This window comes from Triturus cristatus, chromosome 5_2, assembly GCF_964204655.1.
Source record: "Triturus cristatus chromosome 5_2, aTriCri1.1, whole genome shotgun sequence".
NCBI lineage: Eukaryota > Metazoa > Chordata > Amphibia > Caudata > Salamandridae > Triturus > Triturus cristatus.
The window spans coordinates 268,962,747-269,106,925 of record NC_140588.1 but is presented as its reverse complement, the minus strand read 5'-3'; the positions used below and the strand labels follow the sequence as shown (position 1 = coordinate 269,106,925).

The window sequence follows — 144,179 nt, the reverse complement described above, 5'->3', positions numbered from 1 at the left end:
GATAACCAGTAGAGAGAACAATCCCAGCATGAATTGATCCACTTTAACCACAAGTAGAGATTCATATGAGAACTTGTTCAGGGGATAATGATAAGAGAGAAATCTAGAGATTTGTTCCCCCACATTACTCCACTTGTGAACCATGACCTTTCTGATTGCATTATTAAGTGGTAGTTTTCTCCTTTGATATTGACTAAAAAGTGATCCTCATCAGAAGTCTCTGAAGTCACAGGCAGGGAGAGACTGTATCTCATATGCTGAAGGACTTTTATTAGTTCAGGTCTTTGCACAGAACGGCATCAAAATCCACTTCCTCATTATCCTCTAGCTTGGAATCATCAGAATGATTCATCATTCTTGTGCCCGTGGTTGGAGGAGGATTTTTTCTTGCTGCAAAAGCATCCACCACAGGACTCTAAAACATTTGCAGGATTGAGTCCATAGTAATATTCTCCACAGAGGCAGGCTCAGCTTTTTCCTTAACCACAGGCTCTTGCTGCCCATGCCTTCTGGCAGAAATCTTGCCCTTCATAATTTCACTAAATCTATAGTGAAAGCCATCTTCAATCTGGATTGAAAACCAGACTTCATGCTTTCACAAGTGTGTTCACCAATACACTGTTTCCTGATCGCTTTCCATTAAAAGTGTTGCCTGCCAAACAGCTGTTGTGCTTTCACGCTAGTCTCAAGATAGTGACTTGCGTTGTTTACCCAGCTAGTCTGGCCCCCTTTGCAGTGTCGTCAAGCATGGGGGTAAGATTCATTATCAATTACGCTGAGCCTGCTATAACAGTAGCTCAAAACTACATACATTTAAAAATAAAACAACTTACTTGCATATGGCCATAGGTGACCACCCGCACTGGCAGAAATGGAAATCAGGAAGTTCTGTTAGGTGGCTTCCTCTACATGTATTCCAGACCAGAATAGGAAGTCTGCCATGGTTGCAGTTTATTACCTTACATAGGCAAGCCATTTCTGTACATGGAGATGACATCTCATCTAGTAAGGACTGTGGTGAGAAAAACGCACGAAGAGATAATGGACAGAGTAAGCATTTCTCTATGGTGCTGCATGGGACAGCATGTGCAATCCTTAGAGGCAGTGCATTACCTGCATTTCCAAAGAGAGATGTTGTGCCCGTTTACTGGCACATCAAGAGCTCTTTCAACAGGTTGCTAAAGATTTAATATGATAGTGTCACTATCTATGAGAATCCATTACTTTTACTGCTAAAAGTTTTCAGTGTCAAAGCTTTTGCATTTGTTAGCAATTGCAGATGAGATTCCAGGATTGAATGGGCACACACTGCACATCCCTCTCACGTTTTTGATCAAACATTATACACATTTGCACAATGGAGTATACTGTAAGAAGCATGGACTGCTGTGTGGGAAGACTGGCTGAAAGTTCTCTAAATTTGGCACCTGTGATCAGTACTGCAATAGGGAAAAACCTACTCATGGAACCCATAAATTGGAATTCATAGTGTGGTAACAAAAAGTGGACCATGTCCTGAGGGGAGGAATCATGAAAAACAGAGCCTGATAGTCAACTTATATATATATTCTTTTTTTACCTCTGCCAGATTGCTTTCGGGTGGAAATTATTGTTTTTTTCCTGTCCCTTACAGACAGGTATTTCCTGGCGGTGATGGAGAGGAAAAATACCAGTACAAATCAACCCTAAATAGGGCCGGCAGTGTAATGTCCTTCCCCCGACGGGCTCTTCTCCATCACGCACTCAAAGGAAGTATTCCATCGACAGAGTCAATAGGGGTCTCCGTTGATTGAATACTTAAGGTACGCCTGCCTCTAAATGAGGCAGGTGGACTGAGGGTTTGATGGGCAGAGTACTCTGTGATGTTTGCGATGGAGTACCCTGTCGCCAAATTCTAAATGAGGCTCTAAGCTACATATAGTATTAGGTTAGGGAGGGAATTAGGTGTGCAAAGTAACCTGGACGTCAATCATAAGCATATATGTTTGATGGGAAACAGCCACTACAACGCAGGCATCACATCGCGATGCCCTTACAACGTTAAAACGACCGCGTTGTTACCACGCAATGCCATTACTACGCAAGTCATTACATCGACCTGCAATAGATGGCCTGCTAACATTAGAAATAGTATAGTTTACTATTCCAACACCTTCCCTACTGTTACATAGGCTGGAGTTGGAGTAGTAAATTATAAATTTCTAATGTCAGCACGCCATTTACTGCAAGTTGATGTAATGACTTGCGTAGTAACGACTTTGCGTGGTATCAAGGTGGTCGTTGTAACGTCCGCATTGTTATGGCACGCGTAGTGATGACATGCATTGTAACGAGTCATATTCATGTTTGATGTTGTTCCCTGCATATCACGACTCAAAATTAATTACATTCTGACAGTACCCACCAAGCAAGGTGCAAAAAGCTCACTACAGCTTGGTTACATCAAGTTATCTGTGCCAGCGCTCAAGCAATGAAGCAGTCTTCTTATTTAAATATGTCTTTGTCTTCATGACATTCTTTTTTGCACAGCGATGCATTCTGATAGCAGTGGCGGCTGGTAGAAATTGAAAGGGGTGAGGGTCCTCTGGTATGCTTTTAACATGTGGGAACATTTCACTTTGGTACATCAATTTATATCACCATATTGAGAGGCATTTATTAAAACTGTTAATAAATGCCTCTCAATATAGTGCTATAAACTGATGCACTAAAGTAAAATGCTCCTGCATGTTAAAAGCATACAAGGGACGACAACACTTATAAATATGTGAGTTCAGGATGCACACATCCTGTACTCACAAACTTAAAAGAGCTCTCTTGTATGCTTTTAACATGAGAGAGGGTTTTACTTTAGTACATCAGTTCATAGCACTATATTGAGCAGCATTTATTAGCAGTTGTAATAAATGCCTCTAAATAGAGTAATATAAACTGATGTACTAAAGTAAAACGCCCCTGCATGATAAAGGCACACAAAGGGAGCACTTTTAAGTTTGTGAGCGCTGGATGTGTGGTCTGCTGTGCCAGCCTGAAGTTTGTTTTTATTGTTTAAAAAACAGTAAAAACGAACTGTAATGTAATGTAAAGAATATTTGTAGAGCGCACTGCAACCCGCCGGGTATTCTGGCGCTGAGAGATGGAAAAAAAGCCTGTGGCAAGGGGCAGAAATGGTATTATACTCTTGGAAGAGCCAAGTTTTTGTTTTCTTCCTGAACGGCAGAAGATCTTTCATCTGCCGCAACTCCGTGGGTAGGGTATTCTAGAGCCTTGCAGCAGCAACACTAAAAGCTTGGCCCCCAGTTTAGCTGTTCTGACCATAGGTACTTTCACCCAGTTAGCTGAGGAGGACCGAAGACAGTGAGTGGGAGCATACCAGCTGAATGTATTCTGCAACGGTATTGGCCCTAGACCGTGCAGTGCATTGAACACGACACAGATGGATTTGCAGTGAACCCTCTGCAGAATTGGGAGCCAATGAAGGTCCACAAGGGCCTGGGAGGAGGAGGACTGACAAGGTCTCATCAAGGCCAGCTTGGCCGCTGCATTCTGGATTCTCTGCAGTCTCCCAATTAAATATTTTGGGGACTCCTGCAGCAAGGCATTGCAGTAATCTAACCTGCTCATGATGACATTCCTTACTACCAGTGCACAAGTATGTATGGGGAGCATAGGGAGAATTTTCTTGAGGGCCCTGATAAGAGAAAAACAGCTCCCAACGGTCTTATTGACTTGATTTTCCAAAGTCAACTTCTCATTAAAACAGATTCCCAAATTGCAAACCGACTTAGAAGGTGCCAGCGGTGGATCGACAGGAATAGGCCAAAAGTCGGCTGGGAGAGGATATGACACTCTCCCTCCTGCAATATAAAGGAGCTCTGTTTTATCTGCGTTAAATTGCAGGGAGTTGTTTCTCAGCCAGTATACCACGCTCTGCATACAGGCATGAAAGTTCTCCACAGTGGATGACTGTTCTCCCTCCAAGGAGAGAATAAGCTGGGTGTCATCTGCCTAATTTACTAGGCCTATGCCGTGGGATTTAATAACATCCACCAAGGGGTACATATAGACATTAAATAAAATAGGGCTGATCGCAGAGCCCTGCGGTACACCATGATGTATCTTGGTTAACTTAGATTGAAAAGGGGGGAGGGCCACAGCCTGACATCCGTCAGGCAGATAGGAATGAACCCACTTCTGAGCCAGGCCACCTATCCCCACTCCTTCAAATCGTTCCAGGAGAACCTTGTGATTGACTGTGTCGAATGTGGCGGACAGGTCCAACAAGATCAGTATAGCAGAATGACCCTTGTCCGCATGCAGACGAAGATCGTCCAACACAGTCAGCAAGACAGTCTCTGTCCAATGTCCTGGGTGGAAGCCGAATTGCACGTCATCCAGTAAATTATTTACCCCCAGGAACTGGGAGAGTGCCCTGCTAACAAGGCGCTCAATGATCTTCACCGGGTAAGGAAGGAGTGAGATAGGCCTGTAATTTTTAAGACAGGCTGGGTCAAGCGACGTTTTATTTTAGTAATGGGGTTACATCTGCTTGCTTCCAGCAGGAGGGGACCATCCCACTACCCAGGGATTGATCACATAGTTGTCTTAGCAGAGGGAACAGCTCAGACCCTAACGCTTTCCAGATCCTATGGGGAAGAGGATCCAGTGACGAACCGGAAGAGATCCACAGAGGGAATATCAAAATGATCTAGGAGAGGCCTCTGATCGGAAGCTTTACTCAGCCCCTTCCAGTCCTCCTTCCTTTCCTGTGGGGGACCACTAGCCCCCAAATCTATGCTATCCCTTTTCAACCCTTCAATGATTTTGTAGATCTTATCTTAAAAAAAGGCAGCCAAACTGTCACACAGTTCCTGCATAGGGAGTATCTTTTGTGCAAGCGGGGCTGGCGATATCATTCATTATTTTGAAAATGCTTTTGGTGCTATTGGGAGCCTTCAGGATTACATCTGCAAAAAATTCAGCTTTAGCAGAAGCAATATTTTTCTTATAGCAGAGGATTTTCTCCTTCCAATCGGCTTTGTCTATATCAGAGTACCTCCTTCTCCACCACCGTTCTGCTTGTCTGCAGCCAAGTTTTAACTTTTGCAGTTCAGCATTGTACCAAGGAGCGGAGGGTTTGCCTACTTTTTTAACCTGCTTTCGTGGAACAAGCTGGTCAAGTTGATCATTAATATATAGACAAAAGGTGGCGTAATTATCCTCTACCTGTTTCCCAGGGTCAAAAGATTCTTCCAGATGGAATACTAGGGCAGCACTAGCTTTCCTCAGGAGACCTTTCCAGTCCCTACTAAGAATACATCTAGTTTCCTTCATAGCAGGGCTGCTCTGCCTAATGTTAAACACATCTAATTGAATTAAATGATGATCGGTCCAATCAACCGGCAAAACATTCAGCACTTCCATAGAGTCTTTCCCAGCGAAAATAAGGTCCAGAATATGTCCCCCCGTATGTGTAGGTTCTACCAGCCATTGAAGAAGATGCAAATCCATACAGGATTGTAGGACATTATTATACCCAGGGTCCATGCTCCCATTGGCCCACAGGTTAAAATACCCTAATATAAGTAGTCTGGTGTGTGAAAGAGCCATATTACTAAAGATATCAATCACGTTTTTTTGTTGAAGGAGGCTGGCTGTCCCTGGGGGCCTATAGCAAATAATACCAGTCAACACCTGGTTCCCATGATCTTTTAGAGCAAAGCTCAATAACTCAACCACTTCAACCTCATCAATATCTATAGGGGAAAAATTCCGCGCCTCCTTAAATATAATCCCAACCCCTCCACCTCTACCGCTATGGCGTGGCTTATGAAAGGCTTTATAGCCCCGAGGACACGCCAAACCCAGTTCCAAATAAGATCCGGGGTGAGTCCAAGTCTCAGTCATCACCAAGGCATCTAAATCGTGAGACTCTAACACCAGCTGCATCTCCATATAATGTTTACAGAGGGACCTAACATTAAGGAAACCGCATCTAAGAGAGTCCCTTTTAATGAAGTCAGCTACTGCCTCAGCCGTATCTCTCAGTTTAAACTCTCCATAGACACCACCCTGCACACCTATTGCCCGTAGTAAAGCACTCGAATACCTATAGGTAGTATCAGCAGGTAGATTTCTCCCAAAATCGGCAGGGTGGCTGGCGCTGTTCCTGGCCGGTGCGCGGATGGGGGCAGACGGGCTTGCCTGCTGCGCGCGTCTGCTACGTGGTGGCTCCAGCGCGATGATTTTTAGGCCGTGGCGCGAGGACTAGCAACTAGAAGGCTGTAAGGTACAGCGGGCCCGCTCTAACAGGCGGACACCGCTGGGCGGAAATAAAACCAACGTACACCAAATTGTGAGCAGTTAAAAACAGTGACTGTTTAAATTTTTAATACGAATTGCATATAATGTTGAAGAGCGCGATTACTGCAGTTAAAAAACAGTGACTATTTCAATATTTAATTTTTAAAAAGCAGTTCACATATAGTGCTAACAAAACGCGATTGCAGCAGGATACGCCAGCGCCCACACACAAGCAGGAGATACCACGTCTGCAAGCTGGCAGGCATGATGGAAGACTTCCATTCCCCGTGGCTCTCTTACCTGCACATCCTGCTCTGAAACAAGCACGGTGGCCCGCAACAGGGTGTGCTGCTGCTGTTCCAGTACAGGATGGCAGGCTTGAGAGCGGCAAATGTACTTGCAGCCTCCAATAGCTCGGAATCATACAGTCTCACGACTCTGTAACCTTGAGTAACAAGGCTGCAGTCGTTCCCAGGCAGCAAGCAACACCCTTTCCCAACAGCTCACAGGTGACGATTTGGGGCAGGTGCTGCTTGCAGGCTGTGGAAGTTATAGTCCTGGGAGTACATGGCTTATGCCCTAGATGCCCCGACTGCTTGTAAATATGACGCTGCTGTCATCATGAATGGGAGGGCTCTTCAGACCCTAGAACATTCAGGCCATGGTTGGAGCTAGGTCACCCCTTAGCCTGCATAGGGATTTTTTTGTAAACAGAATTGCTGAGGGGTCCCTTGAGCATATGTCCCACTCGAAAGTGCCTAGCTGCCTAACTCATAACAGCAAGTGCGAGAGGCAGCCAGGGACTTAAGCAGCACTCCACACAGACTTAAAGCCCTTATTTAATCACAAAAAGTAAACTTATGTGGATTGTAATTCTTCTTTGCACTTACCATCCCCATAAATTGAAAAACGACATGGGTGGCACCCTCTACTGGTAGCCGCTGCTGCCTTTGTCTAAACCTTGCTGCTCAAAGCCACAGCTACCCAAGGTTGAGCTTAAGGTTTACAAATGTGCCTGACTGGACCCAATAAAGGTTTTGCAAGTGTATTCCATGATTAGGCTGCCTAGACATTTCATATAATACACCCAGATCTTCATATTGGTTCTTAGCAGTCGTATCCAGAACTGGTATTTAGCTATATCAGACAATTAATAAGTTAGAAACCACTGAGACTACCTGCCAAGTCAACATTAAGCAAAGAGGTTCACAAGTGCCAAGTTCTGGAATTCCAAAGGCACAGTTTTCCAGAAGTTAAAAAGGTGCAAAGTTTGCAAACGACTTCAATGATGGTCAACAGAGGAATCGACTGGACCACCCTGCCCACACTAAAGACTAATGACCTAAGGATGCTGTGCAGGGATAGGAAATGTTTTCTTGGAGCCACTGCCAAACAGAAGGATCTTGAGAAAGCCCTCAAGGCCTGGGAAGAAGCAACGAGAACCCAGGATTAGTTGGAGAAAGAGATCACCCCTGAAAATGGGGACCAGGAGAATGGCAGAGATAATTTTGAAGCAGAAGGGGGCCAGGGGAGGGTGGTCTCCTCAATTCGTTCAAGGAATAACTCTGTATGGGAGTAAAAAGAGCTTCTCTTCTGTGAGGAGGCATAAGAACCTGGAAGCCCAGTTCAGCCTCTTAGAGATTCAGGATAGCAAGCTAGCTCTAGAAGAAAGGAGACTGGTCCTGAAGGAGAAGAGGGTCAAGCTTGGGATGAAACCCCAAGGACATGTGGCAGCAACAAAGAACCAGATGTGACTGCAGAGGGTGCCTATGATCCCAGGTCTGCTGACACTAGAGGAGGAAGTGGCAGAGTCATTCACTCGCATGTGGGAGGCACTAACCTAGCTATTTGGTCTCACTTCAGAGGAATACCGACTTAAGTTAAGGAACTCACACAAGAGGACAACACATACCTCGGTGGATTTTGTAGATGCCTCTGTGAAGTCACTGGAAGTCTGGATGAAAGGTAACAGAGTAGATACCTATGAGAGAATCTACAAATTAGTGGCACATACTTACAAATTATACCTCAGAGAAGTTACACCAGCATCTAGTACATTCTAATCTATCTAGCCCTAGAGAGCTGGGGAAGATGACTGATGAATGGGTACGCACTAGGGTGCCCAAGAAGTCCCAAGGTGGTGAATACAAGAAAGGATGACAGGCCCTCCGTCAGGGGAAAGATGGGGTCAAGTCAGAAAAGCCCAAAGAGACCCCAAAAGATGCCCAAGGTGGGGAGCCCAAAGCCCCATCCCAGTCAAAGGGGAGGGGGAGGTACTTGGGAAACAATTATGACAAAACAAATGCTGGGGTGTGCTATGACTGTAAAAAGCCAGGACACAAGAGGGGAGATTTTTGTTGCAAAAAGAAGTCACCCACTGGTGACCATTCCAACGGCATTGTCAGTGTAGGGATAGGTGTGAGAGTTGACCCCAGGGATTGCAGGAGTTATACTGAATCCACTCTAGTCTCTAGGAGTGGGAAGAAAATTGAATCTTTGGCCCACTGGCCTGCCAGTATGGAAAAGTACAGACAGTGGCCAAAAAGCCACGGGACTGAAGTGCAGGCCTTGAGGGATACAGGTGCCAGCATTACCATGGTTATGACTAAGCTGGTGCACCAAATAATAAACTCTGAGAATGTGACAAAGTTTCATCCCATGGATGTGGTAGACTTCGAGTAGGAAGACGTTACTGAGCCTAAAAAAGTAGCTCTGCCCCCTGTCATCCATGTTAAGTGTCTGCTGGGCAACAACCTAGAAACTTCTGCCTGGGCAGGGGTGGAGAGAAGGACTCATGCAGAAATACTGGGTCTTCCTGAGTTGGTGTGTCTCTCCACTAGAGCACAAAAGGCCTTAAGGGAAAGTTAAGGGACTTTCAAGCCTGGAATAATGACCCAAGATCCTAGTACCAAAGGAAGGGTAGAAAGTCTGAGGTCCACAGAACCAGAAGGAGCCTAGCCCTTGGGGGGAGGGCCTGGTGTCCGAGCAGGAGGGTGCTTCCCTGGAGGATCTGCTTGAGCTGTCAGAACTCCAAAACACAGGTAGACTCTCCAGAGAGGACTTGAGCCAGGAACAAAAGACTTGTCCTATTCTTGATAGCCTGAAAAAAGCTGGCTGTGAAGCAGGAGAAAGCTTATGTTACTGGTACCCATAAGGTGTACTAGGAGGAGGGTATCCTGTACAGTGAGGCAAGGGACCTCAAACCAGGGTCAACTGGGAGACTGACGGTCCCCTAACAGTACAGATAATTTCTTCTTAACCTTGCCCATAACATCCCCTTCGCTGGACATCTGGGGCAGACCAAGACCTGGGACAGGCTGGTGAATCATTTTTACTGGCCTCAGTTGTCAGAAAAAGTAAAATAGTTTTGTCACTCCCGTGTTACCTGCCAGGTCAGTGGCAAGGTAGATAGCCAGCCAAATTTTCCCCTCATACCACTGTCTGTGGTGGGGACTCCCTTTGAGAGAGTAAGGCGTGATGGGGCATATCATCAATGGGCAGCGATAATTATCGCTGGCCATGTTTAGCGTGCAGAAAAATAACGCTGCCTATCGCCGGATTCTATCGCCTGGTGAGCGCACTATCAGCTACGCGCATCGCCGAGGCGATAGAAATCCCAGCAATAACGGCGATAAGGGGCAACAGCGAAAGCAAAACATTGGTGATAGGGAGATGTGGACTCAGCATGACGATCCACCTCCCATGTTAAACATGCCTAAGTTAAAAATTAGCAGGCGTAAGGAACTGGCGATATAGCCGGTTAGCGATACATTAAATGTCGCTAGGCCGGTTAGCGTTTTCCTTGGTGATAGGGAGATCCTTAGTTAACGATCATTATCGCTGTATTTCTCACGGGTACGCCTATCTCGCATCTCATTAGCGAGGCGAGGCGAAAAGAAAAAGGTCGCTGAAGCATGGATTCACGCGTTAGCATGTCCATGCTGATAGGGCGATAAAATTATCACCGCTTTTCATCCAAAAACAGACGCAAAAGCGGCGATAATTTTAACGCCGGCCCTTGATGATATGCCCCGATGTCTTTGGGTCCCCAGACCCACTTTACTGCCTCAGGCAATAGGTTTATCTTGATGGCAGCGGACCATGCCACCAGATAACCTGAGGCAATTCCCCTTAGTACAGTTACAGCACCTGCAGAAGCTAGATCCCTAATGGTATCTTCACTAAGGTTGGGTTCTCTAAAGGGGTCTTATCTGATAGAGGCACCAATTGAATGTCTGCCTATCTGAAAGCAATGTGAGATGACTGTGGAATGACTTATAAGTTCACTACCCCTACCTTCTCCAAGGAAAAGGTCTTGTAAAAAGGTTTAACAAGACCATGAAAGGCAGGATAATGGGTTTACCTGAGAAACTCATGAGGAGATGGGATATCCTCTAGCCATGCCTGATGTTTGCAATGTCTGCCAAGGTCAAGGATGGAAAAGTGCAAGGAGTCATCTTCTTTTCCACTTTATCGGATCAACAGCAAAAAGACTCTCTTAACCTGCTCAGTTAGTTTACTAGTCTCTTTTCCTTGACCCCAGTTCTGACCGCATGTTGTACCCAGGAAGTTAATTCCAGTGACAGTTTACCTGTCAAAAGTAAGATATACAGGTTGGTAGACCAGGTCAAAGCTAGCATCAAAGCTGAGGTTGCAAAGATGCTAGAGTTGGGGGTGATTGAGCCCTCTAGTGGCCCATGAGCTAGCCCAGTAGTTGTGGTGCCTAAGCCAAATCCCAAAGGAGGGAAGCCAGATTTGCGATTCTCCTTGGACTACATAGGCTTGAATTCAGCAACCAAGACTGATGCTTACCCCATTCCAAAAGCAGATGAGCTCATAGACAAGCTGGGGGCTGCAAGATATCTGAGTACCTTCGACCTGAGTTCAGGTTATTGGCAGATAGCCCTCACAGCAGAAGCCAAGTAGAGGTCTGCTTTTTCAACTCCTGAAGGCCACTTTCAGTTTAAAGTGATGGCATTTAGGTTGAAGAACCTGCCACCTTACAGAGGGTGGTAAAGGGTGTAATTTCAGGTTTGGATGCCTTTAGTGCTGCATATCTGGATAATATTGCTCTATACCTCCACCTGGGAGGATCACTTTATCCACTTCAAGGAAGTGCTTAATGCCCTTCAAGAGGCAGGGCTGACTATCAAGGTAGGTAAGGGCCATATAGAGCAAGGGTCTGTAGTGTGCCTGGGCCACCAAGAAGGTGGAGGCCATGTACAACCTCTCCAACTTAAGATCCAGAAAATTCAGGCCTGGGAAGGTTCAAAGACACAGACCCAAGTCAGAGGCTTTCTTGGCCTAACTGCGTACTATAGGAAGTTTGTAAAAGGGTACAGTACCATAGTAGCACCACTGACAGATCTAACCTCTAAAAAACAACCAAGGAAAGTCATATGGACTGACCAATGTCAAAAGGCCTTTGACTCCCTTAAGCCCTTCAGGAAGCCGTGTGCTCAGCACCTTTCCTAAAGACACCTGACTTTAGGAAGGAGTTTGTTGTCCAAACTGATGCTTCAAAACATGACGTAGGGGCAGTACTGTCACAGCTGAATGACCAGGGTCAGGATCAACCATTTGCCTTTATTAGCAGGCGACTCCTCCCCCAGAGAGCATGTGTTGGAGTACCATTGAAAGGGAAGCCTTTGCTGTGGATTGGTCCCTGAAAAAGCTGCGACCGCACCTTTTTGGCACTCATTTCAGAGTTCAAACTGACCACAGGCCATCTCAGATGACTAATGCAGATGAGAGGACAGAATCTAAAGTGGTTGAGATGGTTCATCTCCCTACAGGGTATGAACATTACAAAGGAACACAGACTAGGGATTGACTATACCAATGCAGGTGTCCTTTCCAGGTCCTTCCATTTGAGGATGAGAACCACCAAGGCAAGGGCTAGTTACTCATCATCTTTCATCTGGAGGGGGGGCCATTTTCGACAATACCTCTTTTTGCATGTTTACCCCCACATTTTTTGAATGATGTTGCTGGGTTTTTTTACTCTGAGAGTGCATTGAGGCCTGCTAAACAGACCTTAGTGCTAGTGCTCTAACCCCCTACAAAGTGTATGTCGAATTGGCTATCCTCAATTGGCAAGTACTGACTTAGTTATATGTTCCTGGTACATGGTACCCAGGGTATCAAGGGCATGTAAGGCAGAGGGTCAACTGAGGGCTACAACACTGCTTGTGCCACCCTATGCGTAACAAAGAACAAAATGGCTCCCAGCCTGCCACTGCAGACTGGAAGGGCAGTTATCACTTTGTGATTACCATTAATGGCAAAGCCACCACTTCCAGTAATAATATGTGCAAATCTCCCCTAAGGGAGGCCTATGGAGCGCTAAGGCAGGAAGCTGTATATTATTAAATAAGACATGTAGTTAATATGTGTCTTAGTAGCAAAACTCCTATGATGGCATTATGATGCCCAGGTCGAATTTAATGGCACTTTTAAAATAAGGCAACTTTTAGAAAGTTTCCACTCTGTGCCCCGGTGGTACAGTAGCCTTACATGGGCTACGACCTACAGACAGCTTTCGGCCCACCTAGGAAGTAGAACATCAAACATAGTCTGCCGCAGGGTGAGTTGTTACCTCCTTTTCACAGGAAGCCACTCTAGTTGTTAGGCTAAAAGTTGAGATTCAATAGGGAAGCCATCTTTGATGGGCAAACGGTGATAACACTCCCAAGGTACTGACTTTTATTCCTGTAGACTAGCTGGAGACAGGGCCAGAGAGGGAACACCCGCCCTAAGCCAGTTTTCCTGTTGGCGTCTAGTCCCCAGGTAGCCACACCTCTAGGTGGGCTACTGACCAAACATCCAAGGGTATGTCCCAACATTTTGATAGTGGCCAGAGTGGTCCACTGTGGGATTGCCAGATGCCACACATTGCTGGAAGGTTACCACAAAATGCTCTAGTGGCCAAGTAACTGCCCAAATCTACTCCACTGGCCCCCTAGACCTTCTCCGTGTCAGATTTGGTCACCCAAGCTGGGCTGGAGTAGCCAAACTAACTGTTTCAAACATTTGAAAAGTTGCAAATTAAAGGTGATAAACCGCTTAGAAATCTTTATCTCCGGAACCCTCTGGTGGATTTTGCTCATTAAAGACTGTAAAAATTCATTAATTATACTCTCACTTTATAAATTTGTGTTTTGTTTCTTTCATATTGGGTGGCTTTCTTATTATGTTGTTTGGTACTGTTGAATGTTTTACACTAAGTTCCTTTGTCTAAGCCTTGCTGCTCAAATTCACAGCTACCCAGCGCTGAGCTTAAGGTTTACAAATGAGCCTAACTGGGCCCAATAAAGGTTTTTCAAGTGTATTCCATGATAAGGCTACCTAGCCATATCATATAATACACCTAGATCATCACATCTTCTACTAAACCCTGTTTCCAGGATTGCTATTGAGCTGGATTTCATCAACCTTTGTACTTGCTTCCTTTGGATCTTTTTTTTTTTCTTTTTTTTGTCCTCATATATGCCACCAGTATATACTCTAGATGGGAACCCCGTGTGCCTTTCACATTGTCAAGTTGATACCACCCTGGACTCAATGTGTAGCAGTCAGGAGTCACCCAGAGGTAGGCTGTTTCCTTGTCCCACTCCCCTGTCCTATGATGGAATACCTCGGACCTGGGGAGGACAGGACCGACACAAACCTCTGGCATAATCATCGGACCATTATATCGACAACCAGGCCACCAATTCCAACCACACATTGTCTGTATTCTCTACTTGGCACGCCATGTCCATCTTACTGACTTCTATGATGTTTCGTAAGCAATCAGTAAACCTGGGGGGGGCCGCTGACTTCCATTCTTTACAGATCTCTCTCCTTGCTATAACCATCACATAGAATATGAATTGTGAGGAATAGTTATTAACGTTGTAGCCAGGTGGTAAGCCAAAAAAAACTAGCCTCGGAGAGCATGTAATAGTGGTTGTTAAAACCTTCCCCAGGAAGTCCACGATCTCCTTCCAGTATTCAAGAATCTTTGGACATTCTAAGAATATATGTATATCGTCGGCTGCCAGGAGTTTACAGCGTGGGCAACAATAACTCTCAAGTGTGACCCTGGACAGTTTAGCAGGGGTCCGGTACACCCGATAGACCGTGTACAGATGGTTTCTCCTTAGATTGGCTGGTTTTATTAGGCTCTGCGACAAAGAGAAAGAATCTGTCCAGATCTTACTAATTGCTTCGGGACTATCTGATATCAAATTACCCCAAAGACTCGCCAGCCCACAGTTTAACATTTCTGTTGCCCCCATTAAAGCCCTATACCAAAATGAAACCTCTCGTTTCCACCCTCCTCCCCTGCAGACAGACTCAAGGATCTCAAGGTCCCTCTCTCGCTGTAACATCTGTCTTGACCACCAGGCGGAGAGTTGGTAAAACTTAAATCTCGTTAAAGATCCATTTGTCAGTGACACTAAGGAATCCCAATCCATGAGGCCCGAATTGCCCCAGAGATCTCCCCATCTCCTCACGCCAGCTGTTTTTAGAGGCTGGGACAGCTGGTCCTGAAGGCACTCCGGAGTGCCCGGGGAGTCCCAAACTGGGGCATTAGTATGGTAATATGGGATTCCCATGCTTCCTTTGGATCTAGTTTAGATTCGCAATCTGCCACTCTGAAGTTGGTAAGCTCAACATCTTGTACTGCCAGAGTTTTTTGCATTTATGGATGTCTGTGAATGGTACACAACATATCTGTGTACTGTTTGTAAATAGTGAACATGTCTATCTATATGTAATATATACTGAAGCTGCTCAAGAAAACCAGTCTGTGAGTACTGAGTGATGAGTGTTCTGAAGTCTGAGGAAAATGCACCTGACAAGAACATGATATACTGGCTATCTCTTCTCTCTCTTTCCCATTAGTATTTAGTTCTGCTCTTGGTATCTCACCTTGGACTAACAAAACCACATTCTGGGGAGTGGAGTTGAATGACATAAGACTATGCCATACCATGACTATGAATCCTAACTATTCCCTGTGTGGATGTTCATGTATAAAAACACAGAGGGCCATATTATCAAGATTGGCGATACAATTATCGCCGCTTTAGCTGCAGGAAACTGCCGCTAAAGCGGCGATAAGGGGCTTGATAATATGTCCTAGAGAATTCCAATAGGAGCCCAGGTTTGTGGTACTTCACACCAGAACCTGGGCTTCCATGGGAATTCTCTAGGGCATATTATCAAGCCCCTTATCGCCACTTTAGCGGCAGTTTCCTGCAGCTAAAGCGGTGATAATTTTATCGCCGTTCTTTATAATATGGCCCAGAGTCTTGACAGTATGGGACACGATTCCCAGTCAATGTGCCAGGGTTTCCTATCAACCAGCGCCAGGAGTGCCAAACCAGTGGAGATAGATAACGAATTCTGAGCTCTAGAGTTGGGGTAATGGCTGCCATCTCTCCTTGCTATATTTGGGAATAGGAACCTGGGAGTGCTGCAATCATCTAGGTTGTGTTGCCTTGAAACCACCTAGAAGCAGTGCTTAATTTGAGCCGGTGCTTTCCGTTGCTGAGCACCGGCACTTAATTGGTTTCCGGTGCTCAGCACCGGTACCTAACTGTCAACACCACATTTAGGGCAGTCTGCCACAAGGTGGCCCTGCTCATGTAATTTAGAGATGAGCAGTAGAACAGTTGTTTGGGAAAACAATATACATAAATAAATTGCTAATACCTGCCTCTCCAGCCATTCCTTTAGCTTTGGGGACCTGGAATAATCTGAACTGTCGCATTTACATGCGAGAGAGATGGTTAATAGTTGTTTTGGCAGCAATGACAAGGGCGATGAGTGGTGCAAGCTGCAGTGGCCTCCTGGTCAGAGCCCTGGCACTTAATATTTTACAAATTAAGCACTGCCTGGAAGGATGGAGCCCCTTATAGAATTGGAGGCTCGTACCTGCACAAAGTGTGGGGTTTGAAAACATTGGCAAAGCCGGCACAGCTGGGCAGAGGCTATGTGGCCTCTTTACGTGGTTTATGTTCTCTTTGCTCGTGAGGTGATCGAATTATTTAACAGGGATGCTATTTCAAATTTTTTATTTAACAATGCAGTGTATTCTGGAAGTTGTAGCGTTGGTCCTCTTCAATTGAAACAATTGCACTAACTCACCTTTGAAGAGAGGTTTGCGAAAGATGGAGTCATATAGTCTCAATTAAGTGGGGTGATCATTAGGTTAGCTCTGCTTCTGTGTATGTCCTTCAGCATTGCTTGATTTGAGCCAGTGGCTGCTTTTGGGGGCCACTGGCACTCATTTTTGGGGACTGCCTTTTTTGTTTCTGCATCAGACATATACCAGAGCAAGAGTGGGTAAAACACACAAAACAGCGAAAACGGGGGAAGACCATCACAAAGGGATAAAAATCAGAAATCTGCAAGAGTTTGATAAATGGGCAGACAGTGTCTGTAAGTGGGTTAAAGATACATTAGTAGGATTTAGGACTTCTGAGCAGAACCCTGGGCACCGGCACTCATTCTTTTACAAGTTACGCACACCCTACCGTGGTGATAGTGATAAACCATTAACACAACCAGTCATCTGAAGTGCCTTTCCTGGAAACCATTGAAAAACAGAAAGGGTGAACACGAGGGGCCTTATTACACATAATGTCCGGGGGAGTCAGGGTATTTCTCCCTGTCTTTTTGAACCCCAGTGCACTTTGGTATTACAAAAAGGCCTGCAGATGCTTCTTTGGCCCCTTCTGCATTATGGATTATGCAGTTGCACCCAGTGCGCTAGCTCATCCCAGAGGGTGTCTCCTTATTCACATGGGAGAATGGCCCATGCAAATATGAGAATGCCATCGCCTTTATGCTTTTGCCTTATTACATATGCAGCCGTAGGGAAAAGAGACTGCTGAGAGGCAACTGGCTGTACGGCTCTCTGAGGGTGCACCTTGGGAGATGGTCATGGGTGTCTCAGAGACCCCATGAACATTTTCCTGTAGACACATACAGCCACACAATACCCTGCCTTGCAGGAATTAAGAGGGTGCCTGTCACCTCCTGAAAGTGCTACTTGTCCATCTGCACTGAAAGGTGGACCAGTGGATTCAAACTGATTTTATTCATCAAATGACACATATAGAGCAGGGCTCTGAAACCCAGAAACAGCTGCACAATAAGTACAATGCAACATGACTTCGACTTTTCAATAAAAAAACACAAGGACAAAGAAAGAGCGATACAGATGAAAGAAACCTTAGAAAAAAAAACACCCAACATCCCCCCCCCCCCAGTCGCACTAACAGCCTCCTAGAGACAACTTGGTTGTGGCCTTGCCCCACAACCACTCGCAACAGTACACATATATGCAATGGATTACAACTTGCACCAGCAGGGTGACATTAAGCTGGATTAAGGGACCCTCCTGCAGCGACCGGCGCCAGCAGCAAACCCTGATAATCTGCCCACCGCTTCCAAATTTTAAAATGCTTCTGCGGGCACCCTCTTGCCCTGAAGATAGGAAGCTCCAAGCCCATACAGAAGTCTAAGCCCCTCTTCCATACCGACACAAAGGGTGGCGTCGGCGCCTTCCATGCCTTGGCGATATCTCTCTTCGCCAACGTGAACCCCAACAACATAAGGTGGAGTTTATAAATATTTCCCCCAATCCCTTCCAGGACATGTAGTAGCACTAACTTCAGTGACTGGGGCAGATCCCAGCCCAGCACCTCTGAGAGGCAGGTCACAACCCCTCTCCAGAACCGTGCCAAGGAAAGACAGTGCCAGACCGTGTGCATCAGGGTCCCCTCCTCCCGTTAAGGCATACAGGGGAGGCCACCAGACACGCCCTCCACAACGGGACTTGCGTAAAATATACTCGATGAAGATATTTAAACTGGATAAGACATAGGAGTACTGCTATGACCGCCCCCCCGTGGGGAGACCAAGGCCTCCGTCCAGTCTTCCTCTTCAAGCGAGCCAACATCCCCCTCCCAGGCCTCTCTAAGCTTCTGCAATGAGGGGGAGCTGTGAGTTACCATGGACTGATAAATCTTAGATATTTTGTGGTCCTGCAGATTCCTCATAAATACCTTGGCTTCCACTGGGATGAACTCCGCCAGTGAGTCCAGACCCACCAGACTAGGGGAGAGGGCGTGTCGAAACTGGAGGTATTTGTAGACTTGGGATTTAGGCATGTGAAATTCGTTCTGTCGGTCTTGAAAAGACTTCAGGATTAGCCCCCTCATTACATCCCCCAGGGTAGAGATATTGATATTGTCCCAGCCGCGAAACCCTGATAGAGTAGCTAATTGTGGCAGGCGGCCATTATTCCACAGGAGGGTTTCCTGGGTCAGCCTGTTCCAACCCCCCATCCGCCGCAAGGCTTGTCGCCAAATGTGGAAAACCACCTGGGTTGCTGACGGCAGGGATCTACGTACTGGTGCTGAGTATGGAATCATGTGAAGAGAGAGATCCCCCATAAGGCGCCGCTCAACAGCATAGGTGGGGTCTTCTCTACTCCCATACCACCACTCATTAGAGACGAGTAGATGTGAGGCCATGTAATAGGATAAGATATCAGAGGTAGCAAAGCCCCCACAATACGTAGAGAGGAAACGTGTCCTTAAAGCAACTCTTACTGCACCTCCTGCCCATAAAAATTGGCCCAAGGCCGCATTAACCTGCCTAAACCATCTAGGGGGAATCGGGTAGGGATGATTCTGCAGCTGGTACAGTAAGCGGGGAAGCGCGACCATCTTGAAGATGGCCGATCGACCATAGATAGACTGCGGCATGCGAGACCATATTTTTTAGATCCCCCCCGAACGCGTTCCAGACAAGAGCCAAGTTCCTCTCCCATGCCACCGTGGGTGAGTCCGATAGGAATACTCCAAGATACTTTATCTCGCAAGTAACAACCCGAACCGACGCGGCCCAGGCACCCACACCCAATGTGCCCCCTGAAGCCATAACGTACATTTGCTTGGATTCAGATATGGGCCAGATGATTCCCAAAAGAACTGCATAATCCGAAGCAGCCGCGGGCCAGTCCGATCAACGTCTGTGAGGAAAAATAACACATCGTCGGCATATAATGCAATACGATCTGACAATCCATGCGCCCACTCGAAGCATGTCACCTGCGCATCTATGCGCACCCAGGCACCCAACGGTTCAACCGCCAAAGCAAACAGGGAGGGAGACAGCAGGTAGCCCTGCCGGGTACCCCGCCCAAGGGAGAAGGTGGAGGAAATAGAGCCAGCAACCCGTACCGACGCAGTAAGATCAGTGTAGAGCAGGGACAGGTAGGACAAGGAGCACGGTCCGAGATTCAATATACGTAGCAGAGCGAATAGGTACACCCAACTAAGGGAATCAAATGCCCGGTCCATATCAGCCAGCAAGAACGCTGCCCGGTCACTACGCCCCCGAATGGCCGCAATAGCTACCTGTGCGTGGCGAATATTATGTTGGGTCACCCTCTTGGGCATGAACCCGGATTGGTCGGGGTGAACCAAGGTAGTAATGTGGACCCGCAAGCGGTTGGCCAGGGCTTTGGTCAATATTTTTGCTTCTACGTTTAGAAGCGAGATGGGATGGTACGAAGCATGCTGAGCCGGGGGTCTGCTCGGTTTATGGAACACCACCACTTCCACATTTCTCCAATCCCGAGGGAGACACCCCCGCTCACGGGACTCCTCCACCACTTTAAGGTAATGGGGTCCCAGTTGCAGAAAGAATTTCTTAAAAAACTCACAGGGGAACCCATTGGGCCCCGGCGCTTTACCCGAGTTGAGGTCTCCCGGGGCTGCACCCAATACCTCCTCCGTGAGCGGGAGATCAAGCTCCGCACTGGCCTCATCAGACAGAGCCCGAGGCGGGAGGTCATCCAGGAACCGGCCTATTTCGTCCTTGTGGAGACATTCTTTGGGGGCATATAGCATCGCGAAATATGCAGAAAAGCTTTCTGCGATATCCAAGGAGTCTGTGAGAGGCCGTCCATTCGGGCCCAGGAGCTATTAATTTTAACCTAGATTCCAGTAATATCCAATTACAAAACAGTGAGTAAAATAGCAGGAGGTAGCACCTAACTAGGCTGGAGCCGTTAAACCTAGATATATGTAAAATATAAGGCAGGAGGGTGTTTAGCCAATTAAGTATAAAAGATTTTTTGAGAAAATAAGTAATTGTAGAGTAAACAAACTCAATAATATGGACAGTTTTTTTTCAATGCTAAGTACACACAACATTATGTTATATCAACATCCCAATTTATTTGCAGTGCAGAATATACACAATATGGGTGTGTAACAACAGAGTTGCTGGCAGTAGACTGTGAACACTCAACCAACACGTGTTTCGCCCATGGTGGCCGAAAAGTCTAGAACTTTTTCAAGACTGAAACATAAGAAAAACAATATAGACACACATAGACATGAAAAAAGCACAAAATGAAACTGAGAGGTTATAGACATTATAATATATCAAGTCCTAGAGTTCATTGTGAGTACATTGTGAGGCAATACATATGTGCTGGAGCCATCCTATGACAGTGGTACATGTGTGAAGAAGTAAAATCCTATATAAAATAACATTTTATGAAAAAGATTATAGCGCTGTAAAGGTGGGGGTGGATCAGGATTAAGGGCTTGGTAGTCAAGCAATTATAGTAGATGTTATTACTTTTATATATGCTTTTATTTTTATTTGTTCGTACTTCACTGGGGGGAATTTATGGTACTCCCAATGAAGGGGAATCTTCCAACGTAACCCCAAAATGGGAAGGAATAGCCAATTACCAATTAGTTCCAACATATTTGTTCTCACTGAGATCATTAAACATTGGGTACCGGACAATTAGCAGTTTTGTGCCCTGTGCAGAGAATGAAAGCCCTTATAGTGCTCATAAGGCTTTTAAGTTTATAATGGCATTTTACATATGAGCTCAGAAAAAAGGGTAATTGCACCTGCACTGGAGACAGCACTTTTTTAAAATGTAATATGGCACACAGTTCTTGTCTACAATGGGTGTCCCCGTGCCCATCACATAAAGGCATAGTGCACCATTTTGCATATTGTGACCCCAGGTGTCTTGCTGTGGAATTTTATAGATGCAAAACAGATTATCTACACATCAAATACACACTATCTTCCTGTATAAGGCATAAGATGCTCATCTAGTAGAGTTTTTTTTGCATAATGGAACTTGTCATCCGTATTTATTGTGAAAAAAAGCTAAATTACATTTACTAGAAAGCAAATAATGGGAGTGTGTGACTTGACTGCCCACAAGATGGTGGTTTGAATCTGACGCCCTTGGTCTCCCGTTCTTCTTTGGGAGGTATTTGGCAGCTCCACCAGCATCTCCATACTAAATTTGATAGATTCCTCAGGCAGAGTTACTGGGCAGTGGCACAGTGAGTTTTTTCAGCCCTTTAAGCTAACAAGGGTGTTATTATTTTCTCCCGCTTGCTGCTACTCAGCACAGTGCTTCATGGCTGCCAATTTGTATGCAACGAATGTTGGTTCCTGCACTGTTTGCCTTCCTGGAATGTTTTTGGAAGTGTACTTTAATGCTTTCACTCAAATAAAGTGGCATTTTATGAAGGAAAAGACTGACTTAATAAAGAGACAGTGACTCTTTGAACTGGATTTTTTTATTTGAACTTTCTTTCTACAAGGACTCATATTCCTGTTGTTCACCTCTTAGTCTTATGCTGTTACCATGTTTAATGGACAGATGTTTGAGATGGGTTTTCTCATGCACAGATTAAATACAGTCTTTTTGGTACTTTGATCTAATTTGTTTGCACTCACACATGGTAATTTCTTGCAACACATGGCTAACTAACTCTTTACTTGCCAGTTATATATGGTCAATTATTTGTGTTGTTCCCAGTTGGGTTTGTTGAGGTTCTTGTTAGTTCCTCTCTTCTTCCAAATTCTTATGAGCAACATTTTTGAAACTGAGACAATACTATTTGTTTGTGGAAAAATGTCAAACCTTCTCATATTTATACATGAGCAGACACAATTCTTTGCATCACAAACATTTCTCATGGAAAAGCAAAATCGCAGAAGCTTGGGATCAAAATCTGATAATGCTTGTTTCAATTTATCGTTGACAGCATCAAGAAAGGGCGCTCTCAGCTTTTGAGGGTCTAATGAGAGACCTTACAATATCCCAGTTGACCAACAGAGTCCCCCCATTCTGATGCTAGAGGATGTGATAGACATGCTTAACTTAAAAGCCATACTTAGTTCACATCAATGCTACAGTTCAACAAGTTGAAGATAAATGGCTGACCCTTGATACAAGACTTTCAGAGATGGAGCAAAAGGTCAGTGATGCTCAAGGTGTTGTAGCTGAACTTGACAGGATGACTAAAGCTCTTAGAACAAACAGAAGATTTGGAAAACAGGAATAGACATAGTCATTTGTGTATTCATGGCAATCCTGAAGGAGCGAAATGGCCAGCCATGGTCTCTTTCATGAAATCGAATGTTCTTATAATAGTTGGCTTGCCAAGTGCCACTGTTTTCAACATACAAAGAGCTCATCAAATTGGTTCAAGAATTGTATCTACAAATGATCAATCTAAACAACAAGGTATTATTGCCCTGATTCTACAGTACACAGATCTAATGTCACTCCTTGAAGTAAAAAAACAGTGCAAGCAGATGTGATGGCAGGGACAAAGAATCTTCATTTCTCAAGACACCTCTAGAGCTGCAATGACTGGGATAAAAGAATTCCTGGACATGCATCCTACACTTCTAGCTATGAATGCTAGATATGGTCTGAATCACTCATGCTGTTTCAAGGTCACACAGAATGAAATAAACAATGACTTAGGATTGTCCAAGTAAACTTCATACCTTTATTCACTTGCAGAAGGATGAAGCAATAAAAACCAATTGAAATTAGTTGTAATTTTCCCTGTTAGTGACAATATCATTGTATTTTTTGCTTGCTCTTGTTAGTCTGTTTTAGAATTGTCTTGTTATGATGTGTTAAAATTATTTGTTTTGGTTTATTTTTATGTTTTCGTTTATCTCTTTTTTTATAACATCTCTTCTTAGCTGTTTGTTGACTAGCATCTCACGATGCATCCTATTTGTCTACCTGTCACTTGATTTTTAGTCTGGTTCTGGTTCGCCATTAGTTCTCTGAGCTATTATCTCTTTTCCATTGTCTGCTAAGTTGGTAAGTCTTTGTTTCAAAATAAATGATATCTGGTGGTATCATATGTCTTTTATTAAATATTATTTGTCTGTTTGCGACCTCCCTATTATATTTCTTTAAATATATTGATATTTCTGTAGTGCCGTCCTCTTCTGCCTCTTTTTCGTGGTGAGTCACCACTCCTCATTTTCCTTACTTTATTTACTTGAATTCAATTCCATGATTGGGGTCACTTTGACCTCATACCATATCTTCTTTCTTACTATTTGGGCTTTTTCCCCATCCCTTTTTCTCTTTTTTCCTCTTTTTTTAATCATGCTGTTCTAATTTGTAACCTATTCTTTATGGGATGAGTTTATCTTCCAAATGTCTAAGTTTTCAGGTCAGAATATGTTTACATTTTATCTGGCTTCTGCAACATTTCATTATTGCATAACTATTACATATATTTAAATCAAGGTGAAGGGAGATAGAAGGAGCTGTGATCCATTCGGCTTCCAGCTAGTCATTAATAATCAAGGGGAATGGATCACTTGTATCTGTCACCAGGGTTCGGGTGTTTGTCTCCGATATTTGATAAAAAACCCTCATTCACGTAAAACGGTTCAGGGGCGGTATATCTCGATTCTCCGCCTTGATTTTAACTACGTGACAGCATCATCATAGGGTTTTCTCTCATGCTTCCTCCGCCCAGAGGGAACCACTGGATGTTACAGTAGTGATCAGAGAAAAAATGTAAAAATACAAAAAATGTGAAGTGCCCATGTGGTGTGAATAATTTAAAATTCCTCTTGCTGCCTAGACTTAATTTTATTCCGTTCGGTGCAAGGGAAAAAATAAAATACAGAGATGTGCAGATGGGACATGTAAAGGGTCCGCTGCACTTTTAGTCTGAGTAGTTGGTCGACATGTTTCAGCCCCTAATTTACCCAGAAGGGTCGGGTGCTTTCTTCAGGACCTCAGGAGAAAGTGATGTGTGAGGGAAATGGGTAATGTCCAAATCCGGGTTGGAAGTTCGAGTGTTACTCAAGTGAACTTAAAAAAGGGGGTAATACCTTCGAAGGTTCAGGTTCAGAACTTCGTGGGGATAACAAAGGTGCGAGCACGACTTGTGCTGATGCTGTCTTCCTGTCCAGGAAGACAGCGTCAGCACAAGTCGTGCTCGCTACGGAATCGCGTAAACACGCACCCTTGTTATCCCCACGAAGTTCTGAACATTCGAAGGTATTACCCCCTTTTTTAAGTTCACTTGAGTAACACTCGAACTTCCAACCCGGATTTGGACATTACCCATGTTCAGGGCTTGCATAGCCCTATCAAAAGATAGAGTGATTTCCCAATTATCTAAAATGAAATGTCAGAATAGAGATTGCCCTCTTACAGGATACCCATCTCTCTGCGAAAGATATTAATTATTTGCGAAAATGTTGGGTTAGTCAAGTGTATTGCTCTTTGGTTAATGGGAAAAAGAATGGGGTGGCCATTTTGATTCTTAGAGCAGTATATTTAGATGTTACATCTCCTGAACATGATGAGAATGGAAGATGGTTATTCATGCATATTAAAATTAATGCCATTCCCTTTTCTATATTTAATGTGAACTGTCCAACTAGTATTAACCCCTGGTGTGCCCCGCCCTTTCCCCGCCCTGTGCCGGGCGTTGAATTAGCGGGCGGGGTTCATGACGAGATAGTCTCGTCATGGGCACAGCGCAACCGCGGCCCATGACGAGACCATCTCGTCATGGGCACTCAAGGGGTTAATGTACCTTTTTGGGATTTTGTATCCTTAAAGTGAATTTCATGTTCTCATAAGAATCTCATTTTGAGTAGGGATTGTAATCCAATCTTAGATCCCTTCTGGATAGGAATTCAACTTCTAAATACATACCTAATAAAATGCAGAAAGCATTTAAAAGATCTACATCCAACAGGAGTTTGATGGGTGCCTGAAGGATTTCTAATCTCAATCTCTGGAAATATACTTTCTACATCCCTGTTCATCATTCAAGGATAGATTATTTCTTTCTAAGTGAAAATCTATTCAAATCCTTATTGAATGCTGAGATTGGAGCAATTTTGATCTCAGACCATACTCGGGTCACTATTGACTTGGAGCTTAGTTTACGAAACCCTTTAGTAAATAATTGGTGCTTCAACACTACAATATTGTCAGATAATCCTTTAATAAAGAAAATTCAAGAGTGTGCTGAAGACTTTTTTGTTTTCAATATGGCCAAAGAAACCTGTATTCAAAATATATGGGACACATTTAACTGCTAGAGGCTTTATTATGAATTAAGTAGCCATAAAAAAGAAGGCCTTTTACTTTTATAGCAGATCAAACTTTTGGCGCATGGATGTTATTCTTTAAACAACATTACATTCTTTTGTTTTTTTAGGTTTTATTAAAGAAAAAGGCATGATAGATACATAGCAAATTTGCGGTCAGGTCGACACATAGTGGACATTTGCAACATTAGCCCAGAGATACATGTGACAATAATCAGACAACCCATTTGTTTAAACAGCAACAAGATCCTCTGACAGTGTCTCTAGTCCATGGGGGCGCACAGATTTCCCCTCTATAGGTGTTCCACAGGCCCCAGACATGCGTCCACTTGTTCAGGTATCCCCTGGCCTCGTAGATGGATTTCTCAGTTACCATGCACCAGTCCATGTCATTGGACCAGTCCACAATTGTCGGTGGATTTGGAGCCCTCCAAATCCGTACGATGTTCGGCTTTGCAATCATGAACCCAAGCGTCACCCAAATTCGCTCCCTAGAGTTCAGGTCGGTCGGGTCCCAGATGTTTAACAACGCCAACTTGATGTTGCAGTGAATCCCCTGCCCCAGTGCCTCTTCCATGCGGCCCACCACCTGTTCCCAGTACCCCTGGATAACTGCACATTCCCAGATAACATGTATGAAAGTGCCATCTTGCCCACAATTTCTCACACAGCAACCATCCTGGATAAATCCCATGCAAACCAACAGTGGCCCCGACAGAAAGGATCTATGAAGCAGCTAAAGTTGAACCAGTCGGAGCCGGGAGGAGATGGCCACCTCACGGGGAGAGGCCACCGCCACCCACCACTCCTCGTCGTCCAAACCTGTGACATCGTAGTCCCATCTAGCCCTCAGGCTGATCAGGGGGTCAACCATATTGTTAATAAGCTTCTTATAGATAAGGGAGATGGCCTTTTCCGAAAGTTTCCCATCAAGTATTCTGTCCTAAAGCGGGGAGGAGTCAGGGTGGTCAGAGCCTCTGGAAAGAAGCGCAAGCAAAGCATGTCTGATTTGAAGATACCGAAAGTATTCAGCTTCGGCAAGTTCATACTGCCGTTGCAACCGGGCGAAGGGCACCACATCCCCAGACTTCCATAGGTCGCCAATCTGTGATATGCCAATGGTGTCCCATTTTTCCAAATGTTTAGAGCGGATCAGCCTGCCGAGCTGTTGACTGTGCCATAGTGGCGTGGCATGCGTGAGCCTACCCTCCCACCCCAGACTCCTGTTGGCTGCCTTCCAAATAGCCACTGCATGCCCCGTTGGGCCGGTAGGGACGGGTCGTAAGGGCCGAGCATAGAGCGTACCCTCGAAGCTGCCCCCCAGGAGGAGCCTTCGGTCAATCTGATAAGCAGGGTCGTTAGGCGACCGATATGTGCACTGATTGATAGCCACTAAGTAGGGCCGCCCAATAATATTTCTTAACATCAGGGAGCCCTATCCCCCCATCGAACCAGCCAAGCGTAAGTTTGTGGGTGGCAATACGTGGTGGTCTGCCCTCCCACAGGAGATCCTGAATTACACCATTGAGGTCTCGGAAGTAGGCTGCAGGGATCAGGAGAGGAGCGTTTTGCACTGTGTATAAAAATCTGGGCAAGGACATCATTTTGAACAGGGCAGCATGCCCCAGGAGCGTCAGCGGGAGCGTCTTCCAATGCAAAACGTTGGCCTTAAAGCGCGCTAGCGGCGGTAAAAGATTGTTTTCATAGGACCGGAAGAGGTCCCTTGAAGCCCATATACCCAGATATTTGAAGCCATCAGCTGCTTCCGTCAGCTGACAGCCCCGGGGAAGCCTGGGCCGGTCACCAGAAAGGACATAGAGCACCGACATGGACCAATTATTAGAATACTCTGAGAACCTGCCAAAGACACAGAATATATCCAAGACTACGTTGAGGGAGACCGCGGGGGAGGCTAGATAGAGCAGGATATCATCCGCATAGAGCGAAATGCGGTCCTCCCATCCGTGAGTCCATCTCAGACCCCGGATTACGGAGTCCTGATGGACCCAGGTGGCCAAGGGCTTCAGGGCTGACGCGAAGAGAAGCGGTGATAACGGACAGCCCTGATGAGTGCCTCTTTCCAGAGCGAAAACGGGGGACTTCCTGTTGTTGACAACCACTTGTGCCAATAGCTGGCAATAGGGAAGGCGCACCCAGCCAATGAACTCAGGTCCAAACCCCAGTTTGAGGAGTACGGCAAACAAATAAGGCCATTCAATGGTGTCAAAGGCTGACACAGTGTCCAGGGACACCACGACTGCATCCTCTCTAAGCGTGTCTACCCTGCCCAGAACCCCGTGGAGCCTGCGCAGATTGAGAGAGGTATTTCTTGACGGCATAAAACCCGACTGGTCCGGATGGACAAGGCGCGGGAGGACCTTGAGTAAACAGGTGGTGAGGAGCTTTGCCAGGACTTAAGTTTCGCAGTTGAGCAATGAGATGGGTCTGTACGATGAGCATTTATGAGCGGGTTTGCCCGCTTTGGGAATGACGACTATGTTCGCGAGCCTCTGGTCGTCAGGCAGAATGCCCCTGTCCTTACTATCCTGAAACATGGCTACGAGATAAGGCACACACCTGTTCGCCGTGATCTTGAACAGTTCTATCGGTATACCGTTAGGACCCGATGCCTTCCCACCCCGCAAGTCATGGATGGCCTTCTCAACCTCCTCCACAGTAATTACAAGATCCAAGTCAGTGCGCTCCTCCTCAGTGAGGAGCGGCATCGTGATATCACGGAGAAGCGAAGCCGCATCGTCTTCAGAGTGTGCCGTGTGAGATGTATAAAGGGACTGGTAATATTGGCCAAACGCATCCGCTATGTCCTGAGGCGCGGTGAGAAGGGGCGGGGTGTCAGTCTCCAGTTCCACCACCACTTGCTGGGTCCTATCCCTACGGTCCAACCAAGACAGCAATTTGCCCGCTTTGTCACCCACATCATATATCCTACTGAGTGTGGCCCGATGGTGCTCTTTAGCGGCATCCGAGGCCGGATCGGAAAACTCTTTGATTTTTACACAGAGCTTCTGGCGTACTTCTAACGAGTCGTTCGATCGCACCTCACGTTCCAGGACAAGGATCTCCCTCTCAAGGCAAGCCATAGCGGCCCCACTTTCCTTTTGTCGCCTCGCAATATGGGCCAAGACCAGGCGCGCAACACCCATTGGACTCACAGGGCTGCAGCCCCCCCCGTCGTGTGTGGCAGCCCGGGATGAGACAGCTTCCCGGCGCACACACAGCCGCACCCGAGCACTTCACAGGTCTTTAAAAGACCATTTGCATGTTAATGAGGCCTCGCTATTGTTTCACCCCTTCTAAGAGCCCCTGCAGCTACACTCTGCCTATGGCTTGAAAGATTCAGCCCCCCCCGAAATTTTTTCTTAGCCCCCCCCCCGAAATTTGGCTCTAGTTGCGCCTCTGGTCAGGACTACCCCCCGATTATGTACTTGTAGGCCTCCCACAGTACCGTTGATGATTCAACCGATCCATCGTTTTCTTGAAAATAAAGATCCGTCTCGGCCAGAATTTTATCTCTAGCAGAAGGATCCATAGGATACCAGGAGTTGATCGGGGCCAATCGGCCCACTGTTGGCTCCCCAACTTCCAGAAGACCACATTACATTCTTAATTTCACTGACCAAATTAAGTTGCATTTAGTAAAATGTCTATAGAACAAGCTTCTCATTCTTTGCTCAGAATTATTGCAAAATGGTATGGAGAGCAAAACAAATCAAGGAAAATGTATGCTAATTATTTAAAAATTTGAAAACAAAAATCCCATTTTGCCACAGTTTTCGTTGCAAAGGGTGAGTCTTTTCATAATGATTCAGACATATTACAATGTTTTGTCAAATGCTATAAGACTCTCCATACCCCTGAAACCATTTCATCTGATGAGTCATTAGATTGCTTTTTTGATTTAATTCAGAAATGTCCTGATTAATTAATTGATCTATCTCCATTGGATTGTGAAATTGAACTTAATTAAATGTTTGCAGCAACTGCTCATCTATTAAATGGGAAAGCTCCTGGTCCTGATGGATTTCCCTTCAAATTCCCTTTTTTGCCATTTTTGCTCTTTAGTAGGCCCCAAAAGTTCATTTTTGTACGCCATGCTCTGTCTTTGTGATTGTGATTTAGCCATCTGTACACATAATGACCCATTTTCCTTAATAACACTGATTGTAAAATGTATTCCAAAATATTAGCAATGTGCACTACTGAATTAATTCCTAAATTAATAGAGTTTGAACAATCTGGATTTGTCAGTCTTTTTTATTACTGGTAATTTTAGAACTTTCATAAATATAATTCATGTTGTGTCCACACTTCTTCAACATTTGTCCAATATTTCCCTTAATGCTGAGAAGACTTTTGACAGAATAAAGTTGTATTTTATTAATAAGGTACTGCAATGGCATGGTTTTCGGTCGATAATTTTACAATATATCTAAATACTATAAGCTCTCCTAAAACTCCTTTATTATAACAACATACAATCATCTTATTTTTCCCAATAAACAAGGACTTGACAAGGTTGCCCTTTGTCCCCCATACTTTTTATTTTATCTTTGGAATCTTTTCTATAAAAACTTCAAAGAACTCAGCACATAATGGGATATAAATATCCACTGGGTGAAGTAAAGTTCTCTGCATATTCTGATGATCTTTTATTGTTTAATTCTAATCCTCAATCATCTTCTACCAATTACTTTTTAAAGAACTATACTCTTTTTCTAAACTCTCTGGTTCTAAATTAAATATCTATAAATCAGAAATCATGCCTTTATTCTCAATCAATCAATCAATCTGACATTTGTAAAGCGCGCTACTTACCCGTGAGTGTCTCAAGGCGCTGAGGGAAGGGGGGAGCAGCTACAGGTCGAACAGCCAGGTATTGAGACTTCTCCTGAAGGTCAGCAGGTCCTGGGTCTGACGCAGGTGGATGGGGAGGGTGTTCCATGTTTTGGCGGCGAGGTGGGAGAATGATCTTCCACCAGTGGTCGTTCAGCAGATGCGTGGGACGGTGGTGAGTGCGAGGTCGGCGGAGCTGGCTGTTCCGGGTGTAGAAGGACAGTCGTTCATTGAGGTATGCTGGTCCGGTGTTGTGGAGCGCTTTGTGAGCGTGGGTGAGGAGCTTGAAGGTGATCCTCTTGTTGATCGGGATCCAGTGCAGGTCTCTCAGGTGGGTGGTGATGTGGCTGTGGCAAGGGAGTCCAAGGATGAGGTGTGCGGAGGCGTTTTGTATGCGTTGGAGTCTCTTCTGGAGTATGGTCGTCGTTCCTGCGTAAAGGGTGTTGCCATAGTCCAGCCTGCTGCTGACGAGTGCTTGGGTGACTGTTCTTCTGGTTTTGGTGGGGATCCATCTGTAGATCTTGCGGAGCATGCGAAGGATGTTGAAGCAGGAGGAGGAGACCGTGTTGACTTGCTGGGTCATAGACAACGTTGAGTCCAGGATGACTCCCAGGTTGCATGCGTGGTTGGTAGGTGTCGGGCGGCACCCAGCATGGCTGGCCACCAGGAGTTGTCCCATGCAGTGGGGGTGGAGCCAAGGATGAGGACCTCCGTCTTGTCCGAGTTCAGTTTCAGCCGGCTCGTCTTCATACACTCTGAGACGGCCTTCATTCCCTTGTGGAGGTTGGATTTGACAGTGGCCGGGTCGTTGGTGAGGGAGAGGATCAGCTGGGTGTTGTCGGCGTACGAGACGATGTTGAGGTGGTGTGCTCAGAGGATGTTAGTGAGCGGTGCTATGTAGACGTTGAAAAGGCTTGGGCTGAGGGATGAACTATGGGGTACGCCGCAGGTGATTGTGGTGGCTTCGGACCTGAAGGGGGGAGGCAAACTCTCTGCGTTTTGCCGGTGAGGAAGGAGGTGATCCAGTCCAGGGCTTTGTCTCGGATCCCTGCATCATGGAGGCGTGTGCGCAGGGTGTTATGGCAGACGGTGTGGAAGGTGGCCGAGAGGTCCAGGAGGATGAGGGCCGCAGTTTTGCCGTTGTCCAGTATGGTTCTGATGTCGTCAGTGGCGGTGATGAGGGCGGTTTCGGTGCTGTGATTGCTGTGGAAGCCAGATTGGGAGGAGTCCAGGATATTGTTCTCCTCCAGGAAGTGGTCAGTTGCCTGTTGGCAGTCTTCTCAATGACCTTTGGTCGGAACGGGAGCAGGGAGAAGGGTCGTACGTTCTTGAGGTCCTTTGGGTCCGCCTTGGGTTTTTTGAGAAGGGCATTAATCTCGGTGTGTTTCCAGCTTTCTGGGAAGGTGGCGGTCTCGAAGGAGCTGTTGATGATCTTCCTGAGTTGGGGTGCGATGATGGAGCTTGCTTTGTTGAAAATGTGGTGGGGGCACGGGTCGGAGGGTGAGCCGGAGTGGATGGTGTTCATGATTTTGATGGTGTCTTTGTCGTTGACGTTGTGCCAGGAGAGTAGAGGGTCGATGTGCTTGGTGGGTGCAGAGACGGGGGTGATGGCGTCTGTCGTCGGTGTCTGGGTGTCAAAGCTGTTGTGGATGTCTGCAATCTTGCGGTGGAAGAAGGTAGCCAGGGTGTCACAGAGTTCTTGTGATGGCGGTATGTCGTTGGAGCAGGAGCTGGGGGTGGCGAGTTCTTTCACAATGTTGAAGAACTCTTTGCTATTGTGTGCATTGTTGTTGATGCGTTCTTTTGAAGGAGGTTCTTTTGGTGGATCGGATGAGTTGGTGGTGTTTGCATCTGGCGTTTATGAGGGCTGCGTGGTTGTCTGGAGTCTGGTCATTGCGCCAATGTTTCTTGAGTCTTCTGCAGGTGTGCTTGGAGTTTTGGAGGTCAGTGTTGAACCAGGTGGCTCGTGTCAGTGCACCTGTTGGAGGGCTTCATTATCGGGGTGAGGGTGTTGACGCAGTAGTCGATCCATTGTCTGAAGTTGTTGGCTGGTGCGTCGATATCGGAGTGCTCGGGTGGAGGGTCTCGGGCGAGTGTGGTGGTGAGCTGGTCTTCGGTGACTTTTTCCAGCTGCAGTGTGGGATACGTTGCGGTTGGTTGTGTGCGCTGTGTTTCTTGAAGGTGAAGTGGATGCAGTGGTGGTCAGTCCAGTGGAGTTCGGTGGTGTGGCTGAAGGTGACGTGGTAGCTGGCGGAGAAGAGGAGGTCGAGCGTGTGACCGGCGGAGTGGGTGGGAGTCGTGACGAGTTGTTTGACTCCGAGGTTGGTGAGTTTGTCGATCAGCGTTGTGGTGTTGCTGTCGTTGGCGTTCGAGGTGGAAGTTCAGGTCTCCGAGGAGGATGTAGTCTGTGGAGGTGAGGGCGTGCGTGCTGATGAGGTCGGCGATGGGTTTGCTGAACTGTGGTCTGGCTCCCGGAGGTCTGTAGACAAGTGTGCCTCTGAGGGTGATGTTGTGATTGACATGGATCTGGAAGTGTAGGTGTTCGACCGTGCTGAGGGAGTCTTCGGTGTTGTTCGAAATGCTGATGGTGTTCCTGTGGACGATGGCGATTCCTCCTCCTGGTTTGTTGTTCTTTCGATCCCTTCGGGTGATCTTGTAGCCGTCCTGGATGGCTATGGCTATGTCGGGTGCCGAGGAGGTGTTCATCCAGGTCTCTGTCAGGAAGGCGACGTGCGGGGCGGAGAAGTCGAGCAGGTCCCAGAGTTCGACGGCGTGCTTGTGGACTGAGCGGGTGTTGAGTAGAACCCCGCTCAGGTGGTTGTGGCCAGCAATGTTGAGGTGGGCAGGACGTGCAGGTGTGCGCTGGCTGGTGTAGCCGCAGTTTCGGCAGGTGAAACTTAGGCAGAGTCACTAACATTAAAGTATCAGGATTTGGTATTCCATGTCTATCCAGCAAACTCTCCAGATGAATATTGGTGAACTCAAATAAAACTTAATAGCCTTACAGGAAAATGGTCCCCATTATTTTTATCTTGGTGGGGTAGATTGGACACAATTAAAATGATGTGCCTCCCGATTATTAATTTTTATTTATCCATACTGTTGTATTGAGCAGCCCACTTCATTTTGTAGATCTATTGATGGCCTTTTGTCGAGATTTGCATAGAATAAGAAAAGAGCCCGTATTTCTCTAACTAAACTCCAAGAACCTGAAATAATTGGGGGAGAGGGTGTTAATTGCCCAATTTTATTACATATAATTCCACCTTTATCCTTAAGCAATTTGGGAGCATGCTCTCTGGTGAGACTCTGCATGCCACAACAATATGGCAAAAATTAGAATGTTCATTTTTCCAACCTTATAATTACAAGGCTACCACTCTCGTGTTGCAAAAACCTAAATGTTACACATCCCCTCTAATTAATCAATATTGTTTGTTAGCTACATCTTTACTTTTTATTATTGAATCTACTACAGAAGATTTCATGCTTTCTCCCATTTGATATAACAGCAAAATACGCCTTCTTGATGAAGTACTTCATTGGCGGGAATGGATTTCCAAAAGGATTACATATTCTTATCAACTTTTTAAAGACAATTATAGTATCACTTTCCAAGAATTAATATATCTAATGCTTTTAAATCACAGTACGACCAGCTAACATCCCATGTTAATAATATAAAATTTGATTTTCCTGATTCTAATTTAAAGTCTCTTCAATATCCTCAATAGTCTCATGATTTCAATATGATTGCCAGAGCTTCTTTCCTATATCGTAAGTTTAATTCACATGACATCTACAGATACAAACCACAAATTGAACTACAATGGGAAGAGGACCTCGATGTAACTTTTTCTACTTCCACATGCAACAAGACATAGGTTAGAATTCACACTACTTCCCATTCGGCCAGCACCACTCAAACTTAAAAAATATTTTATAATAGAATATTCCTAACACCTTTATTATTATATAAAAGGAAGATGGTGGTTATGTGGTGAACTGAACAGCCATTCGTTGCATATATTTTTAGATAGTCTGTTGGATTATTTCGGTTTCAGGTTTGAAATAAGATTATAGAAATATATTCGGTTTATTTTCTTTTCAAGAATTCGCATACACTTTTAGGTAGTCTCAATGATATTTGGTCCTTCGCAAGTATGAACAGTAAATTGATAGATCTCTTTATTGCGGTTGTTTAACAGGATTTAACATCTACTAGAAATGTTTTGGCAAGTTCTCTTTTAAGACAGGGTGGAATGTTGTCTGCCACAATCAAAAGCTAGACAGAGTACATCTCTCAACTGTACAAATGAAGATCAAAAGAGACCTGTTTTGGCTGCCTTTAACATCCTTTCTGTCAAATTCTGCCGATATAGCAAGAAGCACACAAGAGGTTTTTGAGCCTCCTTGACTATCCTAACAGGATAGTCAAGGATAGTTTGGTAATATCGAGTGAGTTACCTTGGGTAGTGGAGCCTTTCTCCTTAACTGTTACCATGGCGACTACTCAGTATAGCCTACAGGTACTACCCTTTTGACGCTTTGTAGCCCTCGAATGTCATCATGAGGGTTTAGTCTTTTCTGGCATTTCGCGGAATGAGCGCCTGCGGTTTTTATAAAAGAGCTCATATTCTGAGCAAAAATACATTGTGAACCCTCTGATTCCCTTACAGAGCGGGGCCTCCCCTAACCTGAGCAGTAGCCAGGCGAGGTGAGGCGCACACCCACAACATTTTGGGTAAGTGCCATAACCTTTACTCATTTTATTCAATTAACATAGACTTAATATAGTCTTGATACATTTAAGAGTATTTGCATACTTGGTCAATTACTGGATGCTATAAGTTTTTGACCTCATGAATTTCACTTTCTAAAAGGTTTGCGTCATGCTGTGTTTTCTGTCTCCCCCCCTTTTTTGTTGGTATCTCTGTAGGTCAACGGAGGAAAAATAACCTCCCACAGAGTTCCTTGGCCCTTCGTTTTGGGTCCAGGTTGTATCATTTCACTTTATTGCTCACTCGAGCACCGCTTATTTTTTGCAGTAGCTTTTTTGGTCCTGAAGAATGCGTGGGTGAATTTCACCCGGTAGCAGAAACATGTAGACCTATTTGTCATCACAGTTATTTGTTTAAACTGTCATAGCACTGTTTTTAGTCATTGCTAACAAGGCAGCGATTGAATAAAAAGTGTTTTAGTGCCTTGCTAGACAATTTTTATCGAGCACCCCCACAACATCACGTTTCACGAGCACTGCAATTCGCACACCTATCCATCCATCATCAAATAACAACTATATCATCCACTGGTTTGGGACACATAAGAGACCAAGATCTACTAATTGCTAAGTAGAATATGGTACTCTTGCCGTCCTCTTTTCCCAGATGATGAATTTAACCTCTTGAGGTTGATGATGGGAATTTTATTTCCAGTGCATACACACATATATGCATAAATGAATTCACAGCTTTACTAAACTCTAGCATTACCTTTATCCTTGTGTCTAGGTCTTCTACTTTTTGAGACTCATAGTTGTTCTAGTATGTTATGATGTTGATTTGGGGATACCACAACTATTAGAGTCTATAAACTTCTGTTCCCTTTGACCCCCACTCTACTTGAGATACTTTAAGACAGTTTATAGAGCAGCTGCTGGCTGCGGGTCTTTATTCCGGTACTTACGCCAATTGGCTGTTTTCAAGTACACTTATACCGCCGCTCACTCCGCGTTCTCTGTTTCAGAATGGCCGAACTCACTGGTTTGTCATTCGATGACAGTATGCTACAATCAATCCTCGATACTAATCCTAGCATATTAGACACCTTGCCATCAGTCTCCAACAACACCGTAGACGAATGGCAGAATCTCCTTGCCCTGAAGAAATCACATTCGCGCACCTTTATACATGGTGCAATAATGACGGAGTATTTAAGAAGTAACAGCGCACCTATGGGTTTGATAGTAACCAATACACCACGCCTGTTTTTGACTGATAAAAGTTTTCTGAAAGACTGGTCGCTTATTGCTTGGCGATGCACTCGCGATTGGCTTATTTTAATCATCAGCACGGCCAAGAAGGCAGCCGACTTGATCCTTATAGAAATACAAACTTTGGAGGGTCAAATCAAAGCCACAATCACGAGTGCTTTGTTCAAAAGAAATCTCGAGGACACTAACAAAAACAATAAAGAACACAAAGATACCATCTTGCAGACGAAAATTGAGAAATTCAAGAAGGATCTGGCCCGTTTCTCGTTTGAAAAAGTCTACCCGTACACCAGTGCAACTTACACACCACCCGAATATAACCGAAAGGGTAAGAGATACGGCTCTAACTATTCTTCGTCAGGGACAGATACCCCCTCATCAGACTCAGAGGGCTCTAATACATCGGCTCCGTCGCAAAGACAAAACTATCAACGTTCTCGCGCAAATAAAAGACGCGGCACACAAAATTACTATGGTCAACCGAGCCCTTGGTGGCCCCCAGCACCTTGGGGTTACCAATCTTCGCCTTTCAATCCACCCATGCCCCCTTTTCTTGGCCAGCCGCCCCCTGCATCTACCTTTTTTGGGCAGCCTCCTTTTTTAGGGCAAGGCCGTGGGCGCAACAGAGGCAGGAGAAGAGGAGGACAAGCACAACAAGTACACTGGCAAACAGACCAACCACCGCAGAACCCATAGAATACAAAGAACAAAGAACCGCTAAGACTACAGATGACAAGGATCTTCTAGTGGTGAATTTGAGCCAACGCAATTTGACGTCAATTGAACATGAGGTTCTAAACAAAGGTCTGGGGTTCGTTCCCACATGTGTGGGTGATCCCTTCCAATTAAAGTGCGAACTCGGAAATTTTTTTCGGAAAGTTCGCCTTCATTTCTTTTTTAAAGGTAAAGACAAGGGAACCAATATGATGAGTCTAGATGACACACCTCCAGAATCCAACACAGGTCTCAAACCAGCTTCTAACTTCAACCCACCAGTGCATTTGGTGCCAGACCATGTAAAGGTGTTTGAACAAGCTGTTACCAACGATGTCACTACGCTGTGCTCCACCAGCGAGAAGAAATATTCAAACTTTTCCCTCTTACAAAGAAATGCCTTAACTACCCTTTCCAATGACAACACTATCACCATCAAGCCCGCTGACAAGGGGGGCGCTATTGTCATAATGGATTCGACAGCATATCGGAATGAATGTCTCAGACAGCTTCATGATGGCAAATCTTACCAGGTCCTGTCAGAAGACCCGACAGCCAGATTGTCCAAAGAAATCAATGATCTGGTCTATGAAGCAAAAGAATCAGGCTGGATTACACCACAAGAGTCTGATTTCCTGATCACGAGGTTTCCGGTGATGCCCTATTTCTATGTCCTCCCTAAAATTCACAAAGCCACTAGACCACCACCAGGACGCCCCATCATATCGGGGATAGGATCTCTCCTTGAACCTCTGTCCACCTTTGTGGATTTCTTTTTACGTCCGTTGGTCAAAAAGATGCCAACATTTTTACAAGACACAAAAGACGTCCTGAGACTGTTACCTGAGACCCCTTTCGACACCGAAACAGACCTTTTGGTAAGTTTCGATGTCGAATCTCTCTACACCTGTATTCCCCAGGACGAAACCCTGGAGTCCATCAGGGGTTTACTTGATACCACAGATCTAGACACAATCACGCCTATCAATTTCATCATGGAGTGTGCCAGACTGGCAATGAAAGAGAACTTCTTTAAGTTTGAGGATACCATTTACCTCCAGACCTCAGGAACATCAATGGGCAGCATTTTTGCGCCGAGCCTGGCGAACCTTTACGTACATCTTTTCGAACAGGACACAGTACTGAACGACAACAATCCCTTCCACGACAGGCTTGTCGTCTGGAAGAGATATATTGATGACATTCTGGTCATATGGCGCGGTAATGTGACTACCCTGCTTGATTTCCACACATGGCTCAATGCACAGAACAGATTTCTGAAATTTACAGTGACACACGATAAGACAAGGTTGCCTTTTTTAGATATTGTCATCTATCCCTCAGAAGGCACTCTGGGGAGTGAATTATACAGAAAACCCCAAGCAAAAAACTCTTTACTGAATTTTCAAAGTTATCATCCTAAGTCTCTTAGACAGAACTTGCCTGTTGGACAATTTCTGCGGATACGCAGAAATTGTTCCACTAAGGAGAGTTTTGACAAGCATGCAGCGGCCTTATCCCATCAACTAAAAGCCAAAGAATATCCTCCTTTCTTGATTAGACAAGCTAAGAAAAGAGCGGCTAATAACAACAGAGACGCTCTTATTGCTCCCCCAATACCAAAACCGCCACTAACAAGATTAACTTTTGTCAATACTTTCAGCACACTTTCCAATCAGGTGCAGAAAGTAGTACGTAAACACTGGCGTATCTTGAATCTCAACAACGAAGAAATTCCTCCCCCACTTTTCGCTTTTAAGAGGGGTATGAATTTAAAAGACAGTCTGGTTCATACACGACCAAAAACTATGAAGAACCCTGTTAACTTAACACTCTGGGACCTGCCACCCGTACAAGGGCATTATCCTTGTGGCAGCTGCTCGGTGTGCCCACAGACAAAACATACTAAATCAGTAGATATTGGCACCGCAAGACCATGGTTGCTTCATAAACATACCAACTGCAACTCAGAAAAAGTAATTTACCTTATCACCTGCCCGTGCTCACTCAAATATGTTGGGATGACCACCCGCAAAATCAAGATAAGAATAAGTGAGCACAAGAGCACAATCAGGCGTAAGAAACAGTCAACAAAAATGACTACACATTTCTTGACATCAAACCATAAACCAGAAGACATGCAATGGCTCATCCTGGAACAACCTTTCATTCCACCACACATCACAGATGTCACGAACTACCTATTCCAAAAGGAACAGAGATGGGTGTTTAGACTACATAGTGACCAGGATGGGCTTAATGATGATATTCCTTGGGCAACTATCTAGGTAGATACACATTCGTTTCCTAAGGTGTATTGGAGCTCAGGTCGATATGATTCAGTTAGCGTGTGCTTGTACACTACTATCTATTCAGGCTTGTGCTTGGTGGTTTTCACCTGAGTGGCTGCCTTCTTTATGTGTATACATACACATTTTTTCTGACATTTATGCTACCTTCATGGATAAGACAGAATTTTGCCTCATCATGCCATCGTTCGAGTCGAGCTATGTGCACGTGATTTGCCTCTCATAAAAAACCACATTTCCCATACTCGTTTGGAGCGATGCGGGGACGCTACTCCCCTGTGTCTCACTCACAGAGTTGCCATGACAATATGACACCATTTATTCAGGCTTGTGTTTGGTTACATTCACCCGAGCGGCTGCCTTCTCCATGTGTACACATACACATTCTTTCAGGAACTCTAGTCATCTTCATGGACAAGACAGAATATCGTTTTGTCTTTGCTATTGTTCTAATCGAGCTCTACCTATGACGCCTTCCCATAGGAACCACATTTCCCATACTCGTGAGGCGCGATGCGGTGACGCAATTCCCCCGCGCCTCACTCACAGGGTTACCATGACAACCAACACCGGCTTTCTGTACTTCAGCCGAGTGTTTCCACCCCGCTGGTTGCCTCCCCTACGAGCTCAGTTCCACTCCGAGGTACCGACGGAGAGGTGAGCAGTAATTCTCTCCTTTTGGTTCATTTTATGTTGTAAGAAGGAAATATATCGCGTTTGGTAATATCGAGTGAGTTACCTTGGGTAGTGGAGCCTTTCTCCTTAACTGTTACCATGGCGACTACTCAGTATAGCCTACAGGTACTACCCTTTTGACGCTTTGTAGCCCTCGAATGTCATCATGAGGGTTTAGTCTTTTCTGGCATTTCGCGGAATGAGCGCCTGCGGTTTTTATAAAAGAGCTCATATTCTGAGCAAAAATACATTGTGAACCCTCTGATTCCCTTACAGAGCGGGGCCTCCCCTAACCTGAGCAGTAGCCAGGCGAGGTGAGGCGCACACCCACAACATTTTGGGTAAGTGCCATAACCTTTACTCATTTTATTCAATTAACATAGACTTAATATAGTCTTGATACATTTAAGAGTATTTGCATACTTGGTCAATTACTGGATGCTATAAGTTTTTGACCTCATGAATTTCACTTTCTAAAAGGTTTGCGTCATGCTGTGTTTTCTGTCTCCCCCCCTTTTTTGTTGGTATCTCTGTAGGTCAACGGAGGAAAAATAACCTCCCACAGAGTTCCTTGGCCCTTCGTTTTGGGTCCAGGTTGTATCATTTCACTTTATTGCTCACTCGAGCACCGCTTATTTTTTGCAGTAGCTTTTTTGGTCCTGAAGAATGCGTGGGTGAATTTCACCCGGTAGCAGAAACATGTAGACCTATTTGTCATCACAGTTATTTGTTTAAACTGTCATAGCACTGTTTTTAGTCATTGCTAACAAGGCAGCGATTGAATAAAAAGTGTTTTAGTGCCTTGCTAGACAATTTTTATCGAGCACCCCCACAACATCACGTTTCACGAGCACTGCAATTCGCACACCTATCCATCCATCATCAAATAACAACTATATCATCCACTGGTTTGGGACACATAAGAGACCAAGATCTACTAATTGCTAAGTAGAATATGGTACTCTTGCCGTCCTCTTTTCCCAGATGATGAATTTAACCTCTTGAGGTTGATGATGGGAATTTTATTTCCAGTGCATACACACATATATGCATAAATGAATTCACAGCTTTACTAAACTCTAGCATTACCTTTATCCTTGTGTCTAGGTCTTCTACTTTTTGAGACTCATAGTTGTTCTAGTATGTTATGATATCCTAACAGTAGCCATTCACTTGTGACGCTGATTCGTGCTTCAGAATACAATACAAAGGAAGTCTTTTGATTTTTGATGACAAAATCCTGTACTATGGGGCTGATTGGACATATGAACTAAAGGGGGGTGGGGTGGACAGCTGAAAATGTTAGCATTACCAACAATATTTGGTCCTAGGTTTTAACACTAAGAACATATTCACAGATACCTAACATTGTCAACAGCTAATGCGTATAATTCATCTCATATTTCATTCCCCCAAGAAACTACAGATAATATTTCCTCATGGGGCATAAACCTGGACATGTTGCGCTGAAACAAGAGCAGATCATATGAAGTTTTGTTCTTACACTGTGCTTGATGGATACTTGGTAAATGGCCACCATTTCTAAGAAGCTATTGCTTAAACAATAATGCCTTGATGCCTGCAGTCTACCATGTTTGGACTAGTGTCTGGTCAAATTTAGGGCAGAACATTTCACATGTTCCTCCATCTCAATTTAGGCACTGCTGAAATAATCTTAGGCAGGGCATTAAAATTCAGCATCAACATATTTTTGGGAATGGTGGGGTAAACTAAGTGGGTTACTAACATGGAAGAAGCATTAGTAAACAATATGTAAATTAAAAGAAACTGAATTTTGAATACTAATAATACACTTTTTCAAAATTATGAGCACCCTGGTGCAGGGGTGTTAATCCAGCACACCCAGGGTTAGCAAAACCAGGAGACATGTTAACTCTAACTGTGCTGAATTAATGAGCATTATGGGTTGGACAGTGAGAAAGTAATGAGGACTTTCCAAAGGAATCAACAATTATGGGTTTAATGCCCTTCTGATTCCTAACTCTCCCCCAGTTTAACCTGGAGGTTTTTGCTGATTTCAACAGCTGAATTCTCAGGATCGAACATAACAGCCATGTGGTATTTCCAAGGACCTTGTCATTCCGAATGGGGCCAATAACTTTAGTTACCAGCCTTCTTGTGAAATCCGGGTAACTCGTCATAAGGCACTATGGGGCAAACCACAAACTTATCATGGTCATTAACGAGAAATAAAAATGCCTCTCTATATTAAAGCAAACATTGAACAATTCATCAGTAATAGTAAAGCAGTTCAAAGTGTAATTTCATTTTTATAAAACTCACTAGCTCTATAGTAAAAGTACCTGTGACTGCATGAATAATAATATTTATTGGGAATCCTCAAACAACAATTTTTATGTGGACACCACTTAGTACTCGAACTTCTTGATGTTTCTAGCATTGTAACACAAAGGTGCTAGCAATCGATCTATTGTACAAATAGACATGAGCTATAGTTTTGCCTAACCCATGGTACAATTGCAAAGATATGTGTGTGTGTGTGTGTGTGTGTGTGCGCGTGCGTGCGTGTGTGTGTTGCATAAAACCGAAAATGCATTATTTTAGTCTATGCATTAAATCCTCAATATTTTATTGATGAGTATCAATAAACATAGTAGAGAGTAAGCAGAAAGCATCAGTGTGTGGTGCAGTAATCACAAGCTGACTGTGTGCAGTCAACCTTTAATACTGAGGTAGCATAATGCCACTGGCAAGTCTCTAGGCTTTAGGGAACCCTTTCAGGTAGAAGACACAGCTGTGTGACACTGACACGGTGCTAAGGGAAAGGGATTTTATCTCCCCAGCCCTCTGGAAAATCATATGAAACTCGTTGGCATATGTGAAACTGACTCTCAGTATGGCTCGTTAAATACATACAGCAATCTAGAGGGAATCCTGGTACACACAGGAGACAGAGACAAGCAATCTGCTAATGGCTGCTTTACTTTGTAGTCCTTTGTTCCACATTTGTTCTCTACCCTGGGGGAGCTTGTCTTCCAGCATGCTGTGTCTAGGCTGATCCACCCTCAAACCGTAGACCCCCCCACCGCCACACAAATGAGTGTCCAGGCTGGTTAAGCAATAGCGATGTTGCGCTATCGAGTCGTCATGCCCTTTGTTCACCATAGCATAGGTTTACCAGATGTCCCAGTGGCAAATTTCTGTAAATGCACTAGGTCACGTTTTTTTTAGGAGTTTTGACTAAGCACAGAGAGAGATGTGCCTTTTTGTTTACTGCAGAGGATCAGTTAGCAGCATTCAGCAGGAAACAATTGAAGTTACATAAATATTGTGGGCCATATTTATCAAAAATTCAAAGCCATCTTGCTGCACTGCGCTGCTTGATAGGCAAAGGGCAAGAATGTGCATTATTTACCATGTGTGCTGCAGTTAGCAACACACGTAGAAAGAGGAAAAACAAGGAGAAATAAAGATATTACTCCTCGTTACGCCTCCCCTGCGAAAGCATAGCATTTTGATGCATTCCCAGGACTAGCACTAATGGTAAATCTGGGAATGTGCAAAAATCCATGGGTGGATGCATGGGAACACATACGCTCCACCCATGGAACGCCTCCCTGGGGCAGAGTAGCGCAAGAAAGCAACTACCACTGCCTTGCATGACTCCAGATTTACCAAGCCCCGCAAGGCCACACAAGGTGGCCCTGCATTGTTTAGGAAATCTGACTTTAGTGTTGCGTCGCCCTTGCGTTCTCATTGTTGAAGCAAGGGCAAAGCAAAACTTTGATAAATCTGGCCCTGTGTCAACATTGCATTTGATTGAATGTTTTTACAACACAAATAGGCTGTCCGGTTTTAGGTTTAAACCTATAATAACTGATAAAACCCCACTGAAAGAGAAATAGCCCTCACCAGTGAAAACATAAAACACTGGAAAAAACACCTGCACAACGACAAACTAAATGCCATTCAAAGAAAGGAAAGAGATAGTGACCATAATTATTTTTCTTCCTGAAGGGGCTACTACAATGCAACTTTGTTATTCAAGCTAGCAGTAAGAAAGACTGGGCTAACATTATTCTGCTTGAGTTTTGTTGTTTAGGGATGCCACTCAAATATTGTTTCTTCTTCCTTTTTTTCAGTTTTGTAGTCTTTGGTCTTAAGATGCCGGGTTTAGAAGCATGTTTTAGGTCTTGTTTAATTATTTTATAAACTGTACAGAATCAGGAAATATCAAAACCATATTTGATATTTTGGCTACGTTTGATTCTTTCACTGATAGGTAAAGTGGCTGATTTCATAAGAATCTTTCTTAATATGTGTCATCACATTTACCCACAGAGAATGGGTAAAAACCCTTAATACATCAGCCCCAGTTTCTAGTGAGTCAATATTGATAGTAGGTGAATTGCCAACACCTCTGTCTTTAAACATTCAATGCAAGGTATGGTGACAAGTATATGTGAAAAGAGCACTATCACCAAGCACCTGGGATGGTGGTTAAAACATGACAGCAGACTTTTGGAAAACATGGAAAGCAGTGTCACTTGGAATGCTCTGAAAAAAAGGTTCTTTCCAAGTTCAACAAAGGTTGAAGTGAAATGGTTTGTATTTGCAGTGATTCAGCTACGTATATGAAAAAGTTGTATGATGACCTGTCAAAATTGGTACCTGAGCTAAATTGCTTCCCTGTAAGAGATCCTTGCCACTTGTTAAATGGTATGCTGAAAGCATCTTTACAATCTTCAGAGTTAATGAGGAATGCTATTGACTTTTTAGTCCATTCTGGTGCACTGGTATCTTATGCACAAAAATTAAAAGGCCAATATTTCTCATTTTGTGCTTTGTGTGGCAGCAAAGAAAGAGTCATCCCAACTGTTTCCTGTAGCTTATGGTTCTCAGTCCAAGGAGTGATCAATGCTATATTTTCCATTTGGGAACCGTTTACAGAATGTTTGCTGAGTGATGATGCCACAGGCAAGAAATGTGAGGATCTTTTGTCGCATATTGATAGTGATGTGAAAAAAAGTACACTCTACTGCATTCCTTACAGGAACACATAACTGCTGTAGTGGACATATTAAAAAACTAGAGTCTGAAAAACACCCTTGTCTGCCAGGTGTTCAGCATAATTGGTGTAGATGTGAAACATCTCCTTGAGATTAGGCTGGGCGGCACCTTTAGTGACTTTGGTACCGCAACATGTTCCATGTTAGAGTGCTTGCCACTTGGTAAGCAAAGCAATGTTGAGGAGCAATTAAGGACCTTTTATTTTACAATGTTTGAGAAATGGCTTGCAATGATGCATAGAAACATCCCTTCACCAACCATGGCATTTGAAGTCAATGAAACCTCACTGTGGTACTCAGTACAAGTTATAGATCCCTTCTATAAAGGGGAAATTCCGCCGTAGTTTCAATAAGTGCTGCTTCATTTTTGACTGCTTCAATAACTCTGAGGGCATAAGCGCCAATCACAATGCAAATGTTGCAGAACCTGCCCTGAGAATTGTAGTCTTCAAGTACACCAGTATTGGCATGGAAAGCTATGTCAGTGACCAGAGTTAACAAATTGTATACTGGCTGTTTTGGCGTTGCCCGTTTCAAGTGCCAATGTTGAGAGGGCCTTTTCACAGAAGTTTACATGGGAAGGAAAGAGCAAGCGCACATGACCAAAGACTCACTGACGAAGTATGGTATGGTGTACCACAATAAATTTAATTTGCAAACATCTATTTAGACCTCATATACACTATACGTACAATGTCTATATACCATGCGCTATCAGTGCAGAAAGCAAGCAATAATAAAAGCAAAACATTCCATAAACACCGGAAAAACACTGTTTCTGTTTTTTTTAATGGCACGAAAATGTGTAACCACTGATAACCACTGTTATTTTAGGATATTGAAATCACTTGAAAACACTGGAAAAAAAAACACCAGAATTTACCAAAATTAGAAACTGAAAACAGGAAAGCCTAAACACATAACACAACATTGGAACCCTAATATCGCATTGTCATTCGTTTTCTATGTTGGTGTGCGTTGCCAGTTAAATCGGTCTGTATCCCGTAGTCTCTGCAAAATGACAGTCCTATTCCTATGTCTTACCATTAGTTTTTGAGTATCAACATATGATCAACCTACCACGGCATGAAAGATATGTTGCTTGGCTTGCATTGAACATTGCAAAATAATCAAATACTGGTGGCTTCGCATAGGGGAGCATGTCTAGAAAGCATCCTAGGGTTGCAGGCATATACTCAGTGGCATCTTTGGGGAGGGAGGTGGTGCCGATGGGATCCCTGCCTCAGCTCTACCCTGCGGCTGTTGAGTGCTGCTCCATACACAGTGGTGTCACACACATTAATACACAGGTGAGCCCACCAGTCTTCTCTGTGAACTCCTGTGCAGGGCCATGGCTTGGGCAGTAAGACTGGGGGGGTCTGAGTTTCAGATTTACCGACCATCACGCTGGGATATCTTGTTAATCAATATATGGGAAGAATCGCCTGAGGAAGGCTTAAGGGCCAGTGGAAAGGGAAAGGGGTGGGGATGTTGAGGGATACTTAAAACACAGGAATTTATTTAAAAAATACCCATGTTTTAAGACCCTAAAAACAGGGACAAGAGTGTGTGTGTGTGTTTTTGTCTGAGTGAGTATTTATAAATTTCAGGTGAAATTAAACAGACATCTTACCATACCCCACTGAAATCTCCCGTACTCAACTATTTATTAAATAATTCATTTGTTAGGGTTGAGTAACACCTCAAAGACCGCCATTTAGCTATGACCCTGCTCCTGTGTTAAACCCCCATTCCCCTTGGCTATTCCCAACTAAAAACTACTTTTAGAGTCGCTGACTTGCAAATATGAAACATGGCTCCGGTGTAAGACAACAGTCGATACTGCACTCTAGGTAACCTCTCATCCGAAGCATGCAGAAATTGCATAACTCGAGCACTCTGTGTCCTTAGGTTAACGACAGCATCCTTTTTATCGCCGCCATCATCAGAATCAAAGAAGAATTATTTGGCTGAGCCGGCGCAAGATAAAACGTCTTGAATAATTCATCAAAGCAGAATTCATTATGTCTCAAGGCAGATTCTAGCATATGCAGACGGCAGCTCGAGGACACGCGCGCGTGGAAGGGCTGTGACGCAATTGTTACCTGATTTTTAGGTCTCGCCTGACCCAGCGCATGCGCTGGTCTGGCGAGACTTATTGAGAGGGCTCCAAAAAATGCTACCAGGCCAGCCTAGAGCTACAGTGCATGTGCGCGGGAGCGCGCACCACGCTTTACCGCGACTACTTTCACTTTCACAGCTGCTTTGATGTTTGATCGTGATTGCGATCGCGATCACTTTCACATTCGCGGCCCAACGGCCGCTTGGCATAGCCAATAGGTCTCGCTTTTGGGACTTTATAAGTATTTAGTTATGCAACTGTTGCATGGCTAAACACTTATAAGGTCCCAAAGGCGAGACCTATTGGCTATGCCAATGCTTGTTCTCGGTTGAATGCACGGCAAAGATGAATTGAGGGATGCAGGCAACCTTACGTCATTTGTGAAAGAATGAAGATTGTAGACCATGTCTTTGTGAAGCATTCAAGATACTAAAATCAAATTTTGTTATTGGAGACCTTAAAGACTTACTACATTTGTTCTGGAATTAAACTGTAGCAGATGCTGGATAATAAAAATAAAAAAATCCTCAGTTTCACGTTTCTATGGTATTGGGATTGCCCAATCATGTGAATCAAAAACATTGTGCATGTTTGTTGATGGGTCGAAAAGCTCTCTCTTAGCACCCTGAAACCGTCTAGAATGAGTACACAGTGCAAACAGTTTATAATTAGCCATCACGATGACAACCAGTGACAGATAAAGTAGAGAAGCAGTCTCTGATTCTGGCCACACCCTTTTTCTGATGAAAAAAAGTGAAATTCAGTCAACAATATTAGAAAATAATACTGAAAACAGCTTGTAGGAGCTTCTTCGGGTCTGGCCTGACAACGCTGCTGTGTGCAAGACCTACTAGGCCTAGTCTTTAAAGTATACATATCTTTAGCTCCACCCGGAGGATTATTACTCTCTCAGTTCATGCTACTGGCTGTTTAGTGTATCATTCCACCTTTGCGGAAGTACTTACTTGGAATGCATGCAGCACTCTTTTGCATTTGAAATGTACACTCAACCATCACTATGTTTGTTACATTCATATCCTTTTATTCTAAAATGATTTTATAGAGACATCAGTCCAGTGTGCTACTTTTTCCTAACACTGGCAAAGCCAAAAGGGTAGGCTTGAATGTGACAAACAGCATTTGTGCATGAAATGCATCCAACCACTGGTAAATGCGTTTATACTCTAAAGCTAGACCATTGCATTGTGAATGAGCTTTATGCCCAGCTGCTATATTTAAACTGATGTTAACGTGTTTAGTTATATTGGAATGTATAACAACCAAATCTGCTCTGCTGGATGCTCATAGCTTGCGCTAACCATGAATTTATCATAACTCTCCTTGTTCTGTATCTGGGGACACAGCTAATCGCTGCAAACTTACTGTTGAGAGCTTTGCAGAGTGTTCATCAGCATTAGATACAGAGGGGCATATTTACAAGAAAATGTAGCGCGGAGCTGCGCCAAATTTGGCAGCGCTGCGCTCCAACGCAGGCATGCATTGTATTTACTACAATACGGCACACCAGTGTTTTCCCTAGTGCTGGTGCTAAAATTAGCTTCCTAGCTCCAATGCAGGCCCCCTTGCACCATTGTGCAAGGGTGCCTGCATTGCAGGGAATGATTGTTTATGTACAGGAAGGTGTTCCTTCCTGCATATAAACAATCCATAATGACTATTTGTTACTTCTATACTTTCTACTTCTATATTCACATCGAAGTAGCAAATCACCATTATTTTATGATTGTTGACGTGCAGGAAGGGGCACCTTCCTGTACATAAAAAATCATTAATGGCTTTTTGCTCTTTCTATGGGTGCTGCAGAATGTAGCACACATGGAAAAAGCAAACACGAGGAGAAATAAAAGCATTCCTCCTCGTTTCGCCCTTCTAACGTCTGCTCTTGCACGGCATTCGTTTTTGGCGCTGCCACAGATTTACACCTCCTTGTAAATTTGTGGCAGCTTCAAAAAGCAATGGCTGTTCCGGTAAAACACCCACAGCAACACCCATTGCACGCCCCTCTGCAGCACAGGACTGCAGCGGATAGGGGCATATTTACAAGGTGGCTTTAAGCCACGCTAAGTGGCATAGCAACAACTTGTAAATATGGAAAGTGGTACTACGCCACTGGCGCGTCAAAAAAAGTGCCTCTCCGATGGTGATAGGGGCTTGTAAATATGCCCCAGAGTCTTCTGGTTGGTGTGAAGGTGTAGGTGCATGGCATTAAAGTAAGTTACCAAGCATATTTAATATTTATACTGCACAACAACTGTGCTGAAATTATGTCATGGTGCACTCTGAGAAAAAGGATTGGGCTGTACCTTGGCACTAGAGGACTTCCACATTCAGATGTTACATAAAGTGCTTGAAAAGCAATATAAAATATAAATGGAATATGCAGTGCAGCATTAAGTACATTCAAGATGATAACCTATTTTTAAAAAGAAGGGGGTGGGAGCACACTGCCTCACATCCCAGCTGAGTTCTCCCCAGGACATTATGGTAAATGCGGTATAAAATTTGCATTTACCTCAAAAATAACTTTAGTTTTTCACCAGTGTTGGTGCAGATAGTGCAGTATATCTCTAAACACATGTATGTGTTTCTGGATGTCGTCCTTCAGCAGTAGAGAGCAGCAAACCTTCATCTGGGGTTGCTGGAAATGCTGCCAAAGTCTTCCTAGGTCACAGTACCACTCACTGACACACATGGCTAATGAGCTGACAAGCTCCTCCGGGATGCACATGTGTGCCTGTGGAGTGGTACTGTGACCTGTGAAGACTCGGGCAGCATTTCAGCAACCCTAGATTACTTCTTTCTGCTCTCTACTACTTCTGCTCTCTACTGATGTAGGGCTAAACCCAGAAACACATGTCTAGAGATAGCAGCACTACCGGCACCAACTTTTGGTGAAAAACTACAGCAACTTGAAGTAAGCGTACTGCCTTTACCAGAATGCAATGGGGTGAACTGAGCTGGGATGAGAGGCCCCCCTCTTGTGTAGGATAGTTTAAAATCCTGCTGCAGATGTGGATGAGCATCATGCGGTTCAACAGTTTGGATCCCAGTAAAGGCTCGCTCCGCCTTTTATCTTATCAAAAATAATCTTATTCAAAGGACTGCTTGGTAGCAGTAAAGCCGTTTATTTGCAAGGTTATGAAGCCGCAATACCGGCTGTTCTCATCAACACAGTGCCAGACTCTCGCTGATATTATCCATAGGTCATGCCGTGTGGTCTTTACACCATACAGATAATATTTCAATAAACCTGCACCTGAACCAACATCAGATAACGAGCCTGTTGAAGCCTGGAGGGTTTGAGGGAAACCTACTAAAAGCTTATAAAAATCATAACAACAGGACACACCACATTCTTAGTGCACCTACACCCAAACCCTCAGCAAAGCAGGACCAAGTAGATGTGAGATCCAGTGTCCATTTAAGGATTTTGGGGGGCCCTGGGCAAGACATATTTTGGGGTCCCTGTACAGAACAAATACTAAATTATATATGAAGCTTTAACAGGGGCTCACAAAAACAGTTGATGTCTGGCTCGAGAACCCCATTTTAAAAAAAATCACTTGGAGTAGAAAGACAGAGCTAGAGGTAGGCACTTGGGGGCATATTATCAAGACAGGCGTTAAAATCATTGCCGCTTTAGCGGCAGAAAACTGCCGCTAAAACGGTGATAATGGGCTTGAAAATATGCTCTGTGGAATTCCAATTGAAGCCCATGTTAAATGTGAAGAACATCTAACATGGGCTTCAATTGGAATTCCATAGAGCATATTATCAAGCCCATTATCGCTGTTTCAGCGGCAGTTTTCTGCCGCTAAAGCGGCGATAATTTTATCGCCTGTCTTGATAATATGCCCCCCGTGACGGAGGTTTAGATAGAGAAAGTGGATAGACAGAGGCCAGATAACGAAAAAAATCATTTTCCCAGGGGGTCCCTTGGACGGTGGGTGCCCTGGGCAATTACCCACTTTGCCCATGCCTTAAAACGTCTCAGACAAGACAAGACAAGCTAGTGTGCCTACACCTACACCATCACCCATACTTGTCACCCTTGCTAGAGTCTGCTACCTTCAGAAATGCGGCCCTTGACTTCTCACTTAATATACTCGGACAACAACCTTTAAATGACCTGCCCTGCATACAAACAGCACCAGACAAGCACCCAAAGAGCTCCTGAGACAGGAGCACCTAAGCTCACACCAGGATCAGCCATGGCCCTGTGACAGGAACTGGGAATCATAGGACACAAATGCATAGCTCTGTCCACAATGGGCTGTTACCAGCCTGATCCCTACATTACACCTGTCACAGCCACTCTTCCATCTCATGAGTGAACATAGACAACCAGCAGTTTGGGCACATACTGCAGTGCAGCTACTCGCTTGTGCTCATTCCATCATTCTTTCGGATTAATGTCACAAGTGATTGTACTCTTGCCTCCCATTAACTAAATGAGGAACATATCACTTGCACAACCAATACATCTATGCACCTCATCTCTCCTACTGACTGATCCCTTTTGCCTGTAGGTACCACAGCCCCAAGGCCATCTCAATGACAAGGTGTTTTCCATGAGGCAATATTTAAACTACCCTGAATGTCCCCTATTATATTACTGTACACCTGATACAGTATCCCCAGTTCAATTCCACCTCACCACACAAATTGACAACCATGTACACACCCACCACAGTGCCAAAGGCCAGAAAACTGGCAATGTGTCATTTTCAACACTGAAAAATAAATGTGATGTTTGAGGCCTGCTTCCTTCTCCATACTCTAAGGGCCATATGTATCAACACAATTCTCCATAGACACAGAATGGGCAAAACCCTTTGATACATCTTGCCTTAAGTCTCTCTCGTGACATAATTTTTACCTGCTTGGACTGTTACTTTTATCTAAGTCTGAAAATATGCCAGAGGTGTGCAGTTCACATCAATATAGGCATGACACATACATAGCACACTTCCCCAACAGCCTAGAAGACTGCAATAATGCACTATTAAGACAGCTCACTGGTTCTAAGAGTTTACCCTATTAGGAAAACAGCATTCTACAAGTACAAGTAGCAAAGAGGTACACAATAGTATTTTAATTGTATGAAATAAAGTGCCAATGCACCCACACACGGAAGCATAAGGCCCAGAAAACAGGCCTTTTAATTTACTAACAAGAGCTGTTCAGATTGTACAAAATAATTAAATATGTGATCGATTGTCATGTTTTCTGAGGCTCAAGTTAGCAATCTAGAGAAGGGAATATTTCCAGTCTCTGAAATTCTTTAGTAAACATGCAGCTGGGATGTGGCATGAGAACAGTTCAATTGTCAAAACATATCCATAGGCAACTCTTTGTATCATAATATTTTATGAAGGCCAAGTGCACACCAAAGATAAAAATAGTAATCTTTATTTTAGCAAAAATACCATTAAAAAACAGTGATTTTCAATGTCTGTGATAGTACATGACTAATTAAAAACACATTAATTCACAAACAGACATTCCTCTCATGAATACATGCAGTCTATAACTTGAGATGAGAATTCAAATTCTAAAGGTAGGATTATTGAATAGAATCACTGTATAAATTGAATTCAAATTCAACAAGTCGTGAAGCCTCTGTCTTCAGGGTTCACATCGATATACTGATATTCATCACAGTACTACAGTAAACCTGATACCCAGAATCTGAAATCATCTTTTCAATTTGATGGGAAATATGGTGACTTAGATTATCGATGACTCTTCATGGAATCGTGTCCAATGAGAAGAGTTGACCTTACAAGTTCTGTTCATCAAGGAAGCCCGCAGGAGCGGCCCGTGCGGTAAGAGCGGTGTGGCAGTGGAGCGGAGTGGGTGGGGGGGGTAAGGGAATTCGCGACAGATGACTACAAGGGAAAATTAAATGTATAATTAATTTTCCCTCATCGTTGTCTGTCACAATCACCCCCAACCGGCCCCATTGCCCCACCGCTCTTACCTGCACGGGCCGCGGATGAAGGAAGGAAGAGTGTTATCATTGCCTCTGACTTCTGTGTACAGCTCACAATTTGAACAAAAGTATTGTTCATTAACCTAATTGGGAAAAAAGGAGTCAAGCGTCATCTGACAGCTCCTTGCTCCAGAGAGCACCATGCACAAGAAGGGCATTTAAGGTACTGGTGTCAATGGTGTGGTCAGGCATGTGGGCCGTTCCTGGAGGATGCTGAAATATGAGGACTTGATGGTAAACTAAGTACTGCAGCGAAACTTCACATGACTTGGCATACACAAGCAGACTAATGCAACTGCACTGTTAGGCAGCTAGTTATAAGGGATAGGTACAGATTAACCGACTGGGTTAGTGGTGTGTGATGACATATGATTGGGTTTATTCATCCTTTGACCTAGTGTGTTTAGTGCTTGCACTGTTGTTTATAATCGTTGTTAGTCACATTATTTGTAAATTATTAGTGTGTAATAAATAATCCTATAGAATAAAATGCCAATTATTGTGTGTGTACTGATTTCGGGTAACAAGAAAGGCTCTCTTATATTACCTTCAGATAAGAGATTGTCTAACTCATAACATTCCTTCCCATTCAAGCATAACTCCCTGAGGAAGGATGAGAGACACGTGACAGTTTTCCTTTCCTCCAAGAAAGGTTGCAGTTTTCTTTTGAAGCTTGGGAATACTTAATGGAATGACCCCAATAATTTGGTGTAGTGTGGCAACGACCAGCAGCAGAGCACGTCTTCCTCTTACACATAGCTGATCCTTCATGGGCAGGAGCAGTGTCAGTACTTAATTTGTAAAAAAAAAATAAGCGCTGGGGCCCTCGTCAGGAAGCCATTGCAGTTTGCACCACACATTGCCCCTGCCATGCTGCCAATGATAGTAACAACACAACTACCAACCATCACACTCTTACAAGTGTGACAATGTGGACTATTTCAGTCACACAAAGCTATAGGAATGGCTTGGGTGGCAGGTAATAGTCATTTTAATATATATTGAACTAGTAATTAACTACTGTTGTGGTCATCTCTAAATTAGCCAGACAGCGCCACCTTGTGGCCGACTGTCATAAGCACAAGTGTTGCTAATTAAGTGCCAGTGCTGGGCACCGGAAACCACTGGCATAAATTAAGCACTTAGCAGTGTAAGTGTCTATAATATACAGGGAAGGTACAGCATATGCAGTGGTCGTGCAGACATCTCACAAAAAACAATAAATGCAGCACAGGCCGTTCATGCTGTCCTTGCACACAGAATAGCTACGAAACAGGAAGAAATAGAGGAAGCTTCTCTCACTCACATAGCAGGAATACCACATGCAGCAACAAAGCCATATCTGTGCACAGACAAAGCTATTGTACAGCATAGGCAGCAGCAATAAAAGCCTTCCTCCCTCACACAGACAGGACTGTCCAAAACATTTATCAGGACCATAATCACACATGAGGTGAGAAATTGGAATCAGAAGAGATTTTTTTCCCACAAACACAAAAAAATGGACCACATAGCATAGCAAGCATCAGGGCCGGCCCTAAATCAAATTGACCAGGACAGCGCCCTGGGCAGAAATAAATGGTGGTGTTTGTTGTGGGAGTGGGTAGTCGTTGTGGTGTGACGGCAGTAGGTTTGACGTAGATAGGAGGCGGGCAAGAGTTGATGGGGTCATTGCTGTGTGGGCAGATGGGAGGAGGGTAGGGGTTGATGGGGTGCTAAAAATTACGCTGATGTACATTAAGGGCCGATTACAAAGTCTTTAATGGGACCCAATTGAGACCAAGTGGGATGGACGAGCTGCTGTTTGCATAACATTAAGTCAAGCAGCTCACTGCTGTGCCCCTCGGATTATTGGTGCCTTGGGCCCATGCCCAAGGCCGGCCCTGGCAAGCATCCCTTTGCTACAGAACAGTTAAGTAATGGACAGAAACAAGCTATGATTACTTTATTCGCATGTTGTGTTGTATGGTGTAAGGAGGATCCCATGGCCTGCTGACCACTCATCTGGACACAGGACACTATCTCTAATGGTAAAGTAAACAGCTCTATGAACTGGTGGGTACAAAAAGCGGTAATAGTTTGCAATGCTGCAGAGAGAAGAACAGGCTAGCTTCTTACCAATCGTGGTAGAATCTATAGTAATCTGAATATTTTATAATTAATCCTGTTGTCAGTTTCCTGGGGATGAACACAACAAAGTACAGATGTAGTATGGACAGTACAGGCTTGTCTCGTTTAGAGTACAAGTACCGCAGGGGCTGTGCCATACAAGCTTTAATCATACATAGCATAGGCAGACAATGGACAGAAGAAATGCGGCCATACACCACAAACAGAGGAGGGACAGTGACAACAGCATGGTGGAGAGCTTTCCTCACAGAAGAGGTTCATCTTGGACAGCAGCAGTATAGGCATCCCTCAAACAAACAATAGTCACAGTAGAAGTAACAGCAGAAGTATAAGCATCTCTCACATACAGAGTTGGCACAATAGAAGTAACAGCAGCAGTGTAAGCATCACTCACACAGCGAATAGGCACAGTAGAAGTAACAGCAGTGTAAGCATCCCTCACACTCAGATTAGGCACAGTAGAAGTAACAGCAGCAGCAGTAAAAGCACCCCTCACAGACAGAATAGGCACAGTAGAGACACCAGCAGCAGTGTAAGCATCCCTCATAGACAGAATAGGAACATTGAAGGCAACAGCAGCAGTATACGCATCCCTCATAGAAAGAATAGGCACATTAGAGGCAACAGCAGCAGTGTAAGCATCCCTCACACACAGAATAGGCACAGTAGAAGTAACAGCAGAAGTGTAAGAATCCCTCACACACAGAATAAGCACAGTAGAAGTAGCAGCAGCAGCAGTGTAAGCATCCCTCACACACAGAAGAGGCACAGCAGAAGTAACAACAGCAGTCTAAGCATCCCCCACACACAGAATAGGCACAGTAGCAGTATAAGCATCCCTCAAACAAGGAATAGGCACAGTAGAAGTAACAGCAGCAGTCTAAGCATCCCCCCCACACAGAATAGGCACAGTAGCAGTATAAGCAACCCTCACACACGGAATAGGCACAGTAGAAGTAACAGAATCAGTCATACCTCACACACAGAATAGGAACAGTAGAAGTAACAGCAGTATAAGCATCCCTCACACACAGAATAGGCACAGCAGAATCAACAACAACAGAATAAGCATCCCTCACACACAGAATAGGAACAGCAGAAGTAACAGCTGTAGTATAAGCATTCCTCACACAAAGAATAGACACAGTAGAGGCAACAGCAGCAGTGTAAGCATCCCTCAGACACAGAATAGACACAGTGGAAGTAACAGCAGAAATGTCAGAATCCCTCACACACAGAATAGGCACAGTAGAAGTAACAGCAGTAGCAGTGTAAGCATGCCTCACGCACAGAATAGGCACAGTAGAGGTAACAGCAGCAGCAGTATAAGCATCCCTCACATACATAATAGGCACAGTAGAAGTAACAGCAGTAGTCTAAGCATCCCCCACACACAGAATAGGTACAGTAGAGGTAACAGCAGCAGTGTAACCGTCCCTCACACACAGAATGGCACAGTAGAAGTAACATCAGTGTAAGCATCTTTCACACACAAAATAGGCACAGCAGTGTAAGCATCCCTCACACACATATTAGGAACAGCAGATGTAACAGCAGCAGTTTAAGCAGCCCTCACACACAGAATAGGCACAGTAGAAGTAACAGCAGCAGCAGTGTAAGCATCCCTCACATAGTTTGGCCTGGCTAGGGATCTGCTTGAACTCCATTCACAAGCCACAGGTGCTCTCCTACTACTGCAATGTTCTCCTTCAGCACAGCCAAACTATGTAACCCTCAACAGCTCTGGATTCTCAGTCATCTCTTCTAGCTCTTTGCAGCTACAAGTAGGGTGACCAACTGGCATGGATGCAAATTCAGGACGGTGAGTGTAAAAATTCAGGACAAAAGTGTCAACATTCAGGACAAAAATTCTGGACAGAAGGCCAAAATTCAGGACGGAAATTCAAGACAAAAGGTAAGTTTTACAGATACATTAGAGGAGGTAGCGTAATAGCATATAAGTAATTAAATAGGAAACCAAAATAAGTTTATTATGTCCCACCTCAAGCAATCCACTATGTGTTGCAGTACCCAGATCATATTTTAAACCCGCCGTGCCAGTCAGAGTCTACGTATCCTCTAAACTGAAAAATAACATGTTCCTTCATGAGACTCTCCCAAACACTAATGTGCTTAAACACCTCTTTTCTGTATCTATCTTTTGTATTAACCCTATTATAGTACTCCAAAATACCCAGAGCTGTCCTAATAAAATTCATTTTAACCTCAACTACCCATCTCTAAGCAATCTAGGCCAATTTAAATAATGCTTCTGTAAGTGCACTCCTTGTTTGTGTAAATATGCACCAAACAGCCTCCTAAATAGTCCCCAAGCACTGTCCAAGCTATACTAAAGTACAGTTTAAAAGATACTATGTGCTGGGCTAGCTCAAAACATATTGTGGCATAATTCAACCAAGACTTGGTTCATATGGAACATCAAACAGCAGCCTACCCATAAAAGTGTTCGGAAAGACAGCAGCTTTGGCATGTGATAGCAGCCACATCACACTATCAACCATCATACAGTAGCCTGGTCATATTTCACTATTAGAGAGCTCACTAAGACTAAGTAAGCTTTCGGGTAGAAGCCAAGACACACCAGGAACAATCATAAAGTAGCCTGGACAGACACAGAATCATCATATACCAGCCTTATCGAAAAATGAATCATCATTCAGCAGCTTGACCACAGAGTGTACCATTTCACAGCAACATCGACACACAGTGAACAATGAGGCAGCATGCTAGACACAGCAAACCTCTGGATATTACCCCGGTCACTCAACCATCCATATGAGAGTAGATTGGCAATGCTATGGACCAAATGATCATCAGGAACCACCAGGCAAAATAAAGCTGGTGGCATGGAGAGCCATGAAAAAGCAAGATGAACACACAGTGGACATATTGAGGGAGTGCTCATTATCGTACAGTTCAGGAAAGGTAGATTCATAGGCTGCTTCATGTTTAACCTTGCAAAATAAATTTACTTTTGCATCCATTGCGGAATACACCAACATGACCTAAACTCTACTCAACATAAACTGTTGAGGCAGTGGTTGGACATTTCTTAGAGCAAAATGCAGAGTTTTCGGCAGCCTCGCAAACAAAAGTACTCTGATCCCTGGTTCCTGACCAAGCTAGCAGTCATGACTGCAACAGCAAAATAAAGATCAAGTCACGCATCTTTTAAGGCTGACAGTGCTAAATTAACTCGACCAAAGCACAGGCCTTCAGTTTAATATTCTCAGCCGTTTGTTTTCTCAGGGGACATGAACATACGATTGCAGCACATGTAAAGATGAAACAAACTTACGAGTAGATTGAGGCATAATTTGATGGGAAAGAGTGCCTTGGTAGTGGGAACCAGGAGAGAACGAAAGAGGAGATGGTCCAGAATTGCGTGGGGAGGCTGCCCATAAAACGAGTGAAAAAGCAAGGAGAAGGCACACACATAAACTTGAGAAAGAGCAAGGAGAAATCAGTAAAAACAAGAGAAAAACAAGAGGGAGACACACAAAGAAATGGGAGAAGAGAAAGCAGTGAAAATGAGAGAAAGGCACTTTGATTCAACTTACCCTTTGAGAAGTTGCTTGCAGGGAGTGCTTCTGCATGACCTAAAGTAACCCCAGAGCGGGTAACCTAAAGCTGTTCTCTTTGGCCCTGACTGCTGTAATGCTTTGTTAGTTTAAAAAAAGATTGATAAAATGTGACCAGCATGGCATAGAGACACCTAGCAGCTATGAAAGAGAGTGAAACCGGGTGTGTCGTGTCATCCCTCCTTCTATGCGCCCACCATCCCCACCAATCAGTATTTCTTGCCAGCACTTTATGGTAAGATTGTTTTCAGTTATCAAGATGAGTCGTCTCAAGAAGAGACTATAAGCCTGGCCTTGCTACCGTAAAGAAGCTCTTCTAGTACACACTGGCGCCAATCCCAATTGGCATGGCATTGTAAAAAACAAAAAAAAGAAAATATACCACAATATAGTGCATAGCACTGCCTTGCATTACCTTGTGTCAAGTAGGTGTTACATGGTGGCACATGGGCATTCCCGTTCATCCACCCATGTATTATCTGGTGTCTCCTACATCATGGCCAATATTATTGTTATGAACGGTGGAACATTCCAGGCTAATAAAACATACAAGGGACTTTTTGTGCACAGTCCATCTTAAACTGTATTACTTGATAGTGCTCTTAACTGTCACTATCGAGTAAATTAGACACATGAAGTAAATTGCTATGACTAAGATCACACAATTTAGCCACACATAAAATCTGGGATTTGAATTCAGGATTCCCGGGCACACATAGTGCACTTAAACTACTGGCTAGATTAATTTCTTTTTCTTAATCCCCTTTAAAACCAGAAGACCCTGTTTTTGTACAACCCTGTAAATAAAATAGTAAACTGTGTTAAATAAATATAGATCACAGGCTAATCTTATACAATATCTAAAAACAAAAGTCCATAATGAAGATAAGGGAAGTTTGGACACTATGTGCTAATATCACTAACTTTCTAGACATTATATAGCTATTCTAGAGGCGAGCAAGCCACTGAAAGCTTGAGCCAGGCTAGAGCCTGAAGCCAGTCTCTGGCTCAGCTCGAGGTCATGTTGGAACCTTGATCCCATAACAAGCCGGGTTTTCCTATGGCTTCTGCCTGCCTTCTTCCCTCTACCCAGAATGTGGCATTAGGGACAGAGCTGCTGACTATGGAGCAGGGGAACCAGGTTTAAGTCACAGCACCGGCTCAACTTCCTGTAATTCTGGGCAAACCATTTAATCTCCCCATGCCTATAAACAATGAATTTGACCTTGTGTAATGTAAGTGGTGCTAATTTAAAGTGCTCCAATACCTTCGGGTCGAGTTCTCCCTATATAAAAACTTCTGAAAAATGTACAAAGAAGCAAAAACAAAGCCCTTGAAGTAAGGAAAGACAAATACCCATTTCCTGGCTGATTTGTGCAAAGTTGTATTAGAAATGTGGGATGAATTTCTGCTTCCCTGCTTAAATTGTGTGATCTTAGGCAAATGTTTTACTTCACCAAATCTATTTTTTCTTTATGAATGCATATGAACGCACTTTCAAATATGTGAGTTTCGAATACCAGTTGTACAAAAACCTATTGCATTTCATTTAATAGAATTTAATATGACTTATAAACATCAATGCTTCAAATACACTTCTCTTGAATTATATCATATTTTAGATGATGTTTGTTATATGATTTACACAGCAAACATATCAAGGCTTGTCTCCTGCATGGGCTCTAAGATCTGAGCCAAACCCTTGGCTAGATCTCCTGTTTAATTTGTTGGCTCACCCACTTCAAAGTTATTCAATGCAGCAGTTGAAGTGCATTGAGAACAGTATGCATACTGCCTTGGGGACGGGGTCAGTAAGCGCAGAGGCATAATCAAAGTCATTACTAAAAAGAGCAAAATATTCTGGAACTATTTTGCTGATCTCTCTCCGTCAGGTGACTGCATATAAAATAACGCACTGAAAAGTAAATAAAAGTTAAACCAATCAGTGGGAAATGCACTATTTTATGTTTTGAGACCTGTTTTGGTTAATGCGATCACTACAGATGTATATGTGTGCAACCAGAGGCCACCATAATTCAATCCTGTTTGATGCAGCACGGAAAATCGACTTGTGAATTTTTAGTGCTAGGAGATCCCTGAAAGCACTGTGAATGTTTGTCATTATTTTAAATGTGCATTATACACAGTGTTATAATAAATTTAGGTTACAGATAAAAAGTGCTTCTAAAGTATAGATTTCATTAATATGAAGACTATACCTAGTGCAAAAATGTTTCATAATTGTCCCTAGATGCATGCACTCCATAGCTCAGCTTGGAGCACTCTTACAGTGATTGCAATTGGATTTATATAGCGCTTACTACCCCTAATGATGTGTCGAAGCGCTTAACGATGGGCAGCGCGCTACTCCAGAACCCAAGGTTAGTGGTTAGTACAGTGATTATTGTGATTAGTAATGTGCTCTCAAGAAAACATCCATTTACTCCTGTTACTTTGTGATGTATTAATAAAAGTTAGGTGTGATCATTAGTGTAAGATAGACACACGGATATCATATGCATTAATCAGATTTTTTTTTTTTTTTTTTTAAAACAGACTTTTATTAATTTTCGTGTGAAAAGCATACACATCTCCGTCGCCCAATGCCTGGACGATAAATGCATTAATCAGATTGATAGAAACTAATGCCAGAATATTACATTTCATACTTTGTGTTATGAATAGCCTCAGAGCAGTAAGAAAGTAAAACAAACTACTTTTAATATGTTTGTTCTAATTTCACAAATGTTCTTTTCTTTTGAAATGCAAAATCGCTCTCAGGTTGCATCTCTCTTCTTGCTCTCTTACCTACATTCAAATGAGAACTGGTATTTCTCGTTTTAGTTACAGTATCCTGGGCCTCCTTGCTGTGCATTGGTCTGTCACTCTTGATATATGTCCCTGGTGTATGCTTGCTTTGCAAGAGGACTGATTTGGAGGGAGGAGTGGCCATCAGAGGAACAGAAAGCAACGACAAAATAAACTGAGCCTCCTGAAGAAGTAAATGGCCTTAGTAGGGACAAGCAAATAATTCAGACGAGGCTGTACTCCAGAATGGCATTACCAGCCCAGCAGTGCTTAATTTGTAAAATATTAAGTGCCAGGGCTCTGACCAGGAGGCCACTGCAGCTTGCACCACTCATCGCCCCGTCATTGCTGCCAAAACAACTTCTAACCATCTCTCGCGCATGTAAATACGACAGCTCAGATTATTCCAAGCTAAAGGAATTGCTGGGGAGGCAGGTATTAGTTATTTTTTTAATGTACATTGTTTTCCTAAACAACTGTTATACTGCTCATCTCTAAATTACATGAGCAGCGCCACCTTGTGGCAGACTGCCCTAAGTGTGGTGTTGACAATTAGGTGCCGGTGCTGAGCACCGGAAACCAATTAAGTGCCGGTGCTCAGCACCGGAAAGCTCCGGCTCAAATTAAGCACTGCAGTCCATGCATTCCGACTGAGGGAGGAGAGAGGGAATTAAACTCTATGTAGCTGAATGGCTGTTTTGCTCGGCCCAAGGCACACTTCTGGTGTGCTCTCTGAGGCCAACATATCGTCATTCTGGGCGTGACAAGGGTCCACAAAGGGATGTAGAAAAACACACACACATATTTCTAAGGCTGCAGCAGCCTTAGAAATCTTTTTCAATGCGAGTATTCGGCTGAAAGAGCAGGGTAGGAAAGTCTGTGTGAACTACTGTGAACTTCTGTTCAGACAAGCACTGACTATGCCAGGGGAGGGATCGAAAAGAGGGCATATGATGGAAAAGGCCAGAGTACTGCGAGACCACAGAAGCTTTTCAGGATGAGTGCCAGCCTAAGACAGCAGCAATGCACTGCAAGGGACTAGTATTTGAGTGGCACTTACGACCCTTCAACAAAAAGGACATATCGCCCCTTACGAAAGAGGGCATATCATTGTATATGATGTTGTATTTCATTGTATGGCATATACATGAACTCTCTTTAAAGTGTAAGTCAGGTGGTCAATGATTATACAACATTTAAGACTGAAACCTGTAGGGGTGGACTGTTGACGTTGTGATCATTCTGGCTGCAGCAGACCCACATTAACCAACTTTCACTACCCGCACGATGTAGGAAGCAGCCATTTTCAAATTATGCAAAAGACACACAATTGATCTGGGTTAAATCCATAATTCTTCCAAATTATAGCAACACGCATCCAGCAATGTATGATTCTGGGCAACATTCTCGCTGTTGAATTTTCATTATCCCCCAGCATATCTTCATTGAGCATTTTTTATATGACAATCCGAAGTTATTTGATTGGGATAACCTTCTGGGCCAGGGGTTCCATATAAATCTAGCAACTTATTGTACCTTCAGGTCAAAAGTGTCTCAACATGAGTTTCGCACATACCTCTGATAAGGGCTTAAGATCTGACTCAAAATAAAATTAAATGGACACAAAAGGTGAAATGGGTTGGGGATTCTTTGCTGGCTTCCATCATCATGCTAATGTATCCCGCTTTTTGGTGACTTACATTCACAAACCAGTCCTGGCAATTCAGTTGGACCGACCCAGGGGTGGGGGGAGATGAATGCTAGTGTGAAACACTGCTGTTGCTTTTGTTACAGGGAACTGATATTGCAGCAGTGCTGTAAAACTGGCCCCCAGTAACAAAAACAGAGCCCACTGCTCCCAAACCAGGCCCCCTCCTTCTGGCCCACCGGGAAAACGTCCTATGCCTGCTATGGCCAGTCTGGCCCTGCTTACATTCTAAGCATTTTTGCAACTACTTTAAAGAAAGACCCATTAGTCTACGTTTTAAGTACTGGAATCTCATTACAGGAGGCAAGGGAAGATGCAGCTAGAATACTATTTTTTAAACCAAGCACCTTATGTCCCACAAATGCAAATGCCATAAAGTTGTTCCGGTATTCTTTTCTTGGGCTGAAACCAAGTGTTTCTCAATCAAAGGGGTGTGGATAAAGACAGCGGAACAGATAACAAGAATCATTTCCTATTTACAGGGTTTATTTTTTGCCCAACTGATTATAAACAGTTTAACAGACTTGGAAGGATGAATAGCTGAGTGAGCCCTGACAGGATTCAGACCTGTGTGCTGCAGGATATAGTCGGCAAAGGGAATTCGACTCACTGAGTCCTCTTACACTTTACTGTGCTATTGTAAACTTTTGCATACTATTTCATAAAGTAGAAAATATACACTCAGAGGACCATATGCTCTTTACCAAACTTCTAGCGGATCACCCCACGGCTTGCAAAACAGCAGTTAAAATTAAATTACACATCACCTGGTAATCGATCTCTGTACCCTTTTCTTTCTCAAGTTTGCTGTATGTTTCTGTGTCTCTTGAATTCCTCCTCAACAGCTTGCTCTGCCATAGTCTCTTCGTCTTTCAATAGTTCTTAGAGTTCATGAACTCTGTGTACTAACTGTCCCTTGCAAAAAGAAAATATTTTATCAGCAGGAAACTCCAAGTGATTCCATCAATTAACGCCTCCCGAGCAGCCTTTACATTTGCCAAGCAACCAAATGCACACATTTGCATTTCTTTGGGGAATCAGACACCCCGGGCTTATTTCTTTTCAGCCATCTGCCTCTCTCTCCACAATGCAGCACAGGAGACTCCGTTGCACGGCAGCTGGGGAATCTACATTGGGAAATGAACGTTCGCTCTTTACCTGAGATGCTACAATTACAGATAAATGACGTCCTTTAAGGCATTTATCATGGACAACGAACTTACGAACAGTCCGTGAAAATTACGGACGGTTGATCATCCTAGCTACAAGTGGCCTGCAGCCTCTGGAAGACTGCCACTGATCTTCTGCTATGTGGCCCGGGTCCACTGCCGGCTCCCTGCTGTGCCCAGCCGACATGGAAGCACAAACATGGCGGCAAAGGTGAGCCCGCGACCCCATCTGACTTGGACATCCCCGCAGATAGTCAGCCGCCTTCCCTCACCCCCATCTCGACATCCAGTCCATGTGCTGGGATGGGCAACAGAAAAGTAAACTCCAGTACCCACATTGACACTCTACAGGCCCCCGGGGATCTCTGCTGCCGCCTTGGAGTTGTTGAGGCAACCGGGACAATAAGTGTGGAGGCCATCTGGCCATCACCAGCTCCGGGATCTCTCCAGGCCCTAGATCATCGCCTGTGAGTGCAACAACACCCTGAAGTCCGGGCTGAATGAGCAACGCAAGAACCCCAGCAAGGGATTGAAGATCATGCTCTGTAAATATGTAATAAATATTTGTCCAACCATAATCGCTTGAACTTTTCCTAAAATGTAATCTTGCGAGAATTTGCAACTTGTATATATGTAACTCTAACCGCTAGTATCTTTAGTAGACACATGTATTCACTACCATCCTTTGTGAGTTTAGAGTTTATCTTTTATGTAATTCATGTACTCTGAAGTGTGGCATGATGGTACAACGCACGCCTGTACCACGCGGTCTCTACCACGACCGCGTCTTTACCATGCATGCCTTTACCATGCATGCCTTTACCACGCAATTTTGTGGTGAAGACATGATGGGTAAAGGGACATGCGTGCTAAAGAATACACCCCTGCCCTCTAAACTGTCCCATTTTGTCCTGCCCTGAGCCCTGAAAATTAACCCCATGTCCTAAAAACTTCCCCAGCCCCAGGCCCCCGGCCTGAGCCCTAAAAACTGGCTCCTACTTCCCGGAACTACCCCAACCCAGCCCCTCCCGCCCTGAGGCCTAAAACTTCCCCCTGCCCTGTAAACTGTCCCTTTTCCCCTGCCTTGCCCTTAGCCCTAAAAACTGACTTCCTGCCCTACAAACAACCCTGACCCCCTCCTGAGTTCTACAACCTACTCCACCCAGAAAAACTACCTCCAAGACCCAGCCCCAGCCCCAGCCCCAGCCCCACTTACCTCACAATGTCCTCTACCGATTGTCCATACTCTTCCTTTCTTCCTCTTCTGCCGAGCTGCAGCCAGCAACTAGACCGCGCATATGCCATAACCACGCATATGAGTGGTTAAGGCAAGCGTGGTTACGCTTGCGTTGGTCAGACACATGTGGCTGAGCCCCCTTTGTTCTGACCATTTCCCACTCTGAAGTCCTTATGTAATGTAACTGGTTCTATTGTAAAGTGCTCTGACACCTTCGGGTAAAGTTAGCTCTATATAAAAATGCATAAATAAATACATCTCAGTTACTTCAGCCTGAACAGCCCTCAAGAGCAGGTCTCAGGCGAATCTCATGTGATCCTTTTCCCAGTTGTGTTTTCCAGTTCTTCCTGGAAGGACAGCTCAACACTACCTTCTGGCTGTGAAGAACGCCCTCTGTAAACAAAACTCACCTCGCTCAGAAGAAGTGATGGGGCTACTGCTTAATTCCATATACACCCATGTGGGTATCATGTTTTATGGCAGAGTCTCTCTCTCCTCCTTTCGCTCGTCTGTACCATCCCTCTCCTTCTCCTCTCTTTTATCATTCACCCTGTATGTGGGCACTTTCACAAATATTAACTGTTCATCTGCATGTTTTCTAGTATCCATGCAGCTTCTTCATGCACATGGGGTGGCTGTAGCTCTTGAAATGTGAGACATTCCTTCAGTGAATGATGACGCTCGGGTGAAGTTAGTTTCTCTGTTTTATGGATTTGCACAGGCCTGGGAGAAATTGAGAAGACTATGGTAGTTACCACGGTACAGATTATGAACAGACATTTTGTTGTCATCTAAAGAGCCGACATGAAATAAAATATGACCATATGTAGCAAGGGATTATGCTTGCGTTACTCTGCAAAGAAATACTAGAAGAAAAATGGTATGTGTTACATAAGTACCAAAATAAAAGCAAAACAGGTTACGTTCTGAAATGAAAAAACGTACAGTTTACACAGCAGGAAGAGCTGTTTGTGCATGCAGAGGTCATAAAATGCAAAATCAAATTCGAGAAGTTTAGTACACACCAACCCACAGAGCATGACAGCAGAATCAAAGATGTTTAAAGGCATGGGTGAAGTGGGCTCTGGCCCAGGGCCCCAGCCATTCAGGGGTCCCCAGATACAGCCAGCTATGTTCTGCAGAGAGTCTTGCCCTGATGACCTTGAATATATCTTAAACATAGGGGCACATGCATCAATGTAGGCAATTGCTATTTCATAATTGTGATTATAAAGGGAATTTGCGAGTATCAAATAGGTAATCGCAATTTGGTACTAGCAAATTGCGCATGCAATTTCAAGGGTCCAAGGGGGCCAAAAGTCCACCCTGAGGCACCCCTAAAATTGGCATGATCAAATGTTGTGCACACACATGCCACAACTTTGAAAAATGCACTTTTGTGCATTTTTCAAGGTCTTCACAAATTACCATCAACTTCAAATTGATGGTAATTTGTGATCCCAAATTGCAAAATCGCAATTTTGAAGTCCATCAAGCAGTGCATTTAGGGAATCGCAATTTGCGATTTCCTAAATGCATTTTCAATTTAGTTAATTGCAAAATGTGCGATTACCTAATATGAGGAATTTACATGTGGGTTGATGCATCCCAAAAGGCAAAAATACCAGTCGAAAAGGGGCAGATGCGCAGAATCTACCCCTTTGCGACCTGTATTTACAATGATGCATGTACCCCATAATGTTTTAAATACCTTATTCCTTTAATTTGTTTTAATGTGGATGTTGTGTGAGTCTATTACAGACATTTAGCAGAGAAATGTTTTGTTTATGATTCATGCAACATTCATAAAAGAAAGTTATTTTAGATCAAAAGAGGACCTCCCATATGAGAAAGGGGAGAGTGTCACAGAGATTATTTATAGTAATGTTTGTGATCTGCTGCTGTGTTACAATATTGAAAACACACCTACCTATCTCTTAATATTAGATGTATGCACATCTAGAATTTGGATGAGTGTGCCTGTGCATGTAAGTGACCTGGCCAAAGATGGCATGAAAGAGCTGAAACTGGATAAAAAAATTCAAAGCTGTTCCGAACAGGGTCCCCGAAAATACGTTTGGCCCAGGGTCACCAAAATCCTTAAGATGTCCCTGAGTAGAATGCACGCATTTCTTCGAGACACATCGGTATGGGCAAATTCCACTGAATAGAGGAAGGCCATTAGGCGACTGCTCTGACGGACCTTTTGCTGTACAACAGGGCCTGCTTTAGGGCGGTGCGACCGGTGCAGCTGCACCTGGCATTGACTTAGGTGGGGGGCGCTGTGTATAAAAATAACATGTGTTTAAAAGCACATGAACTTCTTTGTATGTCCAGCAGTTTTCAGGCAGCAATAAAAATGTCAAGATAACTTTGGTGATTAATGCTTGTGCTGGTGACAGATCGAATTAATGTGCCTGCTGCAAAGAAAGTGTACCATGCAGATCACAAAACTGAGAGTTTCATCTAGATGCAAATGACATAGCGTGGTGCCGCAAGCCATTTAGCTGAGCCCTGCTGCGTCATTTTCAAAGCACAGGGATGCGTCATATTAAAAATAATATGACGCATCCCTGTGCTTTCCCCTGCGCTGGTGCCCAACTGGCTGCCGTGCAACAGCGAGGCACCCTTGCACCATTTTGCAAGGGTGCCTGTGCTGCAGGAAAGATTGTTTTTGTGTAGGAAGGGACACCTTAATGGCATTTTCCTCTTTCTATGCGTGCTGTAGAATACAGCACGCATAGAAAGAGGAAAAAACAAGGAGAAATAAAAGTATTTCTCTTTGATGCATTATTCCTATGCCTCCCCTAGAGAGGCGTAGGATTCTGACGCATTTCCAGTTTTACAAAATGTTATAAAGCTGGCAATGTGTCAAGTTCCATGGATGTTGCGTGGAAACACCCACAGCAACACCAATAGCAAAGTAATGCATGAAAGGGGCCCATATTTACAAGACCATGAAAAGTCACGCAGGGTGAGTTTACGTGGCCTTGAACATATGGGCAAACCCATTGCGGCACCCGTGTGTCAAACAAAGTTACGCACCGGCAGCGCAATAAGCTTGTAAATAAGCCCCCGAGTGTGAGTGAACTATGAGTAATGCTCTAAAAAATAAAATGTATGTCAGAGAGGAACTACGGAGAGATGAGGGGCACTGTCGGAGAGCGGTAGTGAGGTAATTTGTAGAGAAGGTGGTCATGGGGGGGGGCGGAACGGTTCAAAAAAGACTGTTGTCTCTAAAGCTGGCCCTTCTGTACACAACAGTACTTGCAGTTCTTAGAGTGTGTCTAGTTCCCTATTTGTCCGGCTAATCAGCTCTAGGGGAGAGAATACTTACCAAAATTCATCTTGATCCAATTGAAAATGTGAACATGATGCACTAGTTACTGTGTGATGCCAGATTATCGTCTGACATAAATGTGATGTCCTTAATATAATTTACAAACATATCGCCCATGGGCGCTAATAACAGAAAATCTACACCCTATGTGATGATATTTAAGTCAACGGTATTTAGTACTCAGCATTTCGCTCACAGGATATTTCTATATGCAATATTCTGAAACACAAACTTTTTTTCTGAAATACAAACTTTAGCGTGGAGAACCAGAATTTTGTAGTCAGAAAATCATCTCACTTAAACATTGAACTAAACATTGCAGTCTAAATAAAATATACCAAACTATCGCTCCACTGTAGTTAATAATACAAAATTTGCACCCAGTGTAACAATAGTTTTATAAATTATGTTTAGGACACAATATTTATGTCAGACAATACTCTGACACACAGCCCAATTTACAGAAAATATGCATTTTACTCCAAATGTATTTAACTTTACTTTGTTTAGTATCTACTTTTTATATTTATTGGGTACTGCATAGAATTTACTTAAACCTATGCCCATTAAGTAATGCAAGATTAAATATAATGAGTATGGAAGCTCTCTACTTGCCCACATTCAGTGGGCAGCTTGGAAATAGTTTTGAATTGCTGCTATATACATTTTTTACTTCTACTTTAGCAATATGGAGAAAAGTCTAGTTACAGCTTGGAACTAGTTCCTGATGTAATTACTTTTATTGGTGTTCAGTATCACTCATTTAGTTGTCCCTTATGTTTTTAATTCCACTGAACTTGAATAATCACAGTCCATGAAACAGCTAGATTCAGTAGAAACAGTTTGTAGCTTGTCACTGATCAACTGGGGGTTTTGAGAGTTGTTGAGATATTGTGTGATATACTAGGATCGTTGTGAAATATACTGTATACAGTGAAACATATTTAACTGGGCGCATGTTTTAAATTCCGTTGTAAGGTTGGGAGGCATTAGTGGGCAGATTGTCCAAGTTTTCTAAAGGCAACTGCACAAGATGCTTATGGTCATGCGACACACGTTGTCCAACATCTGGAAAGTAGATGTGATGCTGTCGTAAGCACTGCTGTTTAATAATAATGTAGTAGTTTAAATAACAAGGGAACCCGGTAGGGGTAGCTAAGGACCACGGGTACTAACTTATTTTGTTAACAAAAGGTCCTAGCTTAATTTCTAGTTAGGAGACAATGTTTTGACATAGACTTCAATGAGACCTATGTGAGTTCCTCCTGTGTCCAGCCGGACAGAGGAGCATTTAATCTTAAATGGTCAAAGAATTGTAAGTGAGAAATGAGAAGGCTGATGAAACAGGGGCACAGTCCTGTACCGAGTTTTCAACAGAGAGAGGAAAGAGAAAAGCCAGGAAATGAGAGGCAATTACAAATTGGTAACAGGCAAACAAGTTTTGGAGCGATCGAGGGGGCTTACAATACAATCAGTGACTTTAAGTAAGCTCTAGCCAATAGTATCCACGGTGCATTTAAACAATTGCCATAATGTGGAACTATTATCAGACTTGATAATTGTTCCACATTATGGCAATTGTTTAAATGCACCGTGGATACTATTGGCTAGAGCTTACTTAAAGTCACTGATTGTATTGTAAGCCCCCTCGATCGCTCCAAAACTTGTTTGCCTGTTACCAATTTGTAATTGCCTCTCATTTCCTGGCTTTTCTCTTTCCTCTCTCTGTTGAAAACTCGGTACAGGACTGTGCCCCTGTTTCATCAGCCTTCTCATTTCTCACTTACAATTCTTTGACCATTTAAGATTAAATGCTCCTCTGTCCGGCTGGACACAGGAGGAACTCACATAGGTCTCATTGAAGTCTATGTCAAAACATTGTCTCCTAACTAGAAATTAAGCTAGGACCTTTTGTTAACAAAATAAAATAGTTTAATAATAATGTGCATGGATGTGTGGCCACTGCCAAGTAAAGATCTATTTTTCTTACCATAAGAAGGAATAAGCTGGTTTAATACTCAAATGTTTGATTTTGTTCAGTTCAAAAGCATTGCATGGTCATGCTTGAATCATTCTGGAGCATTCTGTGGGCATTCCCTTCCACTGTGTTTAGCTCTTCTGCTCCATTTCAAACATGGATGAACCACAAGCAAATCATTCTTCAGCCTACTGCTAAAGGGATAGTTAAGCTCTTCAGTGCCCATGACGAGATAGTCTCGTCATGGAGCACGGTTGCGCTGTGCCCATGACGAGACTATCTCGTCATGAACCCCACCCACTAGTGCAATGCCCGGCACAGGAGGGGGAAAGGGCGTGGCACTGAAGGGGTTAAGTCGAAACAGTTAGGCTATGTCCCCTCTGAATGGAAACCAAAGATGTTTCGTCCTTTTTAGTCCCCATGAGTGCGATAATACTGGATTCTGATGGCAGCACAAACTAGCACCCTGGAATCCCCAGTCTGGGCAAGATTACTTTTCTCAAGCACTGATAAACATATGCACCATCACAGTGGATTCCAAGGTGACGGAAATCATATGACGATGGAATTAGGATGAATACTGTGGCAAACAAATTTCTCTTGCACAGTGCCATGGTCAATATGGTCGAAATACATTTGCATATGGGAGCCAAGTACGTTGGAGTGGAGAACACTACGCGCCGCCTCCCTTTCACTTGCCCACACTCCCCACATCCACCAAAGCAGAAGTGGAGGACGCACCTTCTCCTACGTTGCTGCAAAAACCTGGAACAGCCTGCCTACGCCACTCCAGTCCTTCACATCACTTCTGGAGTCTAAGGGGCCCTCAAGAGCTGTTTGCTCGAATGAGCCTTGTGGGACCTCCAAGCACCTGGATACCCTACCAGGTGATTAGCAGCGCTACATAAATCCTGATTGGTTGATATGTTGCACTAGTGCTGTGACTTTTCTCTGTCAGTGTGGGAGGTATTCAGGATGCACAAACGCAATAAACTAAACTCTGAAATCTCAGTAAGCGTCACACCACTTCGCCCCCATGGATTTGCCAGTAACAAATATTTTTGTTTTCAAGAGAAAAATGTTTGGCGTAGAGGAGGTTCCAAGCAGTGCAATTCTTGATTTGAAGCCTTTAAAGTTTCTGTGAGGGAAAAGAACATTTATACTGATGACAAAAGCGTTAACCTCAGTGATCTCTACTCGAAATCTTTCCATTCTCTTTCATGTTGATAGCTGACGCACCGGAAGCCCTATCTTTTCTCTTCCCACCTGCAGCTCAGCGTGAACAGCCTTAGAGCGCCAGGCAGGCTGCTAAAACCTCAGATCTCGCTGCACGCTGAAGAAACAACCTTTCTCCCCTTAGACTCACCGATGAAAGAAGGCCCTGGCCTCTTTGTTGATGATCACAGCTTACTCCGCATTGTACCAGCGAACAAGAGCGGAAGTGCGGTTTCCTGACCTGTCATGGCACCCATTAACGCTTCTTTGTAGTGCGGCCAGTGTTGTCTGGCAGGATCGGTTACTTCTGTGTGCGTTTCTGAAGGGTGGTAAATGTTTCTCGGAATCGGGGGTAGGAAAGTGACCCCACACGTGTCATTGGGCGGGCAGAAAGGCCGACGACAGGCATTAGAATGTAGCCGCAGTGCATTCTCTAAATTATCTTTCTGCGCAGTGAAATAAACCACACTGCCCTCACACTTTTGCCAGAGTCCAAATTTGCAATGATAAAAACATCGGGGACGCGAAAGGAGGCCCATGATTTTTAACCCAGAGATTTCCTTACTCCGGCATCTATTTTGCAAGGAACAAATGTGCGGGCAATTGTTAAACCAAAATCCAGTTGACCAATTGCAAGTGGTTTATACTGGAACCATATGTGAAATGTAGTAAACTCGGTTTAGTTCTGAGTTTCAGAAGCCCGTCAGAATTATTACTAGTTTACTCCTGAAATTCAGTGGTAAACCATGACCCTTACAAGAGTAAGTCCCAATAGCTATGGGGCATATCAGCAACAACCGGCGATAATTATCGCTAAGCGCACTTAGCGCTAGGATAATTATCGCCGACTTGCGCTGAATTTTATCCCTGAGATAGTGCGCTATCAGCAACGCTTATCTCAAAAGCGATAAAATTCCTGGCGCAAGCTGCCAAATGTCCGATTATCGCTGGAAATCCAGCGATAATCTCACGACATTTGGCGATAGCTTGTTGACAGGGCAGACTCAGCCATGATATCCACCTTCCATTGTATATCATGGCTAAGTCAGATGAAAAGCAGGCGTAAGGAAAGTAGCGATAACCAAGGTTAGCGCTACTTTTCTTATCGCTATGCTTGTTAGCATGCCCATTGATAATTGGAGAAATGTCGGTTAGCGACATTTCTCCAGTTATTTTGGGACGGAACGTCCACTTTGCATCGGATTAGAGATGCAAAGGTGGGCGTTATGGAAAAGGGCGCTAAGGCAAGGATTCACGCGATAGCGTGACCTTGCTGATAAAGCGATAAAATTATCGACGCTTTTCTTCCGAAAACGGATGCAAAAGCGGAGATAATTTTTTTGCGCCACCTTGTTGATATGTCCCAAAATCTTTTTTGAACTGGACGCATAAGATTTGGCTAGCGCCTGACCAGCTCAGGAGAATATTCCAACTGGAGTCAGTTGCACCCTGGCCCTATCTTCTGCAGCCTTGCCAAGCACCAGGCATTGTGGGCCAGCCTAAGGTAAATTGTTAGTCATTCCAGCATTCCAGCACCGGCACATCAACGTCAAGCAATTCTAGGAGCTTGTTTGAGCTCTGCACCATTTGTTCACCTTGTTCCTTTGTTTCTAAAAAGTAATTTGCTATAAGGGTATCTGACAAAATGTAGCTGGGCCTTTACCTGCAGCCAGACTGGATAACCAGGGGTTAAGGACAGGGACGTAGCTTCAGGAGTTGGGGCTGTTTGGGGTGTTGCACCCCCCTAAAAAATGTACTTTCTTCTAAATAGTTGGGTACAAGTGAATTCAGTCGGGTATGTTGAGGGGTCTGTCGGATTTTTACATACACACACACAAAAACGTACACACACACTCCCCCTCTCTCTGCTTCAAATTTGTTTGTTATTTTACAAAATATTGCATTTTCTTTCACGTATACCGCTACCAAACCATATTCCTCTCCCTTTGCGCAGCCCCTTAAGCCCCTCTCATGTGCCCTGCTTGTCGTATAATGTAGTTTATCATTATATGCCGGCGTGACTGTTGGAAAATCTGAATCTCACCCGCTCAATCTTACTGACCAAGCTACGCCCCTGGTGAAGGAGAAGGCAGGGTTGTCTGGTCACCTGAGGAGGTACGTGATTTTGCTGATAGATGGGCCGTCCTTGCCCTCTGCAGAGTTAGTAATAAACACCACTAGCGACAGTGCTTAATTTGTATAAAAATAAGAGCCAGGGCTCTGGTCAGGACACCACTACAACTTGCACCACACATTACCCTTGCCATGCTGCCAATGACAGTAACAACACAACTACTTACCATCACACTCCTGCAAGTTTCACAATTTGGGCTATCCCAGGGCCCCAAAACTATTGGAATGGCTTAGGCAGCAGGCAATAGTAGTTTCTGATGGATATCGAATTAATAATTGACTGTTGTTGTGGTCATCTCATACAGCGCCACCTCGTGGCAGACTTTCACAAGCACTGGTGTTGAGAATTAAGCGCTAGTGCTGAGCCCCGGAACCACCGGCTCAAATTAAGCACTGATTAGTGAGCGTACTGCTTCAAAGTGATGGGTAAGGCAAGACCACGCTCGATGTACTGACAGAGTGGCTTTACAAAGCACACCACGCTTCTTGCAATGTAGCAGCAGAGGTGGGTCAGCCAACACATTAACAAGGAGAGCCATGCTAAGTGCCTGTGCACGCGCTGAGCCTGGAAATATTTAGCATGTAGATCATGCACCAAACATGTGGAAAAAAATATGATAAAGTCTCTTTAGAGTTCAAATAAAGGTATTTGTTTCAACATGAGAAAGTACCTCACCTAAGTACATCAGATTAGAGCACTGCGCTGAGAGGTATTACATGGAAACATTCCTGCCCCCAGCCATGAGCTCAATAACATTCAATACCTGAGAGGTAAGTCGGTCGTCATTATTGCTATATGTGGTGGCCTACATTCTTATTATACATGGCGCAATATGATAGTCTTGTATTCGAAACACAATAGAATGTTTTTCAGTGCACATATCCTGGTCTCGCACATTTAAAGGGAATCTCATATGTCACAATGCAGATAAAGGAGGCGGAGTGAAATAAAGTAGTTTCCTAGAACCACAAAATCTGAACAAGTGGGGAAAGGGACGGAAATTATCCCAGGTTTTCAGATTTTGCATTGTTTGCCAACAGGGTTTTGAGGCCAGCACATCCTTCACCAGACCACTCCTATCCCCTATGCAGCTTATTTCCTGGCTGCTTCTTTTATGGCTGTTCTTGGCTATCCTGGACTTTACTTGCTCTAGACAGACAACCCCGCTTCACAGCCCTAGTCATACATTTCAAATTGCCCTCCTCACTTGTTAAGTCCAGTTGCCTTCAGTGCACTGTTTCGCACTTGATCTGCCGCGTGCTGCGAGGCAGTCCTGTAGTACATGGCAGGCTGTAATGGGTGTGAAGCAGACCTCACATTTGAGAGTTTAACACAACTTGTCTAACCCTAGGCGTAGTTCGCGAAGTAGCGCTACGCGTAGCTATGCGAAGTGCACTTCGCACTACGCGAGCTACGCGTAGCACTACGTGAACTGCGTAGTACCCTGTTTGCGATGATTGCACAGTGCCGGATGCTTGTCTGCACTGTGCAATCATTGAAAACAGCATCTTGCACAGTGCGAGCTGTCGTTTTCTGCCGCTCGAGTAGATTTTTACTCGAGCATCAGCTTTCTCAACGTGGACTGGTAGTTTCTCATCGCGAGCGGTCGCGAGCATACGCGACCACTCGCAATGAGAAACTTGACCTCCCCGCGTTGAGAATCTCGCCGGGAGGTTTATTTTCCCCGCTCGCCATCAGCAACTTGATGTTGCTGATCCCGAACAAGAAAAAAGTCTCGCCGGGTTGTCATTTTGCTTGCTCACGGTCGCCAACTTGACGTTGAGGACCGCGAGCAAGCAAAAAATGATCGCTGCACTACGCTACGCGTGTTTGCACTGTGCTACATGCGATTCGCGTACTGCGAAGTTGCGCAAACTTCGCAAACTACGCGAGCGCAGCGTAGTGCTTTGCCCAGGCTTAATCTTGTCAAGTACCACACACCTGATGTGAGACCGTACCCACCTGGGCCTAGATTTGTTAATGCTTTGCACCAGGTTTGCATTATGTTTGTAATACAAACCCGAAGCAAAGTGTTATGCTGTGATTTGCTATCCAACGCAAATTAAAATTTGCATTGGATGGCTTCCAGGGTTAAATTTTGTGCCACGCGCTGCTTTGCATTAGCGTTTGCATCTGGAGGGTGCTCCATCGGGAGCACATGGGTTTTTCCATGCAATCACCCATGCGTTTTGAGCAAATCCTTATCTTAAAACATTCATAGACAGAAATTGGCACCAAATTATTATGCTTCCGTGAGGCAGGCACCACGAGGAGAAATGTTTTAAATTCTCCTTGTTTTTCCTACTTTGCATGTGTGCAGCACACATATAGCAGAGGAAAAGTGTTAAGAATAATTTTGTACTGGAAGGATCCACTTCCAGGACAAAAACTATTCCTTACAGAATGCACAGTCCCTTGCACTATGCTGGAAGGGTGTGTGCATTGGCACATATCAACCGAAGGTGCACCAGTGCAGGGAGAGAAGAAAACAGCACCATAGCTTAGTAGCTATGGTGCTGTTCTGCTGTCTCCCTTTCAAGCAACGCAGCACAGAAACTCTAGTTAATGCGCTGTATTGCATGAATTTTCCATATTCCTGGGATCTTGTGCCTGTGTCATGCAGCATTGGAAAATGCTGGTAGCACCTGGATGCCTGCTATATTGACAAATTGTTGCCTGGCCTACAGTACTATAATTTCTTAACCCAACAGCTGCATTAATGACCTTCCAGGAGCACTTTGGGGTTGGCACAGCTGTTTCAATTAAAGTTTTAAAACATCTCTCTGCATCCTGCAGGCTACTTTTCGATGTTTATCTAATTTCATGGATTTCACTGCTTGATTTTGTTTGCGATAAAGTTTCTCTCGAAATGTCACACATAGGGAATGGAATGTCACACATAAGGCTGAAACTCTGGAAATGTCACACATAAACAATCTAAAAAAATGGCAGCTATGTTTCTGATGTTTAATGGTTACTGTTACTTTCAGTCTGTATATATAATTGATATACAAAGCTTCCATTGTTTATCCATTGGACACAAAAGGCCCTATTCAATGTGTTTTTCCGTGAAGAGGGCTAACTCATGCCATACAATGTAAATTCCATCTGTAGTACCACAACGTGATTGCCAAAACCTTGAAGGACGCAGAGGATCCAGCTATGGCAGACAAACCTATTCCAGTAAGAATATTGTACCAAAAAGATTTCAAAGTGTGGCTTAATGTGAATGTTGAGTCCTCTAACTGCCCCAAAAAGATATTCTGCATGGTGTCTCCACTGGAGCTACATGCAGCTTGTCATGTCCACCAGGTTTAAGAGCACATGAAGGGAAAGCTCTAAACCATGCTGCTGTCTGTCATGATTGATGTCAAGTGGGCAGAACTAGTCAAACAACAATCTCCACCTCTACACTCACCCTTGCAATCAGAAGGTTATGTAGGGAAGCATGGAGCAAGATGTTGTAGGCTGAGGTAATTGAGTCTGTGGTCCCACATGGCCAGGGATGTCAACCAGAAGGTTTGAAGCCAAAACTGTGCCTGAAACGAAAAGTAAGAGAGGCTGAAAACAAGAACCTGAAGTCTACCCATTCCCAAGAAGTAGACATTCTCATTGTTGCAGAAACGAAAGAGTTGAGCAATTAGGTGGGCGTGCAACCATGGATGGTTAAAGTAGTTCGATAACACAATGTCTAACACAACATGAAGGAGAGAACAAAGTCTTGCACAATTATAGACATAGAACAATGTCTTGCGCAACTGAAGACAGAACAAAGTCTTGCACACATTTTAGGGGCAGATCAAAGACTAAATGAATCAGGGACAACTTTACTTTATTAATGGGAGATTAAATATGGAAATATATTGAACCAAGTAGTTGGATAGTAGTCTTGCAAACATATGATCTAGGATGTAAAGGCAGTGAAGTTGTCACACGTGACCACCTATCATTCTATAGCGGTGGCCAGTAGTACATAATTGTTTGAATGAGATAAGCCATATTTTTAAGACTGTAAGGAATTTGAGGTAGTTGTCAGAGGAATGCACCGGTCAAAGATGGCATACTCCATGTGTCCTGATACAGAGTACCGCAACCTCAAAACCTATTGCATGTGACATAATTGCCTTCTGTGGAGATTGTCATTTCCAGGCTGACTTCTGATTACAGCAGAAGCAGCTTTTAATCCATCCAATATGCCACTAAAAGTGGAATCTAGAGCATTTTTGCAAGGGTCCCAATGGATGAGAGGTAAAGATAAAACATCTCCCCTCCTCCAGCAAGAGAAAATAACTCTCTTTATAATCTCTCTAAGACAATTGGAAATGTAGATGATCAGTTACAGGGAATATACTATTGACAAGCTCCTTAGACATTTTTCTTAAACACAATATCAGCATTGATTTATTGATTGAGTGGTTACATTTATGTAGTACTCACTGCAAATAACTTTCCTTGGTGCTATGATACTGTGTTATTCTCAGATCTCAAAGGTCTTGTGTGTGCCGCTAAACGTAATTTACAGGACAGATAATTAGTATCACTCCCCTGAATGGCCTTTCTAACTAGACATAAGATTCTACAACAAATGAGATTATTTACCATGATGCAATAAAGAGATCTCAGCCCCCCCCCATTACATGATCAAATTGATGTAAACCAAAACCATCACTGAGCCTGCATTTTGGGTTATAAGATATCTGGGCATGCATGCAGGCAGGCTTGTAACATAGGCCGATGGAGAATTCACTACAGATCTCTACCGATTGATAGCATGAGGGAATAAAATGGATAACCTTTCTGAAACGTGCTAGCAGGAAAAAGATGTTGTTTACAACTTACTTAACCTGAATTTCCTAAAAAAAAAGTCTCCTTCTTGGAGACATCCTATTTTTTCCACTTTTTCTTTGGGTTGTATTTGCTGTCCAAGAAGGTCAAGGATAGTGTCAATTATGGATTAGTTCAAAAGCCTAGTTTTCTGGTCAAAAAGCATGATCTCCGTTTTGGCTCCATATAATTTAAATTGAATCCACCCGGGCATCATTAAGACACGGATCTGTTCTAAACAGTCCTGTAAGGTATTGTATTTACCACTTGCACCATTCATCTTGGTAGCTTTGTGTCATTAGTGTACAGCTGATCCTGTACTCCAAAGTGCTTGGTCAGATGAAAAGTAACCTGTTTTTAGGTTAAAGTATACTCAGGATAAATCACACCCTGAAGAACATAACAATTTAGGGCCAGTTGTACTGATTTGGTCCCCGAAAACAGTTGCAAGATGCAACCAGTCTTTTTGTGACCAGAAACGTATTTTGCAAGCCAACCTATGTACTAACAGGTTGGTTCCCAAAATAGGGAGTCGGAGTACTTCATAATTCAACCTAACTACGTATTAATCATTAGGTAGGTCGCAATTAGCAACACACTTTGATTGATCATTATCAAGAGGATGGTGGCCTGAAGGGTCAGCAGAACGGCATGTCTGTGATTGATTTTAAATAAAGAAAATTTATTTTTTTATTAAAGCAAGCCAATTTCCTTAAAAAAACAAGGCTACTTTTTAAAAAAAATAGTTTTCTTTTCTCAAATGTTTTGGAGAGTGTTGACAGCCTTCTTTTGGAAAGTCTTACCTTGATTCACGAAGGGGAAGGTGCCCAAACAAGACCCTTTACCTTTTTCTAATGGATTATAAACTACATCTTGGGAGTCAGTAACTTTTCAATAGTTTACAACCAGAATTCTGTTTGCAAATGATTGATACCTGTTACAGAATCACAATTTTGAAGGGAGGTCCACAATATGCCCTCTTCCAAATTGCGATTCTATAACCATTCCGAAACCTTTTAGTAGTGAGAAAAAAATTACTGGCTCCTAAAAATGGGCTTCTTATATTGGAAATAACTTTTTTGTGGTCGTAAACACTGAATAAGAGTGTTTATGACGGCAATTTCTTTTGGATTTGCCTGGAATGTTCTAAGTTTGTACTTCACTTGGAAGGAAATACGTGAAATCCAACTATTTTGTGTCCGCTTACTCCATGCACTTGTATTAACCAGGGAAGAAGAACCTCATGGTCAACATTGTCACATACTGTGGAGAGACCTAGGATCACCAACAGAGTAAGATCAAATTCAGCTGTGACCCATCAATGATATCCAATATTCTGTTTCCGTGCAATGTTCTTACTCCAATACGGAGGCTAATAGACCCTGCTTATTACAATGCCTATGAATCTGGGTGTTGACTGCTTTTTTAAAGATTCCAACAATTATGGGCGGGCCAGCTATGGGTATAATTGAACATCTCCAGGAGATCAAACAATGGTTTAAGAAGCAGTCTTGCAATAATTACTCTTGTTATCACTTGTGAGATATGCCCCTCCGAATGAGATGTGTTTATTAGGTCCTTCTCTCTAGGAACAAATAGCCCATGAACGGAAACCATCATCAGCAACCCAGGCAGCTCACTGTATTCTTCATTCAAAGGCTTAACTTTGTTTATCCTATTGATATTCTCTTCTAGTCCCACCGCTTGAAAAAGAAACCTGGGTGGGTATGGCTTTTCTGTGTAAAGAGTGGTGGGCCCACCTTACAAACTGATTGAATTCTAATGTATGAGCAGCCGCTTTGAGTGGACACTGGGTTTATCAGTAGCCCTAAGGTTATCCCTTATTTTTTAATTTTATTTGCTAATGTCCTTAATGTTGTTTGTATTTTAGAACCGTACAGTTTTGTCTCTATCACCCTGACTAGTCTCGGACACTGGACCTTTTGCAACCTCAATGGATGTCTCCGATACTTTATTTTAATTTTAAGGATGGCTTTATGCCATTGATCATGGACGTTTGATATGTCATGCAAAAAGCCTTTTAACCACATTTACATTTTCTTTATTTAGAAAATGATCAAGTTCGTCTATCGTTTTGCTCTAAATTGGGCTGTATTCAGCTGGCGATAGGCGCACTCAACCATCCTATAGTTCGAAAGTCTTTTAGACATTAAGGGGCATATTATCAAGACCGGCGATAAAATTATTGCCGCTTTAGCGGCAGAAAACTGCTGCTAAAACGGCGATAATGGGCTTGATAATATGCTTTATGGAATTCCAATTGAAGCTCAGGTTAGATGGCTAAAGCGGCGATAATTTCATTGCCTGTCTTGATAATATGCCCCCAAGTTTCTGCCTACCTATAGTGTTGGAAATGTTCTCCAAACGTGCACTTCAAAATTTACAAGAAGCCTATTTGGGATTGCATCTGTACTGCCATTTTAGAGGGCATTTCGAAGAGACAAGCTCATTTCAGATTTCAAGTTTGACTCCTACGGTAGCCAGCAATTTCGTAATGCTAATTTACAATCAGGTGAAATTACAGTGATCAAAATTGATCAGCATGGTAAAAGGTGTATCATCTGCCTTCTGGTGCATCTGTTCTGCCAACATCACTAGTTAACACCTTTTTATGAATTATTGGCCACACACCCACAGAAGTATATGCTTGAAACAGCATGAAGTTTGATGCACAATTGTATATTATACCATCAAGTGCAAAAAACATTCCTAGTGTGGAGGAAAGTATTTTCAGATGCTCCTCACCAAGTATATTTTATAAGAATAGAAATGTTTCAGATGGTTCATAAAAATCTTTCTAGTGGGAGATTGGCTAATGATAATAGACAACTCAATAGTTTGTGAACCAACAGCAGAAACACACGCTACCACAGCCAACAAAGTTGGCACATGACACCATGACTAGAATTTTGGAGCAAAAAATACATTTCCTAAGTGCGCATGACGTCATGGCCGGCCCTCTCTGGCAGGCCAAACAGTCATACGTACTTTGCATGTTCTCTACCCAGCCTGCATTACAGCCTGGGTGGAGAACATGTCCCAGCCCCTGTCTGATCACTGAACTAGAGCGCTCAGACCAATCACAATGCTGTAAGGCAGCATTATAGTTGGCCAGGGGAGTCTGGAAGGCTATGTACTTCCTGGTTCCTGCTGCCCAGGAGAAGAGAAGAGGATGGAAGAGAGGCGGCGGCCGGTCGGCTGTATCCAGGTAAGTGGTTTTTTTTAATCCCCTTCGCTCCGCCTGCTTCCCCTGCCCCTTCAGCCCCGTTTGTTAGCAGCCGCTATTGCTTAAGTTGTGAATTAGTCCCTCATACAGTTCGGTGCAGACACTGGAGTAGCAACGGAAGAATACAACCAAATAACCAATACCATTAGGTGAGAAACCAGTACTGCACTGGGCTAAGCCAAGACCTGAAGGCAAAGTCAAGCCTCTGGTTGATCAAAGAAAGCATGCATAGCGGAATGCACAATATTATGATCTAATCTGTCAAGCCTAGGCATATTCTGGCCTTGTCCTTCACCAGAGATACTGGGGCATTGAGTAAAACGAAATTTTTAATGACATTTTAGGAGGTTTCTTTTAAAAGAATCTAGTTAATTCTTCATCAGCTCCCCTTGCAAAAGTAACACAACACCGCCTTAAACAAATATGCTTTTCGATAGTTCCTCTAAAGAAATTCACGCATTCATAGCCATCTTTTATAATTTACACTTTATGCTGCCACCTTATACCGTGGGCGGTCTGAGCCCAAACAAGGCAACAGACCCGATTCTGGGGGAAGAGTCCCATTTGTTTATGCAAAAAATGGCTTTATTTTGGCTGAATCCCGCTTAAAAATGCCTCTGCCTGAATAGAAGTCAACAGGGAAACTACATTCCCCTGATTTTTACTTAACAAGCTTAAAATGTTCGCATGTCTTCGTCTCTATTTGCTGAACACAGAAAATGTGTCAGGCTCTTATTTATTAACAGTGTTGCCAAGCCCTTACCGCACTAAGGGGCATATTATCAAGACATGCGATAAAATTATCGCCGCTTTAGCGGCAGAAAACTGCCGCTAAAACGGCGATAATGGGCTTGAAAATATGCTCTATGGAATTCCAATTGAAGCTCATGTTAGATGTGAAGGACATCTAACATGGGCCTCAATTGGAATTCCATAGAGCATATTATCAAGCCCATTATTGCCGTTTTAGCGGCAGTTTTCTGCTGCTAAAGCGGCGATAATTTTATCGCCTGTCTTGAAAATATGCCCCTAAGATTTTCCCTGAGAAGCAAGGATCTCATAATAACTGTGAATGTAGTCAAGTTTATGGATTTGGCCTGCGTCGCCATCTGCAAAGGACTTAGGTAATGTTTGATAACCATGCATGTCGAAATAGATTAACTGAATGCTTTATGTACTGTATTGATTTTTTGCTGTTGGCTGAGCTGTCACATACTTTGATATAGCATGCCCCTGGCTCCTCTTTTTTCGATTTTATAGCCCATTCTAGGTTGAATCCTTAAGTTAAATTTTATGATATGAGAAGTTGGTTTTATACTTTGTAAGAGGGCTAATGATTTATCCCTGTGTATTATTAGATGTGATGGATTTAATTTTAACTTTATTGTAGGATGTTAATTAATCAACAATTAAAATATGAAATATGGTTAATGAAAGCCACTGCTTGAAATGGGCAGACCCAAAGCCCACTCCATGTGAATTGTTAGCAATAGGTCTGTGTGGCAGCTGCACTGTCAAAGCCAGGATCTAAAAATGTAAACTGTTACTACACTCCAAATCTGGGCTCTTATTTTAATTTCAGTCTCAGTGAGGATACTTTTGTTCTCATTGAAAAATGTTTTTCTTGACTTTCTCTTGCCTTGCCTTATGACTTACTCCTGGTTTACACAAGAATTCGAGGAGTTAGCTAATATTAAGCTAATAGTATCCTGGCTTACTCATTGAATAGAGGGGTAGATCAGGCATAGTACAAGCAAATTGTTTGTAAATTGGGACCCCGGTGTTTGGTCTAGACGATCATCTGTGTTCCAGAAAAAGTAAAATGTCATCCGCGTATAGAGACAGTGGGCCCTTTTCAAACTGCAGTCCGTGCCGTAGGTGTCACTTCATTATGAACAATGGGGTATTACCAAATGGTCCCTGGACCTGGGTATCGGTTATTATAAAAAAACAATGGTCCTGGACCAATTCTTCGAGGAAGAGTTAGATTAACAGAATTATCAATTTATTTGAGCTTGCATTAATCAGCTCCCAAACGTCTGTAAATCGTAAAAATAAATGTGCAGAAAAACCACTAAGTATTATTACAATATATTTATTTAGTGATTTAAAGAAGGAACAATCATTAGAGGGTCAAGAAGGTAGGAGAATGTTCAATGGAACGTGTAAGAAAGAGTGCTCAAGTGTATATATAGGAATCAAGAGAGCTCAAAGTGTGTAGAAAAGGAAAGGGCATATATTTACAAGACTGTACAAAACTGATATCTAATAAACAGTTAGATGCAACCTGGCCACATGCAAATTATTCATTTTAATTTGTAAGGAGAGTTTCCTTAAGGCTGTAAACAGGGGTAATGGGGAAGGGGAAATTGGTCCAGGTGCGGTAGGGGGTAGCGTCGACGTTTCGTTCCGGCTTATCGGGCTAGCATAGAGAAGCTGAATTAGAGACAATAATCCACAAGGCAGCCCAAGTTTCTGCAAGGTTGCCCACAAAAAGTGCCATTCAGCGAGTCAAAGGCTTTCTTTGCATCCAACAGGGCCAGTGCCACTGGGATCTCCGGCAAGACCCTGTGCAGAGAACAGCGTACACAAATTTATAGAGATAGAGCAGTGAGGGACAAAGCCCACCTGCACCAGGAAGATGGCGGTCTCAAGGAGAAGCGACAGCCTGGTGATGAAGATCTTTACAAGAATGTTATTGTCGAATTTCAGGAGGGATAATGGTCTGTATTGCTGGCTATATTGTGGGCCCTTGCCTGGCTTCAATAGCAGTACTACAATGCCTACACAGAGTGTAAGTGGGAGGACTCCTGCCTCTAGCAACTCAGCATGGGGCTCAAACAGGCAAGGTGCAAGCAGATGTTTATACACTTTGTAAAATGCACCTGTGAACCTGTCTAATACCGGTGCCTTTGAGCCATCCATGGAGTTGATTGACGATCCACTGCTATTGGTTCACTAAGGAACTGCTGTTGCGGGGTGGACAGCCAGACCATAGCAACCTACTTGAGATATTCTGCCATACCATCATCTTTCCGGGTATTTCAGGACTTGTATAATTCCGTGTAGTACCACAGCAGTTCTGTGAGTATCTGCTCTCCATCCAAGGCACACGTGCCATCATCAAGGACGAGCCCTGATATGAAATCACTTCCCCCACTGTGGGTGGAAGGGTCTCGCCAGGGTGTAGCCGGGCCACTCTCCATCACCGTATCGGCTTGCTATTGCATGCTTCCCCATGCATTGCACCACTCGACCCGCAAGCTCTCAAAACTCCCTCATAGTCTCTGCCCGGTGGCGCAGACCCTCCCCTGCCGTCCTACCCAGCGCCTTCTGCGTCTAGGCATTGGAGTGTCCTTTCCACCTGTTCCAAGGAGCGTTGAATGTCTTGCAGGATGCTGCCAAGTTTTGTGATCACTATACCACAGATGTATGACTTGAATGCCTCCCACAAGGTGGCCTGTGTAGAAACTGTACCGTCATTGAGATTGAAATAGTCAATTATGGCTACCCGGAGTTCATTCCGAAAAACTGGTTCCATGAGAGATTGGCTACGGTAACACCACATCCAGGGCATGCTGCTCGGGAGCGGCACCATAAGAACCACGCAAACGGGATTGTGGTCTGACAATGTACGGGGTAAACATGCTACCTCACCTAGCCAGGGAAGGAGCTAGGGGAAAAGGAACCAGTAGTCCAGGCAGAACCAGGTACCATGAGGGGCAGAGTAAAAGGTGAAGCCTGGGGTCAGTGCATGTCTATGCCATCATATGTCCCTGTGGGAGTGCAAAGAACAAATATCGCACAGAATGCACACAACTTGTGGTTTGCCACTTGGGGCTCCAACTGAGGAGTCAACGTACAGGTCAAAACATAAATTGAAATCACCCCCAATGAAAAACTCAGTGGAGTCAACATTTGGTGGGTAGATGTTCAAAAAGAGTATCAGCTGGCCCACTGTACGGCCCACCACTGCCACATATCTCCTATCTGTGTCAGAGTCACTATCGAGGGGGGTGAAGGGAATTGTTCTGTGTAGCAATATACAGACCCCCCAGGAATATGAACTGTAATTGGAGTAGTACCGATGTGGGCTCCATGCAGAGGCAAAAGTAGGAGAGGCGCCGGGACTCATATGGGTTTCTTGAAAACATTTGATTTTAACCCTGTGTCTGGTCAAGTATTAAAGTAACAATTTACCCTTACGGGGATTGAAAATACCTCTAATATTCCATGACAAGAGGGGTATGTCAAGTATATGGGCAGTGGTAGAGTCAAGAACAGGCATGGGCACATGTTCCATGAGGGAACCCGCTGGGAGCGAGAGTACATATATGACTGTGAGATCATAAAGAAAACAGAGAAGGCAACCCCCACCCATCGCCGGTAAAACAGCACCGGGGAACAGCCTATCAAGAAACTGTATAAAGAAAACCACCAAGGAATGTTGTGAATAAACTTGTAATGTCCACATGTACTCCTCAGAATCAAGGTGATGCACAAAGGGGTCCACTTCTTGATATCCCCAACTCTGACACAGCGTACACAGAGTATTGAGGCGATTAAGCGAGGGATAGGGAATTAGGGTAGGAACAGCAGGGAAGGGGAGACCTGTGGGTAGAAAATACAATATTAATAGAGCTCTATAAATAATATCTACTCTCTTGGAGTCTCACTAAGGTGAACAATACCTACAGACAGGGTTCAGGTTGCTGCCGTATTCCTCTCTATACCCAGTAGTGATACAGCTCTCTACATGGCCTATAATAGCAAAACAGAAACCATTAATTAAGCTCACAGATAAATACCTCCACTAATAGAAAACAACGCCTCACTTATACGTACCCTCCTTTCATTCACAAGGAGGACGAAGAGAGACCCAAAAGAAAGTACGGTAGGCTTTAGAGATCAAAGTTCCTGCAAATAGATTTCTTGTCTGCTCATTCCAATGTCACATAAAGAAATGCCCTATGACCTTCTTGACTCTATAACCGATAGTTCCCTTGGTTAACTCCAAACAAAGTAAGTCCAGCACCTTAGTCCCTTTCCCAAAGTAATAAGTGATTAAAAACCAAGCCACAGAACAAAGTATCTCAATCCTCGTAGAAACGGATGTTCGGTATTCCCTTACTGCAACCTTCCGATATTTGTCATTCGAGCCCGAACAGCCCAGGAACGGAGCAGCCGCTGGAATCCAGTTCCACTCAGAAGACTGGAACGTCTCCCTACATCTAGGAGGCGTCAAAAGAGAATGCGAACAGACAGCCGTCTTCCGCCACAGAAGACGCCAAATCACCGGTCCTTCCGAACACGAAGGAATATACCCCAGACCAGCTGAGAGACTCATAGAAGGCAACAAGGTTTTCCTGCCATCCAATTGTCCCAAAAGAGGAAGCCAAGACTGATGCAGCCGCCCAGTCTCACAACCTCACAAACAATCCAAGAATTACGCGCGCAGCTCGGCAGACATCGATGACTCAAATAGTGGCCCCTCCCAACTAGACGTTCTTCCGGGAGTTGTAGTTTTTAGGCCAAGGTCTTTTATACAATCCATATGGAAGGCGCACCTTGTCAGTGCGTGAGAAAACTGGTTTACACCATGGGGGAGGCAAAACACCAACATCCAAATCCCTTTGTAGAATAATAGTGTCTATTAGTGACGGGGTAATGACCCATGCAAAAAGGAGGAGGGTGTGGGGGTCATCCGGGGACACATTAGGAAATCACAGCCACAATGTCACTAGTTCCATAATCTAAAGCCCAGATCGTAAGGGCCATCCCTGTAGCAGCCCGCACTCATTGGGGCAATGGCATTTTCAGTAGCAATCAAAGCCCGGTGGGCGGTGTTCATCAGTCCGCATGGAAGAGCTTGGAGCTATTCGTGGCCTACAGATCGGGGGGAGAACCAGACGGGGATCCTACCAGGACATTTTGAATATCTCTGGCGTGTTTCTTGCAGAATTCCTGGACCTCCACTTGAGTGTCAAACACACAAGTTTTCCCCTCCTGGATGTCCACGCGCAGCCATACCGCAGTTCCGCACCATTAATAATAACGAGACTGGTGGTTTGCAACTCACTCCACACAGCCTCTTTGCACTGCAAACGATTACTGAATAGTTTGCTGCATCAAAGTTGAGGGTGTTTACAATGCAAACCAAACAGTTGTACTAGGAACAGCCTCTTTGAGAAATGATCCCTATATTGATTGAGTAATACTTGCGACTAAATCACCTTTGGCTCAAACTGGCGGAAACAACACTCAGAGGAGGTGGAACGGTGGCACACAGGTGTGAATGTTAACTATAAAAAATATACAAAGACCTTCAATCATACAGATTTAGCACCCATCAAGGATCCCGTAGAGCATCATAAGACACCCACCCCATAGAAGTAGCCTATGATAGAAGGAGCTCACAGGGTGTACTTGTTAAGCAACCAAAACCTAAACAACAGAACCAAACCTATGTGAGTGACCTACTTGGTAGGCACTAGCGGAGCGACAGATTTAATGTGCTTCATTGGGTGAGGCGATGTCTTTGCATGGAGATGCATTGTGCAGTGGTGGTTCCAAAGGGCTGCTGGACACAATGTGGAATCCTTACGATGGGGGAGTCCATGCAGCAGAGGCGATGCATGGGTTCCGAGGGCAGGGTTCGGCTGGAGATGCTCTGTGGAGGAGATGCGTTGGTTCTGCTTAACCCATAACTGGGCTGGCTGATCACTGTCAGGCCCACTTCCAAGAGTCCAGGACTGGTATGGCACCACTTGGGAGGGCAGGACTCACAGTTGGCAGAGTCCCGGAGCTGGGTTCAAAGTTGTTGGAAGCCTGTTCTGCTCTTGAGGCTTCTTTTCAGGGGGTTAGCCAACTAGCCCTTGGAGTCACTCGGGGGTCTAGGTCTAGAGATGCAGGTGCTGTCCTTCTCACCCAGACAAGAGGGCAGCAGGTCAGCACAGCAGGGCAGCAGTCCTACAGGGCAGCAGTCCAGCAGAGTGGCAGTCCTTACAGCAGCACAGCAGTCTTTCTTCCTGTCCACAGGTCCAGAATTGTACTGAAGAGTTGGGGTTAAGGGTTCACTTTTTAGACCTGATGTTCACTTTGAAGTGGAGGAAGCTTCTAGATGTTTCCACCCCCCTGAGGTGTCAAATATCCCCTTCCTCTCTGTCCTGGACCCAGCAAGTCTGAGGGACACAAGACCAGTGTCAAACCCTTTGTGAAAGTGCTCAGGCAGAGCCTTTATGATGCGCAAATGTGGTAGGTGACAGCTCCCCCCCTGGTTAACTCAGAATGGCCTATCCTTCCTACACCTATATTCCCTTTGTCTCACACTCTGGGAGCAATACACAAGGTTCAACTTCCAGCTAGACCTAGTCACGTGACCTAGGATAAGGCTGCAGGCAGCAAATGGTTAGAACAAGAAAATGACAACTTTCTAAAAGAAAGAATCAAAGCAACGAACAGAACAGAACCACCACAAGAAAGACGCTTGCTACAATTGAAAAACGCCGCATGAAGACAAAGTATTTGTGCCCGGAACAAACAAAAGCCCGAAAACAAGCTCTGCGCGAGTGAATCCAATACAAAGATTTCACCGCGTATAACAATACAGCTTGTTCTAAAAAAAAGTCACAGCAAGCTACTAATATGAAGGTTTTACCGGTCTAAATTGAAGTTCCCAGAGCTGATACACGGAACTTTCTAAAGGCAGGAAAGCCCAAAGCTAAGGTTTTTTCCAGCTGAAAGAAAAGATAAAGAAGATCAAACGGGCCAAAAAAACACACTAGTTCTCAGAAACCTACATTGCTGCAAAAAATCGAGAGCCCTGATGGAAGTCCGTATATTGAATATTAGTGACTTGAAACGCGTCGGCTTTACTATGATTTATGATAAAAACATGGAGCACATAAGAAAAGTTCTATGTACTTGATATAAATAATTTCCCCGTGTTTTCCTCGTTGCTATGTTTCTTCTAAATGAAATGTTGATCTATATAGCACTATTTGAAAATTGATAATATTGATATTTGAAATATGACTTGTATAAAATATTTTCAAGATATTAAGATATTTGAATTTGAATCTCTCACATTTTTGTTTATTTAGATAGTGTATTTAAAACTTAAAATTGTTGTTCAATTTGTTGTGAATTACATGTACACAAGTATTCTCTGCATAAAGACAGCACTGTCTTTTTCTGCTTGTAATATGAAACAAACAATAAAAAAAATTGTCTAAAAACAAAGGTATAAATAAAATACCAGATCAAATAAGAGTAATATGTTTGGTCTAGCGTTAATTTAATATGCAGAAACAAAACAGGCTCTGGCCCACCCTCTTGTTATATATAAACAACCCAGCCAGAACCTGGCCAATTGGGCCAAACTCCCCCCTTTTATCTTCACAACTTTCTAAAAGTGGCATTTTCTGTATTATGACACAAAATCAGGCTTTACCATTTAAAATGGCTTTTATTCACAATTTAATAGAAACCCAACTTAATCTGTCTACCTACACCCAATTGAAAGTTATCACTTGGGAGATGTAGGCTTTGCATTAGTGAAAAACGAATCTAGGATTGTTTCACTGACTGGACATGTAAAACTTAAATGTACATGTTCTAATTTTTAAATACACTGCACCTTGCCCTTTGGGCTATCCCTGGCTTTCTCTAGGGGAGACTTGTATGTAATAAAAAGGAAGATTTGGGCCTGGCAAAAGATTTATTTTGCCATGTCCACATGGCAGTTTAAAACTGCACACACAGACTGCACTCGCAGGCCTGATACATGTTTAAAGTGATCCTTAGGTGGGTGACACAATGAGTGCTGCAGTGCCACCAGTAGCGTTTAATTGACAGGCCATAATTACATATAGTACCACTACAATTCATTTAAAAGTGTCATTTGGGTGTAAGCAAATTCTACCATGTTTTAAGGAGAGAGCCCAAGCTCCCGTTCACTGGTTAGCAGTGGTAAAGTGCGCAGAGGGCCAGATTTAGATCTTGGCGGTCTTACCGACATCCTGCCGCAACGGCGTTCCCAAGTACTCCGCCACGTCGACGTTCTTTCTCCCTTCGTATTTAGATGCATGCAGGCTGACTCACTGTCTGCGTCAATGGAGTGCTTCCTGCCGTGGTTGCGACTCACCACTGCTGACGCGTTACACTCCAATGCTGGCGAATTATACTCCATTGCCATCAGAGCGGTGGGTTCCCGTCAAGCAGATTTAAAATTCACAGTTGTGCTGGCGGCCTCCTATTGGCGGCTCCCTGATGGAGGGAGTCTGTAACGGTACTCGCTTAACAATGCACCATCAGTGTGGCCATTGGATGGATGCTAGTAGAACTCACCTGGCCAAATGGAAACACCTGCATACCACCCTATATAACAAACCCCATTTCAAACCATGATCCTTTACCATTCAAGCTCTACCATGACATTTGCCACCAGAACTTTGGTAAGTCAAGTGAGTGTTTCTTTGCTTTTCCCTGTTTCTTGCCCCTTTATCTTATTTAATATATTTCCTTGTTGTTAATTTATTTGAGCTCATTATATTTCTTTGCACAATGCCAGGCCCCAAAAAATCTCTGTTTTACTGAGGGGGCATTGTCAGTCATGGTGAATGTAATCATAAAAGTAGAGACACAATTATTTGGATTGGGCACACTGGGCCAAGGGTACAGCAAAGTGGGATTAGAAGTCGTGGGAGGGAATCTGTGGACCAGCAAAGTGAGGCAACTGGGGTCACTCTCAATCAGACCACCATTGACCAATTCTTGGGAGCCTATCATCAGTCCCAAGGCATAATGGGCCAGGTACTCATCGAGCTCCTAGAAATGAAGCAGTTGCAGAGGGAGCGCAATTATCAGATGGATGCTCACAACTCAAATATGGGCTCCATGACTGGGGTGCTGTAGGACATTTCCCAGCAACATCTTCCCCTTCCTGTGGGGCTACAACATCTAGGCCATCTACATCTGCCACAGCCACAGGAATTGGAGCCCTGCTATCGGACGAACGACCTGCAGCCCCCAGGAGGTGACATCCATGCATATTACCAGGAGGTGAGGATGGCAAGACCTCTGTGACCACCAGCAGGAAAGACGACCCTAAATTGCTCCATTGTGTGCCTACCATTGCCTCTGTTGACTATTTCTGGACACATTTCCCTTTCAGATGCCAGTTGTATTTTGGATATTGGACTTCAAAACTATTTCAGCTCTCCAAATATGATTTCATTCACCATGATTGACTTCTCCACTCTTTTGGTTTGCTTTTTCATTTTCACCCTTTATAAAATGTTCACGTTTAGTTCAATAAATTTACAACTTAAAAACTCCTAAACTGGTGTTCAATATCTCAACTCTATCAATGCATTTGTTTTCTTCGATCATGACTTTACACTGACAAAAATCAAATGAATGTGTAAACATAGATATTATGCTAGTATGTAATGTTTTAACAAGTTCTCAACCATGATTCACAAAAAACATATACCAGTCAATCATCTACTGCTATGTTTATTCCATGTGACCAATATTTGTGTGTCCACATTTTCACTACCATATCCATACATGTCAATAATACTCAGTGCCAGTTTTCACATTTCCAGTTCCAGATCTTGCTAACATGGAAGAAAGGGATATATCAAAAACAATCAAATTGAATAGGCAAATTATCATTGAATCATATCATCAGCTGGAGCCAGATATTTTTGCTCCCAGAAGGAATCCCACATCAATAACACCAATAGACAAAAACATGCCAGTACCACATTTTATAGACACATGATCATTCCCATCCACTGTTCCAGTATCTGGTGGAATGTCACAGCCAAGTTTCAGTGGTGTGCCACAATAAGTATGTCCTACAATGAGGCACATCAACAGTTATATACACTTTACACACAATACAGATTTTGCCAATGTGAAGGGAGATTAGCATGATTTGGCTCCACTATCACAAGTGGTTTGAGATAATGATGGCACACATATTGCCTTAGTGTCAACACTTGACAGTGAATAAATCCAATGTAATCTTCACATCTTCCATTCAATTACAGTGCAAGTTGCCTTGCTACAAGATTTGTACACCCAAAGTCTGGGTCTGTCACTCTCATGATCAACCCAGGTTCCATTTGTACTACGAAACAGCCCCATATACATGCAAATGTCACAACTTTGAAATGTCTAAATGAAAATGGCATGGTGAAGGAACCAAAAACAGATCAAAACAAAAGATTACCAGTCACATATAGCATAATTGACACAATACAAAGTCAACTTTTGGTGAACACAGTTTCACAAAAAGATCAGAGATAAATAATTCATCTGAACACAGTATGTCAAAATGTTGCTCAGCAAACACCTTTGGACTGAACTTGCCCTTTCCAACAAAACACCAGCACATACTTCTCTCATCACCACATCAATAGTTGGTGTAACAGTGAAAGTTTTAACATATAAAGATGTACTTACAATCATGAAAAGAAGCTGTCAATTACATCTTCACGTAAGTCCACTCCTTCCTCTTCACCACTATCATCTTCATTTGGCAATTCAGGATCCTCATCTGGTGGCTCTTCATGGTCTCCATCTTCTGCAATGTAAGGGATGTTCCATCGCAGAGTGATGTTTAGGAGCATGCAGCAGGTCACAGTGATTTGGCACACCTTATTGGGTAAGTTGAGAAGTTGTCCGGACAACAAAATCTTGTCTTTAGGAGCCCATAAGCCCACTCTACTGACAGCCATGTTCTTCCATGGTCCTCAATGAAGCAGACTTCCCCTGGTGTTGTTGGATTCCTCATTGGTGCCAGAAACCATGGTCCGTTTGGATAAGCTGAGTCTCTTAGACGGAAGACAAAAAAAGTGACATAAAATGTAAAATCATTTCAGATTATTCAACTTGAAATTGCCCTAACAATATTATGAACGAATGTACTGACCAAGAAGCCAAGCCCTCTCAGGTCCAAGCTGTGACATTTGCATAGTACAAAGGAATCATGGGCAGAGCCGGGTAAATGCGCACAGATGCTTGTGATGTATAAATACGGTAAGCAGACAACTTGCACATTGATTGAATGGAAGTGTTTCCAATTTTGGTAGACATGTTCTCTGGTGTGTGGTGGAACTAAGGCAATGTGTGTGCCATTGTTAGACATGGGGATCTCTAGTTGGCAAGGGCTTGCACCTTTGTCCAAATAGGAACCCTTCTTCCTAGTCAGGATTAGGGAGTTACACTCCTAAAATAACCCCTGCTCACCCCCTTGGTAACTTGGCACGAGCAGTCAGGCTTATCGTAGAGGCAGTGTATAAAGCATTTGCACATAACCAACAGTAATACAGTGTAAGCACCACAAAAGGACACCACACCAGTTTAGAAAAATATCCAATATTTTTATATACAAGACCAAAAATGATAAAAATCCACAATACAGTACTTAAAAATCTACAGTTATCAAAATACGCTTTAAAAACAGTTCCTTGATTTCGATAGCTCCGTCTGTGGTACTTTAAATTTTGGGACCACGTAGGAGGCATGGCCCTACCCTGCCTATTCCGGTATCAGCGAACCGCGAATGGCCAATGCGGTATGTACAAGTGTTTTGCATAACGTTTCATCGATAAATTCACTTTGTATACGATATTACACATTGACTTCGTGGGTTCCATTTTAGAGCGGTAGCCATCTTATGGTTGCCCTCACATAGGCTGCACATTAAGGACATGCACAGGCCTTCAGAACACGTGTACCTTCTATTGACTTCTCTGTGACCTGTGCGAACTGGCTCCACTGCCCGAGGTCAGTCCGGTCTCACGAGCCCCCCTTCCTATGGCCACCTGTGATTAGCATCAGGGTTTGACACACCATAAAGCCTTTCATCCCACACAAGCCCCCGACTAATCTCTTTCACACCTGACTCTGCTTCCTGCTTTATCGCCTGTTTTACCAGGAGGAGGTGCCCGTGTTTATTGGGGTCTGCTGATATCTGATGAGGGATCTGAGCCTCGCTGGGTAAATAATTGTGGGCTGACTGAACTGAAATGTGGGATGGTCATCATGACTCTGCCTTTTCGTTTGTAATGAATACATATGAATGACCATATCGTAAAACGAGGAATGTGTGCCTGAAGCATGATATTTTGTATATAAGGAGAAGACTGGTTTTGTAACTTTGAGCAGTCTCCTGAGAACATACCCGTGTGTACTTCTAGGATCGCTGTTACTGGCTGCAGTCAATAATAAAACGATCTTTGACGCCACCACAAGACTCTGTGTTTCTGTGGTCCAAGACAGGAAGAACTCAAAGTCATAGGGTGCTACCCCTGGCACCGCTGGGGTCCTAAATAACCCAGTACTTCACGTCCGGGGCTATCACGGCATCATGAGCAAAGAAATCCAAACAGTTCTGGCTGACTGCGGCATCGCGGGCCAGCTACAGTGTTGGGAAGACCCGCAAACAGTACCTTTTAGAAATGGAGGGCGCCGGCGATCTCTCCTTGAGTTTCCGAAAACACAGTGTCTGCAGGCGTCGGCTTCAGGGGTCGGTGCAGGAGTCGTCGGGCCCTCGAAGTCACACGTGTTGCAGGTCGATCTCCTCTCTGGAGCGCTGGCGTCAGCAGGCGTCAGTTGCTGTGGTGCGAAGTGCAGCGGTGCGGCGTGCGGTGCCCTCAGGTCGTGGTGTGAGCAACGGCTCAGTGGCGGCGTCAGATGGCGTCGTTGGTGAGACCAGGGTCGCGGTGTGAGAGGAAAGTGATGCTCTTCATGGTGCTAGCAGGTCACGGTGCAAGCAGCGCCATCATCGTTGCTGAAGCGCTGTTGTCGGCTGATGAACTGGAGTTGATGGCACTGGCGTCGGTAGACCAAGGCTGCGGTGCAGGATGAGGGCAGTGCATCATGTATCTTTATGAGTGGGGACCTCAAACCACGGTGCAAGCAGCGGCGTCTATTTTGACATGGAGCGGCGTCGTAGGGGATACCAAGGCATCATCATGAAGCAAGGTGGGTGAGGGGTGCGGAGTGCGATGCCCACAGTTCGCGGTGCGAGCAACGGCTCGGTGGCGGCGTCAGCAGGCATTGTCGGTGAGACCAGTGTCGTGGTGCGGCGGTGTGGTGTTGCGGCGGTGTCCTCTGCGGTGCCAAGGCATCGTCAGGAAGCAAGGCGGTACGGAGTGCGGTGCCCACAGGTCGCGGTGCGAGCAGCAGCACGGTGGCGGTGTCAGCAGGCGTCGTTGTGGAGACCAGGGTCGTAGCGTTGCGACGGTGCCCTCTGCGGTGCCGTCAGGTCACGGAGTCGGCAGCGGTGTCGTAGACTTCGTTGAGTTGCTTTTCCTCTGTTACAGCACAAAACACAAAGTCCCCAGTGCTGCGGGCAGAAGAGCTTGAGTTCTTTGTTGTTCCTGAGACTTCTTGAACAAGGGGAAACCTCTACCTCAAGCCCTTGGAGAAACTCACAAAACAGATTGCAGAAAGTTCATTCCAGTCCTTTCACTGGCCAAGACAGAAGCAGTCACTGCAGGCCAACACAGCAAAGCACACAGCAAAGTGGTAGGTCCTTCTCACAGCTTCTCTAGCTCTTCTTCTTGGCAGTCTTCTTGATCCCAAAGAGTTCTAAAGTTCAGGGGTCTGGGCCCCAATATTTATATCCCAAAATCCTTTGATCTCTTAGGTAGAGAGTGTCTGTGCCCAGCCAGAACCAGTTTTGCATTCTCTGGTGTGATTTCCTGGCATGAGGTGGAGACGGTATTGTCAGAGGCAGACCGGGCCCTTTGAGGTGCAAGGAAATCTCCTCCCTCTTCCCCCATCGCAGCCCAGGTCTATTCAGCCCTTTTTTGACCTATCTAGACTATCTGGAGGCACCCCTGCTCCCGAGCCTTCTGTCATCCAAAACCCAGACAGGCAATCCACATTCCAGCAGAGGCACACGGGATGACTGAGCAAGAATATACCTACTTTCTAAAAGTGGTATTTTCAAACACAGAATGTAAAAATCACCTTCACTAAAAGGTGCATCTTTAGATTCTGAGTTCAGGCATAATACATTTTATTTTCATACCTAGTTCCCAGGGCCAGTTATGCTTATAAGATGTCATAAAAAACTTCCCATTCTGTCCCAAGGGGAACAGGTAGCCTTGCAATAGTGAAAAACGAAATGGGCTGTAATTCACTATCAGGACATGCCACACACACCAGGGCATGTCCTACCTATCACATACACTGCACCCTGCCCACAGGGTACCTTGGGCCTACCTTAGGAGTGACTAACATATAGAAAAGGGAAGGTTTAGGGCTTGGCAAGTGGGGGCACTTGCAAAGTCAACATGGCAGTTACAAACTGCACGCGGAATCTGCAATGGCAGGTCTGAGTTACCTTTTTAGGGCTACTCACATAGGTGGCACAATCAGTGCTGCAGGCCCACTAGTAGCATTTGATTTACAGGCCCTGGCACATGCAGTGCATTTTACTAGGGACTAACAAGTAAATCAAATATCCAATCATGGAAACACCTATCCATAACACAATTTAACACAGGAGCACTTGCACTTTACCACTGATCAGCAGTGAGAAAAGTGCGCAGAAACACTACGCCAGTAAAAATCAGAGTCGAAACCCGGAGGGCAGAAAGCAAAAACTCAGAGGAAACACGCCAAAAGATGCCAAGTCTAACACATGTCCCCTCCAGCTGAAAGTAGGGAGAACTACCCAACCTCCTGGGAGTTCTATTCACTAAGGCGGAAGAACCTGGACAGACCATCTGTATTGGTGTGTTCAGTGCCAGGACGGCGTTCCACCATAAAGTCCATTCCCTGTAGGGAGATGGATCACCTCATCAGTTTTGGATTCTCACCCTTCATTTGCATTAACCACCTGAGGGGCCTGTGGTCTGTCTGAACCCGGACGTGATTCCAAAACAGGTAGAGTGCCCAGACCACAGCGAAAGTTTCCCTTTCTATGGCACTCCATCTCTGTTTCCTGGGGAGTAGTCTCCTGCTAAGGAAAACTACAGGCTGGTCTAGGCCCTCTTCGTTCAGCTTTGAGAGCACCGCTCCCACACCATGCTGTGAAGCGTCAGTCTGCACAACAAATTCCCTGGAGAAGTTGGGTGCCTTGAGCCCGGGTGCCGTGCACATGGCGGCCTTCAGGGCATCAAAAGCCTTCTGGCAGGACTCAGTCAGATCACCTTCTTGGGCTGCTTCCTGGAAGTCAGCTCGGTTAAGGGGGCAACAATGGAGCCATAACCCTTAACGAATCTCCGGTAGTACCCGGTGAGTCCTAAAAAGGCCCTCACCTCTGTCTGGGTCTTGGGGGGGCTCCCAAGCCAGAATGGTGTCAATCTTGGGTTGTAGGGGTGCCACCTGGCCACTTCCTACCTGGTGTCCCAAGTACACCACAGAGCCCTGCCCGATCTGGCACTCACTGACCTTGATCGTGAGGTCTGCCCTCTGCAGTGCCTTCAATACTTCACCGAGGTGCTGCAAGTGTTCTTCCCAGCTGGAACTGAACACTGCAATGTCATACAGGTAGGCAGCACTGAAGTTCCCCAGCCCAGCCAACACCTGGTTGACCAACCTCTGAAAGGTGGCAAGGGGCATTCTTCAACCCAAAGGGTATCACCTGGAACTGGTAATGTCCTTCTGGGGTTGAAAATGCTGACTTCTCCTTGGCCCCATCGGTTAAGGCAATCTGCCAGTACCCAGACATTAAATCAAACGTGCTGAGGAACTTGGCAGCTCCCAACCGATCAATGAGCTCAACAGCTCTGGGGATGGGGTGGGCGTCAGTCCTGGTGACGGCATTGAGCCCACGGTAGTCCACACAAAACCGCAGTTCTGGAGTGGCACCGGGTGCAGCAGTCTTTGGGACCAAGACCACTGGACTGGCCCGATGGACTGCTGGAAGGCTTGACCACCCCTAATGCCTCAGGTTGTCTCCTGAGGCGAAAAGCCGGGAGTAGACGCTGTTGCTGCTATAATTCAGACTTGCTCACCTTTTAAAACTGTATTTTAACTTTGTATAGCACTCTTGCACTTTAGGGCATCACGGAGCAGATCTAGCGCTCACGTGACCCCTTACACCGGCGTCCTTCGCCGCTAGGCCACGCCCCCTTCCCGCCCTTGAGACCTCCTATATTAAATGTGCAACTACAGAACGCGCAGCGGACGTGCGCAGCGGGCGCGCCGTTTGCGCGCCGAAGGCGCGCCTAAGGCAAGCCCGTCTGCGCACGTCCGCGGCCGGACGGGGCTAGGGGCACGACTCCATGCCAAATTCATCTCTTACTCCTCTGAGGAGCTCACCACCCTCCAAGGCCACTGGCCACTCTCGGATTGTGTCTGTAGGCACATTATCTCATTAGGTCTTGTACCTTCTCCCACTCCTACTCTGCCGTTTTCTTTTCCCGCCTCTCCCCCACAATGCCCTCTCCCACCCGACCCTCTCCCTCCGACTCCGTCACTATCCATTCTTTTACTTAACACCAGGTCAGCGGTCAAGCACCATCATGAGCTCTTTGTCTTGCTCGACTCTGAGAAGCCTGACTTATTGCTCTTGACCGAAACCTGGTTTTGCGACTCCTCCCTCCCCGTTCTCTTGGCTACCCTCCCCCCCTCCTATGTGGCCTTACGTGCTGATCGTTCGGCAGGCAGGGCTGGTGGCGGAGTGGCGATAATCGCTCGATCGGAACTAAAGTTTCAAACCATTCCCTCTCCCCCCATTCCTTCCACTGAATTCCTTACAGCTCGCTCCCTCGCCTTTTCCCCCCCATTACCTGTCTCCTAATGTACCGTCCTCCCAAGCCTTCGCCCCTATTTTTGCCGGCCTTTCAAGACCTACTAGCCAACATGGTGGTCAACTATGCATCGGTCTTGGTACTAGGGGATTTCAATTACTGGCCCTCGGACCCTTCTGAGTGCACAGCCTCGAAAGAATTTACTGAGTCCCTCACATCTTTAAATTTTATGTCGCACATCTCTGTCTCCACTCACTCTCACGGTCACATACTTGACCAGGTCTGGTCCCTTAACCTTCCAGTCTCCCCGGTGACGGTTTCCCCCTGTCCTTGGTCCGATCATGCCCTTATCTCCTTCTCTATCTCTCTCAACTCGGTGCCCAAAGTTCCCCACGCCAAAAATACCTGGGCGCGAAATTGGAACAGAGTTGACTTTCCTACCCTGACGTCCCACCTTCGGAATACTATCCCATCCCTCTCTGGTCTTCCGTCCGACTCTCAAGCCAACACCATCAACACCTGGATGACTATGGGTTGTGACTCAGTGGCTCCCCTGCGTCGCATCTCCGCTCGGCGACCCAAGGAGTCTAACAGGTGGTTCAATGACCACCTAAAAGAATTAAAACTGTCCGCTCGTCAGGCAGAAAGGCACTGGAGGAAAAATTACTGTCCCTCACTTAAAACCCTTTACCTGACATCACTCGCCCACTACAAGACCGCAATCCTTGCTGCCAAAACTTCTTATTTTTCTACAAGAATTTTGTCTGCTGAAAATAAATCTAGGGAGATCTTCGGCATAGTGCAGGACCTAGCCTACTCCGATAGGGCTTCACCTCAAATCCCCCCATCCCAGCCTATATGTAACCAACTAAACACCTACTTTCTTGATAAGATTGTTACCATTAAGGCCAACATCCCCCCCCCTCCCCTGCTTTTGTTGACCCTTCTCCTCCCACTATTCAAAACCGTCTTACTTCCATCCCTCCCCTCACTGAAGTGGTATTCCTGGAGATACTTCCCAAAGTAAAATCAGGCTCTACGGCTGACATCTGTCCGGCGCGAGTCCTCCAACAAATCTATTCCTCTTGTCCTGAACCTCCCATCACCTTCCTTAACAGCTCCCTAGCGCAGGGAGTAGTGACCCCTACGCTCAAATCAGCCACCATAGTGCCCACTCTAAAGAAGCCTGGCGCTGACCCATCCATCTCAGCAAATTACCGCCCCATTTCCCTGCTGCCCTACCTGGGCAAGGTGCTGGAGCGCTATGTCACAGCGGTATTCAGCACCCACGTAGAGGCCAATGGGGGACTGGCTTCCCGCCAGGCTGGCTTTCGACCTAGGCACTCGACTGAATCAGTCGTGGTATCGGTCCTAGACAACCTCAGGAAGGGTATGGATAACAACAAACACCAGGTGCTGGTACTCCTCGATCTCTCCGCCGCATTTGACACGGTAGACCATACCATCTTATTGTCCCGTGTCAAGGCGGCTGGAATTGAGGGATCAGCCCTGGTGTGGCTTTCCTCCTTCCTGAGGGACCGCACCCAGGCGGTCCGACTAGGAGACTTTACAACCACCCCACTCCCCGTCACGTGTGGTGTCCCCCAGGGTTCTTCCTTGTCTCCCCTACTATTTAATCTTTATATCTTCCCCCTCATCTTTGCTCTTCAGCAGCTGGAGGTCACCGTGTATAATTACGCGGATGACCTCCAGCTCATCTTTGACCTATCCTCTTCTCCCGTCTCTGTCTCCAGCTTCCAGCACACTATGACATTCATCAGGGACTGGATGAACCATAACCATCTCAAGTTGAACCCGGATAAAACCGAGTTGGTTCTTACCGGAGGCTCTTCCAGTCCCTGGAACTCTCTCTTCTGGCCCTCAACCCTTGGTCCCGCCCCCACCCCTTCTACCACGGTCAAAACACTGGGGGTCAAAATGAATAATCAGCTCACCCTTCACTCTCAAATTAGTTCTGTAGTTTCTTCCTGCTTCCTCACCCTCCGTACTATTCGCACTGTCGCCCGTTTCTTTTCCCCTCAGGCACTCAAAATGATCATGGCCGCTTTAGTGATATCACGGCTGGATTATGCCAACGCTCTCTACAATGGCATACCAGCATACAGTCTTAGGAGGCTACAGTTGGTTCAAAACCAAGCCGCCCGGCTGGTCTTTGGTCTCCCTCGCTATCATCACTCCACACCCCTCCTCAGGGAGCTCCACTGGCTCCCTGTTAAGGAACGTTCTCTGTTTAAAACCGCCTGCATGGTATTCCAGGCCCGTCAAGGCACCGCCCCCGCCTTCATTTCCTCATTATTAAAAGAATATGTTCCCCCCAGAGAACTTCGTTCCTCCACCAAGTCCCTCCTTCAAATCCCACGCTTCAGATGCAAAAAGTGGGGTGGGTCCAACTTTTCCACCTTGGCCCCCACTTTTTGGAACTCCCTCCCAGACCACCTCCGTGCGGCTACCCATTATGTATCCTTCCGTAAGGATCTAAAAACGTTCCTTTTTAAACAGGCTCTCCATGCGTAATCTTCCCTTCCCGGCTCTACCACCGGTTCTCGCTTTTGTCTCTGTAGCCATTACCCTCTATTAGCGCCAAGAAACCGTTCGGTGCACGCTGCGCTTTATAAATGTTTTAAATTACAAATTACAAATCTTAGAGACCTCCTCTTTGCTGCTGGCCTTGACCCGGTCAGTCAACCTGTAAATCTTGTGCTTCACAGGCGGGCTGTCACCGGTGTCCACGTCATGGGTACACCAGTGAGTAACACCGGTGGTCAGGGAGAACAGTGGGGCAAACTGTCCCAACAACCGGTGACAGTTGCTCTGCGGCTCTGTGGTCAGTGTAGGGGAGAGGATCAGACCTTCCACTGACCCATCACTTTCCTTGGCAGACAGGAGGTCAGGGAGAGGCTCACACTCCTCTTCCACCCTGTGATCTGGCGTCAAGAGCATGCTCACTTCGGACCTCTCGAAGTGGGGTTTGAGGCCGTTCATGTGGAGGACCCTCAAAGGGTTCCTGGGAGCCTGCAAATCCACCAGGTAGGTGACATCACTTTTGCGCTTCACCACCTCAAATGGCCCAGTCCACTTGTCCTGCAAGGCACAAGGTTCCACTGGGGCCATGACCCATACTTTTTGTCCAGGTTGGCATTCTGGTCATACACTTATTCATTTCTTCCGGGTTTGCTTCCAGGTTCGCCTGAGTGAGTTTTCTGAAGCGGGCAGTTTGGTTTCGGAAGGCCAGCATGTAACTAAACACATCCTGGGGAGTTTTCCTGGGAGCTGCCTCCCAGCCTTCCTTCACCAAACTTAGAGGTCCTCTCACAGGGTGAACATACAGGAGCTCAAACGGGCTGAACCCAAGAGACTTCTGTGGTACCTCCCTGTATGCAAAGAGAAGGCACGGCAAGAGGACGTCCCACTTACGCCTCATGGGTACTGTTAGACCCTTAATCATGCCCTTCAAGGTCTAGTTGAATCTCTCTACCAGACCTGTGTAGGAGAGTAGGATCTGCTTCTTATAGTTACCCCCACTTTTTGCTGCTGTTTCACTGTTTTTTTACTTTAGCCTCGCTGCTTCCTCTCTAAAATGATTGCATGTACTTTACGTACACTCCAGATTGGATTCTGGGGTACCCTTATAAGTCCCTAGTATATGGTATACCATGTACCCAGGGCATCGGTACCCCAGAGGCCTACCAGGGGCTGCAGCATGTATTGTGCCACCCCTGGGAAGCCATTTAAAATGACACAACAGGTCTGCCACAGCAGCCTGTGTAAGGTGGTTTAAGCACCCCTTACTGAGATATAGGTTCCCTATATCTCTTCATATCACTACACATATAAACCTATCAGTCACCCCTATGGCAGGCCTTATCAATTCTGAAGGCAGGGTGCTGGGTTTTATGTGAGAAGGTGCCCATGCATGAATAGAGCCCCTCTGCAGCCTTCAGAACCTTTATTCCTGGGTTCTTTGTGATGCAGCCAGACCATATACTCTTAAGTGCATTATAACCTCAAGGTAAATGCTAACTTTGGAATGGCTGCACGGAAACATGTCGTGTTTGGTGTCAAACACCTTGGAATCATACTCCCACACCAGTAACTGTTGTGGGAGGTATGATTCCACCCTAATAGAGGGAGAAATATGACAGCACCATTATATCCGGTACCAGCTTTGCAAGCCCTGGCATCACAAAATGGATGCTGCCAGCCACAGACACGAGTCTGCCCTGCTGCTGCTGGACGAAACTCCGGCAGGGGAGGCCTGGACAATAGGTTTCCTGTCACAGGGAGGTGTGACCACCTCCCAGACAGGCTTTAGTGTATTGGGGCTGCGTGGGTGTACTCTGAGAGTGCTTTGAAGTCTGCACTGGGGGCACATTTGGTATCCCTGTGCATAGTCCAGCTCAAACCGGTTGCAGGGGCTACCAGCCCCTGCTCTGGTGTGAAACTGGACAAAGGAAGTTGGTGTAGCCACTCCTCTTTCCTCACCCTCCCAAGGTGGGTTCCCAGAGTTTGTCCCACCCCTTCCTTGGGTATAAAGTAGGAACCCCTGACTACAGGATTTGAGATATTACCTGGATGAAACTCTGCTACAGAAACCAGTACTTCCACAATCTACATTGAACTAGATGACTGAAGCATCTCCCCTCGAGTAAAGGAGTTACTCTCCTGCTTGGCAGGCACCAAAGATGCAACGCTCCGGTTTGCATCTCTGAAGCCCCTGAGGACTCCCAAGAATATTGCAACACAGGAGGTGGGTTCCCGTGGCCTCTGAGGTCGATCTGTGGGCTCAGCAAGTCTGAGTCCTGTATCCCTCGTGGAGACCGTGCAACCCGAACCCCTGGACACTGCGACCATTTGCAGCAGCATATAATGTTTGGCAATCCCTGAGGCTGTGCTTTGGGCTACTTGTAGTCCAGACCCCGACCAGTGATTCCACTGAAGAATACTGGCCTACACTCATCGAGTGACCAGTGGGCTGGTATTTAGTAATTCCCCTCGAGGTCCCTTTGCGATTCCTTGTCCGTCGACTTGTGGGTCCCTGAGAAGGGTACTTTAAGTTTCCATGGGCTTACCTGATTGCTCCAGATGTGCCCTGACTCTCCATCACTTGGGGAGTCCCCAGAATCTTGCTGGTCCGCACCAACGCATCTTTACTCTGCCTGCATGGGTTGCTCTTGCCAAGGCTTGTTGTGTTCAATCCAAGCACCGATACCGCAGCACTTGACATCCTTCGTGGGGCAGCTCAAATCCAGCTCCTTGTTATCGTCGACACCTCCTGGTCCTCGTGGCTGCAGAGTCAAGCTTCACCTCTTCGCACCTGAAACACCCGAGATCGGTGGGCATTCGTCTATCGTGCCCCTGGTCACTGGCAAGTGACCCAGACTCTGTCCCCTCTGCTTTCAGGTTCTTCACATCTTCGATCCAGGCTTGGATCACCCAGGACACTTCTCCTTTCTACGGCAGCAGCACTTTGCAGCACATCGCCATTGAAATCAACGACGATTCCCGACACCATTTGACACCTATGCACCCGGCTTCCCTAGGTGAGGTAATACGAGTACTGCGGTGCTCCTGAGGCTATTTGCCCTAGAATCCTCTAAGTCTAAAGGGGTTTGCTCAAAGTCCTCTCCTAAGTGTCCTTATTCTTTAAAATTCCAACCGCGACTTTCCTATTGAATTGTACGGGGCTCCCGGCTGTGTTCTCACACTGCACACGTCCCCTGTGGGTCTCCTGTGTCACTGCCTTGGGTGGTTTCTTGGGATCCCAGTGATTCTACGTGCTCTAGGCACTGTGTTTAGTCAAGTTGTGATTCTTATACCACTTTCTTAATATATGGTTTGGTCTCCCCCTGGGACCCATTGTATATTGTGCTATTTACTGTTGTTTAATAACTGTAATTGTGTGCCTTGCTCTCTAACTTCATGAAGAGGTTAGTAGAGAGTGTTTAGAAATAAATACATATATTTTATATATATACCTTGTGTGGTTCTCCTTTCATTTAGCGATTCAGGAGGTTATAATCTGGTAAACCAAGCTGCTTTACACTCCATCAAGACTTAGCCTGAAGGTTGCTCTCCATAGCTACCACTAGGATAGCTTTCAATAAAGGTTGTCTTTAAACCTATCATCAATAAGGGTTGTTTGGACCGGTGCAAGGTGCCCACTATAACTAGTGGACAGCATATACCAGGCCAACTTCTCACATTGGTGTGCAAGTTGGATTCAAGCTTGCTATTGCTTTACCAGATAATCTCATTGAGTGACTAACTGAAAACCACTATAAGTACATAGAGTTGTGTGTCAAGGGCTTAGCACACCCTTTTTTACAACTCAAGAGAGTTTGGTAGTTCCCACTAGGTTAGGTAGGTGCAACACCTCACAACACTAGTATGTCTTCAAGGGCGAAAGTCAGTGGCTCCTTGCTGAACAGGTATGACCACCTCTCATTTCAAGAATTAAGAAATATGTGTGCATCCAGAAAATTGAAGACAGGGAAAAACCCTAAAACTCAACGCCTCATAGAGGCCTTGCTTTTAGATGACCTCAGAAAGACTCCAGGGTCTGATGAGGCAGGCAGGTTGGGTGGGGCAGCAGAAGATGACAGGCCTGGAAGTGAACACATCCAGGACCAGGACTCTGATGCTGGCCAGGATGATCAAGAGGATTCTAACCTGGACAATCCAATCTTTCCTGAAGGTGAGGATGAGGAAAAGGTCTCTCTTTACCCTACCTGGAAAGATTATCAGTGTGCCAAGAAGATCAAGATCTCCTTCTCTGGAGTCTAATCATTCTGGTACATCCGTAGGGACCTCCGTTTCAAATAGGAACACTACCTCTCATAGGATGGAGTCCTCCTATGACAGGAAGTTCAGACTGCTTGACTTTGAGAGAGCAAAGCTCAGAATCAAGAAAGAGCAGATGGCCCTAGACAGGGAATCACTGGAGCTCCAGAGAGCTTCAAAAAGATTGGGGCTAGAGCCCCATGGTGGCAGCAACAGTGTCCCTAGAGTTAGAGAACATACTCATGACCATAGGAACCTTTACAAGATTGTCCCTCCCTACCAGAGTGGGGATGACATCCACAAATGGATAACTGCAATTGGGAGGGCCTGTAAGGTACAGAGGGTCCCTCAGGAGCAGTGGGCAGCAATCTTGTAGCTCTCCTTTGCATACAAAGGGTAGAGATAAGCTCCTCACTGTTAGAGAAGAGGATGCTGACAATTACAAAGTCTTGAAGTGTGCTCTGATTGATGGGTTTGGCTTAACCACTGAGCAGTGCAGGTTGAAGTTCAGAGATACCCAAAAGGCACAGACTCAAGACAGGGTTGACTTTGTAGATTGTGCTACTAAGGCTCTGGAGGGCTGGTTACTTGGCAGTAAGGTGTGTGATTTTGAAGGATTGTACAACTTAGTTATGAGGGAACAGATCCTTAATAATTGTCAAAATAAGCTGTTGCATTAGCACCTGGTGGACTCTGATCTGACCTCTCCCCAAAAATTGTGCCAGAAGGCAGACAAATGGGTCAGAACCAGAGTGAGGCAGAAGGTTCAGAACCAAGGTGGTGACTCCAAGAAGCAGGATTCCAAAAACTCTCATAAGGCGTGGGAAAAAGGGTAAAGACCAGAAGTCTTCTCAAGGGCCCCAAAAATCTGCATCTGGTGGGGAGTTCCAATCTAAAGGAAAAGGCCAAAATCAACCATGGTGTAAAATCTGTAAGCAGAAAACCCATCAGACCAGTGATTGTACCAAGTCCAATGACTCAACTCCAGCCACCATTGCCCCTAAGGCAACTGTTACCCCTAGTGCAGCTCAAAGTGGTGGTACTCAGAATAAGGGTGTAGTAGGGTTAACCCTGGGTTCTGAGGTGGACTCTGGCCTAGTCAGAGTTCCAACTCAGGCTGTACTGATCTGTGATGAAGGCATGGACATGTCCTCCTTTGTCAGTCCCAGTAATCTGGGCAAATACAGACAGCAGCCTTTAATCAATGGAAAAGAGGCCTTGGCATTCAGGGACACAGGAGCAAGTGTCACAGTGGTGACAAAAGATCTTGTGACTCCTGAGCAAATCATACTTGGTGAGATGTACCAAGTGACCAATGCTAGCAATGTCAGGACAGACCATTCCTTGGCAGTTGTTAATTTCTCCTGGGGAGGGGTATCAGCCATGAGAAGGTTGTGGTAAGAGCAGACCTCCCTGTTGAATGCTTGCTTGGCAATGATTTAGAAACTTCAGCTTGGGCTGAAGTGGAGCTTAGGACCCATGCAGAAATGTTGGGAATCCCTGCACATGTGTTTGCTGTGACCAGGTCACAGGCCAAAATGTCAAAAGCTGAACAGGCACTGGATCCTGGAAGAATGGACCAGGCGCCTCCCAAGAAAAGGAGCAATAGGGGTAAGGCAATGTCTTCCCCCCTGACTCAGAAAGCAGGTCAGTCTCTTGAGGGAGATGATCTCAGTCCTAAAGAAAGAACTGTCCCAGATGAGCTTGAGCCTGATCAGGTTGAGTTCTTGGGGACAGGGGGCCCTTCCAGGGCAGATCTGAGCCAGGAGCAGCAGAGCTGCCCTTCTCTTGGACCCCTCAGACAGCAGGCTGCTGCTGAGGCTGCTGGGAATGCTAGTGGAACCCATAGGATCTATTGGGATGTTGGACTCCTATACTCAGAGTGTAGAGACCCCAAGCCTGGAGCCACCAGGAGGTTGGTTATACCTCAGAAGTTTAGCAGCTTCCTAGTCACACTAGCCCATGATATTCCCTTAGCAGGTCACCTGGGCCAAAACAAAATATGGGACAGAATTGTCCCTCGCTTTCATTGGCCCCACATGTCTGACGACACCAAGGAGTTTTGTTGCTCCTGTGTCACCTGTCAAGCCTGTGGGAAGGCAGGTGGAACCACAAAGGCCACTCTGATACCACTACCTCTGATGGGGGTTCCCTTCGAGAGGGTTGGGATTTATATAGTTGGTCCCATGGATCCTCAGACAGCCTCTGGGCACAGATTTATCCTGGTGGTGGTGGACCATGCCACTAGGTACCAAGAAGCAATTCCCCTTAGGACCACCACAGCACCTGTGGTGTCAAGGGCCCTCCTGGGAGTATTTTCCAGAGTGGGTTTTCCAAAGGAGGTGGTATCAGACAGGGGTGCAAACTTAATGTCTAGTTACCTGACTGCTATGTGGAAGGAGTGTGGAGTGAATTACAAAGTCACCACCCCTCATCACCCACAATGCAATGGGTTAGTTGAAAGGTTCAACAAAACCCTCAAGGGCATGATTAAAGGTCTCCCAGAACAGCTTAGGCACAGATGGGACATACTTTTGCCCTGCCTTCTCTTTGCCTACAGAGAGGTTCCTCAGAAGGGGGTTGGTTACAGCCATTTGAACTTCTGTTTGGACATCCAGTTGGGGTCCATTGTGTCTAGTGAAGGAGGGATGGGAGTTACCTCTCCGACCCCCTAAACAGGATTTTGTCGACTATGTACTTGGTTTCCGCTCCAGAATGGCTGAATACACGAAGAAGGCAACTAAAAACCTTGAGGCTAGCCAGGAATTACAAAAGGTCTGGCATGACCAAAATGCTGTGCTGACAGTTTACCAGCCAAGGCAGAAAGTATGGGTGTTGGAGCCTGTGGCCCCAGCAGCCCTCCAGGACAAGTGGAGTGGCCCCCATATCATAATTGAGCAGAAGGGAGAGGTCACCTGGTGGACATAGGAACTCCCAGGAGCCCCCATAGGGTGCGCCATGTCAATAGGCTCAAAGCATATGTTGACAGGGCTGACATGGGCTGAGCTCATGGCTACTGATGAGGGACAGGAGGAAGAGAGTGACCAACTCTCAGAACCTGATGATGGATCAGTAGATGGTGTAGCCTTGGCAGGCAGCCTCACTGTCCAGCAACAAGCTGATTGCAGTCAGGTTCTCAATCAGTTCAGGCATATGTTTGCACTGACTTCAAGTCAGACTACCTGGTGCACTCATGAAGTGGACACTGGGGACAGTCTGCCTGTAAAACATAAGATTTACAGGCAACCTGACCACGTCAGGGACTGTATCAGGACCAAAGTCCAGAAGCTGTTGGAATTGGGGGTCATTGAACCCTCAGATAACCCTTGGGCTAGTCCAGTGGTCTTAGTGCCTAAACCTCACGCCAAAGATGGCAAGAGAGAGATGAGGTTTTGTGTAGACTACAGGGGTCTCAATGCAGTCACTAGGACTGATGCCCATCCAATCCCAAGGCCAGATCAGCTTATAGACACTTTGGCCTCAGCCAAGTGTCTGAGCACATTTGACTTGACAGCTGGCTACTGGCAGATCAGACTAGCTCATGATGCAAAGCCAAAGACAGCATTTCTACCCCTAGTGGGCATTACGAATTTGTGGTGATGCCCTTTGGATTGAAAAATGCAACTGTCACTTTTCAAAGGTTGGTAAACAAAGTCCTTACAGGTCTGGAAGCCTAAAGTGCAGCATATCTTGATGACATTGCTGTCTTTAGCTCCACTAGGGAGGATCACCTGGTCCACCTAAGAAATGTTTTGGATGCCCTGCAGAAAGCAGGCCTAACTATCAAGTGCCAGATAGGGCAGAGTCAGGTTGTGTACCTGGGCCACCTTGTGGGTGGAGGCCAGGTTCAACCATTGCAGAGGAAAATCCAGATCATAATGGACTGGGATGCTCCTACTACCCAGACTCAGGTAAGAGCTTTCTTGGGCCTGACTGGGTACTACACAAGATTTGTCAAAGGTTATGGATCCATAGTGACCCCTTTGAATGCCCAAGAAAGTTCAGTGGACAGTCAGCTGTCAAAAGGCATTTGATGACCTGAAGCAGGCCATGTGCATTGCTCCCATTCTGCAAAGTCCTAACTACTCCAAAGAATTCATTGTCCAAACAGATGCATCTGAGTTGAGTGTAGGGGGATGTGTTATCACAATTGAATGATGAATGTCAGGATCAGCCAGTAGCTTTTATTAGCTGACCCTCCAGAGAGAAACGTTGGTCAGCTATTGAGAGGGAGGCCATTGCTGTGGTTTGGAGTCGGAAGAAGTTGAGGCCATACTTGTTTGGCACTCACTTCATTGTTCAGACAGACCATAAGCCCTTCTTATGGCTAAAACAGATGAAGGGTGTAAACCCCAAACTTTTGAGGTGGTCCATTTCCCTACAGGGGATGGACTATACAGTGGAACATAGACCTGGGAGTAACCATGCAAATGCAGATGGACTCTCCAAATATTTCCACTTAGAACATGAAGACTCAACTGGTCAAGGTTAGTTTAATGTCCCTGCGTTTGGGGGGGGGGGGGTTGTGTAGGAGAGTAGGATCTGCTTGTTTTTCGACTTTAGTCTGGCTGGGCCCCTGCTAACCAGGGTTCCAGCCTAGCTGCTTCCTCTCTAAAATGATTGCATGTACTTTAGGTACACTCCAGATTGGATTCTGGGGTACCCTTAAAAGTCCCTAGTATGTGGTATACTATGTACCCAGGGCATAGGTACCCCAGAGGCCTACCAGGGGCTGCAGCATGTATTGTGCCACCCCTGGGAAGCCATTTAAAATGTCACAACAGGTCTGCTACAGCAGCCTATGTAAGGTGGTGTATGCACCCCTTACTGAGATATAGGTTCCCTATATCCCTCCATATCACTACACATATAAACCTATCAGTCACCCCTATGGCAGGCCTTATCAATTCTGAAGGCAGGGTGCTGGGTTTTATGTGAGAGGGTGCCCATGCATGAGCAGAGCCCCTCTGCAGCCTTCATAACCTTTATTTCTGGGTTGTTTGTGATTTAGCCAGGCCATATACTCTTAAGTTTATTATAACCTCGTGGTGAATGCTAACTTTGGAATGGCTGCACTGAGAGATGTCATGTTTGGTGTCAAACACCTTGGAATCATACCCCCATACCAGTAATTGGTGTTGGAGGTATGATTCCATCCTACTAGAGGGAGAAATATGACAGCACCGGTATACCCGGTACCAGCTTTGCAAGCCCTAGCAGCACAAAATGGATGCTGCCAGCCACAGACACGAGTCTGCCCTCCTGCTGCTGGATGAAACTCTGGCAGGGGATGCCTGGACAATAGGTGTCCTGTCACAGGGAGGTGGGACCACCTCCCAGACAGGTTTTAGTGTATTGGGGCTGGATGGGTGCACTCTGAGAGTGCTTTGAAGTCTGCACTGGGGGCACATTTGGTGTCCCTGTGCATAGTCCAGCTCAAACCGGTTGCAGGGCCTGCCAGCCCCTGCTCTGGCGCGAAACTGGACGAAGGAAATGGGTGTAGCCACCCCTCTTTCCTGACCCTCCCATAGGTGGGTCCCCAGAGTTTGTCCCACCCCTTCCTTGGGTATAAAGTAGGAACCCCTGACTACAAGATTTTAGATATTACCTGGACGAAACTCTGCTACAGAAACCAGTACTTCGACGATCTACATTGAACTAGATGACTGAAGAATCTCCCATGGAGTAAAGGAGTTACTCCCCTGCTTGGCAGGCACCAAAGATGCAACGGTCTGGTTTGCATCTCCGAAGCCCCTGAGGACTCCGAAGAATATTGCAACACAGGAGGTGGGTTCCCGTGGTCTCTGAGGTCGATCTGTGTGCTCAGCAAGTCTGAGGCCTGTATCCCTCGTGGAGACCGTGCAATCTGAACCCCTGGACAACGAGACCATTTGCAGCAGCATATGCTTTTCGGCGATCCTTGAGGCTGTGATTTAGGCTACTTGTAGTCCAGACCCCGAGCAGTGATTCCACTGAAGATTACTGGCCTACACTCATCGAGTGACCCGTGGGCTGGTATTTAGTGAGTCCTCTCGCGATCCCTTGTCCGTTGATGGAGCAGGGGAAAATACAAACATTTTTGTACCCCTTTCAAAGTCAATGACCTCATAACCCTAATTTACTAATTGTTTGAATGAATGTACTCATCAATCAATGCACCTTTATTTAGACCCTACACGTGGGAAAACTAACTGGCATATGCAAAAATCTAATTTACTTACAGATGTGAACTTAAATTAACATAGCTTTGTGCTTCATGTAGAAAATAGAAGTAAATTGCATATATTTGTTGTGTAGCTAATTATTGTGGCAAAAGAATGCAGATGGTAAGTAAAATGGCTTTAAATGTTGCTTACGCTAGGTGACACCTAACACGAGTCATTAGAACGGTGGGTGGTAAACAGAAGGGCTTATTTGCTATATCTAATTTCTGCTATGTTGTTTTCACATTAGTTCCGTTCGGGCCTGCTAGGCCTCGCTGAGAAAATGGCCGCTGCAGAGAGAGGATGATCACGTATTACCAAGATGGCCCCTGCGCATGAGCAGAACGAAAGTTACAGTAAAGAGTGATGGCCTATGCCTGGAGTGAGAGATGTCAAGGCCGCACTGGCCTAGGATAAGAGTTGATGACAAGATTCTCTGTACAAAAGCATGGGAAAGGGACTACAGCATTTATGAATAATACAGTTGCTACAAATGGTGGAATATGACAAGTCACAAGGATGCGTATGAATATGAAATTTACGGAACCGGTTTAGGCAAGGGGGACAATGAGGTGACCATCACCACCCCTCCAATGGACCAATGAAAATTATTCACAGCCCCTAAAATGTTTCAATTCTGGGTATAGCAAGTTAGTGAAAGGGTATAAAAATGAGTGCCTATGATGACGTTGTGGCACTTGCTTATGTTCTATTCAACACGACATGCTGTCTGTTGACACTATTTATCTCCCTGATGCTGAAAAGACTTTGACAGATTTTGAACTTCGAACTTTGGTGGGAGAAAGGAACGAGACCATCGCGGGATTCAATCCTGGGAGGGAATACGTCCAAGGAGGTTAGAGGGACAGTCAGTCAGTTTGGGAACCTATCCTATGATCTGCGGTTCATGTTCTGGTGAACCATTCTCGTCATCGCACTAAGGCCAAGGGTAAGGAGTATTTTCTGTTTCTTTTTAATCTTTACTTGAAACGCTTATGAAATTAATGAATATAAATTGCCTGATAAATTTTACTTATTCAATACATTCAAAGAATCTAGATAAAATTTCATGCTAACTCAAACTGAGTCTGTGGTTATTAAAATTAAATTATGATCTATAAAAGGTTAAATGTTTAATTGTCATTGAGCTGGACTTAATCGCTTTCAACTGATTCCTACTAGTTGGTCCTTCGACCCAAAATAACGGAGTACCTTGATGTTTAAACCGTAAAACTTTTATTTAATATATAGTATATATAAATATATAATGTATATAGATTTATTTTAGAGAAATAATAGTAATAAGGTACCCCGTGTTGTCTTGCAGCTCGTCAGCTTGTCACTTATCCGGAAAACTGAGTGAATGTGAGTTTTCGGTGTTATGGGCCCCACCGATGAATAAGTGGTGTGTGAGTTTTCCTGGGTTGAGTGACGTTTGTAAAGGGTTTGTGTTAGTCGCACTGCATCACCGTCGACTTGTGGGTCCCTGAGAAGGGTACTTTATCTTTCCATGGGCTTACCTTTTTGCTCCAGATGTGCCCTGACTCTCCATCGCTTAGGGAGTCCCCAGGACCTTGCTGGTCCGCACCGGAGCATCTTTACTTTTCCTGCGTGGATTTCTGTTGCCAAAGCTTGTTGTGTTCAATCCGAGCACCGACACCACAGCACTCGACATCCTTTGTGGGACAGCTTGAATCCAGCTCCTGGTTGTCTACAGTGATCAAAATACACTTTCAATTCAATTCAATTCCTTTATTCGATATTTAAAAAATATCATAAAAGTACAGATATACAATTAAAAAAAACCAACATTCAGTTCATTACAAATCCAGTAACTACACAGAGACCATTATCATCAATTCATTCCAAATTCACAGTTCATTCAAGGGAGTCCCCTGGTGTTCCTAAGTCTTATTGCAACTTTGATAAAAATTTAAAGTACAAGCCAATGCTAGTGGGTTCTCAGATCTTTGTAAATATAAAAGAGCGACCTTAGCATGTCTAAACTTCATTTGTTTAAGAATCCTTACTAAGTATTTACGTCTAGGTATCGAATAAAAAGGGCATAGTAAAACGAAATGAAGGGTATCCTGCGGAGACCTATTGTCGCAGCCGCAGGTACCCTTCTGTTCGACTGTAACAGTAAAACCAAGCGGGTCAGCCAGTAGGTGATGTAGAAGGTTGTACCTAAATCGTGTAATTAGGAACCTGTCCTGTGCATTGTGTATGAGGGCAAGGTACGGTTCCATGCCTTCTACTGTCTTTACCATTATATGGGCGCGAACTGTAGGCTTACTTTCCTCAAGGACCGCTCTTCGTGTAATCTCTTTTCCGAAGAACATTATTTTAATTCTGATTTTGTCCTCGGGGACTATTGTTAGTGGGTTATAGAAAAGATCCTTACACCCTAAACTCTCCAGGGCGAACCTAACATAGTTCAGCCATGGTATGCACATTCCCTTATCCCTATCCATGCAGTCAGTAACTATTTGTCTACTCAGTCCCGCCTCTGGATTGGTCTAAATTTTTAGCCAGGCCATAATAGGTATGATTTTGATCAGATCTTCCATATGTGCTCTACCCAATTCGTCATGGCAGATATGGGCCGGTGTGCTTTGTGAGGTTTGGAGAATCTTTCTCAGAAATTTATTCTCCTCAATCTGTATTTGCTGGGTACCTACAAAACCCCACACTTCTGCCCCGTGTAATACTTTGGGGCAACAGATTGAGCCATATAGGTGCATAACCTGCTCAGGGGACCACCTGCCCAGCCTGCGCCCATAACTCATTATGGCCCCTGTGGATACCACTAACTTTGACCTCCGCTCTTCAGTTAAAAGTTTAAAATTTAAAAGCCCATCAAAAAGTATACCCAGATAAGAGAAGGTTTCAACCTTTTCCATTTTATGTGTGCCTATTTTATATGAAAATCTTTTACAGGGTTTGGACCCAGCCAGCATCACATAAGACTTGGTTAGGTTGGCCGATAGGTCTAAGCTGGCCATGAAGCTAACGAACCCATCTAACAGGCTCTGAAGACCTTTAGGTGTGCGGGCTAAAAGTACCGCGTCATCAGCGTACAATAGCACGGGAACTGGTCGGGAACCTAGTCTAGGGGTGTCCACATTCAATTCGCACAGTGCTCGATCTAACTCATTTATGTCCAGCAAGAACAAGAACGGGGCCAAGATGCATCCCTGTCTCACCCCACATGTGCAAGGGAAGGATGCTGTCGTATCGCCCTCCAAGTTAAAACGCACTTTAGCAGAAGTGTTCCAGGGAAGTGCTCTTAGAATATCCACTAGGCCCTGCTCTACCCCTAATCTAATCATCAGAACCCGGAGCTTTTCCCTGTTAACATGGTCAAAAGCGGCTGAAAGGTCCATGAACCCCAGATATACCGCCTGATCACTTGCAATAGTATATTTGGCCACTATTAAATAAAGGTTCAGGCATTGGTCTGTTGTTGATTTTCCGCTCCTGAACCCATATTGCAAATCCGTGATTATTTGATGTTCAGTGGCCCAGTCTAATAGGCGATTCAAAACTACACGCCCCAAGACTTTAGCTGTCACATCAATTAGGGATATGGGGCGGTAACACTGCGGGTCGTCCTTTTTCCCTTTTTTAAAGATTGGAACTATTGTGGCCTCAGACCAAGATCGTGGCAAACCGGTTTCAATTCCTGTGTTTATTACTCTTGTGAGGATTGGGGCCCAGAGCTCAACCCTACTTAGATAGAGGTCAGGAGGGATTCCATCCGGGCCAGGGGCTTTATTTTTTGTAAGACCTTTAATGCCCTCTACTATTTCCTCCAATGTAAATTCGATATTAGATACCCATGGGCAGAGACTTCCATCACCCCTCGAGTTCGCATTCGAGTGATTGTACAGTAGTTCAAAGTGTTTAGACCATTGCTCTGGGAGAATTGATGTGCCAATTACTGGGGCAGCGGTATCCTGGAAACAGGGTTTATTAATTATTTTCCAGAATGCACTTGAATCTCTTCTATCAGCTGCATCCCGCAAATCTTCCCATGCCTGTGTTTGCAATGCCAGTTTCCTTTGTTTGATTGCCTTTTTATATGCAATCCTGCACTGTGCAATATCCCTCTTGTTTTTTGGAACTATTTTTAAACATTCTTTTAGCTCTTTATGGGCCCGGGAACAGTTTTTGTCAAACCATCTAGGGAAAGTCTTGACTACCGGTTTCGAAGATGATTTAAGTAAACCATCTATAAGGTGTGCCATAGACTCAAACGCTTTGACCACAACAGGACCTTTAAGTGATGAATCTAAGCACACCCCAAACATCTCTTTGCCTTTCTCTATTAGGGATTTATAAAAGGCCTCCCCATCCACTTTTGCCCATCTAAGGCGTCTCCCTTGGTCAGTTGCCCTCACTGTGCTAATAACCTCAGTCCTTTTCTTCACATTTCGAGCGAACCAGTTCTTGATATTCAGTACTAGTGGATTGTGATCACTGAATATGCTCCATTCAATTCCTACTTCATTTATCCAATCCCTAAATTGGTGAGAGACAACTATGTAGTCTATGATGGAGCAGTGCCCTCTTCCCTTGAATGTAGGTATGACCTCACAGCTATCTTTAAAGCCCACCAGGTCTAATGTATGCCTCAACATGTGGTTTTCCAGGACCCTCTGTAACTCCAACCCTCCCGATGTATGCTCGAGGTGCGCCCCTTTTGCCAGTGTGCAACCGGTCCAGGCACCCTTCGACGGACTTAAATTTGGACACAAATGACAGTTTAGGTCTCCTGCTAAAACCACGCATGGCTCCCTAACTGTCTTCCTTTGGCTCAGTTCACGGGTCAGATAGGTATCCAGGTCGTGTGTTATTCGCCCCTTCCCACTCCCTGCTATAGTATTGTATACGTTAATCAAAACAACATTTAGCCTGCTTGCTTTGAACCCGATAGCTTGTATATTGGGTGAGTTCCAATTTAAACCAATCCATGATCCTTCTAACTGTAGGTCCACAAAATACGCTTTAAAAACAGTTCCTTGATGTCGTTAGCTCCGTCCGGGGCTATCACGGCGTTGTGAGCAAACAAATCCAAACAGTTCTGGCTGACCACGGCATCGCGGGCCAGCTACGGTGTCGGGAAGACCTGCAAACAGTACCTTTTAGAAATGTAGGGCGCCGACAACCTCTCGTTGAGTTTCCGAAAACACGGCGTCCGTAGGCGTTGGTTTCGGAGGTCGGTGCAGGAGTCGTCAGGGCCATCGAAGTCACACGCATTGAAGGTCGATCTCCTCTCTGTTGGAATCAGGAGCGCTGGCGTCGGCAAGCGTCGGGTGCTGTGGTGCGAAGTGCAGCGGTGCAGCGTGACCCTCAGGTTGCGGTGCGAGCAACGGCTTGGTGGCGGCATCAGATGGCATCGTTGGTGAGAACAGGGTCGCGGTGCGAGAAGAAGGCGGTGCTTGTCACTGTGCTAGCAGGTCACGGTGCAAGCAGCGTCGTCGTCATTGCTGAAGCGCTGTCGTTGGCTAACGAACTGGAGTCGATGGGGCCAGCGTCGGTAGGCCAAGGCTGCGGTGCGGGATGAGGGCGGTGCATCGTGTAACTTTTACGAGCGGTGCCCTCGAACTACGGTGCAAGCAGCGGTGCAGATTTCGGCGTGGAGCGGTGTCGTCGGGGATACCAAGGCGTCGTCATGAAGCAAGGCGGTGCGGAGTGCGGGGCCCACAGGTCGCGGTGCCAGCAAACGGCTCGGTGGCGGCATCAGCAGGCATCACCAGTGAGGCCCAGGTCGCGGTGCGGAAGTGCAGCATTGTGGCGGTGCCCTCTGCAGTGCCAAGGCATCGTCATGAAGCAAGGTAGTGCGGAGTGCGGTGCCCACAGGTCACGGTGCAAGCAGCAGCTCGGTGGCGGCGTCAGCAGGTGCTGTCGGGGAGATCAGGGTCGTGGTGCGATGTTCCGGCGGTGCCCTCGTTGGTGCCGTCAGGACATGGAGTCGGCAGCGGCGTTGTAGACGTCGTCGAGTTGCTTTTCCTCTGTTACAGCACAAAACACACAGTCCCCAGTGCTGCGGGCAGAAGAGCTTGAAGTCTTTGTTGTTCCTGAGACTTCTTGGACAGGGGGCAAGCTTTACCTCAAGGCTTTGGAGAAACTCACAAAGCAGATTGCAGAAAGTTCAGTCCAGTCCTTTCACTGCCCAAGACAGAAGCAGCCACTGCAGGCCAACACTGCAAAGCACACAGTAAAGTGGTAGGTCCTTCTCACAGCTTCTCCAGCTCTTCTTCTTGGCAGTCTTCTTGATCTAAAAGAGTTCTAAAGTTCAGGGGTCTGGGTCCCAATATTTATTTCCCAAAATCCTTTGATCTCTTAGGCAGAGAGTTTCTGTGCCCAGCCAGAACCAGTTCTGCCTTCTCTGGTTTGATATCCTGGCAGGAGGTGGAGACTGCATTGTCAGAGGCAGACCAGGCCCTTTGAGGCGCAAGGAAATCTTCTCCCTCTTCCCCCATCGCAGCCTAGGTCTATTCAGCCCTTTACTGACCTACCTAGCCTATCTGAAGCCACTCCTGCTCCCGAGCCTTCTGTCATTCAAAACCCAGACAGGCAATCCACATTCCAGCAGAGGCACACGGGATGACTGAGAAAGAAAATACCTACTTTCTAAAAGTGGTATTTTCAAACACAGAATGTAAAAATCACCTTCACTAAAAGATGCATCTTTAGATTCTGAGTTCAGGCATACTAAACTTTATTTTCGCACCTAGTTCCAATTATGTTTATAAGGTGTTATAAACAAACTTCCCATTCCGTCCTATGGGGAACAGGTAGCCTTGCAATAGTGAAAAACGAAATGGGCTGTAATTCACTATCAGGACATGGTACACACACCAGGGCATGTCCTACCTTTCACATACAATGCACCCTGCCCACAGGGGTACCTCGGGCCTACCTTAGGGGTGACTAACATGTAGAAAAGGGAAGGTTTAGGGCCTGGCAAGTGGAGGCACTTGCCAAAGTGATATGACAGTTACAAACTGCACGCAGACTCAGCAATGGCAGGTCCGAATTACCTTTTTAGGGCTACTAACCTGGGTGGCACAATCAGTGCTGCAGGCCCACTAGTAGCAGTTTGATTTATAGGCCCTAGCACACGCAGTGCACTTTACTAGGGACTAACAAGTAAATCAAATATCCAATCATGGAAACACCAATCCATAACACAATTTACAACAGGAGCACTTGCACTTTACCACTGATCAGCAGTGAGAAAAGTGCGCAGAAACACTACGCCAGCAAAATAAGAGTCAAAACCGGGAGGGCAGAAAGCAAAAACTCAGGGGAAACACGCAAAAAGATGCCAAGTCTAACAGCCATCAATTACCTGGACCACATGGCATAGGCGACTCAAACTGAAGTCTCCCTTCAAATTGGCTAAATCCTGTTGCTGTGATTAAGTTCTTGATGTGTCTCATCATTGAAGAAATAACTTCTCTTAGCAAACCACTCCCAAAGTGTATTGTAAAGAACTTGTGGCCACAAAATGAAGTGCAGCCATTTGACAATTGATGTAATAAATGTGGGATTTCCATTGTGAGGCTGAAGATCTGGCTCCAGCTGATGACTTAAATCCAGTATAGTTTGCCTATTCAACCTGAACTGCTTGATTATATCCCTTGCTTCCATGGTGGCGAGGTCTGGAAATGGGTGGTACACCTGGGGCTGTCGTCTCCTCTCTCTCCTAGGGTTCATATGTCTGCATTGGAAAAATATTTGAACATATTTTACATCATCCACAGCAACATATTTGATAAGTAACACCAAAGGTATGTAGTTTTATTAAATATATATGGTTTGATTCATATTTTGATCAAACATTTGCTTTTTGTTCTCTATCCATCACAAATGACATTTGTAGCCTAAAATTCTTAAAAATAAATGTGTAAATGATACATTTCAAATGTATTATTTACAAATTTTCTCCCTCCAAAAATACTGCCAACGGAGGTGTACACAACACCATACTACACATAAATGTTTATTTTAAAGAAATGAGTGTTCATCAAATTGTGAATATATAAACAAACTAGCCCCCATTTTGAATGGTGGTCACGCACTTAACACACTATTTTTAACTTCTAACATGGCGGGTGTCTGACCTTTCCAATAGGACATTTGGAATCAGACAGGCGCCGTGCAAGTTGACCTCGCAGTGGGCGGTAAACTCCACGTTGGACACAACCATAGGCTAATGTTGGTGAATGTAATGGTACAAGGGCCAGTGACTGTTTCAGTCCCTGCTGAAGATTGCCTAAGTTGCGTACATGTATGTGGCAGTTAGAAAAAAAGCTCACTTGCCTCCTAACACTACTGCTATCAAGACCTCCTCCCCTTTTGCTGCTGTTTGTCCCCTCTGGGAGCCGCAATGAAAGGTCAAGCAGGTGAGAGGGTCCCTGCCTTCATGCCAGAGAAGCTGGTTGCTGGCAAAGGAGGTCAATTCCCTGTATGACTAGCTCTATGGCTTACCAGAGGAACAGGTACATGTTTGAAATGCAAATGTGGATCTGTCTAACTGGCTTATTTCCATTTACACAGTCTACAATGTGCCGTTGAGTTCCTGAGTGAAGTGTAGTGATTGATGTTAAGTATCATATTTTGTGGTGCTTACATAAAACAATGATGGTAGGGATTTTTAATAACTCTACAATGTCAAATAAACAACATCAATAATATGTGTAGTGTGTTTAAAGCCCTAGATTCTATTTGGTGTGTATGTAGAGATCTATGTATGTATATGTTTAGTGTACTTGTGATCTGTTGACAACTCACATCCTTAAAAATAGAATACATGTTATATATTCTTTACAACTGGACATGAAAAGAATTCAGGTTTAACCACAGCACCGAGACAGCCCTCATCGCCGCCACAGACGACATCAGACGCCAACTGGACAACGGCGAAACATCAGCCCTCATCCTCCTGGACCTGTCAGCCGCATTCGACACGGTCTGCCACCGCACCCTACAGACACGCCTCCAAGAAGCCGGAATCCAAGAGAAGGCCCTTGACTGGACCACGTCCTTCCTCTCCGGCAGAACACAGAGCGTCCGCCCCCCACCTTTCCGGTCAGAAGCCACCGACATCATCTGCGGCGTTCCCCAGGGCTCATCCCTCAGCCCGACGCTGTTCAACATCTACATGGCCCCCCTCGCACAAGTGGCCCGCCACCACAACCTCAACATCATCTCCTACGCCGACGACACCCAGCTCATACTCTCCCTCACCAAGGACCCTCACACCGCCAAAACCAACATTCACGAGGGCATGAAGGCCATCGCCGACTAACTGAGGAGCAGCCGTCTGAAACTGAACTTGGACAAGACGGAGGTCCTCATCCTCAGACCCACCCCCTCAGCCTGGGATGACTACTGGTGGCCGACCGCCCTGGGGACAGCACCGATACCAACCGACCACGCACGCAACCTAGGATTCATCCTCGACTCCCCCCTCTCCATCTCCAAGCAAGCCAACGCCGTCTCCTCCTCCTGCTACAACACTCTACGCATGCTCTGCCGGATCTACAAATGGATCCCGACCGAAACTAGAAGAACAGTGACACAGGCCCTCGTCAGCAGCAGACTGGACTACGGCAACGCACTCTACGCAGGAATCCCAGCCAAACACCAACGGCAGCTACAACGCATCCAAAACGCCTCCACCCGACTGATAGTCAACGCCCCCCTCCGCAGCCACATCACCCCCGTCCTGAGAGACCTGCACTGGCTCCCCATCGACAAGAGGATCACCTTCAAGCTCCTCACCCACGCACACAAAGCACTCCACAACGCCGGACCAGCCTACCTGAACAGCAGACTCAGCTTCTACACCCGCACCCGCCAGCTCCGCTCGGCCAACCTCACCCTCGCAGATGTCCCCTGCATCCAACGTACGACCGCCGGCGGCAGATCCTTCTCTTACCTCGCCGCCAAAACCTGGAACACCCTCCCAACCCACCTACGACAGACCCAAGACCTACTCGCCTTCAGAAGACTCCTCAAGACCTGGCTCTTCGAGCAGTAGCGGCACCCACCCCCCCACCCTTTAGCGCCTTGAGATCCTCACGGGTAAGTAGCGCGCTTTACAAGTACCCTGATTGATTGATTGATTCTGTACAAACCAAATCCAAATTATGCTAGCAATGTGTATGGTTCCACAAATCATGCAGCCTAAATCTGGGCTCTCCAAACTGTTGTTTGGGACCTAACAGTAGCTCCCAGACCCCTTCAGAGTAGCACACAGCCTTGAGGTCACTTATTGGATTGGCATAAGGTTACTCTTTTAATGTAAAAGTGAAGGAAAGGCGGTGTCATCTGACATCATAATCATCAGGTTGCAGATAGGAAGGCCTGACAATGAGCAGTGCTTAGTCAGATTCATGGGCCAGGCTGGGGCTGAATCACAGGGTCACACAACTGAAGCACTGAGGTACAGCTGTCAAAAACATATCCTTTGCAGCTTACATTTTGAGGTGTGCTTAAATATGTGTCTGAATGCTTTTAAATGGACAACAGTTGAATCGAAGAATTTCCTAACTTCTTGAGCTAACACTTCATTTAATTTAATTCACATTTCAAAGTATGTCATGTCTAAACTGTAGCCTTCTTACTCACAGTGGCCATACTTCACCGTGCCATAAATATGTTTAGCCATCAATAGTTCACAATCTTTAGCACTGATCAAAAGTAGGTCACATCACAGAATAGGTGGGAGTCCCCTATGACTAAATAATTTCACAGGCCTGGATTTGTGAGTTTAGACCATGACATGGGATGAGGATTGGCAACAGGTCACTACAAAAGTATGTATGAGGATATTGGTCAGCATGTGACAATACACATGTTGTACACTAACTTATGAGTTATGATAGTGATAGATGTGGACACATTTTGTGACATCATTACAAACAAACAAAAAGTAACAGTACTATTGACTCTTCTTTCATTTCTTGCATTCATACAAGTCAACGCCCATCAGAAGTGGGGCACATGGAAGGCCATTGTCAGGATGGTGTGGATCCTGGGGGTCTATAAGCGGCACAGTATCCAATGCAGCAAGAGGTTGGAGGACCTACGACACTCGACCCCAAAGTCAGCTGTAGTCCAGCTCAAGCAGTCCTCCCAACATGGGAGGCATGCACGCCACACCCTGACCCCCCCTTATGGACTGAATTCCTAAAGTAGCCTATATGGAACTTTATGAGCGTTTGAGGGCCCAACAGCAGCAACGAGGTGGTAAGCTCTTATCAGAGTTTAACATGTTACATGACTCATTTTCTATTACAGCCAGGATTTTTCCCATCATCATTTAGGATAACCCATGTCTAACACACAAGAAGGGTTCTTGAGGGTGTAAGTTTTACACAATATGTATGATGATGTGCTTTGTCTATTAATGTGTTGGAAAGGATCCCAGTTGATTCCTGTTCACAACCAATGGACTGTTCTGAGCAGACACATGGCTGCCTGACCTCCACATCCACATTATGCTGTTTGGTGTCATGAGGAACAGTTGTACCAAACAGGCCAATAGTGTATGTTTTGTCAGGAGCGATACTCCTTCACTAATGTGGAGGATGTAATGGTGCCCCATTACATGTGACCTAGCATAATAGGCACTTAGGATGCAGTGGATGTACCAAACGTCACATTGGTAAGTTGGAATTCTACACACACAAGAGTGAGCATGTGATCCAATATGTCTAGTGACCTCAGAATTAATGGCTACATTTTGGAATCAAAACATATCCAGATGGTGTTTTGCATCAGAAATACATGTTAAAGGTGATAGATTAGCATGATGTCTCACTCCTTCACAAATATGTGTGTGTAAGCCAATCTGTTTTTTGACAAATAATTGTGATAGACATACAATTTTTGTTGAAAGACAGACAGGAATGTGTACACATTAGTGACAGAGTAACGCATACGCTAAACCATTTCTCAATGTCCTTTGTCATGTCCAGATGATAAAGCAATGGTGGAGATAAATGGCAGACTTACAGTGATTTGGAATGGAAAGTTCCATCACATATATGAGGGGTCTCCCATAAGGATTTAGTGAAACAATTTCACTAAGACACAACAAACTGCAAATAACTATAGGAATTTAGGAGTAAAATGTAAAAATGTTTTTGCTCTGTAATGAAGTGCATTAAAAATGTTTCAATGGCTATGTACACGGCTAGACTGGAAACCAAAACCGGCTCCGGCAAACAGCTCGGCTGGCCAGAGTGGTGCTAGTTGAAAGCACCACTCCAGACTCATTGTTGCCGCATTTGTTACAGGGGGCAGATATTGCAGATATGCTGCAAAACTGCCCACCGATAACAAGAACGGCCTTCCAGTGGTCCAAAACCAGACCCCAGCCTGGCGGCCCACCGGGGAAACACCCAGTGCTCGCTTCGGCCAGTCCGGCCCTGGCTAAGTATTTACGTATGCTTTAGAAGTCATTTGTCAAACAACCCAAATCTTTGTTTCTGACTGTCTTCAACAGCCTAGGTATCTGCATAGTATCTGATACATTGCTAAGCTACTTCAGTACAGAATTCATTGATACATTTGGACAATCAACATATACTTCAGTGACCTGGCGTATATGTTAACATTGTGAAATGTCCAAACAAAGGCAACCTGTTTTCAGTTTGTGGTAATATTGATTGGTATAACATTGCAGTATTTGTTCACACACAGTTTTTCATATTTTACTTTTTGACAATGATCAGAACGCAGATTTTAGGGCCTTGTGAACACACTGTAAAAGGTATTTTTGTTTGATAACCTTTTTGGTGACATCAGTTCACTATCCTAAACTACAAAGGCCAACCATTCTGAGGTGGGAAACAGTCCCTGGAGATACATAATGATGGATAAGACACAACATCATACATGTTATAGGAGCTATCATGGGGAATTACATAACTGTGACCAAATATTTTATGAAAATGTTGCACACATGCATGAGCTTTTGCTAATGTTGAAGCAAAGTTTGAGAGACTTGAAGTCAGTGAAATCTGAAAACTTGGAAAATGTTTTGTCATCAAAGGTAATGATCAGTTCTGTTCACACAGATTCAATGAAAGTATTTATACTTCATTTTATTATCATCCGGGGCAGTCAGAGGAAAAGGTGCCAACATCTGCAGGGAAGCAGCCGGCCACAGTTGTTCCAGTTCTGACATCATTGACACCAGGGAACCCAGTGGCCAGAGGGTTGAGGAGAGTGCACTAGAGGACGCTGACTCCTTAACATCTTCTTAGGAGGAATCCTCCAGTGAGCAAACCCAACAGGAAGTCTACCAACTGCATCCTTGTCTGACCCCCAGTACCATCTCCACCCTCACCGTTGCTCCCCATCCAGTTGTCCACACCTGCACCCCCTAACAGCACTGCACTGAGTGAGGAGGCTATCGACCTCCTCTGGGAACATCTCTGTAGGCCAGACAGCACTACTGAATTCCATTCAGGGGCTTGGCTGCAATAGGCAACATATGTTAGCCTACTTGGGAGGCATTCACAGTGCTATGTCTGGCTTACAGAGTTCCACAGCTTCCAAAACATCCAACCTTGTGTGTCTCCTCTCACCCCTTCCCCTTCCCAATTCCCTTTTACCAGACCTGTCCCAAGCACACTCACTCATTTGCACACATATCCACACAGAAACAGAAACACAACAAAAACACAGGTGCACATCCAAACAAAGGCACCATACCCACCACCACACCCACATTTACCACCCCACCACCAGTACATCCTTAGACACCACAGACACTACCAAACTCATATTCACCACCATCCACAAGCACATCCACAAACACCACAGACACCACCACACCCGCATTTACCATCACCACCAACTCAAGAACATCCATAGAGACCACAGACACCACCACACCCACATTCACCACCACCCTTCAAGCACATCCAGGCACCACAGACATCCCCACACCCACATTCACCACCACCCCAAGTGCATCAACAAACACCACAGACACCACCACACCCACATTCACAGCCACACCAAGCACATCCACAGGCACCACATACACCACCACACCCACATGCACCACCCACACCCCCAGCACATTTACAGACACCACAGATACCACCACACCCACATGTGCCACCAAATTGACTGGCACCACATCCACACCTAGCACATCCACAGCACACCCATCCATGGACACACCTACCTTACTATACACACCCAAAAAACACAGATGCACACAATCAACCACACAACAGACACCTATGACACAAGCCATACCCAAACATGCATAACATACACCAAACCCTGCTCCCTCAACTGACACATGCCCATCAGACACTGCCACTCCCTCTACCTTCCAAACCCCACTCCCTCCCAAACAGCCTACCAAGTTTGCCATTGAAGATGTCCATTTTACCCTTGCCCCAACCACTTCCAAACCACAACCCACCACAGGCAAATGCCATTCTACCCCTACCACACCCCAGCCCACCCCTTCCACATCCCAAACCACACCTACTAAACACAAATCCACCCCTTCCACTTCTCAACCCACCTCTACCAAATGCAAAAACACCCCTCCCAAAACCACCAACCTTCCAAACCCAAAGGCACCCCTCCCAAACACAAAGGCAGCCCCCACTAGATGCTCTTTCCTGAGGAGGTTCCCCTTGGCAGTGCATTAGGAGGCCCTGGTCACCAGCTGACTCGACAACAGCAATGCACTCTATGCTGGCACAAACTCCAAACTCTTGCAAAAACTCCAGACAATACAGAATGGAACAGCCAGACTGATTCTCAACATGCCGAAGAGAGCACACATCACCCAACACCTCAAAGACCTCCACTGGCTCCCAATCCACAAGAAATACAAGTTCGAGCTCCTGACCCATGCATACAAAGCCCTCCACAACATTGGATCACACTACATGAACCACCACCTGACTTTCCACCAACCCACCAGAAACCTGCAATCCACACACCTCGTCTTCGCACAGACGACACGCATACACCGCATCTACACCTGAGGACACTCATTTTCTTACCTCACCACCAAATCCTGGAACAAAATACCTCTCCTCCTACGCACCTCACCCTTGCTCAACTGCTACCTGAAGGGACTCAAAGCCTAGCTCTTCGACTGAGACCCGCAGCACAGTACCTGGATACAAATGCTACTTGATTGATTTGATTAAGTCATCATGGCCTTGGTAGTTGACTATGACATTCCAGTGATCATGAGAGATGGGTGGATAATTCATTTGGTGCAGGAGTGGCCAACTGGAACTTTTATTTTTAATTCCCGCTGGAAGACCCCCTTTAATGCACTCTGTCTGTCCTGTGAACTTTCAGGAAAAAAATCATAATCCATTCATCAGCTCCATTCAGTGTTCGTCCTGCCTATGCAGGCCGATGGGGTTGAGCAGGAACAGCCATTCTTCAGAAGCAGCATGGAGAGAATCCTTGATATTCTCATTTGCATAAAGGCTTTGAATTCTTTGTAAGAATATTCATTCAAGCCCCTGCAGTGTCACAACACTGTTTGTCTCACCCGTTAATTGCGAGTAAACAAACTAAAGCTTTTCAAGACAAAGCAAGGCCTTGCGGGCTAATTGTTTGCGTTATTTTTTTTTATTTCCTTCAAACATACACAAACAATGACTTTGAAGAGACGTTAAAGCATACTTTCAGAAAGAATCCATGAATAAAATGAGCATGCCTGCACAGAAAAGAATCTAGACTGGAAGAGACAGATTAATATTCCAAATAATTATTTCGAGGTTAGTCCCTTTAAACAAAAGAAGGCAGATTGTAAGGGCTTTAATGGAAAGCCTTGAGAGCATGCTTCTTTCTGGAGGATAAAAGCAGTGCTCGAGGGATACTTTTTTGCCTAACTCTGTTGTTATAACAGAACATACTGTAGTATGCCTTGTATCAGAAAGCCATTACCTTTGTCTGAACTACTTCGTTTTAAAATAGATACATTTTCTGGTGTAATTGTTAGAGTCAGAGCCCAAAATCTGAGGGCAAGTAAATCTGCCAATCTGTGGAACATTTTCTTGATCATTTTCTGATGAACTTTATTACTCGAGTTGTAATCTTCCCAATCCTTACAAAAAAGAGGCAGTGAGCCTCCCAGAAACACTTTACTCTAAAACTTGCAGCGCAGTAGAAGGCTTTTTTCTATTTCTCTTAAGTACTATTCACTTCCCTCTCAGTTCCTGCCCTAAATCTTCATTCCACTCCATCAAGACAGCAAGTTTTGGTCTGCCTGCTATTGAGGTTGTTGCACTTCCTGCTCTATTAGGGAAGTGGAGTGTAGCAGTGTGGTTTTGTTTGGAAAAACATTGACCACAGAAATATCGTACGTCTTTTATGTACCAAGTAATTGTTAAATAGTACATTCACAAAATAAATGAATGACATAAAAATGTAACATACAAACAATAAATTATTACATTTACTTTGTCTTTGAAAGTACATATGATGTAAACAATATAAATAATGACAAATTGAATGTTAATGCTAAATTATAAATTACAATAACAAAATTATACAAATATAGAAATGCCTAAACATAAATATAACATAATAATTTGTATAAAACACAACATATTATAACTATTATTCATCTTGCAATATGTAAAAACATTTTAGATAGCATTTACTATAATGGATAATAATGGAACATTTGTACTAAAAGTAAAAAAAAATTACACAGCACAAAAAAAATTAATTGAATTTTGCGTTTTTAGTTCCCTAGCGGGTTGTGGGTTTATAGGGGAATAGGGTGGGAAGTAATTTAATTATATGAAATGTATTGACTAATTTATATGTATTCATATTTGTATAATTATGATGTTATAGTTAAATATGTAAATTAATTTATTAATAATTGTTTGATTATTACTTGTTAATTAATTTAAATTAATGATTTAATAATTAATTATGGTAATTGTGTAATTAATTTTAGGTGTGTGTTCTGGTATTTGTAGGTGTAAATGGTCTGAAGGGTGGGAAGTAATTTATTTTTTATTTTTATTGATGAATTATTAATTCTTTGTTAATTATTAATTAATTAGTAGTTATTAATTGCAATTGTGTAATTAATTTTAGGTGTGCGTTGTTGATATTATAGTGCTAAAGAATGTGTAATTAATTCATGTTTATTATATTTTTTTAATAATATATTTAAATTAAATATTAATTATGTTACTTATGGAAATACAATTTAATAACAATTTTTATGTCTTTTTTTATTGGTGTGGTACCCAACACTTTCCCTAGTGTTGCACTCACTGGAGTGGGAATAGTAATTGTTATCCCTCCGCTATTCAGCGCTTTCCCTACTGTTGCATTCACTCGAGTGGGAATACTAATTTTTACCCCTTTTCGCTATCCAACACTTTCCCTACTGTTGCACTCACTGGAGTAGGAATAGTAATTTTTAACCCTCTGCTATCCAACACTTTCCCTGCTGTTGCATTTACTGGAATGGGAATAGTAATTTCTACCGCTCCACTATCCAATACTTTCCCTGCTGTTGCACTCACTGGAATGGGAATGGTAATTTTGACCCCTTCTGCTATCCAGCACTTTCCCTACTGTTGCATTCACTGTAGTGGGAATAGTAATTTTTACCCTCTGTTATCCAACACTTTCCCTGCTGTTGCACTCACTACAGTGGGAATAGTAATTTTTACTCCTCTGCTATCGAACACTTTCCCTGCTGTTGCACTCACTGGAGTGGGAATATTAATTTATTCCCCTCCACTATCCAACATTTCCCCTACTGTTGTATTTATTGTGTTGCAAAATGTATGTTTTATTTTTCTTTTAATAGTTTAATGTTTTAATTATTTATAGAATGTTTTATTTTATTTTAACCTATTGATATATATATATTATTTTTATATAAAATAAAATTTAAGTAAATATATGTATATGTATACATTTTTGTGTTTGTGTGTTTATATATTTTTTAATTAAGGGGTTGATTACGATGGCGGGCGGATCGCCACTTCCGGCCCGGCAGTGGCGATCTGCTCACCATCGCAACCTGATTTACCCACCGCCAGATTACAATGGCGGTGGGTAACGTGGAGGACGGAAAGTCCATCCGCCGCTTTTCGGCCGGTCAGCCGGGCGGACTTGGGCCACTAATATGCTGGTGGTGCTTAGTAGGCACCGCCATCCATATTAGGATGTGTGCGGTGTGAAGCCTTTCGCCGCCATGGAAAGGCTGATGGGGATTTGCTTAGGATCCCCTTGCAGGCCCCCGGGGTGGGTGGTGGGGGTTGCACTTGGGGGGTACCTATGGTACCCGCCTCCATTTCCACGCACAAGGAAATGCACAACATGGCAATTTGGCATTGCGGCGGGTGCTGCTCTAAGCAGCCCCGCTGCAATGTTAAACTGCGGAATGCGACCGCCAGGGTGGCGGTCGCATCCTAATTCGTAGTGCGGGACTGCCGCGTGTCTGGCGGCCAGTCCCAACACCGCAGGGATGGCAGGTTGACCTAAGTCCGCCCGCCATCCTAATCACCCCCTAAGTTTATTTGATATATTTGGGTAAAATATATATTAAATGTAATTTATTTTGTTAAAAATACTAATAATATTTAATATATTTTATTTAAGTTATATATATTTTCAAGTCGATATTTTTTACATCTATATTTTTTACTTCAATATTTTTGATTCAATATTATTGTACTTACCTGTTTAAGTATTGGGAGTCGATATTTTTGTATTCTATATTTTTGTGTCAATATTTGTGTATGTCTATATTTATTACATCGGTATTTAATCAGGGAACTGCCATATTTACAACAATACAGCGCACCCCTGTGTTTTCCCAAGCGCTTGCGCTAAGATTGGCTGCCTAGCGCCAACGCAGGTACCCTGGCACCATAATGCAAAGGTGCCTGCCTTTTAGGGAATGATTGTTTATATGCAGGAAGATGTCCTGTCCTGCACGTAAACAATCCATAATGGTGCTTTGTTATTTCTGTGTGTGCTGCAGAATGCATCACACACAGAAGCAGCAAATCGTCATTATTCAATGATTGTTTATGCGCAGGAAGGGACACCTTCCTGCACATAAACAATATTTCATGGTGTTTTGCTCTTTCTATGTGTGCTGTAAAATGCAGCACACATATTAAAAGCAAAAACGAGGTGAAATAAAAGTATTTCTCCTCGTTTCGCCATTCTAGCGCCTGCTCATGCATGGTGTTGGTTTTTGGCGCTGCCTCAGATTTACACATTCTTGTAAATCTATCTGGGGCAGTGTCAAAAAGCAATGGATGCTGTGGTGGAACGCCCACAGCAACACCCATTGCACGCCCCTTCCAAGCAGATACCTGCGCTAAAGGGTACCAAATTTACAAAGCAGTGTTAAGCCCCAAAAAGTAGCTTTACAGCACTTTGTAAATATAGAGAAGGGCATAGTTCCACCAGAATGTCACTAAAAGTGATGGTCTGGTAACGCTATCCCCTTGTGAATATGCCCCAATGAATTAAGTGCACACATTGGGGACTCAGAGTCCATATTATAACTCTAGTCCAACAACATTGAGGTAAATGCTTTCATTGAGCAGGTCAAATGTATTATTCTTAATTCAGTCAAACAAACATTAAGGAAAATGCAATAATTAGGCAGGGTCAGATTTACTATTCTAAATCCAGACTAACAAACACTGTGAACAGTGAATAATTTTGGGGGGCAATGGGGGAGGGGTTCCAGATTCAATATTCTAATGCCAGTCTAACAAAAACTGGGTAAAGTACATACATTTCTGGAGGGGGATGTACTAGTCTTACTTCAGTCTAAAAAACCTTGGGAAAATGCATACATTTGGTGAGGGGAGTGTGAGATTTGCTATTCTACCTCCAGTCTAACAAACATTGGGGAAAGTGCATACATTGAGGGATGTGGATCAGAAATAGTAATATAATTATAAACCGTGAACATAAAAAACAATTGCAAACATTAAAAGTTAACATATTAAACAAGTAACGATTAATAAACAATTTAGAAATAGAAATACCCACCTGCACCCCAGTACACAACATATATATAACCAGCCACGGCCCGTGCAGGTAAGAGTGGTGGGGCAGTGAGGGCTGGTGGACGATGATGAGGAAAAATTAATTATTTATTTAATGTTCCCTCGTCATCATCCGTCGAAGTGTCCCCCCACCTGGCCCAAACACTCGTACCTTCACGGGCCATGGCAATATATAGTGTACGTAAAATAATAGTTTAAAAAACATATACACAAATAGTTTTAGAAATTGAAAATAATTCAACATACATGGACATAATTTCTAAACAAATTGCATGTTGAATACAGTAATCAATTATTAGCAATTTATATCTACTTTATTCAAACACTACTGGCCCAATCTCCAATAAAATTCACAGCACAAATTAAAATTTTATCAAATATTTATGAACAAATAATTAACTATTAAAACATAACATATTAAACAACTAACATAGTTCAGTATGTCCACTGTATGATGCAGGGTATTAGTACACCAATATGTCCGCCCAACACAAACATATGCACTTTAAATGTCTATGTCCCATCGACAAAATAACTGGTGTAAATTTGGTACATGCAATCTGAAAAATAATTACATCACCAAGGGGTGGGTTGTACCGATATAGAAGTGTTTGATGGAAGTGTCTGTCCACAAGGAGTGGAATATGTTCACTATATAATGCAGGGTGTGAGTACCTCCAAATTGACCGCCCAACACGCACATATGCACTTTAAATGTCTTTGTCCACATGGGCTCAATTATTGGTGCAATATTGCTATTAGCTATCTGAGTAATGAAAATATCTGCCCCTAGAGTGTCTGATTGATCGACCAAATGTATCATATTGTACTGTAGGAATTCTCGGTCTGTGGCAAAGACATTTGTGCATGATGCCAATTTGTATACAACATATATGCAGGACTTGCAATAAACGTAATTTGCTTACATTTTTACTTGCTCTTTTTGAATGTATTAATGAATCAGTGCAATGTGTATTGTGTGTGAATTATGAATGTACTTGATACTATGGTCAATGTATTTCTCCTCTTTGCATCATTACCCAAGTCCTGTCTTCACGTGTATTGTCGCGTCGCTTCCTTGCAAGGATCACCAACACGCAGTGTAAGCACGAATTTCTTTATTGTGTATTATCTGCAGCCAGCATGCTGCGCGTCCTATCTTGGTCCTCGCTTCCTGTGCTCTGCCCCTTTGCCTCCCCCTGACCGGAACTGGTGTCCGGTGACCTGTACTGCCCCTCGCCCTCTCCCAGGTCCTAGTGTCCACTCCTCAGGACACTACATGTATGATGAGGTATTCATTGAAAAAGCATACGGAAGTGAAGCGCATGTCATGTGAATAAGGCTGCACTGGACGGATGAGACGCATAAGGGTGGATATGGTGGATACTTGAAAGCAACTGCAGTGTAGTGCGAAGAAGTGCCCAGTGGGCGAGTGGCGATGCCGCAGGGAGTCGGAGGACTCACACCGATCATAGCCTCTGAGCAGGTGAGAAACACGCATGAGGGTGAGGATAAGATGGAAACCTGGTCTCATGCTGGCAGTGGTGACGTGACAAGGCAGGGAATATTCAGAGTACAACATGTCCACCAACATGCTGCATGAGAGAGAGGAGTGCTTAATTTGTAAAATAATTGGGGCAACAGCCTTCACAAAGATGTTTTTACCACGTTGTGCTTTTACTACACATTTTTAGCACGCAACGTTTTTACCACATGTATGTCTTTACAGCGCATTTAAGGTAAGTTAGCAGTGTGGGGGGTCTCCCTGCAGAAATACATTGTTTTTATATATATAATCAATGCATGGAAATGGCATGTATTGTAAAGGCATATGAGTTGTAAAACAATGCGGGGTAAAAATGTGCGTGGCTAAGGCATTTGATGTTTTTCCTGCGTTGTTCCATCGTACAACCAAATAATAGGTTTCTGGTCCAAAGTTTTGCCAAAAAAGCCCTTGACCGATCCTATTGAATGTCACTGCATTGAGCTGATTCTTTCTTATGCCTCATCCCTCACCAGACATACCCTGAACATTTTATCTTTCTTTTTAAGGTTTTCCATCCCTGTTTTCTTTCTTGGTCACTGATTTTTTGTCTTTCTCTTCCTCTTTCCTGCCCCCTTTAGGGTTTTTCTCTCTCATGCTTTGGGAAATGATGGGGAAAAATAAGTTCCGGCCCTCAAATATGAGTGCCTGTGGGCCAGGGGCGTAACACAGGCCCCCGCATGCCCAGCGGTGCGGGGGGCCGCCAGCTGCAGGGGGCCCCCTCAGCATAGTACTCAGGTCTGAATGCTCCAGATAAAATCTGGAGTGGGGGGCCCTCTGTGTACGTTGCAGAGGGGCCCCTTAAACTTTCGTTACGCCTCTGCTGTGGGCCCCACCTGCAACCACCGTCTCGAGTTAAGCACTGTATGACAGCCTTGTGAAGCCACTTGTAATACATTCACACACAGTTTGGAGCCCTTTAAACAGAAAGAGCCACAGAAACAATCTGAGTTTGTGGATGCTCAGCTCCAGATCTAATTCTATTTCTGGATCACGTTTTCTTTCTTTCTTATGCAAAGATTTCCTTTTTTGGCGCGCTGTAAATAATGCAGTGTATGCTTCCATGTAAGAAATGCTTGAAGGAAAGTATTTATATTATTTATATCTCAAAGATATGACGCTTTATCATGACAGAGTATGGCAATATTTTTCATCCTAAGGGTCTGATTTATAGTTGGCAGACATGGTACTCCTTTGCAAATGCAATTACCCTGCCTGCCAAACTCTCGGTCCATCCACCTCATGTGGACAGAAAGACCATGGATTTTCAGACGATGGGGCCCCCGTTGGCTGAGATGATGGAAAACTTCCTCAGATGGCCCAACGCAGTGAGCATTGTCAGAGAGAGGACATTACATCTCACCGCCTATTGACTGTGAACGGTGTAATTTCATTTTTTTTCTGTTATCGCCATATAAAACCTGGCAGTGAGTGATAGTAAAAAGTAAAATAATGACCCCCGCATCCTGGGAGAAAACTCCTATTATGTGGGGGTAATTCGTTTATTTGTTTTCCACAAAAAAACTTCTGCTTTGGTAGTTTGTTTCAGAAAAACAAAAAATATTTTAAAGTTTGGTGAATGTCATTCAAAACCAATGGAAGATGTCCACCAGAATCTTTGGGGCAGATTTATGAGGGACTTGTGCCCCTTTTACGCCGCCGTTGCGTCACTTTTGTGACGCAGCGGCGGCGTAAACCCTGCGCCATGTTGCGCCCCATTTACATCGTGACGCATCTATGGAGATGCGTCACGGTGTGAAGCCCTGCGCCACATGAAACCTGCGTCAGGTTTCATGTGGGCGTTTCTACTCCGGGGGGGCGTTCCGTCGCAGGAACGCCCCTGAAAAGTGACTCAGTGAAATCTATAAGATTTCACTGAGTCACTTTCCCAACGCTGATGCGTCAGAACCCTGCGCCTGCTTGAAGCAGGCGTAAGGCTTGACGCACCATGTTAGGGATAGGGTAGGTTGGAACAGTGCTGGAGTTGCATCGCGCTTGTGACGCAACTTCAGCACTGCGCCAACCTTACGCCGGCAGATGCGTCACGTATCTGCTTGTCCTTGCGCCACGATGCACCGCATTGTAAATGCGGCGCATCTGCGGTGGCGCAAGGGCAAACTTGCGTGACGCATCTTCCCTGGCGCATCCATGCTGATTTGCAGGGATGCGCCAGGGAACATAAATCTGCCCCTTTGTATTTTGAAGGGACAGCAGTTCCTTTCAAGGTACAGAGATGATCACCAGACCGGAGGTCATCTCTAAATTTGACAGGTAGCCTGTCAGGGTGGTGGAGTTAACGTCTTTCATCACTCTGCCAGAGGGAGTACCGACCGCCAAAGCCTAAATCGGGCCCTAAGTTGTGACTGAACATTGTTTTACAAGTGCAGAGACTTTGATACTGCAAACCTAACCACTGGTACCCTTTTGTGAGTTCTGTAAGACTACTGTGTGCTATGCTTATTTTCTATCCAAAATAGGTTGGGGGACCCTGTACAAACCTCCATGCAGACACCACTAATAATTTAGTTGGAATCCACAACTCACGTAACCCAACCCAGGGGCGTAACAAAGGCCCCCGCAGCCCCCGCGGTACAGGGGGGGCCCGAGCTCCAGGGGACCCCTTCAACCCAGTACCCTGTCAGCAGAGCTCCTGAGTGTAGTCGGAGGGGGCCCCCTTCATGTACTGTGCAGTTTCGTTACGTCACTGACCCAACCTCTTGATCAGAGGAGTGGCGGGCAGGGTCACATGGCCCCAGTCAGCACCAAGCTGTAGAAAAGCATAAGTACCTAAGGATAGTGATGGTCTCTAGAGGACTAGTTAATTCAGAGAAGCACGTCAGTCAATGACATTGAGGCAGCGTGCCATGTTTGCACGTGCAGACAGTCAAGTAGGATGTATACTCAAAATGTAATGCATTCTTTTATCAGCATACCCTTTGCCATTGTCCTATATTAGCCCTGCAGCAGCTGTCCCATACTGGTGGTAAAGCCCAAAAGTGGTGAAACATAAACATGCCCTTGTAAAGCAGAATTGGTACCCTTGCGTATATGCTTGGTTCAGCACCTTTGCTCAAAGTAAACACAGGTCATAAAATTCTGCCAAAAATATATTTTACTGCTCCCTAAGCACTCCATATTTAGCACATAATGATAGCCTGAAAAGTACATGATGACAGCAGTATGTTAAGAAAAACAAAACGACGTTTGCAATTGATTCAAGTTGTTATACTGGTTTGGAAAACAGGTTTTGTTGCTCATATTTGACTTTTCTTGGAAGAACTGTTATTGCCTCTCATGTCACAGGTCACTCATAAAGCACTCTGTGACCTTTGGAAATAATTTATTATTTTATTTAGGACATTTCATTTAAAGCAAAATGCATTTCCAGGTTAACTTGTGCAGTTACTCTTCTGTGACGTGGAACAAGCAAACAGCTTAAAAGTCTTTTGTCTGAAAATGAGGTGGCCTAATCACAAACTGCATTTTGTAGTCCACTTTACAGTGCTACAATCGTGCAACTCACATATTACAGAATGGTATTTACAAACCTAGAAGCGGAGGTCTCCGTCTCCACCTCTCCTTGTAATGTGAGGAGGTAATTATGATTTGAATATAAACTATTAAAGTAACGCTTTGAAAATTTGATAGAAAGCTAATTTATTTAAAAATATTTATATTTATTGAAAATAACTTTATACATAACTTTTACTTCTAATAGATATTAAATAAATATAAACATTTTCTTTTAGCTGTTGTTTTCTTAAAACTTAAAACATATATTTTAAAGTCATATATTTCCATTAATTAAAGATTTAATTCAGAATTAATTTAAAAGTGCTGTGGCATTTATTTTTAATTTAATACATTTTTATACTTTTCCCTGTATTTTATCGTAAGGAGATCTCCACTCTGGTGGTGGAGATCTCTGCCTACGAGTGAAAAGTAACTCCTAGTAACTTTACACTGGTATACTAAGCTCCTGCCCCTGAATTCAGGGGGGTGGAGACATGTAAGTCTACACATTGGGGCCGATTCCGATGTTGGACGGACTCAAGTCTGTCTGACATCGGTCAGGAGCCATAACTGACCGACCTGCTGTCGTCGGTTACGGCGCTGCTAGTACGATGTTCGGTCGCATTCGTATACAAGGCAATGCAGGCATGCATTCCGAGCGGAATGCATGCCTGCATCCCTGAAAGCAGGGGTGCAGTTCATCCCTGCACCCTGTGGGCGACACCCCAAGGTGCCTGCCACCGGATGCAGGGATCCACAGAGGGGCACCATAGGTGCCCCCAGACTGCCATTCGGGAGCCTAGCACCCATGGGGGCCCTACTGGGGGCCCCCAAAGACAGTTTCCGACTGCCTTTTCAAGCCGGAAAAAACGGCACGAAAAGGCAGTGAAACGCTGCCATCGTACTCCCTCGGTCGCAAAGAGGCAGCCGGGGGAGTACTGGGAGGTTTCCGGACGGCAGACGGGCTCTCCGAGCCTGTCGTCCGCAATCCGTAAATCCGTGTCAGATTCCTTTCCGACCGAGCCCATCAGAATGGCTCGGTCGGAAAGGAATCCGGCCGACACCTTCCGACCGAAATCGGAATCGGCTTCATTGTAGTAAATTTACACTTGGTGAATAGCCAAAAGTAGCAAATTTGCTACAAAGCATAAGAGTATATTTACACAAGTAGATTCACTCAAGTGTAAGATTACCTTTATGAATAGGCCCCATATTACTTATCTTTAAAGTTTCAATCAAGGGCTCAGTTCAAAAGCAAATTGGAAATGTACTCCTTTATGTTTAGTCCTATGCCATATGTTACATTCAGGCACAGAAAAATATCATGCATGCGTACTGCACACCTCCCAATTTTGAAGGTATTCCATTCCCATACCCAACCGGAAAACAGATTTACTCCTGGCCTTGAAAGGAGTACATTTCCAACTGTTTTAGGGTGGGAGTGGGCCATTGAAAGCAGTGTAATTACTAAACTAGAATGTTTGCAGATATTTCCAAACTTTCTAAGTTATTCCCAAACTGGGATGCTCACTCTCTGCCCCTGGGAGATGATAAAATAAAAAGGTATGTATGAGTAAATCTTTTCATGAATGTAAAACTACTTTTAGCAAACCATAAAAATGGCTTTGCACTGTTAAAAAAGGTGATTTGTGCATAAATGTTGAACTTATATGTAGCATAAGAGCCCTTGGCTAGCTACATCACATTAATCAGCTGCAAACATAGAGGTCATTTAGATCAAATCAGGAGACCTGTCTGCTGGCCAGGTTGGCAGTTCAATCTGTCTTGGAGGAAGACCGCCCATCCCATATAGTAATCCCCAAATGCCTTACGGAGAGCTCTATGGCCAAAATGAATATCTTGCATTGGCGGAAGAGTTTCGTCACAGCTTAGTGCTGTGCAGATCATCCTATTTTTTTTGGCCCACCGGCCATTCTGATTTGCTTTTCTGAAACAGATTCTAAAAATGAAAGTTTGTTTCAGAAAGTGAAGGAACAGCAGCCCCTATGTGCTGGGAGTTTTCTTCTGTCCGGCCATTGTTTATTTTCTCAGCCTATGCCGAATCTGGAGGGGAAATTAGTGGCAAAGGCCCTGTTCTGATTAGGACTTAGCCACCATCACTGTGTCTTGGGCGCCCTCAGGCCCACTAGGTCAAGAGATTCTGATGATTGAGCCAACTGATGTTTTGCTTTTGGACACCCGTTGGTTCTCCCACCTCTAAATGGGATGATGGAAACGTGAGTTTGGTGGAGCAGAAGCCCGATCAGCTTATGGCATAGCTCATGCTCCACTGAACTTTGAATGAGTCCTAGTGTGCCAAAGTATATTCTTTATGTTCAGTAACACTCAAATGCGTATTTTTATTTCCTTGAACCATAGTTGTACCCACAAGACATGCTAGATAGTCTTCAATATGAAACTCAAACTTTTCAAGCCTGGGTAGACTTTAGCCACATAAGGAAAAATATGCATAAGGGTACAGTTATATTCATTGTCAACAATGCAGAGAACAATGACTTTCTACATTCTGAAATTATCAATAATAATCTTAACTATTTACGTTGGGCACATTTCAAACTAATTGTTGTTCTAGACCAGAGAGCAGATATTGCAGGCATGCCTCTTTGATATTGTTTCTCAGCTACTGATAATGCAATAATCAGTGTTGCAACCAATAGGTCATTCAGTAAGTGCTCATATGAGAAAGCAATACTGCAAAAGGCAAGACCAAATGATTTTACCGAATGGAAAAGGGTATCACAAAATTGGTTGATATGGATGCAGGAGAGTACTGACGACAAATCAATCATATTGAAAATTACTATGCACCTTCACCTAGGATTCTAGATTCCCAGATTTAACGCCAAATTGATGGATAGTGATATGTAATAGATGCCAACTAGTATTTCATGAAATCTAGATTTTTTTCTTTGATAGGGGTAGGAACAGCTATCTTCTACACCAAGGTAGATGCTGGACGTTATAAACCATTCAAAGTCTCTGCATGATTTGTTGGGATGCATGCTCATTAATTGTGAAATTGAAGATTCTTCAGGCACAAGGTACTGGTAACCAATCAACCCATGTCAGAATCCAACCCGGATCCCACTCCTGGGAAGGTAAGAGAGAACTTCAATATGCAGGAAGGGGTATGCAGTCTCGGTCTGGCCATGCATAGACCCAGGATCCCTTATTTTGATAGGTTACCGAAAATACTCAAAAGTCGCAGTCCTCCCCATGGCCGCCTGATTGCTTCAGGGATTGGTTCAGTCTTAGAACATTTGTCTCAACTTGTTGATGTGTTCCTATGACCTCTTGTGTTAACAATGACATTTTATGTGAAAGACATAAAACACCTCCCGAACATCTTGGGCAAATTGGACTATGACCCCCAAACAGAATTAATGCTATGTTTTGATGTAGTGGCCTTGTATATGAGCACTCCTCAAGATGAAAGTTTGAGGGTCATTTAAAATCTTCTAAAAGAACATGCATGGAATTTTACCATTCCCATTGAAAGGATCATGAAGCTGCCAGAATTGGCACTCACACAATATTACTTTATCTTTGATGAAAAATCTATCTACAACAACATAGTACTTCAATGGGGAGTGATTTTGCCACCAGCATAGCCTGCCTATACGGCCATCAGTCTGAAGATGAACATATCTGGTCCAAAAATCCATTTAAAGACGAGGTGCGCCTATGGTGTCGCTACATTGACAAAGTCTTTGTGATCTGACACAGTGATGAAGTAAAAGACGCCTCTTTTTTGAGATGCCTGAATGATCATGACAATTTCTTAAACTTTACGATGTCTAATGACAAACAAGAAGTATCATCCCTAGACTTAATTATCCAGGCCAGAGATGGGAGGTTTGCATCGAGATTATACACAAAACCAACTGACAAAATCAGTCTCCCCCACTTTAAAAGTGTGCGCCCCCAATCCCTGCAAGAGAATCTTCCTGTGAGCCAATTTTGATGAATGAGAAGAAGCTGTTCAGATATCAATGATTTCAAGGAGGAGGCTGGCAACCTTACATCCAAGCTATTGGAACGTGAGTATCCAAAAAAGATTATTGAAAAAGCATTAAAACAAGCTTGGAACAACCAGAGAGATGCCCTATTGGAGGACTGCAAGAAAAAAGAAAAACCAACACTATGATTTGTGTCAGTACATGCAATAGTTCCTCCAACAAAATCAAAGGATCATAAACCAACACTGGTGTATCTTAACATCTAACCAATTGTCTTTTGAATAATCACTTTTTTCATTTAAAAAGAGTAAACGTATTAGAGATATTTTGGTCTATACTAGACCTGTAAAAGAAAACTGGTTACTCAAAACACTCTTTGTAATCTCCCTGTGGTCATGGGCCATTATCCTTGTGGCCAATGCACTGTTACTGTCCATATACTATCCATTCTAAGTCTGTAGATCTATGCCTACCTACACCATGACAACGCTCCCAAGCGAACTGTAATTCTGACAATGTGATATAGCTGATTTCGTGCTCCTTCAAACAATGTTATGTAGGAATTAAACCAAGGAAAATAAAAATAGGATTGGGGAGCACCCTAGTACCATCTGCTGTTGGAAGACATCACCAGACTAACAGCACACTACATAGAAAAATAATATATATACAGTCATATTTACTGGACCATCATAGGAAAAGTGTCACATAGTGACTACATGATGAGAACCCTCCTATAGAAAGAATAACGGTGGGTGTATAGATTGAAAACCCATGTTAAGGTTCTTAACGAGGAGAAGCTGTGGAACTATTTAACACTTCTACAGAGAAATATTTTATCTCTGCTTGACAGGACAATATTGTTATTCTCCCTCATTGAGAATGTTTAGGTTTTGATTTCAGCATTTCCCCTTGATTCACACCAGCCAATGACACTAAGTGTGGGACTTCCCCTTAAATCACAGCACCCAATGATACCTAATGTGAGAGCATTTTTTCATATGTAGTAGGGTGAAGGCAAGCTCTACCAACAGATAATTTCACAATCGATGTCTTTGTGCATACGTGAGGCTACACAACCTCTCATTGTTATCATTATGCATGTTCATGGCTTATTGTGTAGGAATAGTGACTCTAATTCCCATGATTCCCTTCACATTAGGGATGCAGCTACAATGTGCACTTGACGCTATTACATGAGCAGGCATTTGTGATTGCTCATATGTCAATGAGCACACATCACTATGCACATACGGAAGCCACGTGGCGTATAGAAATACCAGGTCCCATACTCAAATCAGTGGCGGCACCGGGGGGGGGGGGAGTAGGACAACCAAGTAGGTTTAGAGGCAGCAGTTCACCCACGATGAAGTAAGTGCTTACGGTATACATTTTCGGGGCAGTCCAGCACCATATCATATGGATTGTTTCTCCTAATTA

The 144,179-nt window shown here is 44.5% G+C and overlaps 1 long non-coding RNA gene across 1 annotated transcript; it reads right to left on the bottom strand.

Annotated features, from left to right (window-relative positions):
- Positions 1–77,839: 77,839 nt before the first annotated feature.
- Positions 77,840–134,880, bottom strand: LOC146822858 (uncharacterized). The gene is made up of 4 exons (XR_014961848.1): positions 134,744–134,880; positions 115,131–115,321; positions 94,356–94,726; positions 77,840–78,348 (listed from the first exon to the last, which is right to left on the bottom strand). It is a non-coding gene; the product is annotated as an uncharacterized LOC146822858 (long non-coding RNA).
- Between the last annotated feature and the right edge of the window lie 9,299 nt (positions 134,881–144,179).